The 107,991-nt window shown below is 41.7% G+C and overlaps 1 protein-coding gene across 1 annotated transcript; it reads right to left on the bottom strand.

The window, feature by feature from the left end:
* Positions 1-28,409: 28,409 nt before the first annotated feature.
* AACS (acetoacetyl-CoA synthetase) lies at positions 28,410-86,244 on the bottom strand. The gene is made up of 18 exons (XM_072144364.1): positions 86,004-86,244; positions 81,393-81,496; positions 76,144-76,264; positions 72,443-72,556; positions 69,651-69,748; positions 63,247-63,361; positions 62,189-62,270; positions 53,792-53,942; positions 51,959-52,039; positions 51,145-51,269; positions 48,018-48,082; positions 47,750-47,872; positions 45,589-45,702; positions 40,062-40,187; positions 38,308-38,377; positions 34,918-34,976; positions 33,460-33,662; positions 28,410-31,128 (listed from the first exon to the last, which is right to left on the bottom strand). Exons 1-18 carry the CDS (start codon positions 86,131-86,133, stop codon positions 30,991-30,993), a joined length of 2,019 nt encoding a protein of 672 aa, XP_072000465.1. The 5' UTR covers positions 86,134-86,244; the 3' UTR covers positions 28,410-30,990.
* Between the last annotated feature and the right edge of the window lie 21,747 nt (positions 86,245-107,991).

Below are 107,991 nucleotides of genomic sequence, written 5' to 3'. Positions count from 1 at the left end.
CAGCCCCCTATAGTATACAGCCTGCCCCCAGTAGTATACAGGAATCCCAGCTTTCCCCCAGTAGTATACAGCACTACCCAGCTTGCCCCCAGTAGTATACAGCACCGCCCAGCCTGCCCCCAGTAGTATACAGCACAGCCCAGCCTGCCCCCAGTAGTATACAGCACAGCCCAGCCTGCCCCCAGTAGTATACAGCACTGCCCAGCTTGCCCCCAGTAGTATACAGCACTGCCCAGCCTGCCTCTAGTAGTATACAGCACTGCCCAGCCTGCCCCCAGTAGTATACAGCGCTGCCCAGCCTGCCCCCAGTAGTATACAGCCCAGCCCAGCATTAAAAAAAATAATAAACTTATATACTCACCCTCCGGTGGCCGCGATCTGCAGCGCTGCTCCCCCGATGTCCGCGCGGGTCCTCTTCTGGCTTCCGCGCCCGTCCTCTGTACATCGCGCTGGGCGCAGCCATTGCTGTAACCTGGGCGGCGCCTAGTATGTCGTCATCAGGGCCTGGGAGACAGCAATGGCGGCGCCCAGCGCGATGTACAGGAGGCAGAAGAGGCGCTGCTGAAGAGGACATCGGGGGAGCAGCGCTGCAGATTGGGGCCACCGGAGGGTGAGTATATAAGTTTATTATTTTTTAAGTATTTTTTAACTCGTTGTGACTCGTGTATAAGCCGAGGGGACGTATATACGGTTTTTGAATTTATTGAAGAATAATAAAAATAGAATAAAATCCTTAAAAATTTACTCAAATGAGCAAACCTCTAGAACAATATTATTCCTTTTTTGGGCTATATAGAAACTTTGATTAGGTTTCACTTCAAATGACATGAGTAGAATTTGCCCACTGAAGCAAAAACATAAGAAATTCTATGGAACATATGACTAAATTCTATGTGCCTTTAGTATTTTGCTTTAGGTCATCTGCAAACAAATATACATGCTGCCAGTACACAGAAGAGACTTTAGTTTATGAACTAGAAGTCTGGAGAAAGCAGAAATCAAGCCAAGACAGGAAAGAAAAATAACTGGGAAGAACCAAGTCAGATAACCAAAAAACCTGCATGACCCTATTGCAATTACTGTTTTGACTTCATAGAATTTCCGCAATAGAAATAATTTTTTTTAATTACTCGATATTGTAACAAGTAAGCAAAGAGTCAAGCAACATTGCTGTATTTCCGAATAAATCATAAAAAGTGTGTTACATGTATTTTCTAAGTAAATATACATATATTTCTAACAGTGCTACTGACATGAAATTCTTCTCAGAAGTGGGTAATAATGTATGCAAACCACACTGGCAAAGAAAAAAGTATTGAACAAATGAAGAGAGGGAAATTAGCCATGGAAAGTCATGGCACCAGGAGAAATCTATCAGTAATTAGAAAGTAATCCTGCCACTTATAAATATGTTAATCATTAAATATGTGCCACACAAGAAACATCTCATGATGGCTCAAGACTTCTGCAAAACATACTGATAGAATTGATTACAGAAAAGTTTCTAAACTACTAAAGAGACCACTGTTGAGCCACAATTTAGAAGTGGAAATAAAATCATTTCATAACCATAAACAGCAAAGACCAGGGGTTAAAAAAGAAAATAATTATAAGAGTCGTCCAAGAGGTAAGGACCACCTGTAGAGAGCTATAGAAATACCTGGAAATCAGCATGCACAATTGTTTCAAAGAAAAAATAAGCAATTCACTCAAACTTTTTGGCCTGGATGCACTCTCACCAGGCAGGACTTCAATGTTGAACATTGTTAAAAAATCTGACATCATCTTCCAGGATCATGAAGATGATATGAGGGTAGGCATTTCAGTAACAAATGATGTGTAACACAAAGCAAGGGAAACTCTCAATTTGTTTTAGAGAAAGGAAATAAAGCTGATAGAATGGCCCACCCAATCACCTAATCTGGATTCAATAGAAAATCTTGGGAAGGAATTAAAGTTTATAGTTAGCCCATAGAACCTTCAGGATTTGAATAGTGTTTGCATGGAAGAATGGGCCAAAACACTACCTGAACAATGCATATAGCTAGTTTCTCCATAAAGATGTCCTCACAAACACAGACTTTTGTACAAAGTATTATTATTAATGGGTTGTCCAGAGGTTGAAAAACATGACTGTTTTCTTCCAAACACAGCTCCTTTCCTGACCTTGGGAATCGTGGTATTGCAACTAAGCACCATTCATTTCTATACAAGTAAGCTGCAATACTGCAATCTCAGATGTGGTGCTGTATTTGGAACTAATCAGCCATGTTTTTCAACCTTTGGACAACCCCTTAAAATAAATTTAGGTAAGAGTGCTTAATACTTTTGCCCTGCATAATTTATCATAATTACACATAAGTTAATTTATGCATTTATAAGTCAACATCTGGTGAGAATCTAATTTCAATAGCACCTTAAGGCCTTATGCAGATGGCCGTGTGCTCGCCCAGGCCATAACCCAGGAGGAGGGTTTAGCTCTCCTTACCTCTCCACTTTCCACAGAAAGCCAGGAGGCCCATATTTTGCTCGGCAGTCACCTGGCTTGGTCCCGATGCGGTGAGGCACTTAAGCACTTTCTGTCGGACTTTGCACATTCTTTTAGGTGCAAACTGCTTGCACACGTATTTAAGAAGTGTCTGCATCACATTTGTGTTGCATGCGACCTCAATCAGACCATGCGCCAGACTTAACATGCAAAGTCCAACCAAAATGTGTCACACACCCTACACACCCTCTAACCCTCAGTCAGAGCATGCAGCAAGCACCAGATTCATGCAGAACGTGCGCCAGAAATACTGAATTTGGTGCCCTCTGCACTATACACAGGAAAACTGCACATAGTCATAGACTTGGTTTTGAGTCAGAATTTTCAACTCGTGCTTTCCCAAATACACTTATTAACCACCATATACAGGAGCCAATGTATGCTACTGTGGCAGTTAGAAACCAGCTCTGCTCAGCTTCTATTTTGCCACAGGTTATCAATATGAGCTCTGAGCTTTGATTGGTTACCATAGGGAATTATGTGTGAGGTAATATGGATAGAGACATATATAGAGATATACATATAGCTAGATATAGTATTCAAGAAGCAATAACAGCACTCCAAAAATCAAATAGGATAGAATTTAGGTGGATTTATTCCATACTGTATATTGTGATCCTTTTTTTAAGCTAAATAACAGTAGTCATACACACACATATATATATACACCAAACTAGAGGATATCACATGATGTAAACCCCAGCCGCAAAATGTGTTAAAAGTGCACCATTGCAATAAAGTGAGAAAGTGATATCAAAATTTAAATAAAGTATACAATTATAACATAGACATGAAATACATTCACAATATAGTGCATCCAGTAATGAAAATTCATAATTACATGTGAAATTCATTATGCTCTAAAAGTGTCATATGCATCAATACAAAAGATCGGAAAATATACTCAGACAAGATGAGAGAAGCTGTAGCTTCAAAGGAAGCATTGGAAGATTAAAAAAAAAATCTTCTTGGATAAAATGTGGCCAAATGCTAGTCCAAAGCTTTAGTAGTCAGTCTACAAAATGAAATCACACTTTAAGTTAAACCCCACCATGTTATGCCTAGCACAAGGGGGCAGTGCTGGACATAGGTGTTTAAAGAGCAACATGAGAGGCACATTGCTTGTGTCATGCCACCCTAGAGCTCCTGCGCTAGGTAAAATACAACAGCTTTGCTTAAAGACAATCTACCATTTCTTTTATGCATTATGAAAAAAACATACCTTGAGAATGGTGTAGCTATACTGATGCACAAACATATCTTGTTTAGTCCCTTAACTAAAAACAATTATAAAATTCAGGACCTTGGGAAAGCTAGGTCCAGACTAGTAAACACATTACACGGAGCTTCCTGAACTGTCTGACTAATCAACCTTAGCTGGATGACTCATGTAAGGCAGCTGGGTGATGTTGCAACAATTCATTACTTCTGCCTGTCAGGGACAACACAGTGAAAACAGTGTTCTCTGAAGCAGTGCATAATTAGGGTAAGAGGAGAAGCGCAGGAGAAGCCACAGGAGCAACAGAGCCTCATTATCATAATTTTAGAACAGTTTTTTCAGCAAACCCCGGATCAGGGATTAAATAAGATATGTTTCTGCATCAGTGTAGCCACAGTATTCTCAAGGTATGTGTGGTTCATAATGCAAAAAACAAATGGTAGATTCCCTTTAAAGTATTCAAAATAACTACTATCATATAATTGTCATAAAAATAACATACCGTACTCTTCTTTAAACATGGATACAAAGCAAGAGGCCATCTTTAACCCCTTAAGGACCAGGCCCTTTTTCGTTTTTTCCTTTTTAATTTTTCACTCCCCACCTTCAAAAATCTATAACTTTTTTATTTTTCCATGTACAGAGCTGTGTGATGTCTTATTTTCTGCGTAACAAATTGCACTTCGTAGTGATGGTATTAAATATTCCATGCCATGTACTGGGAAGCGGAAAAAAAAATCTAAATGCAGTGAAAATTATGAAAAAACACCATTGCGCCATTTCTTGTAGGCTTGGTTTGTACAGCTTTCACTGTGCGCCCCAAATGACATGTCTACTTCATTCATTGGGTCAATACGATCACGGGGATACCAAATTTGTATAGGTTTTATAATGTTTTCATACATTTACAAAAATTAAAACCTCCTGTACAGAAAAAAAATTCTTCATTTTACAGTGTTCTTGCGCTAATAACTTTTTCATACTTTAGTGTACAGAGCTGTGGGTGGTGTCATTTTTTGCGACTTCTGATGACATTTTCAAAGCTTTTATTTTTAGGACTGTGCGACCTTTTGATCACTTTTTATAGAATTTTTTCTATTTTTCAAAATGGCAAAAAATGCAATTTGCGACTTCGGGCGCTATTTTCCGCTACGAGGTAAAACGCAGTGAAAAACGGTTAATATATTTTGATAGATCGGGCATTTTCGGACGCGGCGATACCTAATGTGTTTAGGATTTTTACTGTTTATTCATATTTATATCAGTTCTAGGGAAAGGGGGGTGATTTGAATTTTTATGTTTTTTTAATATAATTTTTTTTTTTTTAACTTTTTTTAATTTTTTTTTTTTTACTATTTTTCAGACTCCCTAGGGTACTTTAACCCTAGGTTGTCTGATTGATCCTATCATATACTGCCATACTGCAGTATGGCAGTATATGGGGATTTTGCATACCATCTATTACAATGTGCAGATCGCACATTGTAATAGATAGCCGAGATCATGACAGCCTCGGATCTTTGTGTGATCCCAGGCTGTCATGGCAACGGATCGCCGCTCCCCGGTGACGTCACGGGGAGTGACGATCGGAGCCAAGATGGCGGCGCCCACGCGGCCGGCGGCAATCAAAGGGTTAACACCCGCGATCGGTGCAAGCACCGATCGCTGGTGTTAGCGACGGGCATTTGCTTCATCATGAAGCAAATGCCCGGTGAGTATGAAGAGGGCTCAGCCCGTGAGCCCTCTTCATACTCCCCCATGCGCAGCAAGACGTAAGGGTACGTCTTATTGCGCTATGGGGTTAAAACTGTATAGAATATAATGGTAGTGCACACTTTCTCTAGTCCATATATAAAGCACTTTAAAAGGTGTCATGCTCATGTATCATGCTCATGCTTCATAATCATGGCCAGCTAAAATATATGTCTGAACTTTGTAGTCCACTTTTAGTAACTGAAGCAATTATATGACGGTTATAACTGGTCTTTTCAACTAATTGAAGCAAACAAAACTAATGAACAATGAAAAATAGAGTTTCTAATTAGCTGCTGGAACACAGATAGGGAATATTGAACCTAAAAAGTATTAAATCAGCTTTGATGGCAAAACAAAGAGCCTGTAATTATCATACTTTCCTAATACTAGCTTCTCTTGCTGCATGTCTTGAATTATTTCTACTTTAAGTACTAAAAATACTACATTGTGAGAACAGTAGACATTTAGGCCTAAATTAAGGAATATTTTCATGTGAAACCCTGTAATTTTAGACAAACACAGTATCAACAAAGCTTCTTTGCAATATGTAGTAAACATTGGACTGGGTGATATATTCATATATAATTGTATAGATCAAACAAATATCAGCGTTCACATGGGAAAAAATCTATATAACAATTACAGTAATCGCAGAATTGGTCAGTTTTCATTTGTTCATTGCATTGTGAAATTTCAATATTTTTTTCGATTATAAACAGATTCGTTTTCACATTTGCACATTTAGTATTTTTCCAGTTATTTATGGAATGAAATAAAGGATCAACATTTATACAATTGAAAACAAGTTCTGGACCTTCGATATAACTGTTGTTGTTTTTTTGTTGCAAACCCTAGTCGATATTTTTGTCATGACTCCGGGCACCTTTCACACATGACACATGATCCAACTATTTACAATCGGTGGGCTGTTGGTGTTTTTCTCTCTTTTTTTCATTGCAGTAGGGAAGGAAATAGGGACATACACAGGTTTAAAGACCAAATCAAGTGTTTTATATTTACACAACATACATGCAGCCTTAGCATAGGCAGAAACAAAACAAACCCTGCTCAGCTGAGCAATGACTAATGTCCTTCTCTATATGAGTACCTGGTTGCCAGGTACCCGCTTTTGAACAGCAGAATGAGGTGGCACACAGTTTACCTTTTTTGCTGTATCAACATAGTCCAGCCTTGAGATCCCCAGGTGACACCACTTCTATTTATTCTCACATGTAGCTTTTTTAAAGGCCTCACCTTAGATCTATACCAGACCCAATACCGAAGCCTGGATGGCGTAGGCGTCCCACTACCAGGCTCCATAATAAGCAAGCCCTGCACAGAGTTTAGCAAGGATCTATGCTGGCTAAGTTAACATTAACAATTATATTACTCCTGCTGACCATATGTCTGCATTATCCCTTAGGTTACTGCAGACAAATCCATGGCTTTTTACAAAACACACTTCAGCTTCCTGCACGAAAGTTACCTGTCCTCCCAAACTACACCCTTCACTTTTTTTATACACCCTCCCCCTCAGTTCAGACCCATTGAGGCGATCTCCTGACTTCAAACAATGGTTCTGGGATAAGGCATCTGCATTGCCTTGAAGTCTCACGGTTATGTGCTCCACAAAAAATCAAAAATTTTGGAGAGACATGAACCACCTTGTGACCCTTGCATTCTTCTCCGTGGTTCTACTGATTTAAATGAGGGGAGAGTGGTCAGTTGTCAGACAGATCAGCCACTCCAGCAACTAGTACATTAAGGCCTCCAATGCCTATTTTATCACCAGACACTCCTTATACTGTAGTTTTTTGCAGTTAGGTAATGGGATGTTCGTCACCATTCACAATAGAAATGGAAGCTCCAGCGTTAAGGCAAAAATGTATCAAAAAATTGTTATATTGGAAAAATGATTAAAAACGAACTTTTAATTCAGTAAGGTTGAAACCATGTATACATGGAAAAAAGAAAGCCATTGACACATTTTGGAAATGACTCCTTAGTCATAGTGGCATGTTCTTCTCCATTCACCTCTTAAGACAGCTCCCAGCCCAACATCTGACGCATCTGTCTGCACAAGAACCTCCTTCAAGTTTGGCGTAATGAGGACAGGAAATCTACACAACGCAGACTTCAATGCCTGAAAACCGCCTTCCACTTCTTCATTCCACTCCACTATGACAGATCTTTTACCCACAGCAGGTCTGCCAGGGGGGCAGATACTGTGGCAAAGTTGAGTATGAACTGCCTTTAATACCAAACACGTAGGAATGCCCTGACTTCTTTGGTGCTCACAGGTTGAGGCCAACCCTGGATAGCATCAATCCTGTTGGCCTGAGGTTTATGCCTCCACCAATCACATACCCTACATAATGTGTCTCCTCCACTCTCAAAGCAGATTTCTTGGGGTTAACAGTCAGGCTAGCTGCCCTTAGAGAGTTTACCTCGGGCTGTACCTTGGCCAAGTGACTCCCAGTAGTGGCATGGGCTAGGCATCAAATTTGGACACCTCGTTCAATTTTTGAAAATCACTACAAAATTGCAGAGTGCCATCAAGATTGGGAATTAGTACAATTGGACTGGCCCACGCACTTTTGCACCCCTCAATAAACCATAGTTTCAGTATTTTTTGTGCCATATTGGACTATAATGCGCACCTGATTATAAGGCGTACCATTAATAAATGCCTGCTAAAACATCCAGGTTCATATATAACAGTGGTGGCAAACCTTTTAGCAGCCGAGTGCCCAAAAAGCAACCCAAAACTCCCCTTATTTATTGCGAGGTGCCAACCAAAAATTAAAGCAGTAACTTATTGCTCCCTGTTCTTCAACATCTTTCAATCATATTGGCCTCCTGAGGATAGCAACAAAGTAGAAAGATGGAAAATGTTAGCTTCTTTCTGAAAGCAGCATCTTTTAAGTTGCTTGGAACTGCAGTAATATTCTTTGAGTCCTGTCTGGAGTGCTGGGGTAATGGCCTGGGTGCCCACAGAAAGGGCTCTGAGTGCCGCCTCTGGCACCAGTGCCATAGGTTCGCCACCACTGATATATAAGGTGCACCTGATTATAAGTGAATGACCAGCAGGTGGCAGACCTGTGCACAGTTCAAGGCAGCTGTTGTTTGTAAGTACGGTTAATTTCTGAGAAAATCAAAGGATTTTTTGTGCGCCTTATAGTCCGAAAAATACGGTAGCTCCTCTGAAATGGCATGTCAACGAGTCTCAGGGGCTCGGTCTTGGCCCTGTTCATACCTTTACTCCTGGACTTGGAGAGAGACTGTATACTGTAAGGGGCTGGGCAAGCAACTGTATGCAGTGAGGGGCTGGGGAGCAACTGTATACTTTCAGGGACCCGGGGAGCATCTGTATACTTTCAGGGACCGGACGAGCTACTGCATACTGTACCAATACCATGTCATTTACAATGCCAAAAGGTACTTTCCAATCCACTTTATTTCCAGACAAAAGTACTGCTTAATATGCTCAGTGGAACCTCTGTTTTAGTTACGAATTTCCAATTGAATTCAGCTAATAAAACTGTAGAGCTATTCAAAAACACTAGAAACAAACAGGAGTTTAATATCCTGCTTTCAAAAACACGGAGAACACATCTTGAGAGGATAGCAGACATGGGTCCCAATGAAACTTAGGTCTCCAAAGCTTGAGTGAAATTATTAAATACAGTGATAAGACAGATTCGGTGACCTCTCAGAGTTTCAATTTACAAGGTCAATCTGCCGCCCACTGAAACCTAATAGCATTGTCACATCAAGACTTGCTCAAGTGCTTCTCTGAGTTGTAAGAGAAAGTAATTATGTTACCTAAATCTTTACAAGAACCCACAGCTCTTGTGGGTAGCAAATGAGCAAAGGTTGCAAACAAGGAAAAACTATATACATGATGTTGGAGAGGGAATGTACTGAAATAAAAAGATAGTCCAAATTCATATATATATATATATATATTATTCTTAAAGTGCAGCAGATTGGGGGCAAAAGGGAAAGGGACATTTTATGTGATGTCAGAATCCTGTTTCAAACACTGATAGGATAATGATTAACTGATGGTAAACCAGAAAAAACTTCCTCGGTGTGGTGCATAAGTAATCAATACTGCTAGCATAACCACTGTTCACACTAAGAAGTCAGAAAAAAACACAAAATCAGCACATCCTCAGGGCGCATTCACACGTAGCGCTTTGGTTGCGTTTTCATTGCGTTTTAAACGCATTACAACAGCTGAGGAGAGGTGATTTGCCTAATTACATTACTGTTAACATTTGCATTTACAAAATGCATTGTAAACGCAATGTTAACACATACGTTAACTATGTGTTAACATATGCGTTTTGTTAACGCATATGTTAACACAGCATTAACAAATGTAAATAGTAATGTAATTAGGCAAATCACCTCTCCTCAGCTGTTGTAAAGCTTTTAAAATGCAATGAAAACGCTACCAAGCGCAACGTGTGAACGTGCCCTCAGTCGCATTCTATAGACAGAGGATGACACAGTGGATGATGGATGTTACAATATTGTGCCCAAAGGTCTTTTCTTTAGGGCCAAAAAATAAAAAGTAAAAAAAAGAAAACCTGAAAAAAATTAAACTAGGACATTAAAAAATTACACTGTGTTTAAGCCTTAATTCATTTTAAAAATAAAAATCATGAACATAAAAGTAATTCTTAAAAATAAATGTGCAAAAATAGGATGAACTTCAACTGGCCCTGAAGCTGCAAAACATTGGGAGCCTGAACCGTTAAATATAAAGTTGGTGCAGCTGAGGTTCCGCTCTTTTGCAAATGTCTTCTACATTACGGATGGTCATGGTCAGGGATGTATATAGAGGTCAGGGCTCTAGGTCAAGTTCTTCCGTGCAAAACTCACCCAACTAAGCATTACGGACTATACTTTGTACACTGGACTATATGCATGTAAGAACAAAAAAAGTTGAAACCTTACAATTTCAATGTCCAAAACGTCATGGTGTCTTCAAGCAATGAATCTCTAAGGGCGCTGTCACACGTTGCGTTTGCAAACGCAGACGCAGACCAAACCGCGCCCACCGGGCGGTCCGCGGTCCAATCGCATCGGCGTTTTCAATAGAAACATAGAGAAACGCCGATGCGATTGGACCGCGGACCGCCCGGTGGGCGCGGTTTGGTCTGCGTCTGCGTTTGCAAACGCAACGTGTGACAGCGCCCTAAAAGTAAGAAACCTAAGCCAACCCTGAGGGCGCGTTCACACGTTGCTTTTTGGTCGCGTTTTCATTGCTGATGAGAGCAGCTGACGCGTTTACAATGCGTTTTGTAAACGGAAATGTTATCAGTGATGTAATTAGGCAAATCACCCCTCCTCAGCTGTTGTATATGCGTTTCAAACGCAATGAAAACACAGGTCAAAACGCAACATGTGAACGCGCCCTGAGATGGAACCCTGCATTACCCCTCCTCTATTTCAACTCTGTGGTGCACATTCACTTACCCGTCGGAGCTGCCGCGATTCACTACGATTGTGCATCCAATTTCCTGCATGTGTTTCTTCCCCGCTGAGGTCCGCCAGAGTTCACCCTCTTTTACGTGCTTGCACAGCTATCCAAGAAGTGCCTGCACCACAATTGTGTTGCATGTGACCCTTTTGTGGTCAGCCGCACTAGTCTTCGCGTATACAAATAAGGGAGCATTCCGGTTCTCAGTCGGACCGTGCACCAGATTTAACATGCAAAGTCTGACAGAATTGTGTCGCACTCCCTATGTTAAAGGTGCACCAAAAGAAAGATAGTGCATTCTGTCGGGGGAGTGCACAGGGCGCCAAATTCTTGAAGAACATACTCCACAAATCCTGAATCTGGCGCCCTCTGCGCTATACACAGGCAAACTGCACATAGTGCAGTGTGTACTGTTCTTAGTAAATGTGACCCTTTGTGTCATACCTCCCAACTTTTGTGGAGGAGAAAGAGGGACAAAATGGCGGCACGCAAAGCGCGCCGCGGCGATTTTTTTACCCACAGAAGCCACACCCTAGCCACGCCCCCTAACCACACCCCCTGGCCACGCCACTGCTCATACCTTCAACGCATCCACTGGCACCAATGTATATTTATGTATATAATTGGGGGGCATATTCCACTCCCCCTAGACAACGAGCATGTCCCCCCCCCAGACAACGAGCATGTCCCCCCCCCCAGACAACGAGCATGCCCTCCTAGACAACGAGCATGCCCTCCTAGACAACGAGCATGTCCTCCCCTAGACAACGAGCATGCCCCCCCCAGACAACGAGCATGTCCTCCCCTAGACAACGAGCATGTCCCCCCCTAGACAACGAGCATGTCCCCCCCAGACAACGGGCATGTCCGCCCCCAGACAACGAGCATGCCCCCCCCCTAGACAACGAGCATGTCCCCCCCAGACAACGAGCATGTCCCCCCCAGACAACGGGCATGTCCGCCCCCAGACAACGAGCATGCCCCCCCCTAGACAACGAGCATGTCCCCCCCAGACAACGAGCATGCCCCCCCTAGACAACGAGCATGCCCCCCCTAGACAACGAGCATGTCCCCCCCTAGACAACGAGCATGCCCACCCCTAGACAACGAGCATGCCCCCCCTAGACAACGAGCATGTACCCCCCCCTAGACAACGAGCATGTCCTCCCCTAGACAACGAGCATGCCCCCCCCAGACAACGAGCATGTCCTCCCCTAGACAACGAGCATGTCCCCCCCTAGACAACGAGCATGTCCCCCCCAGACAACGGGCATGTCCGCCCCCAGACAACGAGCATGCCCCCCCCTAGACAACGAGCATGTCCCCCCCAGACAACGAGCATGTCCCCCCTAGACAACGGGCATGTCCGCCCCCAGACAACGAGCATGCCCCCCCCTAGACAACGAGCATGTCCCCCCCAGACAACGAGCATGCCCCCCCTAGACAACGAGCATGCCCCCCCTAGACAACGAGCATGTCCCCCCCTAGACAACGAGCATGCCCCCCCCCTAGACAATGAGCATGTACCCCCCCCTAGACAACGAGCATGTACCCCCACCTAGACAACGAGCATGTACCCCCACCTAGACAACGAGAATGTACCCCCACCTAGACAACGAGCATGTCCCCCCCTAGACAACGAGCATGTCCCCCCCTGTGGCTGCGTGCCCTTTTTTGTGTGTTTGTGTTATTTTTGTCTTCCAGGACCGTGCCTGCTGTGGACTGCTTCGGATTCGAAGGATTACATCGATGACCGACAGTTCTAACAAATAAAATGGTCAACGAGGGTGTGTCTGCGTTTTTTGTCCAATAAAATTTTCTGAAAACGGTGTGATTATTTATTTTTTTGCGACACTCTTCATAGTTTGCCGTAGTAGTGGTGCCGGCTAGGTGACGGTGCTCATTACTAAGGGCTGGCCTTAGTGTTTGCCTTAATTTTTTTGGCAAATTCACACTAACGCCCATACCATTACCCTGGTACCCACCGCCACCAGGGGTGCCGGGAAGAGCCGGGTACAAACCAGTACCTGACCATCTATAGATGGTCAGGTAGTGGGGCGGCTGCAGGCTGTTATTGTTGCGCTGGGATAGCCCCCTAACAGTGGCCTATCCCAGCTCAGTAATGGCGGCTGCTGCTGCTTTTTTGTATCAGGCTGATTTGAAAAATAGGGGGCACCCCATGCCGTTTTTTCTTAAAATTTTTGACAAAAATATGAGTGGGGTTCCCCCTTTAAAGGGGGCTCCCAGGCTGTTTCCCCCATTTTTACAAAAAAATGGGGGGAAAAACGGCATGGGGTGCCCCCTATTGTTCAAATCAGCCTGATACAATAAAGCCGCAGCAGCCTGCCATTACTGAGCTGGGATAGGCCACTGTTAGGGGGCTATTCCAGCGCAACAATAACAGCCTGCAGCCGCCCCACTACCTGACCATCTATAGACGGTCAGGTACTGGTTTGTACCCAGCTCTTCCCGGCACCCCTGGTGGCGGTGGGTACCGGGGTAATGGTATGGGCGTTAGTGTGAATTTGCCAAAAAAATTAAGGCAAACACTAAGGCCAGCCCTTAGTAATGAGCACCGTCACCTAGCTGGCACCACTACTACGGCAAACTATGAAGAGTGTCGCAAAAAAATAAATAATCACACTGTTTTCAGAAAATTTTATTGGACAAAAAACGCAGACACACCCTCGTTGACCATTTTATTTGTTAGAAATGTCGGTCATCGACGTAATCCTTCGAATCCGAAGCAGTCCACAGCAGGCACGGTCCTGGAAGACAAAAATAACACAAACACACAAAAAAGGGCACGCAGCCACAGGGGAGGACATGCTCGTTGTCTAGGGGTCGGGGGTAGACATGCTCGTTGTCTAGGGGGGGATGGGGGAATGCTCGTTGTCTAGGGGGGGGACATGCTCGTTGTCTAGGAGTCGGGGGGAGACATGCTCGTTGTCTAGGGGTCGGGGGTAGACATGCTCGTTGTCTAGGGGGGGGGGAATGCTCGTTGTCTAGGGGGGGGACATGCTCGTTGTCTAGGAGTCGGGGGGAGACATGCTCGTTGTCTAGGGGGGGGGGGAATGCTCGTTGTCTGGGGGGGGGGACATGCTCGTTGTCTAGGGGGGGGGCATGCTCGTTGTCTTGGGGGGGGACATGCTCGTTGTCTAGGGGTCAGGGGGAGACATGCTCGTTGTCTAGCAGGGGGAAATGCTCGTTGTCTAGGGGGGGAAATGCTCGTTGTCTAGGGGGGGGAAATGCTCGTTGTCTAGGGGGGGGACATGCTTGTTGTCTAGGGGGGGGAGACATGCTCGTTGTCGCAGTAAAGGGGAGGGGTCCTATGGAGCGCAGTAAAGGGGAGGGGTCCTATGGAGCGCAGTAAAGGGGAGGGGTCCTATGGAGCGCAGTAAAGGGGAGGGGTCCTATTGAGCGCGCAGTGAAAGCCATAAAAAACACATTTGATATTTTCCTTCCCGCTTCCCAGTACAGGGCCTGGAATATTTAATACTGTCACTAGGAAGTATAATTTGTTACGCAGAAACAGGCCGCACACAGCTCTGTACGTGGAAAAATAAAAAAGTTATTGATTTTTGAAAGTGGGGAGTGAAATATGGAAACGCAAAAATCGTTCCGTCAGAGTAATGGAGCAGACGGCCGTGTATGACCATTCTGCTCCATTACCGTCATAGAGCGATGACATGGACCTTATGTGGACCCCAATAGACCCCTCGTTTTCATGATCTATGGGGGTCACATCACTGAAACCCCCACACATCAGCAGGTTAAGCCCTGTCCTATGGATAGGGCCTAACTTGTATTTGTGGGAAAACCCCTTTAACCCCTTAACGCTCTGCGCCATAGCTCTACGGCGCAGAGAGTATAAGGAGTGTATGAAGAGGGCTCACGGGCTGAGTCCTCTTCATACAAGGTGGGGGGTTTTGCATGTTGCAGAAAACCCCCACCGCTAATAACCGCAGTCGGTCATTGTCGCCGGCAAAGTCTTTTTTAGAATCGCTGTGCCCCCGAACGTCATCGGGGGCGGCGATCGTTTGCCGTGGTAGCCTCGGGTCTTCTTTTGACACGAGGCTACATGGCTTCTGCAGATTCGTTACAATGAGCCAGAAGTATTGCAGTATATGGTAGGAGCGATCTGACCATCTAGGGTTAATGTACCCTAGAGGGTCTAAGAAATAGTGGAAAAAAAAGAAAAAACAGGTTTTAAAAATAAAAAAAATTTATAAAATATTAAAAATTCTAATCACCCCCCTTTCCCTAGAACTGATATAAAACATAATAAACAGTAAAAATCACAAACATATTAGGTATCGCCGCGTCCCAAAATGCCCGATCTATCAAAATATAAAAACGGTTACGGGCGGCGGTGACCTCCGAGGCGGGAAATGGCGCCCAAATGTCCGAAATGCGACTTTTACACCTTTTTACATCACATAAAAAATGAAATTAAAAATGATCAAAATGTCGCACAGACCTCAAAATGGTAGCAATGAAAACGTCGGCTCATTTCGCCAAAAATGACCCCTCACACATCTCCGTGCGCCAAAGTATGAAAAAGTTATTAGCCTCAGAAGATGGCAAAATGTTTTTTTTTTTTTTTTTTGCACACATTCGTTTAATTTTTGAAAATGTATTAAAACACAATAAAACCTATAAATCCGGTATCACCGCGATCGCACCGAACCAAAGAATAAAGCTGAGGTGTTATTTTGAGTGCACAGTCAAAGTCGAAAAAACTGAGCCCACAAGAACGTGACACGTGCGGTTTTTTAAAAAAAAATTTCCACATTTGGAATTTTTTGCAGCTTCGCAGTACACGGCATGTTAAAATAAATAACATTACGAGAAAGTAAAATTTGTTACGCACAAAATAAGCCCTCACACAGCTCTGTACACGGAAACATGAAAAAGTTATGGATTTTTGAAGTTGGAGAGCGAGAAATGAGAGAAAAACCCTGCGTCTTTAAGGGGTTAAGGGATTAAGTATATGGTACAATAAAAGCAGAATAGAAGGGCACTGGGGGGGGGGGATTAGGGATGGGGGCAGGGGGTCTATGGAGAAAAGTGTTTAACCCTTTAGCTGCTGCCTGCAGTCACTGTAGAGTACCTGTTATCACACTGCAGCAGCTGCACACACTCGGCTCTGCTTCATCAGACGAACTTCAGTGAGGAGCAGGAGGAGGAGGTGGGGGCAGGGAGCTATTGATGTAGCAGAGCTGGAGAGTTCCTGCCTGCACGGAGGATGATCCCCTGGGGCTGCTGTGCAGGGGCAGTGCAGAGAATATGACACTCTGCACTGCTCCATCCATCCATCCATCCATGTGCCTGCAAGTGGCAGCCTGAGGACAGGGAGGGCTCTGCCTCCCAGGGGAGGGGATGGGGGAGGTGCCGGCTCTGCAGCAGACAGCCCGGGAGCTGGAGAGGAGGAGGACGCTGCACCCCGCCCCCTGGCTTCTCTGTATCCTGAGCAGGACGGGGGCGGGACTCGGGGGCGGGACTCGGGGGGGCGGGACTCGGGGGCGGGACAAAACGGAAAAATCCGTGAAAACGCAAAAAAAAACGGGACTTTCACTTAACGGTCCGTGCAGGCGGGACAAGGGTTAAAAAACGGGACTGTCCCGCCCAAAACGGGACGGTTGGGAGGTATGCTTTGTGTGCCTCAGTGACTTTGCAATTCCAATAGCAACAATTTCATTCATTCTATCTGATAGTGACAGTATTCCCATTGTCATAGGTGCAGTTATTTTCACTCTCCTGCATAATTTGACCGTGACAAACACATCTGCTGGCTTCTGATGGGTTCGCTCAGCCAGTATTCAATCATTTAACTAAACCTGATTGTTTCAGAAGACACTTGCCCTTGTGTAGAAAACAAATCAACACTACACAAGGGTCCAATGCTTTCCTGATTGCAAGACAGCAGTTGGGAGGAGTGTTGTAACGTGCTGCACGGTCCATTGTTGGGCTAATTCTATAGCTTTATTGTAAATTACTGCATGGAACACAGAAAACATATTCATGAAGGTGATATTACATGTAAAGTAATTTTCGGTTCGGTATTTCACATAAATAATGCATGGGGATTCTATTAGTCTTCTTTACGGGAAGAGATGGTTTGTTTTGTTAACAAAGATGCATGGTGAATTTTTTTCTTGAGGCCTGATCCTTCATAGGAATCCTCAATTATCTACTATATAAAGCTGAGTCTGTGTATGTATATATATCCGCTAAAGAAATCTGCACTGTCCTGTTTACAATGACCAAATTTTGCACATTTGTTGCCTGTGACACAGGAAATGTCTAGAACCACGTTTTGAGCCAACATTTTCACCCTGTGTTTTCCAAAATCAACTTATTACCCACCATATACTGGAGCTGCTGCTGTGGCAGTTGGAAGCTGAGCCGTTATTGGTTGCTGTTCTGCCACAGGTCATTAATATGAGCTCTGAGCTTTGATTGGTTAATATAGGCAATGATCATAAGACACTTATGTGTGAGGTAAGCTGGATATGGATACAGAGACTGTTACAGTTGCCCATGGAAACCAATCAGAGATCAGCTGTAATTTTAGAAACAGCTGTGCAAAAATGAAACTTGAGCTCTGATTGGTTGTCATGGGCAATTAGAGCAGTTCTGCTCTCAGACACTTCTGATAAATCTCCCCATAGACAAAGAGGCATTCGGAGACAGAGACAGTTACTGGATTGAGAGTGTCAGAGACACAGACAGTCACTAGAATGAGAGTGCCCGAAACCGACAGTTGCTGATATGAGAGTTCCCGAGTTAGACAGTCACTGGACTGAGAGTGCCCGAGACAGACTGTCACTGGAATGAGTGTTCCTGAGACAGACAGTGACTGGAATGAGAGTAGGGCCCGATACACAGTCACTGAAAGACACGATCATAAGCAGTCATTCAAAGATACTGCCAGAGACAGACAGTGTCAGTGACAGAGACGGCCATTGACAGAGACAGTCTGAGACAGTCTATAGAAGCATATAAAATATTTTTGGTAACACATTCTATTTTGTTACAGTTAAGAGCAGTTACTTACTAGCCCGGCAATGCCAGGAGCTACAGCTAGTTATACTATATTTCTTTACTTCAGAACACGTATATGAAGGACATTGTAAGGACCTTGTAAACTGTAAAGGTATACTTAGAGATGTGATCTCCCTTAACTTACATTTGGTTAGGACTCTCATAAAATAATTTCTCTCATAAAATAATACAATCCGATATTTGAATAGTCTAAAGACTGCAATCCACAACATAACAAATGCACGCCATTCTTCAACAATCTGGTGCTCCCTGTACTGCTCCAACAGAGTGCATAGAGTGTACCAACTTTTCTTTGGTGCACCTTTTACATAGAGCGTGCGAAACACTTATGTCAGATTTTGCCTGTTAAATGTAGAGCATGGTCCGACTGTGTACCGGAATGCTCATTTTAGTGACAAAATTTGTGTTCCGTGAAGACACAAAAGGGCGCGGACACTTCTTAAATACATGTGCAAGCAGTTTGCACATAAAACAAAACTGGCGCAAAGTCCATACTAAATGTGCCCCATTTTCTTGCAAAGCTAGCCATCTCATGACATAAATATCTGTCCACACAAAACTACCCCTTTGCCTATATGTTGGCAGGGGTGTTGCATATATATTAGTAGTGATATATAGAGTGTAACTCTATAGAAGCTCTAGTGAGATAAAATCCTCCCATTAATGACCAATAAGCCCATAAACTAGTCGATAGACTCCAATATGTACAGTTTGCCTGTGTATAGAGAAGGGGTGCCAGATTTAGGAATTGTGGTGTACGTTCATCGTGAATCTGTTGCTCCCTGCGCTGCTCTGACAGAGTGCACCAACTTTTTTTTTCTGCACTTTTAACGTAGGGCGTTTGACATATTTCTGTTGGTTGCACCGAAATGCCCCTTTTAGGGCAGTATTTTGGCTGTGTCATATACATATGTGACACAGACACTTATTAAATACATGTTCAAGCAATTTGCACTAGAAAGAGCATGCAAGTCCAACAGAAAGCTGCTTTAGTAAATGTGGCCCCTTGTGTCAGGGGAAAGTATGGCAGGTGAAAAGAGTTAATGCATAGACGTCTTTCAGCTACAAATGTACTTTATTTAGTTTTACAGCAGAGATGTGCTCGAATTTAAAAGGGGGCCAGATGCTTCCTCTCCAACCACTCCCCACGAGTCCCTTGCCCAGGAGCCAGTGACGTCACGCAGATCTCGGACAGGGTAACAGAAGGGAGTGGGTGGAGAGGGAGAACACAGGGGACGTCCATAATTAAGAGCAGACGGAGCACTGAGACCTGAGTGAACTTGGCCCCCCCACCTTGTTCAAATCAAACAAAATTGGTGTCAAACGTTTGTGCTACGTTTGTGCTGGTTAGTGCAGCAAAAATTTTAATTTCTGCCGCTATCGTTTTTAAGATTTTAATGAAAGTTTCCAGAGGTCATCAGAGGTCAACCAGCTCCCCCGCATTGCCCAAACCAAACAAAGCTGGTACCAATCCATTCTGCTACATTTGTGCTGGTTTGTGCTGCTCAAATTTTTGTTTGTCCCACATTAACGTTTGACCCCAGTTTTGTTCGATTCAGTTAGTGCTACGTTTGTGCTGGTTTATGCAGCAAAAACTTTCGTTTGTGTCACTATCATTTTTAATATATTCATACTTTTTTTCCAGAGGTCATCAGAGTTCATTTCTTCCAAAGTACAATGTGTTTGCTAGCTCCCCCTGGTGATCAAACCAGGGATGTGTCACTAGGTTTGTTTTTCACCAGTTCAGCCTAAACACCTTTAACCTATGTAAACACCTGAACATACCTTAAAAATGATAGCTGCACAAATGAAAATTTTTGCTGCACAAACCAGCACAAACGTAGCACTAACGTTTGACACCAGTTTTGTTTGATTCGGTTAATATGGGGGGCTGCTTGAACTTTTGACCTTTCATTTTTTGTTCATTTATTCAAAACAAAAGTAGCACAAACAAAAAATTGAGCAGCACAAGCCAGCACAAATGTAGCAGAATTGTTCGGCACCAGTTTGGTTTGGGCAATGTGGGGGGACTGGTTGACCTCTGATGACCTCTGGAAACTTTCATGAAGATCTTAAAAACGATAGCGGCACAAACGAAAATTTCTGCTGCACAAACCAGCACAAATGTAGCACAAACGTTTGACAGCAATTTTGTTTGATTTGGACAAGGTGGGGGGGCCAACTTCACTCAGGTAGCACTGAGTGCTCTGGGTGACATACACAGGAGTGCCAGAGGCTAACATATTTTTTATGGTGAAATTACAAGGTTTTTATACAAATGAAGATCTGAACCTGCATCTGGATAAAAATGCCAAGCAGTCAGTAGGTTTGGTTACAATACTGGATTTCCAAGTGGTTTATTTCGTTTAAGCAGACACAAATGGGCAAGTGAGTTTATCAGTACCTAGAACCACAGTTCCTTTGTCATTGTAAAGATAAAAATCTCATGTTGTGGTTTTGTGAGCTACAGCTAAACACATAGGTAGAATTGGATCATTACCTTCAGAATGCATGTGTTAGGTTTCTTCTCCTATTCTCTATAGTAAAGAAACACAGGTTTTATGTAATTTGAAAAATGAGATTTTATCTTTATTATAATACCAGTAAAGCATGGTTCTAGATGCTTTAGATCCCTAGATATTGGTGTCTGAAGTGCAGCTTCTCATCCAGCCTCTAAAAGTGACTCAACTCAGGCAAAAGGTGACTCTTCTTTGCTCATTTGCATATGACTTTAGAGATGAAATGCTAGAACTGAAATGTTATATCCTTCCTGAGGCTGCTGTATTGTTTAGTGGTTTAAAATCAGTTGACGGCGTCCCTTTAAGAAGTCAAAAAATGTTCTCCTCTACAAATTCCCTACTTCCACAGGCAAGTACACAACTGTATCCTCCACACTAATCTTAGAAAGCAGATCTAAAACAGCACTGACAATCCAAAACTGAGGACTCAAAATGATTTTTCCATCACTTTAATTACCTGTTATGTGATAGCTATAGGGTTGTAATCATTAAGGACCCTTGATCTTGATCAATGCAATAGAAGGCATTTTGTTTGCTTTTTACAAGTGGCATAATCAAAAGCCTTACACTTCAAACTTAATTTGGAAAGAATCTCATATCATTGGGGTGCACAGACCTTCAGAAAAGTGAAGAAGACCTGACAGAATTGTGCTACCTGATTTCATTTCAAATTTCTGTATTCCTTTCTAACATCTTCTTGAAACAGCTACATTTTAGGTAGACCTTCCTGGCTCTTATGGCATAACTCTATCAATCCTAAACTTCTAGTGCAACTTTAAAGGGAACTTGTCATCATGGAGGTTATTTTTAGCTGATGACAGGTTTCAATAGCCTATGCCATGTTTATTTAAAAAAAATGCCTTCATTAGCATTCTGAATAATTGCACTGCTTTATAAAACTTTATTTGACATTATCTTGGACTTCCATTATATTAATGAGTCTAGATAACGCTTCAGAAATCTGCTCAGTAGAAATCTTCCCATTATATCAATTCTCTGTGGGTCGGCTACTGGTTTTGGCTTACAAATACTGATGAAAGTTCTGTATTTTGTGCTGTATAAAGGCTGCCTAACACAAGTGCATTGCTCATAATGCAGGCCTCATTGCTGCTCCCAGCCTCATATTCTTCCCCTTTCCTTGTAACAACGAGTTCTCATTACAGGGTAGCGTAGCTGCTCCGGTGTGAAATTAAAACAGCCCCCTTCATGCAAGCTACAGAGAGATACACATGTTGCTATCAAACTCTATTTTATTCTGCCTCACCAACACTTGTAATCCAATTCACACCAGCACAGTTGAATTATGCCATCAACTAACACATTTGCTGAAGATTGAGGATAGCAATCTGACACATTGATCTCTCCCACTGCTACCTGCCAACAATTTTTTGCTTTGTAATAGCCTGCTCAACCCCAAAGTAAAAGTTTGACCATGGATTTCTATTTTACTTTTATGCTTTCTTATTAAACATATATATATATTACAGCGTGTGAGTAAAGTTTGGGTTATTTACAATGTGAAACCTGTGTAATATATTAATATATCTTATAGCAATACTTTATTGTATTAAAGTTCTTTGTATTGATGCCAAGGCTTCAGGTTCAAGCTATGGGCTCACACTTTATCTCATTCTTACCCTTCAAATTGAATTTATTAAACCTCTTGTATCTTACTGCTGTATGAGCAATGGAGTCCAAATCCCCTCAAAGTACATAAATAGCCCCACAGCTCTGTTCAGGCTGAGAATAACCGTGTCGGCTCTCGGGAGACCCCAATGCTTCACCTGTCACTGGACACATTGCCAGATGTTGTCTGTCACATTATGTTGTGAGACATGCTAGACTACAGACTCCTGCTGCTGCTGAAGCAATACCACAGCGCCGACAGGGTTTAATATATTGAAGGTGTTGGCCACTTTACCTCATGTTTTTGTAATGTGTGCGTGTGTGGGAAGCAGGATATTAGGTAATTAACCAATATACATCCATTAACAGTTCTGCTCCACTTTCTTGATATGTGAAGTGAAGCCTCCGGTCTTTTACCTCATCAGCCAGTTTCCGGTCCATAAAATGTCCGCAGATGGAGGGTCATGTGATCTCTATCTGTCCATGTACGATTGCCGTACCTGGACTTTATGATAGTAGTCATGAATACAAGATCAAGGTCTTGGCAGGGCAATTGTTCATGGACCTATAGAGATCACATCTGGGGCCATTTTATGGACAGGAATGTCTGGCTGATGAGGTAAAAGACAAGAGGCTTCACTTTACATATTAAGAAAGCTGTGCAGAACCTTTAAAAGATGTATTTTGGTCAACTACTTAAAGGAAACCTACCACTTCAGGTAGGGTTTATAAGCTGGACATGCCGTGCACCAGCTCAGGGTGAGCTGGTGCCGGCGCTTATCTCCGTTATGTTTTTAAACAGTTTGAAAGTGTTTTAACAGTTTATTAATGGTTATATCCTTACTAGCTTCCCCGCACCGGGGTCCGCGCTCAGTGCACCATGTGCGCTACCACTTCCTATTCAGATGCACACACGGTCGCGCGCATGGTGCGCAGAGCGCGGACCACGGTGCGGGGAAACTAGTAAGTGTATAAACATTAATAAACTGTTAAAACACTTTCAAACTGTTTAAAAACATTACGGAGATAAGCGCCGACACCAGCTCACCCTGAGCTGGTGCACGGCATATCCAGCTTATAAGCCCTACCCGAAGTGGTAGGTTTCCTTTAATATTCTGCCCCCCATACTTACACACATTACAAAAACATGAGGTACAGTGGCCAACCCCTTTAATAGCTAATAAGTCCTTTTAAGGAAAATATACTACCATATACAACTGATAAGAGATATCCTAATATTGTCCAATAACTAAAATAGACGCTTGCAATGATTTCTTAAAGGGGTTTTCTCACGAATTCAAGTTCGGTGCTCAGCAATTTCCGTCGGCTCCATTGAGATGTATGGAGCAGAACAGTCATGCAGAGCCGTCTGCTCCATTAGTCGAATGGAGCTATGAGGGGTCCAACTGAGGTTTCCTGGGACCGCATCAGACCCCTCCTTTTAGTGATCTGTAGGGGTCTCATCACAGAGACCCCCACCGTTCAGCAAGTTAGGCCCCGTCCTGTCGATAGCACCTAACTTGAATTTGTGGGAAAATCCCTTTAATAAACTTTATACCAACTCTGATATGAAGTATAGTATAGAGATCACTTCAGCAGCACACACACATTAAAATGGAATGGAAAAGGATTTGCTTGTTTGGCAGGCTTATATAAGAATTACATACATGCTTCATGTTTACCCGTGCAGGCTCGTCCATACATCAGTTACCTATGCACCATCATTTATCATCAAGAGGTCACTGGCACTTCGCTGTTATGGACTGATACAATGGAAATAAGTCCCAGAAGGGAAATTTATTCTATTTATAGCACATTACAGATAGACACCAAACACTCACAAGTGGAGCTACATATTTTAAAACAGAAAAGCAATACCAAATAATCTAGAAAAGAGAAAGAACTAAACTTCAAAAAACGCTAATGGCTACAAACCTATGTTAATGATAGTGGCAAGTGATGACACCACAATTATAGTTGCAGGAGAGTTATGTCCAACCAGCAGTCACAATAACGAATTCTAGAATATATCGGTAATATTCTTCTCACCCATATAACATACAGTGCCATTGTTTCACATAAAATGTAATAGGAGTTGTCTTTGTTGTATTGCATCTGATAACAATGCATATCTGCACACATCGTCACATAAATTTACCACTGAATTAAAGTGTCACTTTTCCCAATTAATGTAACAATCTTTATTGTTCCACAAACTATTCTGGAAGGAACATACATTCATTTTCCCAAGCAAAGTTGTATCAATTTAGTTATTTATTCCTGAAAAATACAATAGAGGATGGAAACTGAACCACAAAAAGGCCATTGAGGACATAACATAGAACTTCTCGCTTCACAGATCTCATTTAATAAGCAGCTCAAAGCAAATCAGAGGGAGACCCAAGAGATGTCTACGAGACACATACTATACAATAATGAGCTGCTGTGCAAACCATTTCATTTTCACTTGTCACTTGTCCCTCTGCTTCCCCGTCACTCCTGGTTTACCTGAGAAAAGTGACACTTGGGAGAATAGTGTATCCGTGTTTCTCAAACCAAAGATCACACAGGAGATCTTCTGTGCCTCCTCACCTGATGTAGAGCTCAGACATCTTAATCGTGTCATCTTCGGTTCATTTAAAACATTGCCTAGTAATGGATTACAGGCAATGAATAAAACTCCCCTACCTAAAGCTGCAACTAAGAATTTTAAATTGTATTTTCACAGCAATAAGTCTACTACATGTTTAATAAGCTCTTAATATGTCAAGTGATAATGATAAGATCAGACATTAAGATTTGTTCTTAGAATTCCTCATGCCTTCCAAGATCTCTGCATTTATTGAATGGAAAATTAATGGTTCTATCCAGAGTATATGCACCAGTTATGCGATAAGTATAGCTACAAAATATAACAAACAGAAGCTTTCCACGACCATTACGACCCCCATGGAGGTCTATGGCACCTGGTCACAGTGCGGTGAGCACACAGGGAGTATACGACCGTGTGAACGTAACCTTAGTGCCAAAATACACTTTCTGTGATTAAAGAATTTGCAAAGTGTTGTGTCTTTGACAGTCGAGAAAGGGAATACACAAAGTTCCTGCTTCCCCAATACACAGTGTTGACTCTGCTATACTTAGGTGGGAGCAGGAACTCTGTGCATCGTATATCAATATGATGCATGGAATTCCTTCCCCGGCAGCAGGGCCAGGACGAGGGGTAGTCGATCACCTGGGGCTCTACCCTCGCCTCCCATTCTGGGGCTCCATCCCAGCCTCCGATAGCAACGAGTGGTATGTGTATCTTTAAAGGAAACCTACCACTTGTAGTGGCAGGTTTCTGATGGAAATACCGGGCACCAGCTCAGGGTGAGCTGGTGCCGGAGCTTATTTTCGTTAGTGTTTTAAACCGCGGTATCGCGGTTTAAAACACTTTTTAAACTTTATAGCCGGCGCAGGCAGGTACGCGCTCGGCGCTTACCGTGCGCGCGGCTACATAGGAAGTGAATGAGAGCTGCGCACATGGTAAGCGCCGAGCGCGTACCTGCCTGCGCCGGCTATAAAGTTTAAAAAGTGTTTTAAAACGCGATACCGCGGTTTAAAACACTAACGAAAATAAGCTCCGGCACCAGCTCACCCTGAGCTGGTGCCCGGTATTTCCATCAGAAACCTGCCACTACAAGTGGTAGGTTTCCTTTAAGATACGCATATTGCTGGTTGCTGTGTGCAGCCAGCCCCTCTAGAACCCAGGCGAGCGGCTGCCGCTGACGTCATTGCTCGAACGCCAACTGGGTCTTAGAGTGAGACTACGCCAACACCGCGGGATGGACCATGCAGTTCCAGGGAGCACAGGTAGAGGAGTATTATTTTATTATTTTTTGGGACATGACTAAATACTACAGGGAGGGGCAGACTGGCTATATACAATGGGGGGCAGGCTATATACTACTGTGGGCATAGGCTGGCTGTATACTACAGGGGAGCTGGCTATACACTACTGCAAGGCAGACTGGCTACATACTGGGGGGGGGCTGACTATATACTAAAAGGGGGCAAGATTGGCTATATACTACAAGGGGGGCAGGCTGGATATATACTACAGGGAGGGCAGGCTGGATATATACTACAGGGAGGGCAGGCTGGCTATATACTACCTGTGGGCGGCTGGCTGCATATATGTATGGCTAGGGCTACCTATATACTGGGGAAGTGTGCTGGGGCTACCAGAGGCCACAATCATACTAACAGTAAGTAATGTCTGTGCCCGATTGTAGCCCAGATGTGCAGGACATGTAATGCAGGTATATATTGATGTGTGTAGTATATGTAATGCAGGTATATATTGATGTGTGTAAAACATGTGATGCAGGTATATATTGATGTGGGTAGTAAATAGATTTTTGGTCTATATTTATAAGTGCAGGATATTATTATGTGCTGTTTATTCATTGCTGGTGAATATTTATTCACTTTTTAGTATAAGCATTGCAGGTAGTTTCACTGTAGGGACATATTTTTCTATATTATGCTACATTCACGGCTGGGAGACCTTATTGTAGATGTTTCCATAACAGATGGCCTTTCTTATTATTTTTCTCGTTAGGACCAGCACTAATTTTGCCGTGTTTTAGGGAGAAGGGGGCACAATTTTGCATGTCTGACTAGGGCACCAAAATGCCACGTCCCAGCCCTGCCTGTCAGTGTGAATAGTATGAGACAAAACACTTTTCAAATTCTGTAACCACAGACTGATCATGGCAAGTGTGGAATCTGCTTTGAGCTTATCCAGCTTCTACAATACGGACAAAGTTGTTGGGTTCTTGCTTGGTCCATAATATAGCAGTGGTGCCACCACAGCTGCAGTCACCCAATAGATAGGTTATTAATAACCTAAGGGCAAAAAAACCATTGTATGCTGCCTGCACACAAACAAACTGAAAACCTTTTCTTCTGTTGTTTTTTACTGCCTTTTGCATCAGTTTGTCATCCATATTTCATAGATCCCCATAAACCGTAGTCTATAAGTGATCCGTGGGTAATGGCTCCAACTAGGAAATACCATTTTGGACAGATCAGTCATGGGTCTGTTAAAAAAAAAATGGCTTGGCCACTGATAAACTAAAAGTACTGTATTCAGTGCAGCCAGTTACCCTTGGAAATTGATTTGATTACTGTATTCTTATAGACAAGTGATAGGAAAATTTATCAGAAAAGTCATAACCAGCAAATAAATGTAAGTGGAGAGAAGCGCAAGGAACCATTTTTTACATCCATTTCTAACTTCATGTCCCCTTTTATCACCTTTTGAATCCTTTAAGTATTTATGAGTCTGCTGGTATCCATTGTCTCATACAAATATATCTGTACAGTCAACAGTGTGGGTGAAACCTAGGTTTATACAGTAACCTGAATGCAAATTACAGCTAACCCTCGAGTCATTAAAGGACTGAGAATTACTCATAATGCACCGAATATACATACACATCTCCTGTTTTGATATTACAGTAATATAGAAATTAGAGAATAATGTAGGTAATTGCAGCAGCTAAGTGAAAAATGCAATATTTGGCATCTTAAAAGGATTAACATAATGACAAAATAACCATTGCACAAAAAAGAAGCCATTAGATTCAAAGACAAAGAATGTTTCCATTTTGTTAGTATCGTCACAGGCAATATTTGTAATTTGAAATCTCTTTGGAAGTGCAATTATTGGTCCATTATTGATTATTTTCAGTACTTTATCTAGGAATCAATTTAGCTGTGAGGGAGGTACTATTTCTGCATGCAGAGAATATTATAATGTTCTCTGGCAAAAGTATGCAGATAACCTCTATGACAAACAGAATCAGTTTTGCTTATGTGTTGGTTTATTTCATATCCATTGTGTTTCGCTTGATCAGTTTTTTTAAAAAAATTGGAAGGTTTAGCAAACCCATTGCTATCAGTTGTGATAGCAGAAGTTGGACGTGTATAAAGTAAATTGCAACCTGTACATTAAACATAACTTTTTAGGAGAGCGGTGCAAGATGTGTAGATTTTAAGGTTTCCTCAAATCAATAATAAATTACACAAAACTTCCTGTGATTACCAATGCCGTATTTCTATAGACAAGTAGACAAGATATTACTGTTTTGTAAAACGTCAAACACCACAACAATTGTATCACATTATAGGATAATATTGGATTTATTCATTGCAAGAACCAAACATTTTAAAGTCAAAGACAGTAAAAGATCACTATATACAATGTATATGTAGAGACTTTAATGCATAACATTCATTGTGTAATATACATACATCATATCCTTATGCTTGAATCAAACTTGTAAAAATGTTACTATCTACATGAAAGGTAAAAATTACAATGTTTTGTAACATTTAAAAGAAGTCATATTTTGTTATAAAGGAAATGCAAAGTATAGAATATGAAACATGACCTAAGGCCAGGGTAACATGTAGACCATTGTGAAAGCACCAAGTAGATTGACAGTTTTTTAAATCATTTGTTGTTTTTTTCCCCCTCTCCATAAAAGCTGTATGGAAATCTCTTTAAAAAAATTTTGATAACTTTATTGAAACAAAAGAAATTTTCATTTCAAAAAGTCTAAGTGTAATTCTAGCCTAAAATCAATAAATACAGTATGTTTGACCTGAATTTTAACTTGCCTAGGAAATAGCATTGCATTGTTTTGCTTCATTTTATGGTTTTTGTATTTCTCCTACAATGTATACATTTAAAATATTTTTTCCAGTTTTTATGATTTGTTGCACTACAAGCTAGGCAGTCAAAAAAAAATACCAGGATCCGCTCATTTTAAACAGCAGGGAGGTAGCCAGCCAATAGGCCGATAAAAAAAATACCCCAAAATAATACCAGGGCTGACCAATAAGCAGCAGGATGTAGGGGTAGTGCACTTAGGTTTGGCATAACAAGAGTCATCCTGAATAACCCACATCTACCTGCATTATAGGATTACATTATGCAATAACTGTAAACAAACAAACTCTTACAGTGAAGCAAACATTGGAAACCAGAAGAAACCATAGTGTAAAAAAAAAAAAAACACCAATAACAATCATAAAAATGTAAAAAATAAAACCATTGCATTGCACTTCCTCAGGTTGGTAGACAGAGATTTAAAGCTTATAAACATTGCAGAATTTATCCATATAGTCCTGCAGTCCCTCAAAGGATCACTCAGTGCCAGGCTTCAGCTAACAAAAGGGAATGTACTAGAGAGATTCCTGCACTACAATAATAGATTTCTTTAAATATGGTGCCAGTAACCAAAATAAAAAATATATGGCTTCAAATTGAATCTTCTATGGAGTTTCATAAATGTAAGATAATAAATGTGCATATTACTGAATGGAAAGATTCTAGTAAATGCCTTAAAGTGCTTAAAGGAATGTCCACCAGGTAGTATTGGATGAACAGCACCATGACAGGAGAGAACTTCATTGTCTGGCAATATTTAGTGGCACCTGTTCCTCAGGGGTGGCACAAAGGGTATAGAGATAGGCAAGTTTTAAGAAGGAAAACCTACCTCAATACTCTTTACCACCAACAAGCAGAATTATGCAGAGGTAAAACTAGATGAGAGACAAAGTACCATAGAGTAAAGGTTATCCTGAGATGTTAAGGTGGCTAAGGAGGTTTTTTTTATTATGAAGAAAAATTCCTTTATTTTCACCATCACCACGAAGAGACAAGTTTCATATGCAGCTACATCTGCTTCTTTATGTATTCTCTCACTTCATCTAGTGTGTTTTATAAAGAGTGAACCTCACACAATGAGCAATGTAACATAAATAGGGTAGCTACTATACATGAAGGGCCATTGCACCATTCCTTACATCCCTGCCCACGGGTAGGCCTCCTCCTGTGACTAATCATAATATATGTACAATAGGCAATGGCAATCCGGAATCCATAAGAGGAAACAATATTCACCTGGGTAAAATCAGAACTTTCCATTGCTTTGTTCTGTTCTAAACAGGTCCAGCATATGTGCAGATACAAGAGATTCTGCTGTCCAGCTCCAAAAATCTTTATTCCATTTCATGGTCAAAACATCCAGCATTGCAAACTTCCAGTGTTCGCCTGAAATGTGTAGACAAATTGTGACCATTAACTGTATACAAAGCTGGAAGTTTAAACCATGCTAAGGAATAAAGATTTTTGGTGAACCGTGGATTTCCTTCATATTGTACGGATTATCCCCGCAGCACGGTGACCCATGCTCTGGTTACAAGCCAACATAGAGGAAGAAGAGCTGGAATTTCTTTATTCACAGGTACAGGCAGCAGAATCTTTTGCACAAAACAGACTAGATCTAGCCAGCTACTACGTAATAGCATGTGGCCACCATTATCTTACTACCCAAGTCAGATATGAAGTCTTCCAGTGAGGCAATGTGGTAAGGAGCAGGCAATATCACTTTAAGAGACACACTAGAAAACTGTGCCATGCTAGAAAATCCTACTGTAAAATGGCCATCCCCTTTAAGACACCAAGAGATACCCATTTTTGAACTGAAAATAAAAAACTAGCCAAAATTAAAATAGCAACAGGGAATCTGATACTGGTTTCTGAAATGTCATCAACATGACTAAAGATATAGATAGAATATATTTTTTTTCCATTTTACTAGATGTCAATGTTGAAGACCAAGTCCAATGCACCTACACACAGTATATGTACATTATCGGCATCAGTATGTGCACACCACATAGAGTCTTTTATCTACTTTGCTCAGTAATTCTGGAGCTCTGGAATATTGAGATACAGATCCAGGGATTGTGGGTTAGAAAATGCCCCGCGGTGAGCCACTTCTTTGCCTGCTATGACTTGTTTAACAGCAACTTCTACCTTCTTCCCACTAATAGTATACTGCAAATAAAGAAAACATAGGTTACTATATATTATAATATAATACAATACATACGGAGAATACAGTATAAAGGGTTGCCCCACAAATTAGCTTATCATTTTTGTAATGTTAATAGGAAGAATTGCATTTAATTGAACAGATGTAACTTTTTTTTCAGATTACTTGGCCATTTCTTGGCTGAATGTGAAGAGCCTAACAGTACAGAAAGTAGGAGTGTATAGAGGATTTACACTTTATGGCCGTTCCCTACAAGCCCCATAATGTCCTGCATGTATTACTGCATGTACACAGCATTGAGAAAGTCTCCTTCATGCTGATGGAGAAACACTACATCTATTCAAAACTAACTTAGCTAAATGGCTTCTCCCACTTATTTTTCTGATCCAGCACTAGCATCTTTCTATTTGGGAGAGACATAAAGTTATGGAAACTTGTTATACTGTAAGCTATGCTTGGCTCACTATTACAGTACAGCAGCTTCAGATGTGATTGGAATAAGAATCCAAAACTTCCCATGGGCCATGGCAGTGCTGTATGCCACACAGTGTCTTCCTCTAAAAGTACTAGATTCTGCCAATGGAACAAGACATGGATCTAAATTACATAAAGTAAACTTTTTCAGCCCCCATACACATCTAACTTAGCACTTTTCTATTAAATTAAGCAATATTTTCTTCCAATTATGCTTTCAGCAGACATATAAATTCAACACTTCTCAATGCATTTTAAAATAATATTGAAAATTACACTTCAAGAAAATAAAGGAAAATACATAATTACTTTCCAAGAGATAAAATATGGTAAAAGACGCAAAAGAAATCAACATGTGAAAAACAGGGAATCCACCTGAGACCTCCCAAAGTGAATAAAGTAACAAAGTTATGAAATAAGCAGAAATAAAGCCATTCTCCATCCCACAGATACATTAGAGGAAGCTTAAGAATGTGCATCAGTCTCCACTGTCCTCTGCCAAACTCCTCGCTCCTTACATTAAATCTAGTGAGGCAGCATTATGTTAAATCCTGTTTTTCAGATGCTTATGACTTATGGGAAAAAGGACTCAGATCATGATGAAACTTGGCAGTTCTAGAATCATTCAAGGTCACAATTCTTCCCAAACTTTTTTTCTTGGTATTTTTTTTTTTTCAACTATTTCTTGGACATATTAACACTATGAGAGCTGGGAGGCTGTCTGTGCATAACAAAATGATATTTAATGGAATTCTACTATCAAATTTAAGCACAACAAACCAGGGGCACTGTGACTATGGTAATCTTCTTATATTTGTTATCCCCTTATATCTTCCTTATAAAATCAAGTTTTATAATTATACTAATGATGCAGATAACCAGAGCCCCTTCATGCTGTAGCTTCACAGATTGTTACACTGTCTCCCCCTCCCCCCTACCTGATGTAATCTCACTGCAGAAGAGGAAGTTTCAGCACACAGTGGGAGAGTTTTCCTGCACGGTTTAACAGCCTGAAACTACAGCACAAAGGGGTTCTGGTAACACCTCTGGCTCAGCAAGAACAAGGAGGAGCGCTGGTTCATAAGCATAATATAAACGTTGATTTTGGAGGGAAGGAGGCCATGAATAGCTCATATAAGATGACTGCCACAGTCACATTGCCTTGATCTATGAGTAAGCACCCCTGATTAAACATGCTTGATATTGATGGTATATTTCATTTTAGGCTAAAATAATAAGCTTTATAAAATTACGTACTAGCATATGGTCTAAAATATAGACAAAGGCAGGGTTTGCTTTACATATATGGCTTCCATTTATATGTTAAATATACCATATAGTAGTATACCCCAACCATTGGTCCATAACCCAGTGTCAGGGATCATTTAGTCACAGGCCGCAGGAGGGTGAGGCAGGAGCGACAGCTGTGAGAGGTAAGAGAAACATAAGCAACTCCACATCATCTACTTTTCATACCTCAGGTTTGGTAGAAGGTATTGTGTCCAGAAACCTCTACTAGCCCTACATTCAGCAGCCACTATTATCTCATCCTCCTCTCAGACCCTTAAACCTGCAATGAAGATCTGAAGTCTCAACGTATCACAATCCAGAATTGACAAACATTGTCCAAATGTATATCAGTGCCATAAAGAGTCCAAATAAAAGTGTCACATAGTGCCCAAATAGAAGTGCATAGATACCCGCATTGCCTCCATATGGTGCCCAATAACTGCATGCTATATAGTGCTTAGTCTAGGGGTATTCAATCTTTGTCTATAACAATATAGCAGCACTATTATAGCAGCACTATTATAGCATGACCTCTATTCTTACCATACAGTCAGAAGTTTTCTACTTACCGGAATGTCTCTAGTTTCAAGGATGAGGGCAGGTACGTGCCTTGCAGACAGCGCAATGCGGATGGAATCCCTTATCCTTTTCACCAGATCTTTGTTAAATGTGTAGTTATTGTTCATTTTAAGGAAAAGAATCACCCTTTCCTCCCCATCTTTATTGTACTGGGGGACACACAGACTGTCAGATACATCCACAAATGATTCAACTGAAACAAAACAAAGTCAACGTTATATACCAATATATCCAGGGGCAGAGCAACAAAACCAAATGTTCTAGAATTCTGCCTTTAAAAATGACCATTCACCCCCTCCACCTTTTAATAGATGTAGTTGAACTTATCCCTGCACAGTTTTAATTGTTTTCTAGACCGCCCAACGCGGAGCAATTGGTGCCATTCGTTTTGGCTGTCTTCTGTCATGTGGCTGGAGCAGTCCACATAAGAGCACCCACTGACACCTGAACTGAAAGATGTGGTGGAGTGATGTCAAGAGTTGAAGATCCACTTTAAATGTGGTGTGGTGTAGCTTTCAAGTTATTCCCTTGTCCACAGGATAGGATGTAACAAACTGAGGGTCCAACTGCTGAACCCGCAGGACCCCCAAAGTCCGGAGAACTGGTCTCATTCTCACTAGTGAGTGGAGCATGCGAACTGGTGCCAATGGTATGGGAATGTTGGAGCTATCTCCACCCCTCATTTAGAAAGTGGATGGAGTATTGGAGATAGCCGAGCTCCATGTCACTTAATGGAGCAGTGGGATAGAGGATAAGTTATAAATTTGCTAAAAACCCTTTAATATTCACCAAACAATTTGACTAAAAACTTTGTACCACGTTTATTATGGGGAGGGATGGATGGATGATAGTCTAAAAATGCATGCATATATTCAACCTGTTTTCACCCTCAACCAATTGTGCAGAATTAAAAGTTTATCCCGTCCCACAGTTTAATCCAAAACCACATAATTCCAAATTATTTTCTTTTTGTATTAGTGAATGTTGCTATACTGATCTCCAAGTATCTGAACTTTTCAACGCTTGGCTTTCCCACTACTTAGAATACGGTTGCAGCTCACTGAGGTTTTTTCAATAATGACTGTATGACCTGATCTATCCTCTAAGCCCTAGTAATAAGCAGCAGTTAATGTCTGATGGAGACGAGTAAGAGGGAATTGGAGGGGAGCAGTGGGAGTCTAATCTGTATCCATTCAGGGGACGTAATAATGGCTTTGTTAGTATAGCCAGTCAGCAGCCGAATGTTGAAAATGTGTTTAATTAGCAAGTCCCAGTAGTGAACTTCTGCATTACAAATCTTGGCTACACATTAGTCATTTCTTCCCACTTAAAATTCTGACAGTTTCTTATTTTACAGCCTCCTCTTTACCATTATGTAGAAAATTAACCTATTCACTGGCTAGAGGCCCTCTGCAAGTATTCTCATTCTAGACACTGGGTAATTGTACCTATATTGTAGATTTCGGAGCTTCCAAATCGAACGCCATTTGGATTCAATGTTCCATCACTGCAAGGAAAAAGACACATTAACACTTGAATATTACAGAAAAATTAGGACAATATTTGCACTTTTGTAATTATAAAGGTTTTGTCTGAGTTGCTGCTTTACTACAGGTGTTGTAAAACACAGATTATCTCTCGTAGGAAGTGGTCTATATCTGTGGGTATACCCTATGGCACTGATGGCAAACCTTTTAGACACCAAGTGCCCAACTACAACCAAACCCACCTATTTTTCGCAAAGTGCCAATGCGACAATTAAAGCGGTAACTTATTACTCTCTGCTCTGTCACAGGTTTAAATTGCAAAGGCATCTGAGGACACCAACACAGTAGAAAGAAGGAGAAGAAGTTTTGGATTATCATTGTAGTTCCTTGAGTCCTGTCTGGCGAACTCTGTGCTCGGGTGATGGTGCCCAGAGAGAGGGCTCTGAGTGCCACCTCTGGCATCCGTGCTATAGGTTCGCCACCACTGCTTTATGGGTCTGGTTAAAGCACACGTGCAGCTCTTGCAATCCCGTCTCCATTATACTGTAGAAGACAGTCCACAATGCAGGAGCATGGTTTTTAGAATATTTTAATGCAAGAAATTCTAATCCAGAAGACTGAGGGTCTGTACAGACTAATTAAAAGGTATTTGAAGAAACTGCATATGTGTGCAGTCTGTGTCTAGTTCTTCAGACTGTTCCTGTAAGATAGTCAACAAATTTAAATGAATACTGCGGTTTGGGTATGACCCTTGTCCCTTTACCAAAGTATAAAAACAACCACAAAAATCACACAAGTAACGAATATACAAAATGCAGCACCCCTCCATCCACTTATATGGAAGATCCAGATCCAACTGTGCATTGAAGGACATGAAGTTAAACAAAAAAAAATGGCTTGCCTAAGGTTGTGGACCTCTAGACTAAACAGAAGCAGCACAGGAGACAGGATATGACCATCAAGTGGTCTCACTCTAACCTTAAAAACTGTTCCTTCATTATTTCTTTAAATAAATCAAAAATACATTTTATTACAGACAATCTTGTATCTTCCTCATCTTCTGGAGCCAGTTCTCTAAATGTTGTCAAACATCTGTAGTCCCCACAGAAAATACCCACCAACCAGCAGCCGACCAGCCCTGAACACTATTATTCCCTAATTACGTCATAGTATTGCTGAAATCACATCAGACATTACCCAAACAGTAATGATTAGAGATGAGCGAGTATACTCGTCCGAGCTTGATGCTCGTTCGAGTATTAAGGTACTCGAAACGGCTCGTTGCTCGGACGAGTATTTCTCCTGCTAGAGATCGAGCATTTAATTAAAAAACACAGTGAAGAACAATGAAGAATAAAATAAAAACAGTGAACACAGTGAACACAGGATCATTTAAGTGAAAAACACAGTGAAGAATAGATTACAGATGTTCGGCACATCTGCTTACTTGTCGGAAGATACGCGCGGAATGGTGCAAACAAAATAGTATGTGAAGAACACGGGGGAGCCGGGACAGAGACACGGGGGAGCCGGGACAGAGACACGGGGGAGCCGGGACAGAGACACGGGGGAGCCGGGACAGAGACACGGGGGAGCCGGGACAGAGACACGGGGGAGCCGGGACAGAGACACGGGGGAGCCGGGACAGAGACACGGGGGAGCCGGGACAGAGACACGGGGGAGCCGGGACAGAGACACGGGGGAGCCGGGACAGAGACACGGGGGAGCCGGGACAGAGACACGGGGGAGCCGGGACAGAGACACGGGGGAGCCGGGACAGAGACACGGGGGAGCCGGGACAGAGACACGGGGGAGCCGGGACAGAGACACGGGGGAGCCGGGACAGAGACACGGGGGAGCCGGGACAGAGACACGGGGGAGCCGGGACAGAGACACGGGGGAGCCGGGACAGAGGGATCGGGGAGCCAGGACAGAGAGATCGGGGAGACTTCAGTGGAAGAAGAGGAGCGGATCCCGGGACAGCGTATCTCCCGACAAGTAAGCAGATGTGCCGAACATCTACAATCTATTCTTCACTGTGTTTTTCACTGCGTTTTTCACTTAAATGATCCTGTGTTCACTGTGTTCATCGTTTTTATTCTGTTCTTCACATCTGCTAACTTGTCGGGAGATAATATACGCGCGGAACAGTGAAGAATAGATTGCAGATGTTTGCATACATCTGCTAACTTATCAGAAGACATTTTTCAATTAAATAACACATTTTATTCCCTAACCATGGTCCCTTTGAAAAATGCTCGGGTCTCCCATTGACTTCAATGGGGCTCGTTATTCGAGACGAGCACTCAAGCATCTGGAGAAGTTTGTCTCGAATAACGAGCACCCGAGCATTTTAGTGCTCGCTCATCTCTAGTAAGGATCCATTCTGCCAGCAATGTTCGCCATCTAAACATTTCCATGTATTGGGGAAAATGTATTTAACATATATACACTTGAGTATAAGCCAACGTGAATATAAGCAGAGGTATCCACTTTAACCACAAAAAACTGGGAAAACGTATTGACTCAAGTAAAAGCAGAGGGTGGGAAATGCCTCCGCTACTGGTGTCTGTGGAGGTTTTATGGCAACAGGAGTGGTCCAAAGTCTTACTTCTTCATTAATCTATATAATAATTATAATCCCTTTCTCATCTTATAGATCAGTTTTCCTAGACTAACACTCTATAATGAGATAATAATCTAAATATATATATATATATATTCCCCTACTTAAGGACACCCGATTTACAGACAACCCATAGTTACAGACAGACCCCTCTGACCTCTGGTGAAGCTTTCTGAATGCTTTACTATAGTCCCAGATTGCAATAATCGGCTGTAAGGTGTCTGTAATGAAGCTTTATTGATATCGTAATTCTTGGTCCCATTACAGCAAAAAATGTTTAAACTCCAATTGTCACTGGGGCCAAATTTTTTTTTGTCTGGATGTAAAATTATAAAATATACAGTTTTGACTTACATACAAAATTCAACTTAAGAACAAACCTATGGAACCTATCTTGTACGTAACCCGGGGACTGCCTGTATATATATTTGCATTTATATGCATATGCATTTATTTTACACCTACAGCTATCTATCCTGAGCCTGATAAATCTGGGAGATGGCTGCGCTGATGGGGCAGTTCTACGCCAGGTTAAGCCTGCGCCTAAACAGCTACAGCTAGTGCGCAGATGTGGGTGTAAATCCACTCAGCAGTTGGGGACCCGCCCCTTTAAGTCCCACTGCTCCCTTTACATCCCGCTACTCCATGTGGCGTAAGTGAGCCGTGCACCAAGAGTTGTGCCCATTTCAGGCGTATAAGTCTGAGATCATGACAAAAATACACACCTGCGTCCCAGCATAACAATCCCTCCTGTGTTGGGATTTATTTTACAGTAGTCTCCATGGGCCCAGATACCTGAAATACAAAATATGGTTGAAGGATAACTACTACTCACATTATCAGCACCATTACCATGCAGATTGCAATCACGTGTTAACATCTGTAAGCTAGAACTCTCCTTTTAAAGACCAGGCCCTTTTTTTGTTTCTGGTTTCCATTTTTCACTCCCCACATTCAAAAATCCAAAACTTTTTTATTTTTCCATGTAAAAAGCTGTGTGAGGGCACTTCATAGTGATGGTACTTAATATTTGATGCTGTGTACTGGGAAGTGGGGGAAAAAAAATCCAAATGCAGTGAATTTGGTGAAAAAACACATTTGCCCTATTTTCTTGTGGGTTTGGTTTTTAGAACTTTCACATTGCACCCCAAATGACACGTCAGCTTTATTCTTTGGGTCGTGGGATCACGGGGATACAAAATCTACGTAGGTTTTATGGTGTTTTAAATAAAAAAAAAAAAAAAAAAAAACACCTTCTCTACAAATCAATAAATAAATAAAATGCGAGATGAGATGATAATTTTTCATTGCTACTACCTTGAGGACTGTATGGCCTTTTGATCACGTTTAAATTAGTTAATATGTTATTATTATTGGTAAGTGGTTAAAGGAAATCTACCATCAAAATCAAGCATGATAAACCAAAGACACTTCTAGATCCAGGCACCGTATTTGTTGTCTATGGCTACCTTCCTTCTAAATCAACTTTTATTTTGACAAGAGCCACTCCGTGCTGTAGCTTCACAGGCTGTTACAATAAGCAGAGAAGGTCTCCCCTCCCTGCTGCTGTTAGATCACATAGGCAGAGGGAAGGGGGAGAGACCAGCTCTGCTCATTGTAACAGCCTGTGAATCCCCCAGAGTTCTTTTAGCTCATTAGCATAATTTTAAAGCTTTTAGAAGGAAGGAGGCCATGGATAACAAATAGAAGATTACCACAGTCATGGTTCATGGATCTATGCTCCAAGTTGATGGTAGATTGACTGGTGTTTTTTTTAAAGATTTTTTTATTTTACTAACTTGTATGCAATAATACACATACAGCTATTGTAGCCTACATAGTCTAGGCATACATGACTTGTGACTGTAGAGATAACAGCATCACATATACACTTATTATATGACTATTTACGTTACAGAATTTCTGGGGGATGGATATGCGGTGGGGAGTTGGAGGCATACTGGAAGACCCCCAGTTAGACTTCACACAGTACTGTAGCGCCACTAGCTAACCACAGCGGGGGGCCTTCTGCAGCAAGAAGAAAATCTGACAGATTTCACATCCAGAATAGAACTGATCTGAAACTAAAACATTTTGCGGAGGATTTAAAATGCACAGTATATTAAGATGCAGATAATATTTGCTTCTGAAGTAAGATGAGAACACATCAAATATGAGAATTCCCCTTTAGACGACATAAGTATATGAATGATAAAGTTTATGCCATGTGCATATCTGTTGTATTAATTGCGGTTTTTGACATTATAATGAACATTAATATTTCACATATTTTCTACCAACCCTTTTGTCTTGAGATTATGAAGCGATCCATTTATTCTATTACAGTAGTTATGGCAGCTATACAAAGCTCTCCATATGTCGGTCATATCCGACCACTCACTCTTCTATTGGGATTCTAATTACAGATAATATCCGTAGTTCCAGCATGTATCCATTACTTTCCATGTTAATGTTATACCTGGGAATTTGGAGAAATAAGCTTTCTGGTATTTGCTGCCATCTTCATCGTTCCAAAAGTGTGTGGGCTGAGATGGTAATGGAATCGTACAAACCAGCTCCCCGCTTTCTCCCCACACCGCCTTTCCTGAAGAAAATGAAGAGAACGTTAAGGGAAGATATGAACATCTATCTGCATAATCAGATGATAATATTAGCAGTATGCTGAATAGAATGAGAACAATATAGATTATTGACGTATATGGTACCCGGAGACCTGCTACTGCGCAGAACTGGCCTATGAGTCCTAACTCTTCTTTTCTCCTGGTAACTTCTAATTTAGTACTACACAGACTTGCTTTATTTATTCAGATGTGTCTGTATGCTATGTAAATTTGGTGGCATATGCGTATCTGATTCACAGATTGAAGCTTCTAAAGAAGAATGTTTAGTGTGACCCACTTAATTAAGCGTATTCATTGCAAACCTGGCATTAACACCTTCACAGGGGAGTGGAATGGATTGACACAACAAACGCAAAACTATTACACTCTACGTCGTTCTGTCAGAGAGGCAGATTATTAACTCTGTGACGACCGGTATTCAATATTCTCTGGAAATAAACATTTTATTTTTAGATTTTACATTTAAATATATGCACATACATACAAACACACAATGGCTCAAAGTGGCCCATAGATAACAGGCGAATCTGCCGCTGAGCTGGTGATGTATTGCAGAGTGCTTTCAATGTACTTCATATAGATACTATTCGAACACGTAGGATGCTTGACATGCTGTGTCCTTAATACGTAGAAAATGTGAAAAATTCCTACATTTATTTTTATACACTGTAGATGCATTGGGCAACTGAGATTCCATTAACATGTAGTCGCCTTCTGAATCGGTATCTTGCAGCTGCTTAAAAGGACATCTGTTATCAGTTTTACCGATGACTAGTCCTACTAACCAGTTTCTTGAGGCATTGTTCTTCTCAGGAATTGGTTAGTAGGACAGTGAAAAGGATGATAGGCGTCTTTAAGGGTATCTGCACATTAGCGTGGTCCACGCGTATCTGTAGTGTAATGCAATAGCGATGCTACGGCCATTCCCTTGTGGATGGTTTTGATCGACAGCCAATAAGTGACCTGTCGCTTATTTATGTGGAACATGGTGCTATGATGGAAACCTATACAATGCAAAGCTTGAACAAAATCACAGAACTATACGCGGCAGAAATCTCACAGCCATAATACAATGTGTACAGGAAGCCTAAGGTTTGCTACTGAGTAGCCATGTATTTCTGGGTCAAAAAGCTTCATGGACGCAAGGCAAGAGCCAGTCAGCAGGTTATTGATAGGGTTCCCAGAATCCAAATTGCCTGATTCAAAGTGTTAAAATGTAGCGAGCCATCTAATTTTTAAAAATTTGCAAAAGGATGTTGGGTAATAATTGTGTGTAGCTGTAATGCAACGGGCCCCAGAAACACATACAGGCGGTCCCCTACTTAAGAACACTCGACTTACATACGACCCCTAGTAACAAACAGACCTCTGGATATTGGTAATTTATTGTACTTTAGTCCTAGGCTACAATGATCAGCTGTAACAGTTATCAAATGTGTCTGTAATGAAGCTTTATTGTTAATCCTGGTTCTTATAACAATCCAACATTTTTAAAATCCAATTGTCACAAAAAAGTTCTGGCTGGGATTACAATGATAAAATATACAGTTCCGACTTACATACAAATTCAACTTAAGAACAAACCTACAGACCCTATCTTGTATGTAACCTGGGGACTGCCTGTACTACGAAGCAGGCGACTGCAGAATAAGAACATTTATATCTGCGTCATGTTTTAGAAAAGTTCTGAAGCAAATGCTCTAGAATGATAATCCATGCATCATACAGCCGTTTCAAATTTCCAACTCAACCAGGAGCTTGAAACTGTGAACGTGTGACAGAACTTGTAGTAGTGATGCACCAAATGAATCCTTCAGTCTGGGGCAGCTGCCGTTTACAGAGGAAGCAGGAACTCTTGGCATAAAATATCAGTATGATGCAAGGAATCCCGGCCCTGGCAGCATGGTAGTAAGTGTTACATTGTCATCTTCTCCAGTATTCATCTAAAATGAGCAAAACTGCTTGTAGAGGGTAAACTCTGTCAGGTATATTTTCTATATCTATATATACCCATATCTACAAAGAACCTCAGAGAAACAAAGAGGAATCAGGTGCAGACTTCAGAAGGAAAGGCCTTTCCTTCCCAATCTCCAGACAAAAATAGATGAAGCAGTAGTGCTCCAAGTAAAAAAAAGGATTTATCTTGATAACACTTCGTAAAATAAAGCCTTCCTGTACTTGAAATGCTACTTTGTCATTTCTTTTGTCACAATAAAATGTTGGACTTTAAGGAGCTGCATCTTTTTCCAACCTTATCTACTATGATAATCCACATATAAAACAGAGTCACTTTGTAATTCATTGCTTTATCTGTATCCAACCTTTATTATATACCAGAGCAACAATTATATTGGTGTTACTGATAGAAACAAGGCTGTTGTCCGTAGAAGAGAAACTAAATACAGGCGGTCCCCTACTTAAGAACACTCGACTTCCATACGACCCCTAGTTACAAACGGACCTCTGGATATTGGTAATTTATTATACTTTAGTCCTAGGCTACAATAATCAGCTGTAACAGTTATCACAGGTGTCTGTAATGAAGCTTTAGTGTTAATATTGATTCTTATGACAACCCAACATTTTTAAAATCCAATTGTCACAGAGACCAAAAAAGTTCTGGCTGGGATTACAGTGATAAAATATACAGTTCTGACTTACATACAAACTCAACTTAAGAACAAACCTACAGACCCTATCTTGTATGTAACCCGGGGACTGCCTGTATAGTGCACAAGCTGCTATTAAACCTGGATCCTCGGGGCTCATGTCGATTCTGCGATCCAAGGTCAATGTTTGTTCTCTGTACTGTAAGATTACTGCATTTACTATTCCTGCACCGGTCAGATTTATCAAAAGCGTCTTCAAGTTAGAGTAGATAGTATTATATTACACCAGGTAAACGAATAGGTCTTAGGGCTACCTATTTTTGCAGATGGGATACTGACCCATTGATTTATATGGTTCTTTTCACATATGCACCATTTTTCTCACATATGGACCACTAACCTCCAAAGAAGTCAACAGATCCACACAAAAAAAATAAATAAATTAAAAAAAAAAAAAAAAAAAAAAAGGCCAGCACACAAATGGCAACTGTATGCGATTTCATTTTTCCTCAAATGTTGCCAGGCAACCAAATTGGCAGGGCAGAAAAAAAAAGGTTAGAAATGCATCTTTTTTAAGCGGACGTCGCACGGATGCAAAAAAAAAAACAAAAACAAAAAAAAAAACAGATGCGAGTACAATACAACTGGACACAGATAACACACTTCCGCGTGTTGGGTGGATACTCCTAATGCCAAAATCAGGTGCAGTAAAGGGCGTCTTATCCAATTTTGTACTTCCTGCATCAAAACTTCCGCCTATTTGCAGAATTTGTGTTGCATGCCTTTCTATACATACTATGAAAGTTGGTGATTTTGTTGTGAGCGTGGTTTATTATCTATGCGCCTACTTTGATTTCTACTCTCGTGTGGTCAAATGATTATTTTGCATCCACATTATGTCACAGGATGGGAGACGCATTTCTAACGCCACCCATACATTATAGAAAGCAGAAGGCTGAACACTCAATCCAAATAGGGGAAGAAGTATGCTGAAATGATTTATTTTCCATGCTATATGAACTTCTGTGTTGTTCTAGACTGAACAATTAAACAGACGCAGGGAGATTTCAGCACTCAATAAGACCTATAAGACCTCAAAACTTGGCCAAGCATGTGTCAAAGTCATAGCCAAAATAACTTTCAAAACCACAATGCATTTGCACAATATGTATGCAAAAGTTAACCCTTGAATCTTTGAGAGCAGTGTAAAAGACAATCCTCTGGTGTATTACACAGCAAAGTACTACAAACTATGTGGTTCTACATCATCCCTTTATGGGGCCACATGAAGCAAAGTGCCTATGAACTGTAGGCCGCACTTAGATGAAAATCAATCCAGAGCAAACTTTAATGAAAGGGTCTTCATTTATATGGATGTACAGATAAAAGTAGCTGCTCCTTAGGGATGATTAATTTGCATTCCTTCCAATTTTTCCAATCATGTTACAATTATTCATCCACCATTAAAGGCCTCATTTTAATCAAGTGAAAGTGCTAAAAAGTGTATATATTAAGTAAATTATGTGTAGAAGCTAGACCTTCAGCATGAGAAGTTCACCTCCCCTCTTCTAGTTTTGCTATACATGTCATGCCCGTTAAACATCTTTCGTCAAATTGTGATTGTAACTTCAAACAGGTTCAGTAGGTTTGTTCTTAAGATGAATTTGTATGCAAGTTGGAACTATTTTGGATGTACTGTAAGCCAAATATTCCAGTGCAGAGCTGACAGTCTGTTCACCAGATTTATCATAGCGGTCAAGGTTGGATGAAGTTTATATTTAGACATCTCTAGTGCAAGTCTATTTTAATATACATATTAATTAAATAAAATTTTGGTACACACAAAATTTGTTGCATCCTGAGGCCACACCTCTTTCTCGCTGAATGAGCTTCCTATGGAAGGTTTTATATAAAGTCAACTCTCCCATGCCCAAGGTCATTGTTATTGCTCAAGAGAAAAATGTCCAACGTAAAAGTTCACAATCAGTCCTTCTGACAATAAATCAATGGAAAAGGTCGGTCACAATGTTCTTGTGGTAGCAGCAGGAGAGCTGGATGAGGAGATTATTCTAAGACAGAAAAATAAAACCTCTGCCTGCCATGTGTCTACCAGGTAAGCGAAAAGCAACAGGATCTCCTTGAAGATCTGGAAGTATCTCAACAGCTAACATTTACGAGGCAACTTTTGACACATTGGGAGAGATTTATCAGAAGTGCAGAACTGTTCTAGTTGCCCATGGAAACCAATCAGAGCTCAGCTTTCATTTTCCCATGCCTGTTTATAAAATTAAAGCTGAGATCTGATTGGTTTCAGATACTTCTGATAAATATCCACCATTGTATTTATAGTTCGATGTGTGAAGGCCGCGTTCACACATGGTGTTTTTGCTGTCTTTCTAAGCTCTTCAACTCTCACAACTGGCAGGGACTTGGCCAGCAGGCATATGAGCTTCCTCCAAAACACATTTGTTTTGGAGGAAGGATCACATGTTTGTATGCAAGTAATGCAAAACCCGTAGTAATCATTGCAAAACACATGCGTTCCGGTGGAAACACATATTCCTTTTTGCCAAGCCCCTGCCAGTTGGGGGTTTTACCGAATCCTACACATTGTGGTATGTTGGGATGGTGCTTTGGAACAAATATGAACAAAGACTGATGATGGATCGGACACATTACCAAGATGCTTGACGTATGTAACAATATATTCTAACACTGATCAAATGTAAAAACTAGTTGAAGAAAGATAAATTACCTTCTTCATCCCAAGCTTCTACTCCCATTGCAAGGTTCCGGGCTTGGATTTCCCCTTTGTAGACTGGAATGCTAACATTTTGTCCCATGAAACAAGCTATAATATCGGTACCGCCTAGAAATAAAAAAAATATATATATATATACATTTACTATCTGCCTGGTACACATACACTAGTAAAAAATACATTACACGTTTTATTAGCATAACCAGCAAAAAAAAATTATTATTTACTGATGCCTGAGAACTAATATGACCTTGGAGTCACCTAAGAGGCTTGAAGTACAGGATGGCACATGGTGTGCAACTAAGAGTTTATTCTTGATAAAATGCTAGAATGTCTACCAACCTCTAGTCATAAACCAGTTTTGCCAGTCACATTATTATTGTTTGCCTCAAGCACGGTAAAACAGATTGGCCCAAATTTATCAAAAATGGTGTAAACTATGCCTGTGCAGGGCGCACCAGATTCAGGAATTCTGGTGGCCGTTCATCAAGAATTTGGCGCTCCCTGCACTGTCCCAAAAGAGTGCAAAAACTTTTTTTTTTGTGCACCTTTAACATGGGGGTGTGCAAACTGTTCTGTTGGACTCTGTTGCATGATAAAAGTGTTACACAGTCCGACTGTGCAGACATTTGTGTCGGGTATAGTGCAGCCGTGACACAAATCAATCGCTCTGACACTTCTTAAATACATGTGCAATCAGTTTTAACAAGAAAGTCCGAGACAAAACGCAAGGGCCTTAGTATATGTGGGTCATTCTGTACAATAGCCACATCAAGATATTTGAAAGACATAAGATGGAGCTTGCAGAACATTAGGTATAGAACAAATAAGGGCTAAAGTTGGCCATACGTTCTACAGAGCTTTGGGCCTGTTTGACCACCAGCTATTCCTTCCAAGCTCCTCATACAAATGTTCTCAGTTCGGCTGAGCATACAAGTGTTATCAGGGGAGAATAAGCTGCTGGAAGAACTCTCTGAGAGGCCTCTCCATTGTGCCCAAAGTATTGGGCATGCTGAAATAGAACTGCCCGGCCTTTCTATTCCTTCTGACAGTCAAGACAGCCATATGCATACTGGATGGTTGGCAGGTCCTACTGAAAATTGAAGGGTCCGAATAGTCATTCATGTTTATGGACTCCCAATATTGGATAAGCACAGTCTGTGACAATGTATAATTGAAAGAAATGCATTCCCTGTAAGCACCCTTACAAGCTGCAGAAGGGTGGACTACAACATTTTTCCAATGGGAAATTAGAATTGCCCCCAAAGATCCCTCAATCACTTCATTTACCACCAGATCGTCTCTACACTGTGTACATACACGAGTAAGATACTGGAACTTCTGTTATAAAAACGTCAGGTTTTACTAACCCATAGTACTAGCATGTTAAACTGGAAATAAAAATATGGGAATTTTATTTATTTTGACAAAAAATTTTTATCCTTCTATAATAAGCTTGGAAACAAAGCAGCTTTTAATTAATGTACTTCTACAGACTGCAAAAGACATGGAAGTGAGAACTCATTTCCCAGCTGAAAACTGTTACATATATCATATTTAATAAGGAGATTTATTGTTCTTACTGATAAAGGTTACCTACATGGAAACTGGAGAAACCAAAAACTATAATTAAAGGGAATCTGTCAGATGGTTTTTCCACCCTGACCCGGCACCGTCATCAACAAATGACCTATGGCGTCCCTCAGTAGGCTTTTGGTCACTCAAAAGTAAAATAATACGTTTTAATTACCTAGGATCATTGTATGCAAATTTACATTAACTACTTAAAGCGGGAGTAGCCACTGTCTGAAGTTAGCATGGTGCCCTCCTGAACTTCCAGCCAAAACGCATTTAGATGAAGCTGATCCAAGGTTACAAACGCTACAGAAAACTAAGTGCAAAAAGCACCTGACAAAGTTCCCATAAAGTGGCAATAGTTATCAAACACTGACAAAACCCTTTCAATCAAACATGTCGTAACCTAGTGTTTCAGGGAATATTACCAATGTTAGCAGAAGGGAAACACTGTTGTCCTGCAGCACCAGGGACGTAGGTTAACTGGGGTAGGGGACGCTAGAAGATATGATAATCACAACCCAGAATATGTAGACTATATATGTTACTTATATCAGTTACTTATATATCAGTTACTTACCAGAGATGGAGCCAAGGAGGACATTACTCTTTATATGTTCATACACATAATCATAGCTTTGTGGTTTTAGCGGGGATCCCGTTGACAATATTGTATGAAGAGTTTGCAGACTGTGCGTTTCACCTGTCAAGAATATATCACATATAATATTACAACTTTATGCTTGACTAAACTCAAGCTTTGTGTTGAACATTTGCTGTTGAATATATGCTAGGTGGTCTTCTATAATGCCCTGCATGTTATCTTCCATTAAATCAAAGAAACTTACGAGGTTTAAGGTTCTTCTCTTCTAGAACTGCTAACCACTTGGCACCGGTACCCAGTATAGTTATCCTAGAGAGAGGGAGAAAAAAAAAAAGGAGAACTTGATCTCATTCTGGGATGTGAAGAATATCTAGAGTGCAGCATCTACATTTAAATAGTAAGTGTATAACACGTTGGGCATAATGCAACCAAAGAAGGATGAGCAGATGCTGGGTATCGTTTCAGCGATCAGCTCTTCCTTTCCATTAAGCTTTTTTTTCTTCATTATCAGCTTGTGAAATCTACATTAAAAGGGGTTACCCTATCGCAGAAAATTAGGCCCTAAATTGCTGTTCTGTAGGGGTCTCAGTGATGGGACCACGAGAATGGGGGTCTGTTGTTCCCCCGTTATGCCGGAAGATGACTGGAGTAGCCGATAGCACATGCGGGAGCTGAGATTGCCCGTCTCTATAGAGATGACCGAAGCAGCCCGCATGAACAAGCAGCTGCTCCGGTCATCTTGGGGTGCGAAGGGGTACATCGGAACCCCGTTCTCATGATCTATGAGGGTCCAATCACCGAGACCCCCACCGATCCCACCCTGTGGATAGGGCCCAACTTGGGACAACCCCTTTAATACGTTTGTTCTACATTAAAGTGTTACTCCATAGCAGGAGACAACAAATAATTCTGAATTCTCTCCATTACAAAATCACCTTCTGTAGGTTTCCCTCTCGATTTTGCCTTTCAAATACTAATCCAACAAAGTGGTGAATATACTGCCGTGTGAAAGGGCATTTGTGGCAGGAGTAAAATGACAGAATGTAGTACACAGCAAATCTAAGAGAATAAACCTTTGCTTTAAATGATAGGTGTGCTCCTGGATGTTTGCTTAAATCAATAAAAGAATTATAGCCATTGCCACTTAAACCTTGCCTGCAGTGATCAATAAGATCATGCCACCAATTTATCCTCCATGGTACCAGTATTGTATATCTAGAAGTCTCAAAGGCCTTATTTCCTTGATGCCTAATAGGAAGCTGGGATGGCTCCATTTATCTTACAGACAACCAGAAGTCTCAGCAGTTACTACAGAGATTCAATTAAACTGGAACATCAAGTTAAAGAGGCAACACAAACCCTGGCATACAGTAAGACACAGTAACACGGACTGCAGGGATTGTAACGAAAAGAGAATTCTGCTGCAGATCGTAAAAGGGAAGCCAATTTTGCCAATGTGGAAGATTTCTAAAAACCCAATGAAAACCATCTTGCAATCTGCCACACATTTTACACACCCAAATCCAAATGTAAGATGAGGGCTTTAAATACACTGACATAGTATATCCCCTATAGTTCTATAAAGCGGACACTTTGGAAAAGTAAGAATGGACAGCCATGGTTAACCCAAAAGTATTTGTAAGATTCGATTAACCTTTCACTAGATAGAGCCATCTCTGCGGGACATAACCTTTCATGTAAGCTCTCAGCTAAATGTCACAAAGAAAATACTGCAGAGACATCAAGGCAAAATTAAATAAGCATAATGACTCATTTACTAAAGGCTTACAATGTAATGGCTGATCACACAGAACTCTCTACATATCCCTACCATACTGACTGGTGGCAGCCGAGCCTAAGGGCAATCGGTCACTGGTTTTATGTTGCCCTCTCAGATCTGTGCATACACTGGAGTGGGTCCATATTTATGAGCTGCAGGCTTCTCCCACCACCCATGGATAATAGTTTATTATTGTGTATTCTATATGGTCTTATTAATGAGAACTATACTAGACCATGGCCATCATTTGTTTTCAAGACTTCCATCAAAATCAAGGGATTTTCTGATAGATCCAGGCACCATGACTGGAGTAATCTTCGTATATTTGTTATCAAATCAACTTTGAAAAATATGCTAATGAGCCTGCGGGGTGCTTCTAAAGCCCCCCTGTGATGTCTTTTCACTAGTTGTTACAATGAGCAGTTCAGGTCTCCCTTCCCCCGGGCTGCTGCTAGTTTACACTGAAAGGGGAAGGAAGGAGGGAGAAGATGGGAGACATGTTCTGATCATTGAAACAGCCTGTGACACTGCAGCACTGAGGGGCTCTGGAAACACCCCCAGAACCCCTTAGGCTCATTAACAATTTTAAGTGTTAGAAGTTTATATAGTTATCATTATAAGTTATTTTAAGAGGAAGGAAGCCATGGATACCAAATATAAGAAGATTACCACAGTCACTGGGATTGGATCTATAAGCAATTGTCCCTGGTTTATCCATGCATCATTTTGCAAATCGAACATTAAAATCAAGTATAATAAACCATCATGTCCACTTACTTATAAATCCAGGCACTGTGACTATAGTAATCTTATATTTTAGAAGAAAGGAGGCCATGGATAACAAATCAACTTTTAAAATTACGCTAGCAAGCCAGGAGGGCTCTGGGGGAGTTACCAGAGCCTATCCATGCTGCAGATTCACAGGCTGTCACAATGTGCAAGGAGCACCTCACCTCTCCAACCATGTAAGGAACCTTCATGTGCTGCTGTGAGATTACAGGAGGCAGAGGCAGAGAGAAAGTGCTGAGGGGGAGTTATTGTAACAGCCTGTAAAGCTGCTGCACAAAAGGTACCCTGGTAACACCCCCAGGAGCCCTTCTGGTTCATAAGCATAATTTTAAAACTTGATTGTAGAAGGAGGGAGGCCATGGATAACAATTACAAGAAGATTTTCACAGCAACAGTACCTGAATCTATGAGGAAGTGCCCTGGTTTATCATGCTCGATTTTGATGGTAGATTTCCTTTAAAGAGGTTGGCCACTATCAGGGTCTTGTACTTACCTTGGTAAAGTTTTGTAATAGGATCACTCATATACTACTTACCCTGGCAAAGTTTTAGGATAGTGGGAGACCCCTTTAACTTGGCAAAGTTTACTGTTTATTAGTTTCAATTTACTATTTTATGCATCCGTGTATCTCAAAGGAGATGTTACAATGTTTAACAGCCTTGTCTACAGAGTGTAATACAGCTGGTTATTGCATTACAATGTGTCATCTTCCATTCTGTGCAAATAAGGAGAGCCCACCATCTACAAAATGTCAGTCACGACTTCCTTTTAACAGAAAGGATTTCATTCTAATCAATCTTACCCCAATCTGTCCACAAGATCCCACAGCACATTTGGACCTGGTACAAGAGGGGAACCATCATACAGTACCACAGAGGCTCCAGTGGCGATTGCTGTAACCAGCCAATTCCACATCATCCAACCCGCCTGCAGGGGAAAAACAGAACTTGTATTCTTATCTTATGAAAAGTCACAATATATGGATATTTCATTTACAAGCTACTCAGCTCACAATTATCCACTTTGTATAGGAGTGAGCAAAGAAAGAAGTGAACCTGGTTATTTATCTAGCAGATCACAGGACAGATCATCAATGGAAATAACTGGAAACCCCTGGATAACTGGACATCTACCATTAAGATTATGGATTATAAACCAAGTGCACTTACATGCTGGTGTGTGCCCCCTTTGTTAGGATCCGCTCTTCTTTAATATTTTTTTTATGCCCTTGTTTCTACAAAAAAGGCTTCATAGAAGTTAATGGAGCATAGAGCTCCTCAGGCTCATTTGCATAGTTTTTAAAGCATATTTCAATAAAATATTTCGAGGGCATAAGAACTTAAAAGAAGAGCAGATCCTGATAAAGGGGGCACACACCAGCATGTTAGTGTATTTTGTTTATAATCCATGATCCTGATGGTAGATTTCCTTTAACTGGACTAGAGACTATTGCACTCCCAATTACAATTTCCATCTTCTTATTCCATATAGTTTGCTGGAGATGAGACCGGAATGTATTCTGATGTGTGTTTCCACAATGTAAAGTGACAGGATACAAGAAGAACCACTACATTATAGTGCAGTTAAGATAGATAGAAGATATAGGTGTCCCTTACCGTCGTATAATACATGATGACATCACTGCTGGTAGTATTCCCATGTAAAATATGCTCCGATAAATGCTTGATCAGCGTTCCCTAGTAGAAAGGGAGACAAAAAAAAGTTACATTATAAATATTAATATACTGTCAGACGTCAGCAGAAGATAGCATGCTACCATGTACAGTACACCAATGCGCTCACTGACTTCCAGAAATATAGGCGACAGCTCTTCACACTGCCACAAATGTTTTGGCTACAACTATTGGGGCTTCAGGGTCCCTCAGTCACTTTGGTTCAAGGAAAATACACTGAGTTCAATAAAAGACCATCCCTTCCCACATTAAACGTATCAGAAAACATCCGGCGAGGACATGGTTAAAGTCCCCCTGTAGTCTCACACCATGAAGAGCTCATGGAAGTGCTGAAGTCACAGCAGCTCTGTAGGTGAGACTGCACATTGCAGTCAGCAGACAGACTCGTGCGCTTTTCACACATTGTCTGCTTTGCTGACGTTATAGTAAGACGAGTAAATGGCTGCGGTATCTGTTTCTGCATTCAAAGATCTGCAATACAATGACAACAAGACGCTTCAATGGATACGACAGATACAAAAACTCAATGTTACTGAACTCACACAAGACATAGGGGCATTCTCCATCAAAGAGAAAGAAGCCTTTGCAATGTGTTCTGGACTTATTCTTTGAGTTTCAGTTAAGATTTAGTTTAAAGGGGGTCTTCTCATTTCTGAAAATTAATGTAATTGTTTGTATTATAAAAAGTTATACAATTTTCTAATATACTTTCTGTATCAATTCCTCACGGTTTTCTAGATCTCTGCTTGCCGTCATTCATTAGAAAGCTTCTATGTTTACTTTGGGTGGACAGAAGTCTGACCATGGTCACACAGGTGCACAGCTCGTTATATCACACAGCTCTGATTACTCTCTGTGATACTAACGAGCCGCGCACCTGTGTGACCATGGTCAGACTTCTGTCCACCCATAGTAAACATAGAAGCTTTCTATAGAATGACAGCAAGCAGAAATCTAGAAAACTGAGGAATTGATACAGAAAGTATCAAACAATAACATTCATTTTCTGAAATTGGAATAGCCCTTTAAGTTATTTCTGATTCATTCGGACTCGCTATGCAAGCTACAGGGGCAACAACAGATTTATACTATTGCAGCTTTTAGAGCATGAAGAGTCCATGATACTCTATAGTCCCTTGTTACTAAACATGGTATTAAAGGGGTTGGTCATTTTACACACACACACTACAAAAAACTTGAGGTAAGTGTGGGGGGCAGGATATTAGGCAATTATCCAATATACACCTATTAATAGTTCTGCTTTGCTTTCTTGATATGTAAGGTGAAGCCTCCTGACTTACCGTACCAGTCAGACATTCCTGGTCATAAAATGGCTGCAGATAGAGGGTCATGTGATCTCTGACCATGAGCAATCGCTCTGCCAGGACCTTGATGTTATATTCATGAATGACCATCATAAGGTCCTGACAGGGCAATTGTTCATGGGCAAATAGAGATCACAAGTGAGATCACATTATGGACAGGATTCTCTGGCTCATGAGGTAAAAGACCGGATGCTTCACTTTCCATATCAAGAAAGCAGCACAGAATTTTTATCAGATTTATATTGGTAATTTACCCAATATCCCGTCCCCCCACACTTACACATTACAACCTGCAAGATACATACATTGTATTGAAATTAAACAAAAATTCTTGGGAAATACATTCACATCAGTTAGAGATATTTTTTTGTAAATATAAATGGCAAGCCTGACATCGATCATATTTCCAGGAAAGAGAAACAATACTTACCCCCGCAGAATGCACCATACACTTGGGGGCACCTGTTGTGCCAGAGGAATACATAATATAAAGAGGGTGGTTGAAAGGAAGCTGCTCAAACTCCAGCTGAGGAGACTGGTCCCCAACTTTTCCAGTGGCTAAGAAGTCATCCAGAAATACACTAGAGAAAAAAAAGAAGAAGAAGTATATTATCACCGAGTTGCAATAAGTTTGCTTTAGTTATATCCATGCTGAAAAGTGTAGCCACTACACTAGGCACGGAACAGTAATCAAATATACCATAGGAAACAATCACCCACTGAAATATAGAAGCTTAGCTAACTTGCTGTGTTTGGGTTTTTCATAGAGGCAGGGAGATCGGATGAGGAATATGGAAAATACATCAATCATTTTTCAAAGTCAGATCTTTGAATTAATTTTTTTGCTGTCCAAAAATTGGAAAATGTGTAATTTGTGTGGGTTTTTTTGACACTGTAGTCAACGAAAAAGTCTTAAGTGACACAATTTTATCAGTTTTCTTATTCTCTGTTTGTGTGGGCGACATTCCCGTAGCCAGTTGTTTGGCACCATGTGTTATCGGCATGTAAGGTCTGCCCTCTAGCTGCCTGACCCTCAAACATGCCAGGAATAAAATCTGCTCAACAATTTGCATTACATGGTAGAAAAACATTTGTTTTTGTGTGATCCGCTAAACCAATCTAGGAGCCTCTTCTGTGGATTATTTCTAGTATCACGGGTAAAACTAGACGCTGGATGGGGAGGCAAACATGTCCCATTATAGTCAGTGGGATCTTTTATCATTGGAGTTTGTCAAACTTGCATTTTGTTTTTCTGCTTCTAAAAGGCTGCATTCACACAATGTCATTGAGTTGTGTTTAGAAACACAATTCAAGCACATTGGGGAGAAGATTTTTCCAATCCAGATGCATCTACACAGAAACTCCCCCCCCCCAGTGCCTTTAAATTACTTTTCAAAGCACAATACAAATGCAGACTTACAAAAACAACAGAAGCCCCTCACACAAGTGACTTAAGCATGATAAATACAATTGCAAAAACACACTGCAAATATATGCTTCTGTAGACTTTCTACAGACACTTTAAAGAGAACAGATAGAATTCTCTAATTTACTACGTCTCATGGACAGTAATACTCAGCTTAATACTTTGTTAATGCTCAAGTTAATACTTTGGGGCTAGAATTCCTTTTAGGTTTGCCAAGAAAAAAAAAGATTTGTCATGACAACTTTTATCACAGAAGAATAGACACCTAACATCAGTCAAAAAAAAAATTACATGGCCCGAGTGCCATGTACAAAGCATAGCATCCAAAATACATCACCTACAAGCAATATGAATTATGAAAATGATGTATGAACGCGCTCTCCCTCTGTGGCAATATGATAACTCCACTGCTACATTATTACTGTCAATACAAATGCCTGACGCTCAGCTCAGACATTCCTTTGTGCAAGAAACTTTTTCACTTGGCATCTGCCAACACAAAGCATGTAATATGGGCGATGCAAGAGATTTTCTGTAGAGCCAACATTACAGTTAATAAATTCAGGATATTGCACATCGTAGCGTTCTGATTGGCAGTGTTTCATCCACAAAATGTGACTCATATATAAATTAAACATTTAATTATTTCAACAAAGTACATTAGCAAAGACAATTTCAGAGATAAAAGTGCAAGAAGGAAAGGTCAGGCACAAGATCAGACCATGCAATAGGTTGGCACATTCATGAAATGCATTTCATTTGGCAGATGGCAGAGCACAATAGCAAAGAGAAAATGGAGACAGATTGTAAAGACAAAGGGAAAAGCCTAGAAGGAGCTGAAGGTCTTAATCGGGATGGAGATGCCCAATGTAAAGTGCCAGGGTAAGATACAGTATAGACTGCCAAGTATCCAGTGTGGCGGGGTCAGTGCCCACCCTGCCATAGGTCTGCTTCACCGCACTGAGGGATGGAGCCATTTACCAGAGTCTGGATGTGCCATGGAATGCTATGAAAAATTACATTTGGAAGGGAAAAGAAAAAAAAAAAAAATCAAACAAAATAAATAAAATAATACAGAAGAAAAGGAGGGGGTGCACGCTAAAATATGAATTTCAATTTTCACTCATTATGAATAGATAAATCTTCTCTTGCAGACATTCAAGTGAATGCTTGTCCCAGAAATTTACATGAAAAATGTCAATGCATTACCATAATTTAGCAGCTTCGGAGGAATCTGTTAACTGCTCTGTGACTCGGGGTGGAACACACAGTATGAGTTCTGGACGTCCTGGGATTAATCTGCCCCTGATCCTTGCACATGGACAGGTGGTTCCTGATTTACATCTTTATCTAATCAAAGCTTCCATAACAGAAGAATACTGAACACTATTAGATAATGTCACATATCCAAATACAGTGGGGAAAAAAGTACGGTATTTAGTCAGCTACCAATTGTGCAAGTTATCCCACTTAAAAAGATGAGAGGACTGCAATTGACATCATAGGTTGACCTCAAATATGAGAGACAAAATTAGAAAACAAATGCAGAAAATCAAATGGTCCGATTTTTAAATTGCAAATTATGGTGGAAAAATAAGTATTTCGTCAATAACAAAAGTTCATCTCAAAACTTTGTTATATATCTTTTGTTGGCAATGACAAAGGTCAAACAACACACTGCAGATCTAGGGCAGTGAGGTTTTTGGGCTGTTGCTGGGCATAAAGACTTTGAACTCCCTCCAAGGGTTTTCTATGGGGTTGAGATCAGGACTCCAGGACCTTGAAGCGCTTCTTCTGAAGCCATTCCTTCGTTGCCTTGGTGGTGTGCTTGGGATCATTGTCATTCTGAAAGACCCAGCCACATTTCATCTTCAATGCCCTTACTGATAGAATTAGTTTTGCACTAAAAATCTCACGATACATGGCCCTATTCATTCTTTAAAATACACAGATCAGCGTCCTGGCCCCTTTCTAGAGAAACAACCCCTTGTCATGATGTTGCTACTCCCAGAATTCACTATAGGTCTGGTGTTCTTTGGATGCAACTCAGCATTCACTCTTCTCCAAACACGACAAGTTGTGTTTCTACCAAACAGTTTTACTTTGGTTTCATCTGACCATATGACATACTCCCACTCTTCTGGAACATGCAAATACTCTCTAGAAAACATTAGATGGACCCGGAAATGTACTGGCTTAAAGAGGACCGGTCACCCAAAATTTCAGCACTAGTGCTTAAACAAACGCCGCAGTGTTGGAGTGATAGCGTCACCGGAAACCTCTGGTAACCCTATCTAACACTGCGGCGAAGTACAATGTAAACGTCGGACCGCTTGGTAAGCAGTCCGATGTATTCATGTGGGGGCGGGGTTGGGGCGTGGTTAGGGGCGGTGACTGCCGCATGACGCGCGGCAGGCACCACCGGCCTATGGAGCTAGCGGGGCAGTAATCCGACGATTACATTGTACTCTGCCGCAGTGTTAGATAGCGGTACCTGAGGTTTCCGGCAACGCTATCCTTCTAACACTGCAGCGTTTGTTTAAGCACTACGAGCTGCTTACTTTTGTGAGCAGCTCCTAGGTGCTGAAATTTTGGGTGACAGGTCCTCTTTAAGCAGGGGAACACGATTGAGGACAGAGGAGTCTCTTAAAGAAGAAGTTACAGGTCTGTGAGAGCCAGAAATCTTGCTTGGTCGTAGGTGACCAAATACTAATTTTCCACCATAATTTGCATATAAATTTAAAAAAACAGACAGTGATTTTCTAGATTTGTTTTCACATTTTGTCTATTATAGTTGAGGTCTACCTATGATGTCAATTACAGGCCTCTCCCTTTTTAAGTAGGAGAACTTGCACAATTGGTGGCTGACTAAATACTTTTTCCCCACTGTACAGCATTGGTCCCAAATCGACACATCATGGCCAGCTTTGCACCACTCATGAAAAACCTGAAAACTTTATTTTATTTATTCAAAGAAATAAAATTTTACTAAAGACAATGAGGGGAAAAAAGGCTATATTTTTTCCCCAAGTTTGCATCCTAATTACTGATAGATTATTGCTGGTGTCACAACTTTGTCATTGTTGCACCTCTCCATTCATGTGTTTAATACATTTTGTGTGTCGTTTCTCATTAGTTCACATAACTTAATTTCTGGACATCTTTGGTTTGATTTCTTTGCCTGTGTCGATTGGTTGGGTTGTTACCGACAATATTGAGAATTTCATGTCAATAGGGCCTTTAGATATTTAAATATACAAATATAAATTTTGTGACATGTTCAATACTTATTTCATTTGCTGTAGGTGTTATTACTTAAAGAAATCTACCATCAAAATCAAACATGATAAACCAGGGACACTTGCTCATAGATCCAGGCGCCTTTACTGTGGTACTCTTTTTACATGGTCTCCTTCCCAAAATAAAAATTTCACATTATGCTTATGAGCCCGAGGGGCTCTAGGTGTTACCAAAGCCCTTCAGTGATGTCTTTTGAAAGGCTGTTACAATGAGCAGAGCAGGTCTCCGCTCTCCCTGCTGTTGCTAGATTACACAGGCATGGAGAAGAAAGCGCAGAGGGTTAGTGAGACCTGTTCTGCTCATCGTAACAGTCTGCGGCACGGAGGGACTCTGGAAACACCTCCCAGAGCATAATTGTAAAAGTTGATTTTAGAAGGAAGGAAGCCATGGATAAAACATAAGAAGATTATCACAGTCAGGGTGCTTGGTTCTATGAGGTTTATCCATGCTCGACTTAGATGGTAGATTTCCTTTAAAACTTGAAGATCTATTTTTTTACGGTGTTTTTTTTTTAAGCAAAGGAGATAACAGATACAACAACTTTCTGCTTACAGTCATTTCCATCTGTTACTGTTTGTTTTGTGGAACATGCAGACAGCCGACACTGTCGGGTCTTCATTGATCTACACAACATGCGGCAGAACTCACCAAATAATAACACGGAAATATATTTATGAAACCAAGAGTCAGCAAGTGAAATATGCTGCAGATGTGTTAATGAACACTTAACATGTCACCAAAAAGCACTAGCCTCCTTTAAGTCACCAAAGGACCGGGATGTCATTTTATATAAATGCATCTTTTATATGATAACAAGTAAAGACAAACACCGGCATCAGATACTATTTTTCTGCTCTATTTCACTCCTAACACAGTCACACCGGGTCATGCAAAACAGAATAAAATCACCATCCACAGGCTTTTAGGAAGACTATATTTTAATACCTGTCATTCCAATAGTAGGTTACAATAAAGATGGGAAGACAAACTAGGAACAAACATTTATTACTTCAGTCCATGCCTAGAATTATGGGGAGGCACTTTCAATACAATGACAGAGGATCGAGTCCAGAGACTCCCACTGGTCATGAGAAAAGGGATTAGGGAGAAAGGGGAGCCTTATAGAGGTACAGGAGCAGATATTTAACACCTTTCCACCACAGCCCTTTTCCTCCCAAAAGCCAGAACTTTTATTTTCCCCATTTATAGACCTCTAAGGGATTGTTGTTTGCATAACATGTTGTACTTTCTAGTAGCACTACCTGATATTTCGAGCAGTTTCTTGGCAAGCTTAAATTTTTTTTTTTTTTCCTTCAAGCGCCAATCAGTGTCTGCTTCAAATTCCATGACGGCATGTAACATACTCCATAGACATTAGGAGACTAACCAGGGAAATTAAATATATCTGAAATGACAACACAATCTACAACTAAAACGGCTTAAGGACCAGGCCCTTTTTCGTTTTTGCATTTTTATTTTTCACTCTCCACCTTCAAAAATCTATAACTTTTTTATTTTTCCATGTACAGAGCTGTGTGATGTCTTATTTTCTGCTAAACAAATTGCACTTCGTAGTGATGGTATTAAATATTCCATGCCGTGTACTGGGAAGCGGGAAAAAAATTCTAAATGCACTGAAAATGATGAAAAACACATTTGCGACATTTCTTGTGGGCTTGGTTTGTACAGCTTTCACTGTGCGCCCCAAATGACAGGTCTATTTCATTCATTGGGTCAATACGATCACGGGGATACCAAATTTGTATAGGTTTTATAATGTTTTCATACATTTACAAAAATTAAAACCTCCTGTACAGAAAAAAAAAATTCTTCATTTTACAGTGTTCTTGCGCTAACAACTTTTTCATACTTTAGTGTACAGAGCTGTGGGTGGTGTCATTTATTGCGATTTCTGATGAGGTTTTCAACGCTTTTATTTTTAGGACTGTGCGACCTTTTGATCACTTTTTATAGAATTTTGTCTATTTTTCAAAATGGCAAAAAAATGCAATTTGCGACTTCGGGCGCTATTTTCCGCTACGGGGTAAAACGCAGTGAAAAAACGGTTATTATATTTTGATAGATCAGGCATTTTCGGACGCGGTGATACCTAATGTGTTTAGGATTTTTACTGTTTATTTATATTTATATCAGTTCTAGGGAAAGGCGGGTGATTTGAATTTTTATGGTTTTTTTTATATAATTTTTTTTTTATACTTTTTTTTTTTTTATTTTTTTTTACTATTTTTCAGACTCCCTAGGGTACTTTAACCCTAGGTTGTCTGATTGATCCTATCATATACTGCCATACTACAGCATGGCAGTATATGGGGATTTTGCATACCATCTATTAAAATGTGCAGATCGCACATTGTAATAGATAGCCTAGATCATGACAGCCTCGGATCTTTTTTGTGATCCGAGGCTGTCATGACAACGGATCGCCGCTCCCCGGTGACGTCACGGGGAGTGACGATCGGAGCCAATATGGTGGCGCCCACGCGCCGCCGGCTCTTTAATGCCGCCGGCAGCTTTGCCGGCGGCAATCAAAGGATTAACACCCGCGTTTGGCGCAAGCACCGATCGCGGGTGTTAGCGACGGGCATTTGCTTCATCATGAAGCAAATGCCCGGTGAGTATGAAAAGGGCTCAGCCCGTGAGCCCTCTTCATACTCCCCCATGCGCAGCAAGACGTAAGGGTAAGTCTTATTGAGCTATGGGGTTAATGGGAGCTTGTCATCAAATGTTTCACAAATGCAGCTAGTAACAGGCTCCCAAAAAGCCCTATTAACTGACAGCCAACTATTTAGCTAAAAATAGTTTCCTTCACATCCCTATAAAATAAACTTTGTTAGCTTACCAAGCATACAGTCAGATCAGGCAGCAAGGCACAGGGTGCTTGTCCTGCTCTGCAAATTCCATCAGTCCCTACCGCCTTGACTCACTTCTTCATCTACCAGTGCCTCATGCCTCCTTCTCAACATTCAGCATTTCAGGTCATGTGACCAGGATAAGGTCATATAAGGTCCTTTACCTACGAACACTTGCAAAATCTACCCCATGTAGGCATCTGATAAAATGAAATCACAGCATTCCTCCACGGAAGTTGGGGAGGAGTAGAAGTCCAGCAAGGCATGTGGTGATTTAATGTGATCAGATACATATGTGGGGAAGATTTTGCAAATGTTAGTGGGTAAAGGACCTTAGATGACATCACCCTGGCCACATGACATGAAGTGCTAAATGGTGAGAAGGAGACATAGGTCATGGGGAGGAGTAGAAGTGATGATGTGTCTGGAATCTCGCTCCAGGAATCTGGCTGTATGCCAGGTAAGATGAAGTATATTTTATGGGGATCCGAGGGAAACAATGTTTAGCATTTAGTTATCAGGGCTCTATGAGAACCTGTCACTATGTGTATTTGTGAAAAATGTGGTGACAGATTCCCTTTAATAACATCATTCCACAACAGTTCTGAAAGTAAAGGGACCTTCCCAAAGGGTGGCGAGTTGTCCTACTCAATCGATTATGTTCCCAGTTTTAGTATGCACACTAATATAGATTTAATCACCAAGTTGGAACACGCACTTGACGGCTACAGAAAAAGATTGCTTAAAGTTAAATGGGTATTCTCATCTGTGTATTGACATTTAATTAATTTAATTCATCTTCCATAAACACACTTCAATTGGATGTTATTAATTAAAAAAAAAAAAAAAAAAAAAAGACCGGTGTGAAAAAAGTTCTCATCATTTTATATGTGGCAGATGAATTAAATAAAACGTGGATGCCCAGACGAGAATACTCCTTTAAATCTAGTCCTCCTTTGCACCTACCATTAGTTAGTGTACAAAAGGACGACAGTTTCTATTGCATTTTGTGTCACAATTTAGGCCACATCCCATTTTGCTGACAGCACCCCTTTCACATAGTCCATGTCCCACCAGTTGCTAAGGTGTCTTAAACAGCCTGAAACCTTTGATAAATGTGGTGCAAGGTGGTTTTTATCTCAGACAGGTTGATAAATCTGCGCCAATATTCTACAACAATCACATTTATAACAATGTAGTACAAATGATTGCAGCCCTCATCCCCACCTACCTGTTGGGAATCTTGGAGATGTCTATTTTATCTTTTGGGAAAACATAAGGGATGACAACAACTTTCTTCAAATCTGGTAATCCTGTAGAAACATGCAGAGAGTAAAAATTTGCATAAAGCCCACTACACAATATAACATTAGGTCTGGGTAGACTATGGAGTGGAATGTAGCTTCATGATTATTCTCTAATTCTTAAAGGGGTTTGCCCATGAAAGAAAGTTATCAAAATTTTTATCCCCTAGTAATGTTAACATACTAGAGATAATTTGAACCCCCTTATTTTACTCAGCTGATTTAGGTCCTATCACTCACACCTATCAGTGATGGTCAGCGTAAAATTTTTAAGTGTGGGTGGGGACTCTTTTAGCAGACACTTTGTGATCCCTCTGTGCTAGGAGATGCTGTGTGCTTGCAATGTGCTTAGATTATCAGGATCCAGGGTTTAGCTACACTTTTATTTAGCTTCCCGAACAGTTGTTAGTATCTGAAATGGACACAAAACATAACGAAACACTATACAAGACACACACAAAAAAAAAAAAAAAAAAAAAAAAAAGAAACAGATTGCTCTGCTGTGCCTCCCCCTACCCTAGGATCAAGACCTTATCTTGTCTGTAGTTTGTGAGGAAGGTTTTGTCTGCACACTGCAGTGCTCTCTGCCTCCTGCCCCTCCCCCTGCAGTACAAGAGAACATATTCCTGATAGAGGAATCTACATACCATAGTAAGGAGTTTATGGTTGGATGCAGGGACAACCAAAATATAAAAACACCTAGACTGATACAGAAAGGTTGGATTTACATCTGTGAAATGCTGCATTTTTGGTAATAACAATGAATTGGTAATAAATGTCTTGGGGTTTACAGAACTTTAAACAGATGATTCAGGAACAGACTTATTCACTCGTATGCAATGGAATTTTAAGTCGCAGAATGTTCTACAACAAATCTGCAGTCCGTGTGAACATGACCTTTAGACACCTGCCGAATTCTTCATTAATACCCTGTCATTTTACCATTTTCCCCAACAAATAGAACGAATATCTGAAAATACTGTACCTTTTACTACACTCTGCAGTTTCTCCAAATGAGAATGTTCCTTTCCATTATAAACTACAGCCTCCACCGAGAAGATTAATTTAGGCTGAATCTGTGAGAATCTGTCCAGCACTCCCTAAAGAAAGACAAACAAAGCAGTGAGTTGCAGTTGTTAATATCTCTTCTAGCAATCAGTGAATTTAAACATTCATCTCTTACATGCAGAGGGATAAAACCTGTCCCTTTTTTTGCCTTGTTGTAAGGACACTGAGGGCAGATTCCCGACGTGTCCTTACAACATATGGCACAGACGCATCCCACTGTATGCTTATACGTCGCCCGGGGACGACTCCTCCACCTTGAATGTAGGGGATTTTTATTGCCTCCTCTGATCAGGATGGAAAGATGTAGCTTTCAATGTCTTTCCATTCTGTCTTTTTACGGTATATGTGGTATAGTGGTAAAACGGAAGTTAGTATATACTAATGGGTACGCTCAGCATATACACCAGCAGCTTTCCTGGTGTATACGCGGGAATGTGATGTGAACTCAGCCTTAGGCAGAACAACAGATATGCTGGTACAGCTCCAAAACACAAAGAGTTGCATTAGCCCCATCAATTAAACATCACTGCAGACAGAAACTTTATTACATTGTGTGCCTGTATCAGTCATGCCTGTGTCACCACTAGTCTCCAGCCACAAATAGCATCTTATCATCATACTGCAGCAACACACACTGTAAATGAACCATCATTTACACATCAGCCGCTGCCAGCTAACACCTATAAAAATACCTCCCATATAAAGCACAGCGCATGCTTATGTCACAGAACAAAGAACAGAATAAATAACCACAAGGCAATGAGACAAAACATCCACTGCAAATTATAACAACCAAATTTCATGTTATTTCTAATAATACAGGGGAGATGAGCTGCCATCTGTTTTACATGGTGCAGTGAAATTATAATCCCACAACAGACTATAGGATACAATTTGGGAGCATTATAAAGCAGGTTTGCCTTTGGTGCTCATTTCAATGGTCTGTATTTTATGCTAGTTGCCTGGTGAAAATACATCAATGACAATTTCCCTCTGTACATGTCTAAAGTCCCTGCATCATGTAGACAGATACCCCTTTAAAAAAAAAAAAAAAAGTCTGGATAAACTTCCATTGAAAGATAGAAAACTGGAAGAATTTCACATAAAAATGATTTCTAGAAAAAAGCTCAGCAAAGCAAATCTTTAGGTAATCACCCTATAATAGATACTTGGAAACCAACAATTAGATGGTAAAATCTGTGCTAACTCTCAGCCTAAACTGCAATGTTCCTCAAGAGCCCTTTATGTCCATCAAGTAGCCGGAGTATAATCCTCAGAAAAGACAATAGTTAAATTAAGTGCAATGACGCCAAGAGAACACAAAATTATACAGTCAGAAATGAGTCAGAAGCGTTACACTGATGGTACATTACTGGGTAATTGTGGCCTAACAGATGATTTAGTGCAATAACCCCAAGTAGAGTACAACTGACTGGCCGGCGATGAAGAATTATAGGAAGAGATTGATTTTTAATGAAGTGAGAATTGCAGAACAAGCGAACATTCGCAACATATGAAAATCAGGAAATAAGGTTAACTCTTTCATTTCCATCTCTGAAAGTAAAATAACGTGAATAGATTTTGTGAAGACAGACGTCCGTCTAGTGTCAGAAAAAGATATACAGAGAAAGACTAAGGTGCTACTGCTCTCTGGTGGTCACAGGGAGAAATGCAGAAGAGAAACTAGCACTGTAAAAAGGACATATTTGTTTATGTACAAGAGACGCAGCATACTGTAAATGCAAATGTGCGTTTCTATTCAGAGTGTTAAACTAAGAAAATCAATAAATCCAGGACTTATTTTTTTTAAAGCAAATAGGTATATAAAATTATCCCACATTTGTATCCCACATGGAATATTGGTTTTACTGTACATAACATGCTGGTTACACCAAATGAGACTTAATTCTTGAGTAATATACAATATGGGCCAACATGGGTTAGAAAAATTTACATTATAAAACACCTGAAGGAAAGCGGTGACGTTTCCCTCTGAAATTCTGTAGGATACCTTTACTCTACAGCCCTTTATCAAAGTGCAGTCACCTACTAGCAGAACCTGCACAACAACTTAGCTGGCTGGTTCCTCTAGCCTTGCCTTACCATGAAAAGCTCTGCAGCATGGCATATAGTGACCCAAGCATCACCTGCTGACACCAGACCACGTTAGAATGGGTGTGTGAATAGGTCTGATGAGAAGAATGGGTCCATGTACAGTGCAAACACATGTAAAATATGCTTTTTGGGAGAAGCCATGGGACATTTTAGGTTTAGATTTTGACCTAGGACAGATCTATGACCAGCTCCCCATTCTTCTATTCTTAGAACAATGGAAAGCCCCAGGCAGATAGAAGCTCCTCTTACAAAGTTCAGAACTATACGAGGACAGGGTGGAATTGTATAAGGCTATGGACCTCCAGACTACAGTTTATAACAATAAAAGTATTTCCTTGTAAGACTGTACGAGTAGTCAGGAGACTAAACGCAACTTATGGAAGCTACATAGTTTCTGAAATCATGTACACTCTGGATCTCATTCTGGATGTTTTCTCAATTTCTAATGTTTCACGAAAAATTTCTGACAGCTTGTACCGATGGCCTACGAAATCTGCAGCGCCATTTAGTACAATACATGTGGAACTGGCATTTAAAATCCCATCAACATGATGGGGAAAAAAAAAAAAAAGTTACATGGGAGTTAATATATGTTATTTTCAAAATGTACAAGATAAAATTCAAAGCATATTGTATATACTATACACAGAGATAGATAGATAGATAGATAGATATACACACACACACATAAGTTGAATAGGATAAACGATTACCTGTCTATTGTCAATTTGACTTACTTACCCGTCCCGTTGACGCCGCCGATCTGGAATGTACGACGAGGATTCAGCTGCAGCGATTCGCTAAGATTGTGCGTCCAATTTCCTGCAAGTATTGCTTCCCAGATGAGGTCCGCCGGAATTCACCTTCTTATTCCCGGTGCATGCGAGTGCTGATGGTGCGACACAATTTTATTTTTAAATTCTGCGGTTTGTCCGACGGCCACGCCCCGCGATGGAAAAATTTGTGAAACCCGACAGAAATGCGGCCGCGGGAGCCTTAGTAAATGTGCCCCATTATGCCTTCTCTCTCCCCACCAGTTCTCAGTCTTCTCCAACCTGCACAGCGTGACAAGGCAGAGAGCAGGCCAGGGCGTTAACATCAGGCCACCACATTTACTATAGTCTCCGCTAGAAAACTAGAAGAGACTATGGCAAATAACTCTGCTAGTCCAGACTGGTCTACAGCTCCGAACTGGTGAAGTTGCACCCACATTTACTAAGGGGCCGGAACAGAAAGCCAGTCTTAATTCCCCCTATGTATTTAAGGAGCTGTTGTGTGATAAAAGACATGTATCCCCTATCCACAGGAAAGGTATGACTGGTAGAAAGATGGAGGTCTGACTGTGGGGACCACCAGTGATCAGGAGGACTCTGTGAACTTTATTAGCAAAAAAGGACGATTGTATTGCAGTAAAAGAAATCTACAATGAAAATCAAGCATGGATAAACCAGGGACACTTACCCATAGATCCAGGGACCGTGGTAATCGTCCTATATTTGTTATTCATTCTTCCAAAATCTACTTTTAAAATTATTCTAATAAGCATGAAGAGCTCTGGGGGCGTTACCAATACTCCTCTGTGCTGAAGCTTCACAGGCTACTACACTGCCTCAACCTCTCGCTCTGCACTTCTCCTTGATTCAATCTCACTGCAGCAGAGGAAGTTTCAGTACACAGCTGGAGGGGACACAGCTCTTTGCACAATGTAACAATCTGTGAAGCGGGTCTGGTTATACCAAATAGAAGATCACCCTAATCACAGTGGATGTATGGCTCTAGGAGCAAGCTATGATTGGCTTTGAAGGCAGATTTCATTTAAGAGATTTGAGTGAAGTGTAATAAACAAAACCACACACAAAACGAAAGCACACAGCAAGTAACTAACATATTGACTTTGGCCACATTCCTACATCCTGATACAGTCACACCTCTGTTTAGAAAGTAAATACAATTCATCTAGTATACAGAGGATCACAGTGAAGATAAGCTGTGCCAAAATCATCTCTCACATATGCAAGTCCAGGCTTTCAAAAGTGGGGAGTGCCCTGGTCACCTACAAACTGAACACGTGGCCTTTTAGATATAGCATGCACTTAAAAGGGAACCTGTCACCACATTTGCACATATACAGCCAGTGGCAGTTTCCTATAGAGCTCTATGCCTCCTTACTGGTCACAGAGTGTCATCATCTCAGGTACTTTAGCCTCTTAACAATAGCAAACTGTACCCCATGCATGTATCTGACCACATTAAGTCACAGCAGCCTCCACTGCTCTACTCCTCTCCATCCTCCATGGAGGCTGCTGTGATTTCATGTAATCACATACATGGTGTACAGTTTGCTATTCTTAGACGGCTAAAGGACCTGAGATGATGTCACTCTGGTCACATGTCATGACTGTAACAAGGCACTGTGTAAAAAAAAATTTCAATTTTCCCATCTCTACATATAGTTTTATATGTAGTTGAATATTAGCAGACCTAAGTGCAAGGAGGCAGGGATGTGATTTGAAGAGACACAGAGCCTTCAGTCAGAAGAGAGAGAAGAGTCACAAAAGCTGTAATTAAGTCTGTAATTAAGCTACAGTGCCCCACAGCTAATTTTAGGTGATATGGGGAGGACTTGTAACCCTTCATCAGCAGACATTGCTAGTCAGGGTGGTCAAAATTTGGTGACAGGTCTGCTTTAAGAAAATGGGGCAGATTTACTTACCCGGTCCATTCACGATCCAGCGGTGCGTTCTCTGCGGTGGATTCGGGTCCGGCCGGGATTCACTAAGGTAGTTCCTCCGACGTCCACCAGGTGGCGCTGCTGCGCAGAAGTTCCGAGGCCCGCCGGAATGCACTGAAGTACACCGGCCTATTCCTGGTGAAGGTAAGCGCGAGTCCCACAACACTTTTTTTTTTTTTTTTTTCCTTTAAATGCAGCGGTTTTTCCGAATCCGTTGGGTTTACGTTCGGCCACGCCCCCGATTTCCGTCGCGTGCATGCCAGCGCCGAAATCGGAAATATTCGGGTAACACGTCGGGAAAACGCAAATCGGGCCCTTAGTAAATGACCCCCACTGTGTCCAGAATGCACAGAAAGTTTCACTTTTAAGTACAGGCAAATTAGCAGACTGGGCCAGCATGGGTTTTTTTACAGTACACCTTCCGGAGGCTCCCACTGAGGCCCTGTTCACATGATGATGATGTGTTGTTGATGCATTCCAAAGGCTTGAATCGGGATCACATGCTGGTTACATGCAGTGGAGACTGTAACCTTAGCACGTGATCAACGCTGAAGCAAAGCATCGTGTGAACGTGGTCTCAGTCTTGATTAACAATGCATCAGACTTCAAGGCCATCCCCATGGTACAATGAAGCTCATAGTCATAAAATAAAATTTTCTCTGCAGTCAGACAATTGTTTTTATAAAATAAAGATAAACTACTAGAGATTCTTCCACATGGTCCCATTAAAATAGAAAATATTGTCATCCCTTTGATTTACCGTATTTCTGACTGAAGCGCAATTCAGCCAGGCCACTCATCTTTGAATAGAGAGGGGCAGGTAAAGAGCGCCAACTCCCCCCTCTCTTCTCCACCTGGCCGTGTGCTAAACTGGTTTCGACCCCAGAGAGCACAGGTGGGCATGAAGTCTTAATGTGAATATGCAATATACTGGTGAGTGAAGATCTAGCTATTGTGATTTATTCCTCCCCCACCTTCTGGTCTATGATATCCGTCCAGTGTACGGTCTGAGATTCACAGACCAACCACAGTTGGCCAAATGAGCCATAAGAATTAGGTTAGAAGAAGGATAAGAGCCAAAGTTGTCAGAGAAAGAAGCACTTACAAAAGATAAAAGGCAACCCTCTTAACATCAAGCATGAATTTCAGAAAGCCTAATGACATAATGCGGGATAATAGCCATGAGGAACAGACTCCCACCAGTTGACAGTGCTGTTTCAATGTCTTTGTATCCCATCAGTACAGTGTAGGGAACTGCTTTAGCTGAGCCAGAGGCTAGAGACTACATCTAGGAAGTAAAAACTCTCCTTAAGGAGGCATTGACAAAGGTAATGTTTCCTTATGTAGTTTGGGTGTCAGGTTTTCCTTATTCCAGAAGAAGCATTTGCATATTTGCCAAAGTTTCCTGTGTTTATTTTTACCATTCATTTGTTCTTTATAAAATTTGTTAAATTAAGCAGGATACAAAAACTTACATTCACTCCAAAATCTGGGGATGTGGCACTCCAAATTGCCCCAATACTTGCAGCAGCCAGCATAGCCTCCACTGTTTGTATGCAGTTTGGAAGGTAGCCTTTACAAACAAAATGAAATAAAAACAAATAAGGTTTCTGCTATAAAATAAGATTATACTTCAAATGATCTTAAAAAGTTGGCATAGCAAAAGGATAAGTGAAGGTCCAACTCCATATAAATGCTCATTCATCCTCAAGCTTAATTCATTCTTCATTGTATTGTGGGAGATGGCTGTGTGCTGTACTCCAGTGCACATAGCAGCAGTGAGTGTGCACAGCCTGCCAAACCACGTAGATGGAGGAACCAGCGATCAGTGGATGTCCGACTGCTGTAGATAGGGTCACGGTATTTAGAGATTGCTATTGTCTTCTCTTTTGGATGGTTGATCAGATTGGTGGGGGATTGAGACTCCACACCGCTGAGATTGTGACCTTAAGAAGAGACTTTGATGCAGGTCCATACCATGTACAGGCGGTCCCCTACTTAAGGACACCCGACTTACAGACAACCCATAGTTACAGACGGACCCCTCTGCCCACTGTGACCTCTGGTGAAGCTCTCTGGATGCTTTAAAATAGTCCCAGATTGCAATAATCAGCTTAAAATTGTCTGCAATGAAGCTTTATTGATAATTCTTGGTCCTATTACAGCAAAAAAATTTGAAACTCCAATTGTCACTGGGGCAAAAAAAAAAAATTGTCGGGGACTGCAATGATAAAATATACAGTTTCGACTTACATACAAATTCAACTTAAGAACAAACCTACAGTCCCTATCTTGTATGTAACCCGGGGACTGCCTGTAATATAGTACTGTGTCAGGTTACTGCAGAACAGCTGCAGGGTTTTATTCATCCATATTATACATAGATCAAAGACAACATTTCCCCAAAAATTTGAGTTGAGTTGAGCCAATCAACAGAATTAAAAGACCAGAAGTTTTATTTTCCCAGTCCGTTCAATGGACGTATTCGATTATCATCCATTAACACTTAGAAAATTATATTGTGGAGGTTGCTGAAAGTATCATCTGTCTATTTGGTCCCTGAGCTACTGGTGACCACATAGATAATAGTCACTGATACTCGCCCATAATGATAGGTCTATGGACAAGCTGCACATATTCATTTAGCGGCTGTTTATTTTATTATACTCATCTGCATAATTCTGTAATCCAATCTTGGAACCGAAATAGGCCTTGATGTCAGGATTATATCTCTAATGAGCTCCCTGGAGGCCACATGCACTTAGTTACAACGTGCACTGGCCTTCTCGCAGAATGGCCTAGTACGCTCGGGAGGGAATAGGACCTGCTCGGAGTTTTTCGTCTCATTTAGGCAGCTCACGCTGGCTGTAGAAGTACAATGGCCGTGTGTGAGCCCATATAAAATTAAGGATATGGATTCTAGCCGTTTTAGTAATTAGCAGATTGGCAGGAGGCGTTAAAGAGAATCTGTAAGGTCAATCTGTGACCCAAAACCAGCTACAGGTCCTCCTGGACCTGTGATATATGGTGATAAATTGATCTGTATAAAAGCTGTCCGTGCCCTCAATTAAACAAATATATATATATTACTATACTCCCCTAGAAGCAAGTCTGACGAGGCACATTGGACTCGCATGTGAAGGTCCAAGTTCTGGCACCTACTCCCGGGTTGAGGCAAGTAATGCTGGGATAATACCCGGTTTCATTGTGGATGCGCCGTAACTACATCCCTAGGACCGCGGGACCGAGGCAAGTATAAAAGGTTTGGGTTTTTTATGCAACTACATGGAAAACTAAAACAGGGTGATTTGGGACATCAAACCACAAGTCCATAAGACCTTTGGGTGGTTTTGTGTCCCAAACCACCCGGAAAGATTCCATCTAAACTTGTTTTGATAAAGCTGCTCATTTTTATTTCTGAACAGATTTTTTACTAGATCTGTTGCCTGGATGAAATCAGAATCAATACAAAGGTTGTTGCAGATTTGGTTTGATTAATTTGCCTGTATATTTTTAAAAAACACAAACAAAATAAACTGCTACAGAAAAGTGATGTGTTGCTCCTTTTATTTTGCGTATCCCATTTTCCACGCGGAATAAAAGTGCATCATGTACGTGACATCATCATGCTCACTATAGTGCCATCTTATTACATAACGGAATTTCCACTGTGTTAGGGAACTGGATGGAAATAATACTTCAGATTTTGATGCAGTTTATTCATCCGATTTCACTGCAAAGAATTTAAAAAAAAAATACAATTCATCAATGGGAGTTTTGGTATATAAAGCATGGTGGGGAATATGGCATATCGCCGTTTTCCAGCAAGGCGGGGCGCAGAATTTCCATAGTAAAGTCTGTAGTGTGAATGAGCAGTGGAGCTCTTCTGCCCTGTATGCCAGGTCAGAACAGTCCCAGCACAGGAGAGCTCACACCTGACTATTATCCTAGGGAAGGCAGTTTTGTCATATAAAATTGCCATCATGAAGCATCACAGCTTTATCCAACACATTCTGATTCTTTCACGGTTTATAAAAGGAATGTACACAATAAAACGGCAGTAAAGTCTCAATCGGGTCACATGAGGCTTCTAGATCATTAAACAGACTATGAAAACAGCAAAAATATTTGTCTGGAAAAAAAAAAGCTTTGGAGATTTTAGCACAGCACAAATTGCTAATGATTAATTTTCTTTTCTTCACCATCACTTTTTATTTTGGAGAGAAAGCTGTTGACTGCCATAATACAAGAAAATGATGACAATTACCGACAACACGATCTCCAGTCTCGACTCCCATCTTCCTCATGGCAGCTGCATACAAAGCAACATCTCTTCTCAGCTCTTCAAAAGTCACTTTTTCCACATTCTCCCTGCCTTCCCCTGAGGAAAATAATGAGAAACAGCTCAGTATAATCACCACGGGAATGCCAAGTGCCAGGCCGAGAGACACTTAATAAATAACGAATAATGGGCAACCTGCCGCAGATAAACACACATTATACCATTTATTACTTATTCTTAACTAGCAAATCATACCGAAAAGTCAGCACTATGTGACAACACAAGCCTCAGCTTTGTTAAGACCATTCATATTATTACAAGCAGAATAGCATAGATGAAGCCTATTTAACAAATATGCCAATACAAAATCTTGCACAGGTCAAATGGTACCCTCCATAAATGAACCCAAGTTATTGAAAATGATATTGTTAATCAGAATGGAGAGATCGGCTTATGCAAATGTATTCTATGTATAAGGCTAAATTCACACTGCAGCAAGGGGGGCGTATATGCACAAGTGCAGCACCGTACCGCTCCGTACCTGGGAAAAAGATAGGACATGTCCTATCTTTTCCCATATTATGGGTATTACGGTGCCGTGCGCCATACTTCCCCAGAGAGGGGCTCTCACCCCCTTCTCCTCTCCCCGCGCACTGTTGTGTGTCTGCCATATTACGGTACTGCGGACAAGGGCAGTGTGAATGTAGCCTAATGTTGTAGAACAGATAACAGTAGTAACGCACATAAGCGGTATGCGCAATTCAGATAATGGGAGCCTCTACCAGCTGCTTATCCCCATCTATAGAGATTACATAAACTATTCAATAATGGGGTCTTACCATTCAGCTTTATTTCTCAAAAGATAAAGAACAAATAAAATGATCACCCCAAATCCACTCTTGGCGAACTCAAAAACTTTGGCATTCAGGGAAAATATTACAATAAATGGCAGATATTTAGATAAATTTAAGAAACGTACAAACTGGATTCAAACAGAACTGAATCTGGGGGTCTCGAGAAAAGAGAAATACCTTTCCAAATTCATCTGCACTAATAGGTCAAAGACTAGGGTTAAACCTCACACAAGTGTACATATTAATGTTAGAACCTTTGTCAACAAATAGACTTTGGAAATCTTCACTGATGGTAAGTTCTTGCGAGCAGGGCCCTCACTCCTATTGTCCCACCTGACCATGTGATCACTATTTAATGTCTCAGGCCTCATGTACACTACCGTTAGTCTTACTTGCATCCATTTTGGCTGTAGGACAATGGGGTGGGGGGTATGTAAAGAACTGCTTTAATTGTCTTTTTCCACATGTTCAAAGCTGAATGTAATGTTGAAAGGAAATCTACTATTGGGAAACTACTTTCTGAAATAATTCCCGATGCAAGTTTCCCCTCCCTACAAATAAACTGTAATAAAACATTATGGTAATTAGTTGCAGAGGCTACTAGGGGCGTGTATTAGTGTCATTAGTGCTGTATTCCGGATCAGCAGAAGAGTCTTCAGCAGAGGGATACAAGCGCAGTAGCTCTATTGACGCGCTACAAGATATAAATTACGAGCGTGGTGGAGGATACAAAATGGCTTCATGGGGAATGGAGTACCCTTCGGCCCCAGAGCACCATGAGGCTACAAACACGCCCCCAGTAGCCTCTGAAACTAATTACCATAATGTTTTATTAAAGTTTATTTCGGCAGCAGCTTCATCCCAGAAGTAGGCAAAGACAAGATGCAGGGAGGGGAAATCTGCATCAGGAACTACTTCAGAAAGTAAAGAGAAGAGGTAAAATGTAGTCAAATATTTCCCCAAGGGAACAATTCATTGATGTGTAGTATTGTTATGTGTTTAATGAAAATGCTTTTATTTTATATGCTGAAGATTGATAACACTCTGCTGTGCAGTGAAAGAATAGGGGTTTTGCCCGATTTACAATGCTACCAATTACAGGGAAAAAAAAAAACGTCTTCGGTTTCTGGGATGCCCATGTGATAATTTACTAACCAATGAACTATGGACATTACTTCTTACCTTTAACCACTTCGCGACCGCCCGCCATGTATTCACGGCGGCGGTCGGGTCGCGCTGCATGGAGAGGGCTCACGGACTGAGCCCTCTCCATAGCCGGTAAGTCTTTGCTGCATATTGCTAGCACCGATCGCGGGTGTTTTCACAGCGATGGCTGCCGGCAAAGCTGCCGGCAGCCTCAAAAAGATAGCAGCGCATGGGTGCCGCCATCTTACCTGGGATCGCCACTCCCCGTGACGTCATCGGGGGGGCGGCGATCCGTCTCCATGGTAGCCTCGGGTCTTCGTTTTAACCCCTTCATTACAATGTGCTGATAGCACATTGTAATGAATGAGGAGCAAAATCCCCACATACTGCCATACTGTAGTATGGCAGTATATGATAGGATCGATCAGACAACCTAGGGTTAAAGTACCCTAGGGAGTCTGAAAAATAGTAAAAATAAAAAAAAAGTTTAAAAAAAAAAAAATTATAATAAAAAAACCTAAAATTTCAAATCACCCCCCTTTCCCTAGAACTGACATAAATATAAATAAACAGTAAAAATCATAAACACATTAGGTATCGACGCGTCCGAAAATGCCCGATCTATCAAAATATGATAACGGTTTTTCAATGTGTTTAACCCCGTAACGGAAAACAGCGCCCAAAGTCCAAAAATGGCACTTTTTTGCCATTTTGAAAAATATAAAAAAAAAATCTATAAAAAGTGATCAATAGGTCGTACAGTCCTAAAAATTATATCATTGAAAATATTATCAAATTCACCACCCACAGCTCCGTACACCAAAGTATAAAAAAGTTATTAGCGCCAGAAGTTGGCAAAATCCAAAAAATTATTTTTGTACAGGAGGTTTTCATTTTTGTAAATGTATGAAAACATTATAAAACCTATACAAATTTGGTATCCCCTTAATCGTACCGACCCAAAGAATAAAGTAGACATGTCATTTGGGGCGCTCAGTGAAAGACGTAATATCCAAGCCCACAAGAAAATGGCGCAAATGCGTTTTTTCACCATTTTCACTGCATTTGGAATTTTTTTCCCACTTCCGAGTACATGGCATGGAATATTTAATACCATCACTATGAAGTGCAATTTGTTACGCAGAAAACAAGCCATCACACAGCTCTTTATGTGTAAAAATAAAAAAAAAAGTTATAGATTTTTGAAGGTGGGGAGTGAAAAATGGACATGAAAAAACAGGAAAGGGCCCGGTCCTTAACCGGTTAACTAACCAAGCCCAGGTCCTGCCCCACTAAAAGTTATGTATAATCCTTTGTGACGCAAATTAAGTTTCTCACATCTGCCTAGCCTTTCATGGCATTAGTACACAGAGATTGAGACATTATACCGTACGTTGTCTTGGTTTGATTTCTTCAGAGCTCACTCTGTGAATTTTATTAGTCATTAGAGAACCTGAGGTTGTGTAAACAGGGACAGAACTTATAAAACTTATTATTTTTATACAATTCTCACGTGGAATTTATTCTCATCTGGAAAATAAAATATACATGCAATATATACAAAGTAATCATATTGCTACAAATGTTTCACCGTATCCATGTAAATGCTGTGCCATCAGAAAGTTCCTATATAGCATGAAACACAAGTGTCACAGCATTCGTACAATTGCTTCGGCACACACTTACTTGTAGCATAAAGCGCTATCTTATCATTGTCCTTGTGTTTCAGAAGGTTTTCAGCGTAATTCAGGCGGCTCCCATGAAACCATTCGGGAACGTCAGCAATTCCTTTGGATCTGTCAATTACCTGTAAATAAAAGTAAACCAAAATATACGTCAACTTGTTTAAAATAAAGGATATCACACAATCAGGACCCCCCATCCACTCATAGAGGCAGAATATTTACTGGAGTTATCCAGTTTCCCAATTTTTCTGATTTGCGTGGAATTGTGTGTGGCAATGTGAGAAAATTAGCATAACTCACACCTCCAGCCCCAGCTCCTCCTCTCTGACCAAACAAAGATTACAATGGTCAGATACGGAGACCAACCGTGGGGGCTAGAACAAAAATTTAAGTGGCCCCGAATCTGTAACAGACCCTACAGAATTTTATGCTAATCTCCATATGAGTGAGGTGGTGAAAGGTCCTCTTTAAAGGGGGTTTTCCCATGAATGACACTTATCCACAGAATAGGAGATAAGCATCTAATGTAGGTGCCAAGTATTTGATGGTTCGGAAGCTGACTGCTGAAAACCATAGCTATAAAAGAGCGGAGGTCCCCAAGTATCCCTTGTGAAAAGAGCAGCGTATAATCTCTCTTAGCACATATTGAACATTCAGTCTACTACTCCAATCATTGCCGGGCTCCCGGAAGTCAGGTCTATTGACAGGGGAAATGAGAAAAAACATCCCCATGTATCTTTAAAAGGAGAATAAATAAGTCCAACCTCACAGAAAACAAAGCAATGAATGATGATAACTGTAGGAAATAAATGCGATTCATGAGCTACGTTTAGCATCTACCATTTGTCTTCTGTGTCACACTGTACTTATAGTTGTCCATCAAACAAATGTACCTAGAAGGACACCGATTCCACAGATAATTTTCTGTTTTGGAAAATAAGCTTAGCACATATGGGCTTCTCAAGTGTGGGTAATATCCAGACAGTTGTACTGCTCTAATGTGCCGTAATATATACACCACGCAAATGCTAAGGTGGCAGCAAGAAGACCTCCGAGACAGAGACTACCGTGACACAAAGCTGATAAAGAAGCGTTTTTTATGCTGCAAACTTCAGCTTTTGATTTAAAAGAAATCTACCAATGAAATTAACCTCTACTAAGCCCCACCAGTGCTTCGTAGAGGTTAACATCTGTATAGCAGGCAAAGTACTTAAACTGCGCCTGCTGCCTCCTTTGCACCCCCCGTTACTCTCTACTACTCCAGCTGTGCTGGCAGAGTTGGTGACGTCACCATGAACTACCATGTATTCCCCTCCAATGCACTGCCCTCTGCTACTCAGTGGGCCACATGTACCATAATGATCTTTATTTGACACTTTTTGTGGCACATGTTCACTCACCATTGTCTAGTTTTCTGCACTGTTCTCCAAGTTACCTCCTGGCTCCAGTTATTAAACGCCAATGTAATAAATAGTGAAGCGGCACTCACCAGATGCGTTTTCAATCTTTTATACAGCAGATTAGCAATACAGACAAACATCTCACCGCGGCAAACAACAGGCCGTTTTGTGCCAGACAGGTGCTTTCTCAAGCCTACAACGACACTCCCCCAGAGGAAGCCCCCCATGACGCAATTGCAGCAAACGATGTGCTTCCGTGGGCCGCACATAAGTGCACGCCCCCTGTGACATTGTCGTTGAAGAAGGAACACATAACAACAAAAAGCAAAAAGAGCGGAAGGAACGGACTCGCTGCCAATGACAAAAATATAACTATATAGGAAAGCGTAGTAATAGAAACTCACTATGAGAGCAAGGGTTGAACCTGCTAATAGCCTAAAACATTGGGGATAATTTCGCAAACCCAGGGCTTTAAAGTAGATAAACATTGGCAGCGAGTTAGTGATCCAAAATATACACACAGATTAAAACACATATATGCAAGATAAACAATCTTGTACTAATCTAAAAATAAGGAGAGGGGGAGAAAAAAAAAAACGAAAATACACTCTTACTCTGTTCCTCTCCCTCCCAATTCCATATGCAGATCAGGGACCACCTGTAACCGAAAATTTTTTGCAACATACAAGATCCCCTTCCAATCCACATTATCATTCTCAACATAATGGAAATTCAGGTCTAAAGTCAGGACTAAAGTCAAACCATACCTAGGAATATACCCAGGGGCGCACCTGCCATGAGGCGAGTTGAGATTCTCGCCTTAGGCGGCGCGCCTCCTGCTAGTTGAGGGGGCGGCGTCGGGCTCCCGTCTGCTCATCAAATCACCCTGCCCGCACATTGCCCCGCAGCCCGCCCATCAGATCGACCTGCCCATCGCATCTTGCCGCATGCCGGCACTTCCCCTTCGCGGCCCACCCCCAACACATCGCCCCGCGGCCCGCCCATCACATCTCCCCGCATCCCGATACCTACCCCGGCGGCCCGCCCCCAACACGTCCACCCGCGCGCACATCGTCCTGTGGCCCGCCCATCACATCTCCCCGCATGCCGGCACTTCAACCCACGGCCCGTCCATCACACACACCTGCCCGCCGGCACTTTCCCCCGCCCGCCAGCACAGGTACCTACCCCAGCCCAAAGCCCCTCGCCCTCCAAATGCCCGCCGGCACATCCACCTGCCGGCACAGGTACCTGCTCCAGCACTAAGTCCACGCTGGTTCCCCCCAGGCTCCGATTCACACCCCCCCCCCCTCTCCGGACCGATTCCCACCTAACCCGGCAACCCCCCCCTACCCCCTGGAGGACAGGGCCGATGATGAAAGAAGAAAAAAGGTAAGGTAACTTCTATGTATGTTTGTATATGTAAGTATATATGTATATATGTATGTATAGATGTGTGTTTGTATATATGTATATTCTGTAACTGTATGTGTGTGTATATTTGCTGTATATACTGTTTATATATGTGTATTTGTTGTATGTATACTCAGTATGTATGTGTGTACATTCAGCGTGCCACCATGTAAAATATACTATATGGCAGCACCCTGTATGTATTATATGCTATATGGCGGCACACTGTATGTATTATATGGTATATGGCGGCACGCTGTATGTATTATATGGTATATGGCGGCACGCTGTATGTATAATATGGTATATGGCGGCACGCTGTATGTATAATATGGTATATGGCGGCACGCCGTATGTATTATATGGTATATGGAGGCACACTGTATGTATAATATGGTATATGGCGGCACGCTGTGTGTATTATATGGTATATGGTGGCACGCTGTATTGATTTTATATGGTATGTGGCGGTACGCTGTATTGATTTTATATTATATGGCAGCACGCTGTATGTATTATATGGTATGTGGCGGCACGCTGTATGTATTATATGGTATGTGGCGGTACGCTGTATGTATTATATGGTATGTGGCGGTACGCTGTATGTATTATATGGTATGTGGCGGTACGCTGTATGTATTATATGGTATGTGGCGGTACGCTGTATGTATTATATGGTATGTGGCGGTACGCTGTATGTATTATATGGTATGTGGCGGTACGCTGTATTGATTTTATATGGTATGTGACGGCACGCTGTATGTATTATATGGTATATGGCGGCACGCTGTATTTATAATATGGTATATGGCGGCACACTGTATGTATAATATGGTATATGGTGGCACGCTGTATGTATAATATGGTATATCGTGGCATGCTGTATGTATTATATGGTATATGGCGGCACGCTGTATGTATTATATGGTATGTGGCGGTACGCTGTATTGATTTTATATTATATGGCAGCACGCTGTATTTTATATTATATGGCGGATTGTTGTATGTATTTTGTGCTTTGTAGTAGCTCGCTGTGTTTATTCTGTAATTCGCGGTAGGATGTTCTATGTATTTTTCATTGCTTTATTTTCACATTAAACCAATATGATAGCGTCTGATCCTGACACTCCATGATATATTACATATATGGAGTCGGGGGGGGGGGGGGCGTCTTTTTATAGCTCGCCTCAGGCAGCAGAAAGGCTAGGTGCACCCCTGAATATACCTAAATCGTTCTGGTCGTTAAGACCTTACAGGTGGTCCCTGACCCCTATTTTTAGATTTGTACAAGATTGTTTATCTTGCATATATGTGTAAATTTTGGATCACTAACTCGATGCCAATGTTTATCTACTTTAAAGCCCTGGGTTTGCAAAATTAACCCATGTTTTAGGCTATTTAGGCTTTTATAATGAGTTTCTATTACTACGCTTTAGTTACACTTTTGTCATTGACAGCGAGTCCGATTCTGTGTTCCACTCTTTTTGCTTTTTGTAGTTATGGGTTCCCTCGGCAATGATAACCTCACAGGGGGCGTGCACTCATGCGCGGTTCCTGGAAGCGCATCGCTTCCCCTGGGGGAGTGTCGTAGTAGGCTTGAGAAAAGGCCTATCGCTTGCCGCGGTCTGATGTTTGTCCATATTGCCACTCTGCTGAATAAAAGATTGAAAACGCATCTGGCGAGTGCCGCTTCACTATTTACTACATTGGTGTTTGCATTATCTGAACTTGGAGCAGAGCACCTACGACGTGTAGCCCATGGTCTGTGTGGGAAGAGCACTTTGGACAGGGGGAGACCCACAGTTGTAGTGCCGGTATCGTTCTCATTTCTCTGTTTGCATGATCCAGTTATTAAAGTTAACTTTTTATAAAATTTTTCAAAACATGTCACAAATAACTTAACTCAGGTGCATTAAAAAGACAAAAATCCTAAGAAACATCTGACCAGCAGAAAAAGATAATAAAAGGCAGGAGCACAAAGCCAAAACAAATGTACATGTGCCCGGTAAGTAGCAGGCAGAAGAGGTGGGGGGAGCAGCAGGCATGGTTGTAGTGCTCCAGGGGGAATGGCGTTTAGAGGATAATTTCAGTGGTAGAATTTGTTTTTTATTTTACAGATGAAAAGGTCACAGTTGTGTTGGCCTAAGGCTAACAACACATGCACAATATTGGTCCATAAACAGTGGTCTCGTGCTGGCTTGAGGCCCATGTGTCATTGGTATGCAAGGTCCATTCACCCTCCAATGACAACATAAAGGAAAGGCATTCAGCTCATATACGTAAGGGGAATAAAATATAATTGACACACACTGCTCCTCCTCTTTCACTTTACTCATAACTTTGGTTATATTTTACAACACGCAATGATCTATTTCACAGCGGGATGTGATACATTGGATAAATCAATGTATCCAGGAGGTTTAAAGAGAGGACCTACCTCGTCATATATATGAGAAAAGACAATGCCACTGAAGTGCCAAAATTCTCCCCAAAATTCTGGATAAAATGCCACCGACCATTGATACAGTTCATTGTAGTTAGCTAAAACAGGGAAAGCAATGAGATAGGTTAATGGTATAATTTTGGCAACATTGTACAAATTTATCTAAACACTCCATCAGTGGGGGGAGGGGCACCACTCCTCCCACCAATGTCAATAGAAACTGAGTGTCCACTCTCTGCACAGTCTCGCCGCACCAATACTGTGCACAATAGACATCTATGAGGCCGTGAGCTGCTCACTGTTTGTGTAGCCAGCTCATAGCCAAAAAAAATATATGGTCGTGAGCATGCGGTCTATGTAGATTTAGCTGATAATACTATTGTTTTCATCTCCTTATTTCTAGTGGCCTATAATACGCGACAATTATGGGTAACAAACATTTACATGAGAAAGTGTTCCTGATAACAGTGAGGATGCTTTTGTCATGCGAATTAATCTTTTTTGCAGCACACATCTGGTTTGTAGACTGCAAATACCATCTTAAAGGAACTGTCTAAGAAACAGGAGGAAAAGAAGGCTTAATGCTCAATACCAGATCTTGGCCATGTCCATCTCAGGCATTATAAACCAGGGGCACTTACTCATAGGTCCAGGCATGGCGACTGTGGTAATCTTCTTATCCTTGGCCTCCTTTCTGCTTAATTTTTAAAATATGCCGAGGGGCTCTGGGGGAGTTAACAGAAGCCCTCATTTCTACAGATTCACAGTTACAATGACCAGGACAGGTCTCCCCCTCCCCCTGCTCTCTCCTTTCTCCCTCTGCCTGTGAAATATAGTGCAGGGGGATTGGAGACCTGCTCTGCTCATTGTAACAGCCTGTAAAGATTGAGTATGAAAGGGCTCTGGAAACACCCACCAGAGCCCTCCAGGCTCATTAGTACAATTGTATAAGTTGATTTTAGAAGGAAGGAGGCAATGGATAACAAATATAAGACAAATCTCCACAGTCACAGTGCCGGGTCTATGAGTGAGTGTTTATCAGACTTAATTTCCTTTTAATGTCAATTTCTCCTCCAAAGCAAAGAATAAGAGACTTAGTGTTGAAATGGTATTCCCACAAAGACAAGTTTTTTTAAAAGATAAAAAAAAAATTATAATTCAATGTTATTAACAAAAATACAGCATTTCACAGATATAAATCCAACCTGTCTATCAGTCCTGGTGTACACAAGTTTTGTTGTCACTAGACCCAATGCTGTTTAGGGTCTGGGATCTTGCTCTTCTGTCTGACACAGCACTGAGGTCCTCCCTGCCTCTAGCCCCCACCCTTGCATTCCAGGACAAGCTCACACACACACTTCCTGTTGGCAGGAGAGTAGAGCAAAGCTGCATACAGATAAGATCTTTATCTGGGGGGAGAGGGAGGCTCAGCTGATCTGACAGTATGTGTTTTAGATGATATATAGTAGAGCTGTGCATGTTATTATGCCTGTGATAGTATGGCACTGTGTAATATGCATCTCATCATCTCTGATCTGATTCTTTTTTGTGTCATATACTAGTGAATGTTCAGAAGCTAAATGAAAGTATTTAAACCTGTACCCTGATAATCTAAGCTCACTGTCAGCAAACAGCATTAGAGAAATTATGAAGTGTCTGGTTAGAGAGTTTTCACACTCTGGAAACTTACACTGACCATCACTGAATAATAGGAGTAATAAACAGCAATAAAACTGAAATTGTAAATTAAGGGGTTAAAAAATTATCTTTATTGTGTAATCATAACTAGGGGATTAAAATTTGTGAATTTTCCTTCATGGGCAAACCCCTTTAAGTCATTTTCAGGAAAGAGCATGGCCTAAGTGGCTATTAGTAGTAACATGATCTGATTACAGGTAGATAAGCTGGGCTGTGATTAAGGGTGAGGTTGTAAAACAGGCAAGAGCAGTAACTGTAAATCTAACTTTCTATATAATGGAAAAGTGGAAACATAAAACAGCATATATAATATATATTTAGACCTGCACAAATTACTACAAACCACCACTTAGACTTTGATGAATTTTTAGTGGCTTATTAATAACCCTAAAAGGTTTAAGGTGTTCCCCGACTGTTGTTGTGCAGGGAATAATAAAAACATTCACAATGGCAGAACAAAATAAAATAAATCAACATGGGGAGAGAAAAAGAACTGGACCGCACATCCACACATCACACAATGATCTACTGCCACTAGGCTGCATTATATAACAAACTCAAGGTTCTTAGTTACATTTTGATCAAATTGTATAAGCCACCAACCACTTCAAGGTAACCTCTTTTTGGTGGGCCCCTATGCTATTATGTGCAGCATCACATGGCGTCCACCACCGCTGCAGCACAGCGCCGGCAGGGACCAAGACCCGGTTGCCCCCCAGTACCCATACTGGCAGGCATAGCTCCCATGGCTCCGGGCCCGGGCCCCCACCAGCACCGCACCACAGAAGCGGCGGACGCCATGCAACACCGCACCATGTGAACAGGAAAAAAGGCTCATCATGTGTGAACGGGTGTTGAATACTCACTGTTCCATGTGGTCTCAGACAAATGTAACTAAGAACCTCGAGTTTGTTATATAATGCAGCCTAGCGGCAGTAGATCATTGTATCATGTGTGGATGTGCGGTCCAGTTCTTTTTCTCTCCCCATGTTGGTTTAGTATATTCTATCCCTTCATTTATTTAGTTTTTCCTGATACCAGCACTCCGCCCCATTCAACCCAGGTGTTTTTAAAATTAGCAGGAGACTGCATATAGGGGCCGCCTACTTCCTCTCAGCCAGTGTCTGAGACCACATGGAACAGTGAGTATTCAACACCTGTTCCCACATGGTGAGCCTTTTTTCCTGTTCACATGGTGCGGTGTTGCATGGCGTGCGGTGCTGGTGGGGGCCTGGGCCCGGAGCCATGGGGGCTATGCCTGTCAGTATGGGTACTGGGGGGCAACCGGGTCTTGGTCCCTGCTGTGCTGCGGCGGTGGTGGACGCCATGTGATGCTGCACATAATAGCGTAGGGACCCACCATAAAGAGGTCACCGTGAAGTGGTTGGTGGCTTATACAATTTGATCAAAATGTAACGAAGAACCTCGAGTTCGTTATATAATGCAGCCTAGTGGCAGTAGATCATTGTATCATGTGTGGATGTGCGGTCCAGTTCTTTTTCTCTCCCCATGTTGAAAATAAAATAAATCCTACTTGTTTCACCACTCTCCCATGGTTCCTATATGAATGCTGCCCATGTACCCCTTCTGCACTACCTCCCACAGCCCTAGATTACCAGGAAATATCTGAAGGTAATAACTAGCAAAAGCAGAGACCTGTCTTAGCCGATCAGCATTGGGTTCCTTACTTTTTAAAGTAATTATTTTGCTGCATTAAATGGAATGGGTCTAACAAAAATGAAGTTGCTTCTCCTGTTCCTCTAATGGTGGGTGATTATTCTCCTCTTCTAACTTATCAAAAGTAGACAACGGAAGGGATATCCCTTTCTTTCCAGGTGACCCCTACAACCTACCATTCACAGGCCACAGAGGGGGCTCTCCCCACAACCAGCATGAAACTGAATGGACTCGGCAGTAGCATGTCATTTATGTGATGGGAAAAACTATGGCCTCTGATTAGCAGTAGCTATCATCTGGCGTGATCACCGTGGATGTAAAGTTAGGATTTCTGTATCTAAAAAGTTATTTCTAAATCTTTAACAAATTTTTAAAGAACATTTACCACCAGGATGAAGGATTGTAAACCAAGCACACAGACAAGCTTTTTAGAATTATGCAAATGAGCCTGAGGGGCTCCACTTTCCATAGGAGTTAATGGAGCCTGAAGCCCCCCAGTCTCATTTGCATAATGTTTAATCCTTAGTTTCCTTAAAACCAGGAAGAAGAGTGGATCCTGCAAGAGGGGACACACACAAGTATGTTAGTGTGCTTGGTTTACAAGCCTTGATCCTGATGGTAGATTTCATTTAAGGTCCAGTTCACTACAGCATGTGGACCTCACTAAAACAATAAAAATGTGTAGGCCATTGATTACAAGACACTTACACATTGTAAGTAAACAATCACTGCCACATGATGTAACGTCACAGTAGAAGATCACTGCCACATGATGTGATGCCACAGTAGACAATCACGGTAGATAATCACTGCCAAACAATGTGATGTCATATAAGAAAGAAACTGCCACATGATGTGATGATACCAGATGACAGGAGACGATCACCGCCACATGATGTGATGTCATCATGGATAAATGACATGTCACATTGTAAAATCAGTAATGGCAATTGGGTGTCACTGCACTAGGATGAGGACTGGTACAGGCGGCGCGAGAATGTGACAGTCATGAAGTTAAGTACATTAGAGATGTAGACTACAGGATACATGGAAGCAATGTTTTGCTCAATGTTTTCAGTTATACACTTTATTATTCTAGAATACTTTATAGTTGCTACACACAGTATACCTGATGCTGGAGGACTACAAGTACCAGGCATCCTGCCCTCATTGCCTGATCAGTGCGGTGCCACATGCCCTACAAGCTGCTGCTGCCCAGCTGTCACTCACCCAGACTGAGCCCATGATTGCTGTTCACCCTGGCTCTGAACAGGTCCATCTGGGTTATTTTCTTGGAGTCAGGGTACCACATCACCTTAGACTCCATGATCTCCTCCATGGGCTCCTCCTTCCTAGACATGCTGGATGTGCCTGAGTCTCGCCTTCTCTCCGCAGCCACTCTGACACGCACTTATTTACTTGCTGGAGAGGGAGTGTATCATTCCGCGCACTGACAAATAGTCCCTGACCTGCAGAGTCTTCCTACACGTTGTCTGTGGTTTTCTTACCTTTTTGAATGGAGAAATGTTAATGATTTTTAGGTGATGGATTGTCTGCCCTTGAAAATGGTCTGTGTTATGTAAAAAGAAATATTTGGTAAGAGTATTGCACAAGGTGGGATGAGGTCAGGCTGGAACTGGACAAAGTTTCCAATAAGATTTGTAATCCAGTGAAAGTTTACATAGTCAAAAAAGCAGCAAAAAAGATCTGAAAGTATAATGCTGGAAGCTATTGCCTAGAAAGGTTTCTATAGGACAGTGATGGCGAACCTTTTACGGACCGAGTGCCCAAACTACAACCAAAATCCACTTATTTACTGTGAAGTGCCAGCATGGAATTTTATACAGTAACTTATGGCTACCTGTTCCTCCACATCTTTCAATTGTATCGGCCCCCTGAGGCCACCAATACAGTTGACAGAAGGAGAGCAAATTCAAACTATCATTGTGGCTTCTATCCAGGGTCTCTCGGTATAGAAGGAATGGTGGGTCCAGCAGGACGACCTCCAAAGATTATGCACTTCTGTCAACACCTTCTTAGGTCGTGGTCACACATACCGCTAGGCGTCCGTCATAACGCGACGCTAGCGCACAGGGGGAGGTTAAGCCGATTGCATGCGTTTCTCTGGAAACGCATGTGCGTTCGGGTCGAGGACCTCCCCCTGTGCTATGAACGGACGCCTGGCCGCAGCCTTACTTTCCCTGCAGTTCCAAACAGCCAATAAATTGTCGCTTTAAAATAGCACTGAGAGCAACATCTCTTAAGTTGCCTGGGACTGCAGGAAGATTCAGGGCACATTCGCATGTTCTGCTAGCGTCACGTTCGTGCCCTCAGTGAGCTGGTGGAGGAGCATATCTTCATTATTTGCAGAAACCTCCGATTCCGCAACCCTTGCATAACAAGTGCACATACCCTTATATGTCTATCAGGGCAAATCCAAAATACAACATGTCCATCAGAGGCGTAAATAAGAATTTGTGGGTCCAGCTATGGCACCACCCTTATGATCGCCCTGCTAGCTACTAAATATCACAAAAAAATACTCAAACCCTAATAATATAATCCTGTTAACATGACAATGGCACGGAAGAGAACCGCACTGCCAGACCACATTTGGTTGACTAATACTAAGACTAATTATACAACACATTCTGAAAATCATCTCGTAAACTAGAAGGTATTCAATCATCTAGCAACCCACAACTGTCCTTCATTTTCCATCAGGTATAGATCTTTATGACCATTTTCTCTTGGTCATGGCTTATCACCGCATAATTTACCATGTAGAAATCTTTAGAACCTTGCTTCTGCAGAACAAATGCACAATCTGGCTCAAATTTCCAATACCACAAGGACTTACAGAATAGTGTCCTTGAATCCTAAATATAATATAATATAATTCCTAAGCGAAAAATAAATCAAGCACCTGTATCACAAGCTGACTTGGCTAAAGAGAAAACTCTCCTTGTGATAAGTGGTAAAAGGAACTGGTAACAAGTTCCTTTTAATGTCAAAAATCACCACAGGTGTGTGATCCATGAATCATCCACTACATTAGCTAATTCAATTAGAATTGGTATTTAAACAGGCCTCCTTATCATGTTGTTTACATTTTGACAACATGAGACCCAAACCATACTGGACTATTGATCAACAGTACCTTGAAATTACAAAGCTTCAAGTGGGATGTTTTCATATGGAAGTAGCCACTAGAGTGTTAAAGAGTGTCATCAATATATACAGAGAGACTAGAAGAGTCACAGAAAGGCATAGAAGTGGATGTCCTTTGACCACACCCACTTCATTGTGAACTATGCCCTGCAGAACTGGAGTATGAATGCCACACAGCTCCAGGCAGCCAAGTTTCACATCAGACCATTTGAAACTGTTTACATCAACGTGGTCTCTATGCCACAAGACATTGGTGTCATCTTATATGGGCCTTGGAGATGTTCACTGTTTATGACAATAAACCCCAAGCCTCAATGACCTGAGGGCTTTTCTTCATGAAGAGTGATTGTTAGCTCAGCAGAACTGATTAGGGAACTGGATGAGATCTTGCTGCCAGGCCATAACTGATGCTTAAAGGGGTTATCCGGGTTTAAAAATTTTTTTATGGCCGGGCTGGGGAGGGATAGTTAAACATAATAAACATGGACTTACCTCCTCCGGCGCCGCTGATGTCCCGCGCCGCGGTCACTACGATCCGTGCCCCTGTAAACAAACAGGGGCACGGAAGCCGCGCACAGGGAGCTTCCGGTCCGCGTTGTGGACGGCTCCTCCCATCCGTCCCTATCTCTCAGCGTTGTAAGCGCTGGGAGATGGTGCGCATGGGAGCATCCGGCCGGCCGGAAGCTCCCTGTGCGCCGGTGTAATGAAACCGGCGCACAGAGAAGACCGGCCGCGGCGCGGGACATCAGCGGCGCCGGAGGAGGTAAGTACATGTTTATTATGTTTAAATAGCCCTCCCCAGCCCGGCCATAAAAAAAAAATTTTAAACCCGGATAACCCCTTTAAGGCCACATGACAAGTAATTGGGTCATTTTTGTGAGGTATACCCGCCACTTGGCTTTTTATTGAATAAATAGTTTTAAATGAGGAAATCACCATTGCATGTTTCCACCTAAAGGCCCTACTATTATAATATACTGCATGAACTTTTCATGTTTTCCATAAATTCCACTCAATTGCCAAATATCCCTAGCATTTTGTGAGTAGTATATGTGGCAAGTACATGCTGATCTGAAAGAAGACGTATGTTCTTTTATGGCAAGAGGTCAGCGCCGTTGGAATTATTTAAAGTGGTTTTCCTATGAACAAAAGGGCAGTTTTTAATTGCGCAAATTCGGAAAACCGGACAAAAATGCATGCGTTTTCAAAAAACATATGCGTTTTTTAACGCATGCGTTTTTGACAGGTTTGACCAATTATCTTAATTCAAACTGGTCAAAAACACATGCGTTTTAAAAAAAAAAAAAAAGGCCTAAAAACGCCACGTGTGTCTTCACCCTAACTTGCTGATCAATGGGGCCTCAGTGTTGAGAGCACCACAGATCACAAAAACAAGGGTTTCGATGGGGTCCCACGTACCACCATCGGCCCCCCTCGTCACTCCGTCTGACTAACGGAGCAGACAGCCGCACGTGACTGTTCTGCTCCATTAAACTCTATGGAACTGACGGAAATTGCTGAGCTCAGCACCCTGGTTCCATCACTGTTCGTGGGAAAACCCCTTTAAGATCACCGATCACCTTTTTACGTCTGTCATGTACAAAGAGACTAGAACAGGAAGCAATAGCTACACTTACTAGTCCAGCAGACGTGAATGGAGCAGAAGCTGAACCTACCCACAATTGTGCCCATGACCTGTAAACTAGTGTTTCTGATGCCACGTAACACTATGATGCAGCTTTATCTAGATAATTATGTAACAATGAAGTAATATAAGAAAGAGACTATGAATGCAGACAAGTAGTGAGGTGCTGCACATCGCAGATAACACTATTTCTGTGCTATAGGACTGATACTATGTACTGGCTATTACCAGCCATTCACTAACGTATAACTGCACCTGGATGAGAGGATGCGCTCACACAGCCAGCACAGGACTGAGGGGCGGAGCTGGCCTGGGTGACGTATACTGTGCGGCGGAGGAATATCAAACCGACACACCACCACAAACAAGCGCTGATTGGATGACACCACGCTGGCTCCACATCAGCCGAGTGCCTGCTGCGTGCACGTGAAGCTGTCAGTGAAAGGAACCAATGGCGCGAGAGCTGCCCCTGCCTCTCAGCCAATCACTGTTTGCGCTTCGTGGGCTGCGCCCTGTCACAGTGCAGCGTCGTTTCTGTGTTGCAATGGGAAGTGTGTGTGTGTGCGCCAGGACAACGTGTAGCCACGCCCACCGGAGCTGGGAGCAGTTTTAACCCTGCGTGGCCCGTGCTGTGGGGGGCGAATACAGGAGGCAATACTAGAAGTTGTTATTATAAGAGCAGCGGTATTGCGGGTGGCATATTCCAGGGTGATCCATATGTTTGCTGAGATCCAGTGTGTACAACTTTTACCTCTTCTGCTTCATCCCATTACTGTTTTTACATTTCCGTGTTTTCACCTATCAGGGCACCTTTGCACGTGGCGTTTTAAACGCATCCAAAGCGCAAGTGGGAGGGGGTTTGCCGAAACGCATGCGTCTCATTGCAAACGCATATGCGTTTTGGATGCATTTAAAACGCAAGAAAAAAAAGCCATGTGGGATGGCGTCCTTATAGGGTACACTCACACGTGGCGTTTAATGCGTGCGTTTTAAAATGCAATGCGATAGCTGAAAAGAGATTTGCCTAATTATATTGATGTCAACATTTGCTTTAACCCCTTAAGGACGCAGGGTATTTTCGCTGATTTCTCGCTCTCCATCTTCAAAAATCCATAACTTTTTCATTTTTCCGTGTACAGAGCTGTGTGAGGGCTTATTTTGTGCGTAACAAATTTTACTTTCCCATGATGTTATTTATTATTCCATGCCATGTAGTGGGAAGCCGCAAAAAAATTCCAAATGTGGAAAAATTGAAAAAAACTGCATGTGCGTCATGTTCTTGTGGGCTCAGTTTTTACGACTTTCACTCTGCGCTCCAAATAACATGCCTACTTTATTCTTTGGTTCGGTACGATCGCGGTGATACCAAATTTATATAGGTTTTATTGCGTTTTAATAAATTTTCAAAAATTAAACGAATGTGTACAAAAAAGAAAAAAAATTTTTTGCCATCTTCTGACGCTAATAACTTTTTCATACTTTGGCGCATGGAGATGTGTGAGGGGTCATTTTTTGCGAAATGAGCCGACGTTCTCATTGCTACCATTTTGAGGACTGTGCGACATTTGGATCATTTTTTATTACATTTTTTATGTCATCTAAAAAGGTGTAAAAGTCGCATTTTGGACATTTGGGCGCCATTTGCCGTTCCGGAGGTCACCGCCGCCCGTAACCGTTTTTATATTTTGATAGATCGGGCATTTTGGGACGCGGGGATACCTAATGTGTCTGTGATTTTTACTATTTATTATATTTTATATCAGTTCTAGGGAAAGGGGGGTGATTTGAACTTTTAATATTTTATTATTTTTTTACATTTTTTAAACTTTTTTTTTTCTCTTTTTTTCCACTGTTTCTTAGACCCTCTAGGGCAGTGATGGCGAACCTTTTAGAGACCAAGTGCCCAAACTACAACTAAAACCCACTTATTTACCCTGGTGTGCCAACGTGCCATTTTAAGCAGTAACTTATTGCTACCTGTTCTTCCACATCTTTCAATTGTATCGGCCACTTGAGGCCACCAATACAGTTGAAACAAGGTGGGCAAATTCAGACTATCATTGTAGCTTCTCTCCAGGGTCTCTCTGCACTTCTTTCAACACCTTCTCACTTTTCTAGCAGTTCCAAACAGTCAATGAAGTGTCGCTGTAAAATAGTTCTGTGCCACATCTCATAAGTTGCCTAGGACTGCAGGAAGATTTAATGGATTTGTTCCTGTTTGGTAAACTCTCTCCTAGGCTGATGGCCTGAGTGCCCACAGAAAGGGCTCCGAGTGCCACCTCTGGCACCAGTGCCATAGGTTCGCCATCACTGCTCTAGGGTACATTAACCCTAGATGGTCTGATCGCTCCTGCCATATACTGCAATACTACTGTATCGCAGTATATGGCATTTCTGCACACTATACATTACAATGAGCCACAGGCTCATTGTAATGCATGTGCAGAAGCCATGTATCCTCGGGTCAAACGAAGACCCGAGGCTACCATGGCAACCGATCGCCACCCCCCGATGACGTTCGGGGGAGCGGCGATCGGAGGTAAGATGGCGGCGCCCACGCGCCGCCAAATTTAAAGTGCCGCCGGCGACTTTGCCGGCGGCAAAGAAGAGGTTAACACCCGCGATCGGTGCAAGCACCGACCGCGGGTGATAGCGATGGGTCTTTGCTGCGATATGCAGCAAAGCCCATCACTGTATGAAGAAGGCTCAGCCCGTGAGCCTTCTTCATACAACCCTCACAGCTCCGTGGCGGATATATCCGTCACGGAGCGTGAAGGGGTTAAGGGTGCAGTCAAACGTTGTGTCTATAATGCATGAGTTAACATCACGTTTACATTGCGTTTTTTAAGAGCAAATGTTAACAGTAATGTAATTAGGCAACTCAGCTGTTGTAATGTGTTTCAAAACGCAACGTGTGACCGCACCCTTAATGCAATGTTAACGCATGTGTTAGTTAACACATATCAACGGTTGTTAATGTTAACAGTAGTTTAATCAGGCAAATCTCCCTTTAGATATTGCATTACGTTTTGAAATACATGTGTTAAATGCCACGTGACTGCACCCTGAAAGACTTATTCTTTGTGTTTCCGTTTCCTCGCCCCACTTTTCAAAATCCTGCTTATTATCTGCAGGACAAATTGTATTTCCTAATGGCACAGTTAAAGGGGTTTTCACACAAAATAAGCTGGAGATAGGGCCTAACTTGCTGATCGGTTGGGGACATAGGCATAGCTCCCAACCGTCCCGATTTTGCCGGGAAAGTCCAGTTTTTCTTACCTGTGCCCCGCGTCACGGGCAGCTATGAGATTGTCACAGATTTTCCCCCCAGGTCCCGGTGTAAATACTTTGAAAGCCTGAACTCACAGTACAGAATGGCTTCTACAGACATCGGGAGGGAATCCTTTTCAGAGAAGTGTCGGGCTTAGCGCAGAGCAGGGACCACGTCATCAGCTTCAGATCTGTCCATATATGGTCGCTGCATCTCCTAGGGTTCCCCAGAGCAGACATCGGGCAGGGAATCCTTTTCAGAGAAGTGTCGGGCTTAGCGGAGAGCAGGGACCAGTCATCAGCTTCAGATCAGCATCTGTCCATATATGGTGACTGCATCTCCTAGGGTTCCCCAGAGCAGACATCGGGCAGGGAATCCTTTTCAGAGAAGTGTGGGCTTAGCAGAGACCACGTCATCAGCTTCAGATCAGCATCTGTCCATATATGGTCTCCAGGGCTTCCCCAGACACAAGCTCTTTATTTAATTAAATAAAGTTTTGCCCAGGCTGAGATTCAAAGCTGGGACCCTCTGCACCAGAGACAGGAGCCTTAAAGGAAACCTACCACTTGTAGTGCCAGGTTTCCGATGGAAATACCGGGCACCAGCTCAGGGTGAGCTGGTGCCGGAGCTTATTTTAGTTAGTGTTTTAAACCGCGGCATCGCGGTTTAAAACACTTTTTAAACGTTATAGCCGGCGCAGGCAGGTACGCGCTCGGCGCTTACCGTGCACGCGGCTCTCATTCACTTCCTATGTAGCCGCGTGCACGGTAAGCGCCGAGCGCGTACCTGCCTGCGCCGGCTATAACGTTTAAAAAGTGTTTTAAACCGCGATACCGCGGTTTAAAACACTAACTAAAATAAGCTCCGGCACCAGCTCACCCTGAGCTGGTGCTCGGTATTGCCATCGGAAACCTGCCACTACAAGTGGTAGGTTTCCTTTAACTAACTGAGCTATAAGCCCAGTAATACAGAGCTGATGATTTCTGGTAACTAAGAAGTGTTATCTGCCACTGTTACACTGTGACACAGACTTACTGCCCTGATATATAGAGAGGGATCTTCTCAGAGATTATTCATGTTAATTATGGAAACTATTATTATTATTATTATAAATTTTATTATTATGGAGATGATTATTAATAATAGTAAAAATAATCATAATCATCTCAATAATAATAATAATAATAATCTCCATAATAATAATAATAGTCTCAATAATTACAATAATCTCTGAGAAGATCCCTCCCTATATACCACAGCATTAAATCTGTGTCACAGTGTAACAGTAGTCATAGTTCTTAGTTACCAAAGTTCTACACCTAGATAATCACAGAGGCTATAGCTCAGTTGGTTGAGGCACTGTGACATTATTGTCCATGGACACTGCAGGTTCTGGGTTCAAATCCCTATGAGGATAGTTTTTTTTTTTTATTGAGATTATTTTTATTATTATAATATGGCTAAAATTTGGGGCGTGGCCAGGGAGTGATTGGGGGTGTGTCTTAGAGGGATCGCCGCGTGCCGCCATTTTGTCCCTCTTTCCCTTTCACAAATGTTGGGAGGTATGCATAGGACCCCCACAGATCATGAGAAGCGGGGGTCCAATGTACCCCAGTCATACCCCTCGGTGCTCCCCGAGATGAGCGGAGCAGCTGGTTGCTCATGGCCGGGCTGCCCTGTTCATCTCTATGTAACTGACGCAAATTGTCGTGCACCGTACCATAGAGATGAACAGGGCAGCCCAGCCGTGCAGGGGGTACATCGGATTCCCCATTCTTGTGATCTGTAGGGGTCTCATCACTCATTATTTTTTTGTGTGAAATCCCATTTTACTATTCCACGCAGTTGCATCATTTTCTAACAGGCTTCTGTTTTAGCCCGCGGTCACACGTTCCGCTAAGCATCCGTTCATAATTTCTCAGTATCCGCATTTATTAATATTTTTATGTTTGCCAGAAAAAGCTGTGATTCTGAGATTTGAATTTTTTTTTTTTGTTATAGAGTTGAACATAATTATTTTTATGTTTAGATAAAACAAGTATTTTGGGAAATAAAGATACTTATTATGGTTATGATTTATTTTGGATGCGTTTAAAAAAACGCCACGTGGGAAGGCACCCAGAGAAAAATCTAAATTACTATGCTGCAAATTACATGCACTGAGGGTTCATTCACAAAAAGTTTCAAAATGTTATGTTAACATTTGTGTTTACACACATTTAACACTTGTTTTAACATTGCAGTACTGCATGGGTTTGTTAACACAGTGTTAACACGTGCATTAACTGCGTTTGTGCAGTGTTAAGGGATACATTAGCATCATGTTAATTATTGTTTTTTGTAAATGTGGATTTTAGCTTCAATTTAATTATGCAAAACTCTCTACAGCTGTTGCATTGCGTTTTCAAATGCGTGCGTTAAACGACACGTGTGACCACATCCTTAGAGTACATTCATACAGCTGCGCGCTGGAGAGGAGGTGACCCCTCCATAGAAAAATCGTTGCACGGCCACAGACACAGCCATAGAGCATGCGCCATTGCCGTCTATGGGGAAGGATATACGGCCGTATATACATCCCCCCCAGACGGCCATGTTAATGAAGCCTGAGGCGGGCGACACACGTGGCGTTTTAAACAGTTTTTAATCAGTCTGTTAAAAAAAGCAAGCTTTTTTGAAACCGCATCCATTTTTGACCTGTTTTAATTAACCTGTCAAAAACGGATGCGTTTTCAAAAAACATTTTTAACGGACTGCTTAAAAATGGACCAAAAACGGGTTAAAAACGCCATATGTGGCATCACCCTTAGGCTGGTGCCACACGCACCGCTTTGTCTGCGTTTGAAAACGCAAACAAAGCCGCACCCACCAGGGCGGGCCGCGGCCCAAGCGCAACAGCGTTTCCATGGAAACGCCTGCGATCGGGAATGAGCCGCCTGTGTTTTGCGTTAATTTAATGCAAAACACCGGCGGCTCTTTCCCGATCGCAGGCGTTTCCATAGAAACGCCAATGCGATCCGGCCGCGGCCCGCCCTGGAGGGTGCAGCTCTGTCTGCGTTTGCGTTTTCAAACGCAGACAAAGTGGTGCATGTGGCACCAGTCTCAGACTGCATTTGACCGGGTTATTCAGAGTGTTAGACCAGTGATTGCTATCTTGATCTGACCTTCATTGCCTTGTGTAGCAATAATTGAGTCAACATTTTGGGAACATATACAAGGCACATTTAGCAGCTTGTTATACGTTTTTTTTCTCATAGATTACTTTACTTTTCCAGTGTAATATATTTACTTATTCATTCCATTGTGTTTTTTTTCTAGCTAGACGTTTCTTATGTATACCATAGAATATGGCAGTGGTGGCGAACCTATGGCATGGGTGCCAGAGGTGGCACGCAGAGCCCTTTCTGTGGGCACTCAGGCCATCGTCTAAGGGCAGAGTTCACCAAACACTGAATCTTCCTGCTGTCCCAGGCAACTTAAGAGATTCTATTCTCTTTATTGGCTGTTTGGAACTGTGGAGAAAGTAATAAGGATAAGAACTGCATTATTTTTGGACGCCATCCTGCTGCACCACCCCTCTTCCTGTTCAGAAAGACTCTCGAGAGAACCTACATTGATAGTCTGAATTTGCCCTCTTGTCATCTGTATTGGTAGCCTCAAGGGGGCAATACAATTGAGAGATGTGGAAGAACAGGTAGCAATAAGTTACTGTACAAAAGTCCATGCTGGCACTTCACGGTAAATAAGTGGATTTTGGTTGTAGTTTGGGCACTTGGTCTGTAAAAGGTTCGCCATCACTGGAATATGGTGTAGTGGTTTGTTACCTACTGTATGATTACATGAATGTCACTCTATACACATGTATTCCTTAAAGGGATTCCTTAAGGGATTAAGACAACCTCTGTCCAAATATCCTATTAAAGCATATGGACATAAAGAAAGTATGGTGTGGAAATCAACACTTGTAATACAAAGATTCAGTTCCGCGCACAGACCATGGTAGTGAACGCATCAGAAACGAGCAGATTGTGGCTGGTTTCTGACGCTTGCTTCTGTAAACCCTGGAGCCATTTTCCAATGTGTGCTGGGGAGACTAACTGAGTATGCATGTTTGTTACAGGAGGAAGAGGGCAATTAATGGTTGAGCATACATGTTTGCCATTATTTACCTAACATACACATGGGGGGAAAGTTGTTGGTACCCCTTGTTTAATGAAAGAAAAACCCACAACGTGTTCAGAAATAAGTTGAATTGGACAAAAGCAAAAAAAAATTTCATAGAAATGTGTTCTGTTAACATAGCGTTAACAAATGTTAATAGTAATGTAATTATGTAATGCGTTTTAAACGCAATGAAAAGGCAACCAAAACGCAACGTGTAAACGCGCCCTCACTCAATGGGGGACATGTATCACTCCTATTGCTTCCTTCTTTTTTTGCGACTTTTTGCAGTTTGCTAATTTTTAGGCACAGAATCAAGCATTGTACCAAAGTTAGCTGCCTAAAGAATTTAATGCAGTGTTCCGTATTTATCTTTGTAGCCCAGATGTTTGTTCAACTTGTGCAACTTTTTTGCTTGGAATTGTCCCATCCTTGCGCCCAATAAGTCTCAAAACAAAGCCTACTAGACCCAGACTTACTTTACAACTATTTGGGACTAAAATGTCGAGAACCACAAAAAGTCTCAAAAAAGTGAGGCTAAACAGGCAACTCATTACGTATCACAAAGGGAAAAAACTAAGGATACAGTGCAAAGATTAAGCAGTCCAACTTCAGGAAACTTGAAAAAGTGGCAGCCGAAAAACTATGATACATGTGCCCCTATAAGTGGTTATAGGTTTGGGAAAATTCTTTATTTTCAAAGTATTGAATTCTCTACTTTTGAAGCAGATAGTCATAGCACCCAAATTAATTCATAACTTACATAATCAAATCTCTGCTGTATGTTGTCATGTTATTTTAAGATTCCATATATTTTACTAGAATGTTATGAGGCTTACAATTTGAGTGGCATTTTTTTTATTTTTTGGGAAAATCACCAAAACCTGTATTTAGAGGGACCTGCTCAACTTTCAATTATCTGTGAGAGGTCTAAATAATAGCAAAACTAGTAAATTACCCCATTATGGAAACTGCACCTCTTGACTTATGAAAAAGCACTTTTAAGACGTTTGTTAAAATGGAGGTGCGGTCTACAAATTGTAAGATTTTTGGACAATACACTCATTTTTGGTGGAAAATTAAACATTCGCAATGGATTAAATGAAGATAGGCTCCACTAAGATTGATCCCCAATTTCTCCCGAGTGTACCGATACCCCATATGTGGTGATAAAACTGTTACATGGGCACACAGCCGGGAATAGAATGGAGGAAGCGCCATTCAGTGCAGATTTTCATTGTCACATTGTACAGGTTATAATTTTTTTCTTTTGCTAATGTGGACATATAGGGGCTTATTTTTTTGCCACATGACATGCACTTTTCTGGTGCATCTATAGCTATAGACTGTTGACAGTCAGAGCTGAAAGGGATCTGAATGCCCAAGACATCGGGCAGACCTCAGGGCTGCCCAGAAGAGGATCAGATTCCACAGTAAGCGGCATGAGGAATCGGATCCTTAGGAGAAAGACCCTTTCACGCTGCAGTCATGCTTGACCGCGTCGTGTAGGGGGATTAACACTCTGGAGTGTCAGAGCGTGGTGTCAGCTCTGTCCTGGTGTGAGAAGGAATTAACTGGTTGCTGCCAAGGAACGAAATAGATTGTCCTAATTAGTTGCCGCAGTAGAGTGTTTTATTCCATCCTCGGCACAGCCAGTGTGTTCCACAGCAGGAGACTGGCTGTTACATACAGCCTGGTCCCTGCTGCGTCTGCCCAGCAGGGAGAATCCTCCTTGTTGGGAAGTCTAACCCCTTAAGAGTCACAATCAAGGGTGCTGGTTGTTGCCATGGCAGTCAGAGTTCTGACGTAGACCTCCGTGTCTACCATGTACGGTGGCCTATTAGGCCCTTTCCAAGAATGGGTCTCTTATAGGCAAACTCAGTAAAATACTAACTGATACAATACATTGCATTACATAAATACTACAGTGTATTGTATAAGTGGTCAAGTTATCCCTAGTTTAAGTCCCCTAGTGGGACAGTAAAAAAAAAAAAAAGTTAAAGGGGTATTCTCATCTGGGCATGCACATTTAGTTTCATTAATCTGCAATATATAAACATTTCTTCAATTATATGTTATTAAAATATTTTTACCTGTGTGAAGATAATTTCTCATAAAATGTAATCATATGGTCCCTTAAAAACAAGACTGACTCCTTGGATACGGCCACCTCTGCTGGAGGGATTGCACAAAGACACAAAAGGTTTTTGTATATGAATTGTCCGAGACTTACTGCAAGTCCCACAGCCGTCCTGTGGTAATGATCGCTGAATCCAGATGGTCAGGCAGGACTGAATAGCGCATGTCTGGCCACTGCTGCCAAAATGTGAGGTGGTCGTATCCGAGGAAGCTGATCTCATTTCTAAGGGATAAAATGGCTACATTTTTGAGAAATTATCTTTACACAGTAACATTTTTTAATAACATCCAATTGAATAAATGTTTATATATGGAAAATGAATTAAATTAAATGTGAATGCCTAGATGGGAATATCCCTTTAAGTAAAGTTTTTTAACAAAATAAAAAAAACACAATCCCCCATTTCTCTATATATAATTATATATTGTACTAAATAAAATAACCCCTTAACACCTCCCCTCACAAAATTGATAATGTTACATTCGTAGTGACCTTGACCGAGCAGACATTACATAATTATACCCGTATTTTAAAGGGTATAAAAAAAATTTAAAAAAACAATTAAAATTGCAATTTTAGTACTTCATTCATCCCACAATATGTAATGGAAAGTGATAAAAAAAAAAAAAGTCTGATGTACCCTAATCATACAGGTTAGAGTTAACGCCATTTTGTTCCATAAGTTATCTAAGGCAGATAAAATTGCTTTGATTAAAATGATATTATTACCACTGCTGTTATACATTCTCAGTAATGCCCCTATATGGATAGGACAGTGTTCAGACAGATAGACAGGCTCATGAATTAATTAATCTGGAATCATTCCATCTACCGTTTAAGCAGGGAGGGATGGCAGTCTCACATATATATTATTATTATTTTTTGGCTATGAAGTTAGTTTGTCTTGTTAAATGGAATATAATAGCACTGCTAAAGAAAATGGCGCAGTCTAAAGCTGGACCTGTGCAAAATAGGATGGAATTAGGAAGAATATCTGGAAGTCGAGGAAGAAACAGATTCCCATAATAGAGCTCTTGGTTAGGGCTTAAATACGGAAAAATGTTTGGCATACAGGGCTCCCTCAAGTACTCCAATGTTTGGAAATCCATTTCTAGAATAAAAATCTAAAATTGGAAGATGTCAGGTATTGAACACAAATGGGATTGTACATAGTGTTACACTTTTTTAAGGATCAAATTCACAGCTTTGCTTTGCTCACAGATCTCCTTTTTTTAGTCAGACTAACTATTGGAAAGACCTGGGTAACAGAAGAAGTAAAACCAAATATCTGGGACCGGAAAAACATGGTGGATAATACGTTAAGATATGAATTATGTCAGAGAAATAAGAATAAGCAAACTATGAGACTATGTGCTGTATGGTTTATATACTGGGAAAGGAAAGGAGATATTGGGGAGACAGTCAGAAATAACTAAATTATTGGGGAAAAGGAAAATGATATGTATTTGTGGTAATTTGTACGTTTCATATGTTTTTTTTTCTGTATGACCATCAGCAGGGGTGTTAGGATGGGGCTGGGTAAATCTTAAAATGAGTTAACAAAGATTATAGTATGTTGTAAGGAGGGTGCTCTTCTCAGTATGGTTCCCAAGATTATAGCAGAAGAGGTTATGTTGTGATCTTTTTGGGAATAAAGGGACAAGGAGAGGAAATGCAGTGGAAAGGTATATAATTAGCTAACTATTTTTTTGGTCTTGTGTTTATTATTTATGTTGGACTGCAAATAAACAAGTGAGATTAACTGGTGTGTTACAATAACATGGTTGGTTGTTATGAATAAAAAGGAGAAAGATATAGAGCAGTGGTGGCGAACCTATGGCACGGGTGCCAGAGGTGGCACTTGGAGCCATTTCTGTGGGCACCCAGGCCTTCATCCTAGCACAGAATTTGCTAGACATGACTCAAGGTTTCCGCCTGCGGTCCAAAACTATTTAAAAGCGACACCCCCTTGTCTGCCAGGACTACACAAGAAGCAAAAAGGTATGGACAAAGATGGATTATGGTCAGAGCTCCTGCTCTGGCTCCCCTGATTCTTCCTTTTCAGGGGACCCTGGAAGGAAGCTACAATCTATTGTATTGGTGTCCTCAGAACGCCAATAGAATTAAGCACTTTGGTCCTCAGAACGCCAATAGAATTAAGCACTTTGGCACTTTGCAACATGAAAGTAGGTTTTGGTTGTAGTTTGGGCACTCTATGTCTAAAAGGTTCGCCATCACTGATATAGAGAGTGCTTTATGGCGTTAGAATAGTGCAAACCAGATATTGGCGGAGAGGAGAATTAAGAAATATAAAATAAATAAGGATCTTTGAGGAAGGCTGGAAAGACTAAATTCAGGTACTGGTGTCCATCAAATGTGGATAAGAGTGCCTGGAGAAGTTTGAAGTGGCTCTGACTGGTTAGGCCTTGGCCGAAATACCTCTGGGAACATATAGATGACAAATAATGAATTTAAGTATATACAGGCGTCCCCTACTTAAGAAAGCCCGACTTACAGACGACCCATAGTTACAAACGGACACCTGGATATTGGTAATTTACTGTATTTTAGCCCTAGGTTTAAATGATCGGCTGTAACAGTTATCAAAGGTGTCTGCAATTAAGCTTTATTATTAATCCTGGTTCTTATGATAACCCAACATTTTTAAAATCCAATTGTCACAAAGAGTAAAAAAATTCTGGCTGGTGATACAATTATAGAGTTTAAGGTTCCGACTTGCATACAAATTAAACTTAAGAACAAACCTACAGAACCTATCTTGTATTACTCTGGGGACTGCCTGTATTAAAAAGTTGTACGATCTGTAGAAAAAAACCCTCTTTTTGAATGATTTGAAAGGATGATTGGTTCTTGTTTATTGTAAATAGTAAACATTTCTTAACCCCTTAGCGCTCCGCGCCGTAGCTGTACTGCGCAGCTTCCCACTATTGGCGCTCAGCGCAGTACAGCTACTGCGCGAGCGCATACTATTTTAGAATTGTCACCACGTCGCGAGACGTGGTGACATCGGGCTGAGATTTGGGTGACAGAGGCAGGAGGAGTTCCTGTCTCCGTCACCCGACCAATCAAATCGGTCCCGCCCGCCGATCGCCGTGATTGGCCAGTCAAACCTGACTGGCCAATTACAGCGATTTTAGGCTAAAAAACGTGCTTTTAGCACTTTCCTCTTCCTCCAGCGGCACCATTTTGGTTTGGTATCGCTGGAGAGAGGAAAGAGCGTTACTGTGTGCACCAAAATACACTTTTACACTATAAATAGTGTTCTGATCCTTATCTGATCCCTATTGTTCCCTACAAATTCCCATCCCTATCTGTTTTTTCCTGTGTCCTGTGTGTTCCCTGTGTGATCGCCTTGTGTGATCCCACGTGTCTTCCGTTTTTCCCTGTCTGTCCCTTCTGAACCCAAACGCACTTTTCAGTGCGCTGTGTTAGCGTTGTTCTGCACTGGACGCACTTTTCAGTGCGCCGTGTGAATAGCGCTGCACAGAATCTTTAGCAATCTTAGCGGTAGTTAGTTTGTCTTAGGGCAAGCTAGGTGCATTTGTAGCGCCTTTTTGCGCGGTGCACATAGGTTTTTTTTCGGTGCCTGGTAATATTTTTTTCCAGAACGCCGTAGGTGTACCCGTACTTAGCTATTTTTTGTGTGTGCCATCTGTGCGGCTGGTCCGTGTGGCTTGGTGTGCATTATCTTTTTTTTTTGTGTGCTATCTGTGCGGCTTGTCCGTGTAGTTTAGTGCGCATTATTTTTTTTGTGTGCTATCTGTGCGGCTTGTCCGTGTAGTTTAGTGCGCATTATTTTTTTTGTGTGCTATCTGTGCGGCTTGTCCGTGTATTTTAGTGCGCATTATTTTTTGTGTGTGCCATCTGTGCGGCTTGTCCGTGTAGTTTGGTGTGCATTACCTTTTTTTTTGTGTGCTATCTGTGCGGCTTGTCCGTGTAGTTTAGTGCGCATTATTTTTTTTGTGTGCTATCTGTGCGGCTTGTCCGTGTAGTTTAGTGCGCATTATTTTTTGTGTGCCATCTGTGCGGCTGGTCCGTGTGGCTTGGTGTGCATTATCTTTTTTTTTTGTGTGCTATCTGTGCGGCTTGTCCGTGTAGTTTAGTGCACATTATTTTTTGTGTGTGCCATCTGTGCGGCTTGTCCGTGTAGTTTGGTGCGCATTATCTTTTTTTTTTTGTGTGCTATCTGTGCGGCTTGTCCGTGTAGTTTAGTGCACATTATTTTTTGTGTGTGCCATCTGTGCGGCTTGTCCGTGTAGTTTGGTGTGCATTATATTTTTTTTTTGTGTGCCTGCTAGACGGTTTATCCGTGTAGTTTGGTGCACATTATCTAATTTTTCTTGTTCTCTATTTTTTTTGTGTGCAATGTCTCAGAAGACGTACACCGTGTTGGAGGCATATAACATGCTTGCCTCTGACACCGAGTCAGCTAGTGGGGATGATGGTCCCTTTTACCTATCATCATCCTCCTGCTCATCTTCCAGTGACCTGGAAGGACCCCCAAGAAGGCGCCGTAGGGTTCCAGGGACTTCTGCAATTGAAGTGCCTGGGACTTCTGCAGGAGAAGTGCCTGGGACTTCTGCAGGAGAAGTGCCTGGGACTTCTGCAGGAGAAGTGCCTGGGACTTCTGCAGGAGAAGTGCCTGGGACTTCTGCAGGAGAAGTTTCTGGGACTTCTGCAGGAGAAGCGTCTGGGGCTTCCACTGACCCCACATTGGTAGCCCCAGATAATTATACCCCTCAGGTCCCTGACTTTTTGGGCCATCCTGGCATTAACTTTGACACGACAGGGCTCAGAGCTGTAGACTTTTTTAAGTTTTTTTTTGATGAGGAGCTGCTAAATATTATTATATTTCAGACAAATCTCTACGCTGCACAACATATTGCCCAAAACCCCACGTCCTTTTATGCACAACCCTACAGGTGGACCCCTGTCACTGCAGCAGAGATGCACAAGTATTGGGGCATAATACTCCTTATGGGGATAGTAAAGAAGCCTTCAATCAGGGACTACTGGAGCACAGATATACTGTACCACACCCCGATGTTCCGCATGGCAATGAGCAGGATGCGCTTTGAAGCCATCCATAAGTTTTTGCACTACACTGACAACACACAGTGCCCACCCAGAGGTGACCCCAGTTATGATCGGTTATTTAAGGTCAGGCCCATATTAGATCATTTTAGTGCCAAGTTTGCCCAGGCATATACTCCCGCCAAACATGTGAGCATAGACGAGTCCCTGGTACAATTCAAAGGGAGACTTCAATTCCGCCAGTACCTGCCCAATAAGAGGGCAAGATATGGTGTGAAAATGTATAAGCTGTGCGAAAGTTCATCAGGGTACACATACACGTTCAGGGTATATGAAGGGAAGGACTCCACTATAGTGCCCCCAGAATGCCCCCCCTTCCTGGGTGTTACAGGGAAGATAGTGTGGGATTTAGTGCACCCACTGCTGGACCAGGGCTACCACCTCTACCTGGACAATTTCTACACCAGCACCACCCTGTTCAAGTGCCTCACTTCCAGAAATACTGCGGCATACGGCACTGTACGCAGAAATCAGAGAGGTCTCCCTAAGTCGCTGCTTGGGCAAAAACTTAAAAGGCACGAAAGCAGGGCACTATGCAGCGACTCTGTATTGTGTGTTAAGTACAAGGACAAGAGAGAGGTCCTTGTATTAACCACAATACATGAGCACACCACCACCCCTGTCCCAGTACGAGGTGCCAGTACAGAAACCCCCAAGCCAGACTGTATTTTAGATTATAACAAATACATGGGAGGGGTGGACTTGTCTGACCAGGTGCTTCAGCCGTACAATGCCATGCGGAAGTCGAGGGTGTGGTACAAGAAGCTGGCCGTGCACATCATGCAGATGGCATTGTATAATGCTTATGTGCTGCATCGATATGCCGGCCAGAGGGGAACTTTCCTGGAATTTCAAGAGATGGTAATAAAGTACTTTCTTTTTGGAGACCAGGAAGGGGGGAGTGCTAGCACATCTGGAAGTGAGGCCACATCACGTATTGTACCAGGGCAGCACTTTCCAGGAGTAGTTCCCCAAACAGCCAGCAAGGGAAGGTCACAAAAGAGGTGCAGGGTGTGCTCCAAAAATGGCATTCGGAAGGACACCATTCATCACTGTGAGACATGCCCAGAAAAACCAGGGTTATGTATGAAAGATTGCTTCCGAATTTATCATACATCCCTGGATTTTTAGAGTACCCTGTTGTTACCCTGACGCACAGCTTATACATCATGCCGCACCTTCCCTTCTAAGCCCTGCCATGTGCCCAGCCTGTAGATTACTGTCCCGTATGCTTTACCCGGGAAAACATGCATCATCATTTTTAGGGTGTTTGTCTCCCATGGCAGCAGCTGGGCACAAAATGACATAATAGATATTTTTTACTATGCACTATCCATTTTGCACTTTTTCAGGGGTCCACCTGTGGGGTTAAAATGCTAACTATACCCCTAGATTAATTCATGGAGGGGTGTAGTTTCCAAAATAGGGTCAGTTCTTAGGGGTTTCTACTGTACTGGCCCCTATTGGCATCTACAAATCTTTCATGATGCCAAAAAGAAAAAAAAAGTACAATGTCTGTGCTCCAACAAGTTATTCCCTTTTGAGCCCTGCCGTGTCACCATCCTACAGATTATTGCCTTCTATGGGGTACTGCCCTAACCGGGGTAACCCGCAGAATGATTTTTGATGTGTTTTTCCCCAGTGGCATGAGTTGGGCAAAATACTTTTGTCACTTCAATGGCATATTTGATAAATTGCAATACAAATGTTTCTCTGCACTACTCACTTTGTATTACATTTGAGCCAGCACCTTAGGGGTTAAAATACTCATACAAGCCTACATACATTCTTTGAGGGGTGCCCTTTCCAAAATGGGTTCACTACTTGGGCTTTCTATTGTACTGGTACCTCGGGGGTACCCCCCATTACCAATCTAGTGAAAACGAAGCTTGAAAACCTAAATTGTGCTTCTTTCTTCCTGACCCCTGCCGTGTGCCCAGCCTGTAAATTATTGGCACATGTGTGGTATTGCCGTACTCAAGACAACCCCCAGAATGATTTTTGGGGTGTTTGTCTAAAGTGGCATGGGTTGGGCACAGTATATGAGGCACAAAAATGACTTTTTTGAGATAAAAACACAATTTTTACTCTGCACCATTTACTTTGCATTCAATTTTGACCAGCGTGTTGGGGGTTAAAATGATCATACAAGCCTACATACATTCTTTGAGGGGTGCCCTTTCCAAAATGGGTTCACTACTTGGGGGTTTCTATTGTACTGGTACCTCGGGGGTACCCCCCATTACCAATCTAGTGAAAACGAAGCTTGAAAACCTAAATTGTGCTTCTTTCTTCCTGACCCCTGCCGTGTGCCCAGCCTGTAAATTATTGGCACATGTGTGGTATTGCCGTACTCAGGACAACCCCCAGAATGATTTTTGGGGTGTTTGTCTAAAGTGGCATGGGTTGGGCACAGTATATGAAGCACTAAAATGAAATTTTTGAGATAAAAACGCAATTTTTACTCTGCACCATTTACTTTGCATTCAATTTTGACCAGCGTGTCGGGGGTTAAAATGCTCACCACAACCACCGATAAATTCTTTGAGGGGTCTAGTTTCCGTAATGGTATCATTTATTGGGGGTTTCTATTGCACTGGCACCTCACGGGCCCTGCCAACATGACATGGCACTCCAAATCCAAACGTGTGAAAACGGAGCTGGAAAATCAAAATTTCACTCCTTCCATTCTCATCCCTTCTGTGTGCCCAGCCTGTAAATTATTGGCACATGTGTGGTATTGCCGTACTCAGGACAACCCTCAGAATGATTTTTGGGGTGTTTGTCTGAAGTGGCATGGGTTGGGCACAGTATATGAGGCACTAAAATGACATTTTTGAGATAAAAACGCAATTTTTACTCTGCACCATTTACTTTGCATTCAATTTTGACCAGCGTGTCGGGGGTTAAAATGCTCACCACAACCACCGATAAATTCTTTGAGGGGTCTAGTTTCCGTAATGGTATCATTTATTGGGGGTTTCTATTGCACTGGCACCTCACGGGCCCTGCCAACATGACATGGCACTCCAAATCCAAACGTGTGAAAACGGAGCTGGAAAATCAAAATTTCACTCCTTCCGTTCTCATCCCTTCTGTGTGCCCAGCCTGTAAATTATTGGCACATGTGTGGTATTTCCGTACTCGGGACAACCCGCAGAATGATTTTTGGGGTGTTTGTCTGAAGTGGCATGGGTTGGGCACAGTATATGAGGCACTAAAATGACATTTTTGAGATAAAAACGCAATTTTTACTCTGCACCATTTACTTTGCATTCAATTTTGACCAGCGTGTCGGGGGTTAAAATGCTCACCACAACCACCGATAAATTCTTTGAGGGGTCTAGTTTTCGTAATGGTATCATTTATTAGGGGTTTCTATTGCACTGGCACCTCACGGGCCCTGCCAACATGACATGGCACTCCAAATCCAAACGTGTGAAAACGGAGATGGAAAATCAAAATTTCACTCCTTCCGTTCTCATCCCTTCTGTGTGCCCAGCCTGTAAATTATTGGCACATGTGTGGTATTGCCGTACTCGGGACAACCCGCAGAATGATTTTTGGGGTGTTTGTCTGAAGTGGCATGGGTTGGGCACAGTATATGAGGCACTAAAATGACATTTTTGAGATAAAAACGCAATTTTTACTCTGCACCATTTACTTTGCATTCAATTTTGACCAGCGTGTCGGGGGTTAAAATGCTCACCACAAC

Source organism: Engystomops pustulosus, chromosome 1, assembly GCF_040894005.1.
Source record: "Engystomops pustulosus chromosome 1, aEngPut4.maternal, whole genome shotgun sequence".
Lineage (NCBI taxonomy): Eukaryota > Metazoa > Chordata > Amphibia > Anura > Leptodactylidae > Engystomops > Engystomops pustulosus.
The sequence above is the reverse complement of the archived record's forward strand: the minus strand, read 5'-3'. Positions and strand labels throughout refer to the sequence as shown.

What these genes read in the sequence shown, in the direction of transcription:
- AACS (XM_072144364.1), bottom strand. Translation starts at nt 86,133, where the DNA reads ATGTCTAGGAAGGAGGAGCCCATGGAGGAGATCATGGAGTCTAAGGTG. An exon ending in ATCTCCAAGATTCCCAACAG is followed by an intron (nt 53,943 to 62,188) that starts GTAGGTGGGGAT and finishes TTTTTTCTCTAG; the next exon opens with TGTATTTCTGGATGACTTCT. An exon ending in CTCCGAAATCTACAATATAG is followed by an intron (nt 33,663 to 34,917) that starts GTACAATTACCC and finishes GTTTTGTTTCAG; the next exon opens with TTGAATCATTTGTGGATGTA.